At 34.7% G+C, this 112,683-nt stretch overlaps 1 protein-coding gene across 1 annotated transcript; it reads right to left on the bottom strand.

Annotated features, from left to right (window-relative positions):
* Window positions 1-24,744: 24,744 nt before the first annotated feature.
* Window positions 24,745-106,488, bottom strand: LOC136042449 (growth hormone secretagogue receptor type 1-like). The gene is made up of 4 exons (XM_065727412.1): window positions 106,165-106,488; window positions 44,720-44,900; window positions 35,069-35,306; window positions 24,745-28,989 (listed from the first exon to the last, which is right to left on the bottom strand). Exons 1-4 carry the CDS (start codon window positions 106,454-106,456, stop codon window positions 28,435-28,437), a joined length of 1,266 nt encoding a protein of 421 aa, XP_065583484.1. The 5' UTR covers window positions 106,457-106,488; the 3' UTR covers window positions 24,745-28,434.
* Window positions 106,489-112,683: the final 6,195 nt, after the last annotated feature.

The following is a 112,683-nucleotide window of genomic DNA, read 5'->3' as shown; positions in this document are numbered from 1 at the left end:
AAAGAATTAAATTTATTTTAAGGCTTTAGAATAACAAAGAGGGATAGCATTTGAAACCAGGATATTTATGAAAAGAAATACGATTTCCGTAAGAATGGATTATCAGGAAACAAAAATTAGAAAATAAAACAGTGCAACTTGGGAAATTCCTATCTAATCTTTTTGGTTAAGTGAAAATCTGGTTCAATTAGAAATATAAAAAGGAGTTTTACCCACTGCTTGAAAGGGTAGAACTGTAGAAATGACCATTTTGCTTATTATGAATATACAAAAAGTATTTTTTTAGGTAAACACAAGGGTAATGGAAGGTCTACCCCCTTCAAATCTCGGTATATGTAGGATTTTTTTACTTCTAAACTTGCGTATAATTTGCATATTCTTTTCCATTTATTTGAGGTCGTGTCCCCTTCCCCTGAAGTTATCCCAACGCAGCCTCGAAGGTTGAATTGGACTCGAAGATCAAAGTACGGAGACTGAGTTGAAAGTTACATGAATTATGACTCCAATAAGGCGAAAACTGTTGAAAGCATGCCCCTTTCCTTCGGACTCGGAAAAAAGTCAAAAATGGTAAACGACTTTTGAAATGTGGTCTTGACTAGATTCATCCACTGACCCCTCTCCCTCAGAGTTTTGGTTTCTTATTAGATTCACTTCCCTAAATTCCTCTTTGTCTGCCTGAAGCGAAAGAAAGTCTTAGATGCTTCAGTTCTAGGTCGTTCTACGAGGGGCTCAGACAACTCCAAACTCAGTGTTGAAAAGTTTGAGTGTGCTGGAATACGATTAATATTATATTTTTGACCTTAAATATAACATTGCGCCCAAAACCAATGGATGCATCCAAGGTAATTTGGAAAATAACCCACAGTAATCTTTGCGCCCAAAACCAATGGGTGCATCCAAGGTAATTTGGAAAATAAGTCAGAGTAATTGTAAGAGGGTCTTGATGAAGTTTTAGTACTTATCAATCGAAGGAATCTGTGAAAATGGCAGATACACCCATCCGTTCAGGCCAACGTTTCAGCCAACGTTTTGCTTACATATGTAAGCAAAAATATGTTTTTTTATTGTTGTTTTTTTTTATGTGACTGATTTGTACAGAAGAATACAGATTTTGGATTACGTGCCTCTTCTTTCTTCTGTTCATTCTGTTTATCACAAAATGAATTGCTTTTATTTATTTGGTAAAACTAAACGATGATTTAAAGTATTCTAAGCATTATAGACCTATCAAGCACAAAACATGTGAGAACTTCGGCTTCTTATGAGCTTCTTTTTCGTTTGTTTTGTTTTTTTCCTCTTCATCATGTATTTTTGTCCCCTTCTTTTATTGCATGGATCAGTGAATAGTTACTGTCAGACTTCCGCGAAAACAAAACTAAAAAAACTATAAACCCATATGGATGGAGAACAATGGTAAAAATAAAATGAATAAACCCCATATGCAACACATTTAAAACTGGCTAATTAAACCGACAGAATGAACAGTTCGTTGACGCTAGTGTACACTCGTTCGTTGACGTGTTACATTCGTTGACGCTAGTATAAAACAAGTCATTTTATCAAATTGGAAATATATATATGAGGGAGCTGAAACTATTTGGTCATCAGCTAACTAAGGCCTTGATAGTTTGGTGACAAAAAAAAGGACTCATAACAGCAATATATAAATAAATTTTCTAAACCCAATCAGACTGAACTCACCTTTCTTTCTTTCTTTCTTTTATTAATTATTTAAGGCTTTAGCATTGAAACCTTAGTATTTTAGTATTAAAGCACTTGAGTTAAATATATCAAAAATAAAACGAGCAAAGCCAGCTAAAAAAGGATTTAAAAACTTGCTAAACTACCTTAAAAAATAATTTTATTTAAGTCACTGAAAACATAAAAATATAGGAAAACTCCCTTGTCCAAAGATAGCTCCTTTATTAAAAAATTAATATTCTTTTTATTCTTTTTAGGTTCTTTGTTCTGAGTGGAACTGGAAACGACCTCAGAATTACCCAAATGATGATAATTATGAATGCGTTGGCTTGGGACTACCTCACTCAGATGTTTCATCGAGGGACTACATTCAAGATAACTCTTTACTAATTAAATTTACTGTGTTTTTGGACCCTATATTCTCTTGAAACTTGTGCGATATAAAAATAAATATATTTAACTAGCTATTGCTTTTTATGGTGTTCTGCTTCGACTACTGTAACTAATTAAAAAACAAACAAAAAAAAGCTAAGAGCTCATATGGCACTTGTGATGAGGCCAGAAGAGCTAAGAGCAAGAGCTCATATGGTATGAGCTCTAACAAAATTTTAAGAATCAATAGATTGATTCAAAAGGAAAATCAGAGGCTTATGCCGGTCGGAATTTAAAATAAGAGCTCTGAGTCACGATTTCCTTCTAAATATCAAAATGCATTCATTCTTTGCACCCTCCCAAGAAGCTTCAGTTTCCCTTAAATCTTTCTTTACAACATCCTTCCACTTCACCCGGGGATGACCTTATTTCTTGTTTGGTCCTAGTTGGTTGGCCGACAAAGACTATATTTGGAAATCTGTCATCCTTTATCCGCAGAACTTGTCCGAGCCACCTCAATTTTTCTCTCATTATTGCCCTAGAATGTGAGATTGAACCATTTTTCTTGTACTGCTTACTGTTGAGATACGGTCAGTCAGTTGGGTACCCCAAACAATCCGTTTGCAATTTCTTTGAAAAACATTTAGCAAATTCTTCTCTGTATTTTGGAGCGCCCAGGTTTCACAGCTGTAATTGACCCATTTCGCTTCCAGTATTTTAATCTTGGTTCGCAATAAAATGGCTGGAATCTCCTAACATGGAAATCATCCATCTTATATTTGGATATGACTAAATGTTCCAACTCGTGCTGCTCTTCAACATGCAAATACTCTCTTGATTGTCTCTATTATTAAAAAGAAAAAACATTCCCATTGAAAATGTCTATTTTAATAGCCTTTCAAAGTTTTGCAGGTTTACTTATGTTTTTCGAGATAAATGCCATTGTTTTATCTTATAATACTTATTTAGTTTGCTTATTTCACTAAGTATTTTTAATAGAATGTTGAGAAAGTATACTTTGAAGAAATCTTAGTTTTTCCAACTCATTTAACGACCAGACTGAAAACAACTTTCAGCCTAACTATCTAACCTATTTTATCTTTCAATTTTATTATAGTACATTTAAAAAAACGAGCTTTATCACTTTAAAAGATCATTTATAGATATCCCAGGGAAAACTTGTTTTCTCAGAAAACAAAAGCTAAAAGCTTTTACAGATGTCTTTTATGAATTGTGTTGGAAAGCCAAAAAGCAGCAGGCCTTCGACTAGCACAATAATGAGAGGGTTTAATAGTTTTTTTCTCTTAATAAGAAGGAAAATTTGTGCTGCTATCCACTTTTTCCTTACCAGCCTTGTTTCATTTAAGCCTGCTAAAAACTATTAAACACATAATAAAAGCTAAACCGGTAAGTTAAGTTTATCTTTCAAGTTTTAAATATTATTGTTGTCATTCGAAATTATTTGTAGTTTGAAATCATTTGCACTTTGATGCTTCGAGAATAAGGGTGTCCGTAAAATTGGTCAAATTTTGGGAAAAGCTGAAGTAACAAGGTCAGTGAAAACAAGCTAATTTTTTGAAGTGGCTACGCAGAAATTTACACAATCTCCAATTTTACAATGCGGACACAACGCTGAAATTTAGGATAGTCACTTTAATTCAATGGGGAGCAAGAGATCAGAAGATGGCATTTGAAGAACAGTGACAATGAACTCAACGCTGAAATTTAGGATAGTCACTTTAATTCAATGGGGAGCAAGATATCCGAAGATGGCATTTGAAGAACAGTGACAATGAACTCAACGCTGAAATTTAGGATAGTCACTTTAATTCAATGGGGAGCAAGAGATCAGAAGATGGCATTTGAAGAACAGTGACAATGAACTCAACGCTGAAATTTAGGATAGTCACTTTAATTCAATGGGGAGCAAGAGATCAGAAGATGGCATTTGAAGAACAGTGACAATGAACTCAACGCTGAAATTTAGGATAGTCACTTTAATTCAATGGGGAGCAAGAGATCAGAAGATGGCATTTGAAGAACAGTGACAATGAACTCAACGATGAAATTTAGGATAGTCACTTTAATTCAATGGGGAGCAAGAGATCAGAAGATGGCATTTGAAGAACAGTGACAATGAACTCAACGCTGAAATTTAGGATAGTCACTTTAATTCAATGGGGAGCAAGAGATCAGATGATGGCATTTGAAGAACAGTGACAATGAACTCAACGCTGAAATTTAGGATAGTCACTTTAATTCAATGGGGAGCAAGAGATCAGAAGATGGCATTTGAAGAACAGTGACAATGAACTCAACGATGAAATTTAGGATAGTCACTTTAATTCAATGGGGAGCAAGAGATCAGAAGATGGCATTTGAAGAACAGTGACAATGAACTCAACGATGAAATTTAGGATAGTCACTTTAATTCAATGGGGAGCAAGAGATCAGAAGATGGCATTTGAAGAACAGTGACAATGAACTCAACGCTGAAATTTAGGATAGTCACTTTAATTCAATGGGGAGCAAGAGATCAGAAGATGGCATTTGAAGAACAGTGACAATGAAACCTGGTTGTTTCAGTTGGTTAGGTGGAACTTCCACAACCATATATCTTTAATAAAGAAATCAAGGAAGTCAGAAATTCAATTTTTAATGAAAAATATTTCCGTATGCGGTTGCGTAGTTTTTAATATTAGTGGGTGCCCAATTTCCAAAACGGAACCGCGAGTGAAAAATCTGCTAAATAAAGGTAAAAACGGTGGCCGGAGCTTATCTCCCCCCTCCCCTACGGAAAATATCTCCCCAAAATATACCCTCCTTGGAAAATATCTCGCCGTAAAATACCCTTCTCGGAAAATACCCCTCATGTAAAATATTCCATCCCTACTTAATATATACCCGGTAGCCAAAACCTCCCTAGAAGCCCCCCCAGAAAATGACCCATGACCCCCCGTGGAGTATATAGAAAAATAAAAACGATGAAGTCTAATGGAAAAAACAACAAAAAATTGAAAAAATAAAAAGACCACTGCTGCAACTTCCACTAAAACAACAAAAAATTGAAAATTGAAAAATTGAAACAGTGAGATGTTAGAAAAAAACAAAAAAAAATTGAAAAAATAAAAGACCACTGCTGCAACTTCCAGGAATTCACTTTTTCATGTAGCAGTATATTTTAAGCCGTCAGCTTAGTTTTATTAGTTTAAAATGCAATTATTTGAATTAGTTTTTCCTTTCTTTAAAATTAATTTCTTTGAAATGTATGGAAAACTCAACCGCAAATCATTTACTGATTTCCGAATTTGAAATATTGTTTCAGTAAACAAATAAATCGCTTCAAAATTGACGACTGACCTTTAAAAAGTTTTATTTAGGCATTAATTTTTTTAAATTTTTGAATGAAATGGAATTAAAGTGAACAAAAACACATAAGAAAGCGTCTTTTTAAAATTGTAAACTCAATTAGAAGCCAAAAAGGTGTTTATTCTAAGATACCGATTTTTCCCCATGTAAGTTTTTTTTTTTTTTTAGTTTTGCAAAATAAGTTTCTGTTCTGTACCAATATTTTTTCCAGTGGCCCCACAAATAAAATTCTGTGAGTTTGGGCTTTGAGGGGCGGTAGTCTCATTTTTATTTGTGGAAGTTTCTGTTTTTTTTTAATTTTAGCATGAGTGTTCAATTGAATTTCTGTTCTTTTTGGGTTTCATGTATTGTTTTTTTGCATTTCTGCTCGATTTAGCTTTGAATCATCGAATGACTTTGTGACTGCTCGTGCTTGGTTTTAATATCCCTCTTTATTTTTCTTTTTTTTTAAATCTGAAAAAAATTGTTTTTCAGCTAACAAATAAAAATTTAACATGTTGTATTCATTGTAGGTATGAAAATATTAAAAGGGTAAAAACTATTTACGTTTCCAAATAATTCCCAGATCATCCAATACGCTTGTCCCATGCCTAGGAATTGAAAAATATTTAGACGAAATGTTTATTAATGCTTCGTATATTCTATTTGAGTAATACAACAATTGCTGCAATATAGATTCAAATGCCATATCCCCGTGTGAATAAGTGCTTCTACTGTTCCTAAAATTTCCGGGACTCTCAGAATCTCCCTAAAATAAAATTAGGCTCTCTGAAGTTTCCCCAAAAACCAAAACTGTGAGCAAAAATTAATGCTTTGTTTTTTTATGTTAACAACTGAATATTAACTAAAATTGATTTCCTCAGTAGTTCCAGGGGACTAAATTTTCCAGAAAAACTTCAGATTATCCCCAATGGAACAGGTTGGGGGAGTTAGGGGTGACCCCAAAGCTATTTTTGAAAATGTTTTTTGGGATAATTTCATTGAAGGAATCGAACCCCCATCTCTCTGATTTTGAAACATACCATTTCTGTCTCTTCGTTTTAAAATTAAGTGGAAGTCTTTGCCCCTCCCATCTATATTCTCAGGAAGTATAACCCCCTCAGAAGCACGGGAGTGGATATCTGTAGAATAACATAATATAGAATATTATAATATTACTAGCTGTTGGGGTGGCGCCACCCCAAAACCTAGTTGGTGGGGGCGCTTCGCGCCCCCCCCAAGCCCCCCCGCGCGCGTAAGTCGTTACGCGCCATATTAGTTACGCGCCATTGTAGTTGTGTCCTTATGTCCCACCTGTGAATATAGATATATATATATATATATATATATATATATATATATATATATATATATATATATATATGTTTTTAACTACGTAAAACTTGCGAATATACAACATTCTTTGCTGTCCCATTGTCTGTGCATATAAATAGATTGTCAGGTTTACCGACTCTTGAACATGCAACATATAATGGTCCATGGGAAAACAATCCGTATTCAGATCTATACCTCATGATTCTAATGATTGCCCTTGAGCTTTGTTGATGGTGATTGCTAATCGACCATTCCCTGAGTCGCCATCGTCATTTATATATCCCCCTGTGCACCCCGGCGTCCCCTTTGTAGTTATGTCCCTGTGTCCCGGTCGTCATTTATATTCCCTGTGTCCCGGTCGTCATTTGTGTCCCGGTGTTCCAGTCTGTGATTTCTCTTTGAGTGTCCCGGGCGTCATTTATATTCCTTGTGTCCCGGTGTCCCGGTCGTCATTTATATCCCCCTGTGCCCCCCGGCGTCCCCATTGTAGTTGTGTCCCTGTGTCCCGGTCGTCATTTATATTCCCTGTGTCCCGGTCGTCATTTGTATCCCGGTGTCCCGGTCTGTATATACATTCGTTTTTTAGTTTTGTTTTTCTCCTTTATTTTTTTCCTTTTTTCTTTTTTTTCTTTTTTAAGTTTATTTAGATTTTTAGATTTTTTAGTTTTTTTATTAGTTTTTAGTTTTTTTGTAGTTTTTACCATTTTTTTAGTTTTTTTAGTTTTTTTTTTTACTTATGTCCTGGTCGTCATTTATACTCCCTGTGTCCCGGTCGTCATTTGTGTCTCGGTGCTTTGTTGATTGCTAATTTATATTATATTTATATTTATATTTTTTATATTTATTAATATTTTTTTAGTTTTCTTTTTCTCTTATTTTTCAGTTTTTTCCTTTTTTTTAGTTTTTCTTTTTTAGTTTTTAGTTTTTTTTTGTTTTTTACCTTTTTTTAGTTTTTTTAGTTTTTTTTAGTTTTTTAGCTTTTTTAGTTTTTTTATTAGTTTTTAGTTTTTTTTTAGTTTTTGCCTTTTTTTAGTTTTTTCAGTTTTTTTTAGTTTTTAGTTTTTTACCTTTTTTTAGTTTTTTTTTAGTTTTTTAGCTTTTTTAGTTTTTTTTCTTTTTAGTTTTTTTTGTAGTTTTTACCTTTTTTAGTTTTTTTTCTTCTTTTTTATTAGTGTGAAATAATTCAGACGTCATATGCGGACAAACACGACGTCACTCGAGAGACAGACAGACAGACATAACCCACAAACAACTTATTTTTATATATATTTATTCATATTTTTTTAGTTTTCTTTTTCTCTTTTATTTTTCAGTTTTTTCCTTTTTTTTAGTTTTTTTCTTTTTTAGTTTTTAGTTTTTTTTAGTTTTTTACCTTTTTTTAGTTTTTTTTAGTTTTTTTAGTTTTTTAGCTTTTTTAGTTTTTTTTATTAGTTTTTATTTTTTTTGTAGTTTTTGCCTTTTTTTATTTTTTTCAGTTTTTTTTTTAGTTATTAGATTTTTACCTTTTTTTTAGTTTTTTTTAGTTTTTTAGCTTTTTTAGTTTTTTTTTCTTTTTAGTTTTTTTTTGTAGTTTTTACCTTTTTTAGTTTTTTTCTTCTTTTGTATTAGTGTGAAATAATTCAGACGTCATATGCGAACAAACATGACGTCACCTGATCCACAGATCCACACACAGACAACTTATTTTTATATATATAGATATATACTATACTAGCTGTTGGGGTGGCGCTTCGCGCCACCCCAACAACTAGTTGGTGGGGGCGCTTCGCGCCCCCCCCCCAAGCCCCCCCGCGCGCGTAAGTCGTTACGCGCCATATTAGTTACGCGCCATTGTAGTTGTGTCCCTATGTCCCACCTGTGAATATAGATAGATATATTATATATATATGTTTTTAACTACGTAAAACTTGCGAATATACAACATTCTTTGCTGTCCCATTGTCTGTGCATATAAATAGATTGTCAGGTTTACCGACTCTTGAACATGCAACATATAATGGTCCATGGGAAAACAATCCGTATTCAGATCTATACCTCATGATTCTAATGATTACCCTTGAGCTTTGTTGATGGTGATTGCTAATCGAACATTCCCTGTCCCGGTGTCCCGGTCGTCATTTATATCCCCCTGTGCCCCCCGGCGTCCCCGTTGTAGTTGTGTCCCTGTGTCCCGGTCGTCATTTATATTTTTTACTTATGTCCTGGTCATTATGGCTTATGTATGGTCATTTATATTCCCTGTGTCCCGGTCGTCATTTGTATCCCGGTGTCCCGGTCTGTATATACATTCGTTTTTTAGTTTTGTTTTTCTCCTTTATTTTTTTCCTTTTTTATTTTTTTTCTTTTTTAGTTTATTTAGATTTTTAGATTTTTTAGTTTTTTTAGTTTTTTTATTAGTTTTTAGTTTTTTTTTTCTTTTTAGTTTTTTTTGTAGTTTTTACCTTCTTTTTAGTTTTTTTATTTTTTTTTTTACTTATGTCCTGGTCGTCATTTATACTCCCTGTGTCCCGGTGCTTTGTTGATTGCTAATCGAACATTCCTTTTGTCCCGGTCGCTTTCTCTTTGAGTGTCGTCATACCCGGTTGGTGGGGGCGATTCGCGCCCCCCCAAGCCCCCCCGCGCGCGTAAGTCGTTACGCGCCATATTAGTTACGCGCCATTGTAGTTGTGTCCCTATGTCCCACCTGTGAATATAGATAGATATATTATATATATGTTTTTAACTACGTAAAACTTGCGAAAATACAACATTCTTTGCTGTCCCATTGTCTGTGCATATAAATAGATTGTCAGGTTTACCGACTCTTGAACATGCAACATATAATGGTCCATGGGAAAACAATCCGTATTCAGATCTATACCTCATGATTCTAATGATTGCCCTTGAGCTTTGTTGATGGTGATTGCTAATCGACCATTCCCTGTCCCGGTGTCCCGGTCGTCATTTATATCCCCCTGTGCCCCCCGGCGTCCCCGTTGTAGTTGTGTCCCTGTGTCCCGGTCGTCATTTATATTTTTTACTTATGTCCTGATCATTATGGCTTATGTATGGTCATTTATATTCCCTGTGTCCCGGTCGTCATTTGTATCCCGGTGTCCCGGTCTGTATATACATTCGTTTTTTAGTTTTGTTTTTCTCCTTTATTTTTTTCCTTTTTTCTTTTTTTTTCTTTTTTAGTTTATTTAGATTTTTAGATTTTTTAGTTTTTTATTAGTTTTTAGGTTTTTTTTTCTTTTTAGTTTTTTTGTAGTTTTTACCTTCTTTTAGTTTTTTTAGTTTTTTTTTTTTTACTTATGTCCTGGTCGTCATTTATACTCCGTGTCCCGGTGCTTTGTTGATTGCTAATCGAACATTCCTTTTGTCCCGGTCGCTTTCTCTTTGAGTGTCGTCATTTATTTTTTTCTTTTTTAGTTCTTACCTTTTTTAGTTTTTTTTTAGTTTTTTAGATGAAAATTTTTTTTAGTTTTTTTCTTTTTAGTTTTTTATTGGTTTTTACCTTTTTTTTTTTAGCTTTTTTAGTTTTTTTTTCGTTTTTTCTTTTTACTTTTTTTTTAGTTTTTATCTTTTTTATTTTTATTTTTATTTTTATTCTTAATTTTATTAGTTTTCTTTTTCTCTTCTATTTTTCAGTTTTTTCCTTTTTTTTAGTTTTTTTTTTAGTTTTTAGTTTTTTTTAGTTTTTTACCTTTTTTTAGTTTTTTTTAGTTTTTTTAGTTTTTTAGCCTTTTTATTTTTTTTTATTAGTTTTTAGTTTTTTTGTAGTTTTTGCCTTTTTTTAGTTTTTCAGTTTTTTTTTTAGTTTTTAGTTTTTTACCTTTTTTAGCCTAAAATTTTATTAGTTTTCTTTTTCTCTTCTATTTTTCAGTTTTTTCCTTTTTTTTAGTTTTTTTTTTAGTTTTTAGTTTTTTTTAGTTTTTTTAGTTTTTTAGCCTTTTTATTTTTTTTTATTAGTTTTTAGTTTTTTTGTAGTTTTTGCCTTTTTTTAGTTTTTTCCATGACGTCACCTGATCCATCCACAGATCCACACACAGACAACTTATTTTTATATATATAGATACTACTTACTACTTATACTACTTATATACTTATATACTACTATATACTACTTATATATACTTATATACTATATATATATATATATATATATATATATATATATATATATATATATATATATATATATATATATATATATATAATCTTTTTATAATCGATTTTATAATCTAAAATCTTTGAGTTAGAGTGACTGTCAAGTGAGGCCTAGAAAGTAAACGCTCCACGAGCCATAGATGTACGATCTCTTCACTTGGTATATCCCATAGAACAGAAACCAATCTGAATAGCATTGCTTTAAAAGGTCAATTTTCTTGGCTCAGTTTAGAAACAAACTTTGAGATATGTGCTGAAGCTAAAACTGTCCCATGAACTGTTAAGTCACAAAATGCAGTTTCTTAGACTTCTTCTTTTATTTCAGATAAATACTAGAATGAATTATTTTTCGTTTTGTGGTTGTTTTGATTCTAACAAATCAATATCAAATGTTTCTATTAACGATAGTTAAAAGGAGGTTTTAAGAAAATTCTTGAGCTGTATGTTGTGGATAAATAAATAAGTAACATGCAAACTAGCTTTATTTAATGACTTGAAAAATACATAGATGTTTTTGCCCTTCTAGCAGACTTTTAAACTTTTTTTCTGGATTAGAAAACATTGATTGAAATGATGTAATCAAACTAAAAACTGCTAACAAGAAACGTTTTCTTCGTATCTTAGAATTCGGTTAGACTCTGCTGTTAAACTTAGTTTAAGATATAAAGATTTAAAATAAAATGTTTTAAAAACTTTGCACCAGTGCTTAAAAAACCCTGTAGTGAACGCCGCGGAAAACAATATGCTCCTCTAAAAGCAATGTTTAAAAAAGAGGCATAAGCGCACGAGGGTATTGTGGCCCAGACCCCACCAAAATCCTAAATTTGTTGCGAATATCTGGACATTTTTATTAACGATTGAATATGTTTATCACAACCCTCTGCCCAGCCCAACAAAAAAGACCAACGAATGTAGGCTACACCTTAAAGGGTGCGTTTTGCATAACATAAACAAGCTCCCTAATTACAACATTTCATGCTCTGATGCGGTGTTCTATTTCGGTAAAATGTCAAACTAAAAATAGATTGAACTTAATTGTCAATGTATCACAGATTTTCCGGTAGCTGTCAATTCCGTAGTATACTCGTTTAATGCTTAGTTTAAAGTTTAGCTTGTCAATCAGTGAATCTTATGTTGTAATAAAACTCTAGAAACTGAATCATCAAAAGTCAATTGGAAGAAAGAGAATGATAAATGGTGCAGGTTTTTTATTCATTTGTAAAAAAAAAAAAAAAAAAACACACACACAAAAAGTAGAATGTGTGGATGAGAGTTATGTGGTATTTAAAGCCTAATTGTCCTAATTGATGTAATAAAAGTGACAAAGATTGTACACCTTGGAAGACTTATGCACAAATGGCAGAGAGCCGATTCACACATTTCTTAATTCGTGTATATGAGATTTTTTAAAAAGACAACCCCTTCTTCTCTTTTATTGAAAGAAATTAAATTAAGAGAAATACAATTTTTTTTCAACTGGTAGCAAGGAGCAACATTAAAACTTAAAACAAACAGAAACTATTCATTATATAAGGTGGGCTGCCCCCCCCCACATTCCCTCGCTCTTTGCACAAAGTTTTAACTTTTTTCATAATTCTTTGAGTAAGACTGTTCAAACACACAACTGTAAGAACGTTGGGCCTGAATCAGAAATTTTGAAGAACTTTAATACTTTATCGTAAAGACTTTGGAATTTAGTTAAGAACTTATATATAACGCATGAAAACAAAAAAAAGGAAGTAATAAATGAAAAGAGAAAAATCAAATAGGTGAAAAACGAGGATTTTATCAGCCAGTAGCAAAATATGAAAAACAAGTAAATATTTCGACAAGGACCTCCGCCAAGTCGTCCTCAGTGCTCAAAAAATAAGAAAGAGGAAAAACAAGAAACAAAGAAGAACAAAATCTAACCTTCTTAAGTGAACTGTACGAGAGGAAAAAAGACACCGAACCAAACAACAAAAACCGACTTGAAATCAATGAAAGAGAAGTTACCAATTAGATTGAATAAGTATCCTTTGCTTTGCAACAGATTTCGCCTGTCTACAATTTCGGTTTTCATTAGATATGCGGACAGGTTGTCTTAAATTAGACTGGGTGAAAATTAATATTAAATTACTCCGTATATGAAAGGGGCTTTTCCTCCTCAACGCCCCGCTCTTTACGCTATAGTTTTTTACTGTTTTGAAAAGTAGAGTTAAGAGAAAGAGTCAAACTTTAGCGTATAGAGCGGGGCGTTGAGGAGGAAAAGCCCCTTTCATATACGGAGTCATTTCTGTTCGTTTTAAGTTTTAATGTCGCTCCTCACTTTCATTTCAAAAATTATTTTTTTTTATTTAATCCACTGAAAGGGCTAACCCAGAAAGCACCATAACACTGATGATGGTTGTTTTTCAGCTCTTTAGTATGGATAATTTAAAAAAATATATAACATAAGTATGAGTTTCTTATTATTAAAATCATATGAAACAATCCCTTCAGAGGATGGGTGCCTGTTTGAGCTTTGCTGGGTTGAACTTTTAAGGATTACACATATAGCTCCACACAATTGTATCAGAGACTAAACACAAAGAATTTTCGAAATAACATCCCCGTTTGGAAGCAAATTTTATAAAACTGCTAAAAAAAATAATATAGGTTTTAAGCATATAAATACGCTGGTTTTAGTCTTTCCTCAACTTAAATCATACCTAAATTAATTTTTGCATAAATGATCATGATCCTTACGTAACTATGAACAAGATAAAAATTGACATTTTTTTGTAGTTTATTGGTAGTGGAACAGTGCATAAAATTCCATTTAACCTATTGAACATGATGCTAAAAAAAGAAATAGTTTTTTTAACCTTGCTAGTACTTTGTTCTCTTTTAATGTTTATTTTCCAGTCTACTATTGGCGCCAATAAAAGCAAGTGAAATGGCTGTCATTTTGGTTTTAAGTTTAAACATTTGCTTTTATCTCACCTGTCAGGTCAATTATTTATCTACTACTCAAACAAAAAACTGATTTAGTTTCTGAGCGAAAAAGTTTGTTTTGAGCCAAGTTATATTATAATTATGACAACATCTAAAAAGTTAAACTTGTTAATATAAGATGGGCCAAGGTTGGAAATTCACTTTCAAAATGGATTTCAAGTGTTTGGTAAAATCGGACCACAGATATTTTTTTTTTGAAAATTCAAATTCAAAATTTACAAGAAAAGCTTGAATTAATTTAAAACCAGGAGTGGAGCTATTGTAAAGTAACCAAACATCAACTGCATGGACACATTTAATATAGTTATAAACACATAGGACTCTACAAAATAAGAAAATTCTAGGGTGCCGACCTCAGTATGAATCAAAGCTATAAAGTGCCAAAAACAAATAAAAACTTGTTTCGGAACTTTTCGAGTCTAAGAAGGAAAAATGACATTTGAAAATATTCTAATTAGCAAAAGCATTCAAGTATAATTTTTTTATTCTTTTTTTAAAGGACTGGTTTAGACAGTATTCGGTTAAAAAACAGCTTTTTAAAAAAATATGAACTAAATATATAAACTAAATTTTATAGATTTCTAATAATAAAAAAAAAAAGCAAGAAAAATAATTTCAATAAAATCTCGAATTTCGACGGATGTTTTTAAACCACCATACAATATAGGAACATTTTTTTTTTTATGTTTAGTAACTAGGTGGCACAATAGGAATATGAAATTAAGTTCCAAATCTCGATGACCGACTGAAACTACTAACCGGTGCAAATATTTAGTAGCTAACAGTCATGCCTGTCTGATTACAGGCATGCGCTTTGTCAGAATCTGAAAAAATTTGCCCCCCCCCCTCTCATCGCAAATTATGAAGTTGCTTACCCTCAAAAACATTTCCCTGAAAACTTCAATTCCATCCCCTAGCCGTATGACTTAAAAGGTAAGTCTTACTAAGACACAAATTAGGATATGTTCATTTATAAAAAAGCACACCCACCCCGCTCCTTGCCTTTAGTCTTACCTTTTGCATCCGCATTTTAGTCCGATATCAAAATTTCTCCAGACTCATACCATTTTTTATGAAAGAAACATTGAATTTGGGCTCGAATCCACAACCCTGTGATTAAGAATCTTATCGATCAAACGCTGTACAAAAAAGGTAGAGAAACTTGTCTTGTGGGTTTTACACTTTTTCCGTATTTATATATAAAATAAGCAGATTTTTTCTGGAGTTCAGGAACATAGCCAATTATTAATTGTGCTTTGTGCACGGTTCATCAAGCAAAGGGGGAGTTTCACGCCTTGTAATACATCCCATATCACGCTGAATAACATCCATTCATAAAATACTTTCCTTTATTTGTTTTCAAACAGTTCGTGGTAACGAACTGTAGTAAGGAGCGACCCGGCTAAATAGTAACCAAAACTCTAAAAAATTGAATTTTGATATCAATAGCTACATCAAAAGAATCGCATTTTAATGCTGATTTTAAATATATAAGTTTCATCAAGATTAGTATTACCTATCAAAAGTTACGAGCCTGAGAAAATTTGCCTTATTTAGGAAAATAGGGGGAAACACCCCCTAAAAGTCGTAGGATCTTAACGAAAATGACACCATCAGATTCAGGGTATCAGAGAACCATACTGTAGAAGTTTCAAGTTCCTATCTACAAAAATGTGGAATTTTGTATTTTTTGCCAGAAGACAAATCACGGGTGCGTGTTTATTTGTTTTTTTTTTTTTTTTTTTTTTTTTTTTTTTTTTTTTTTCCCAGGGGTCATCGTATCGACCAAGTGGTCCTATAATGTCGCAAGAGGGCTCATTCTAACGGAAATGAAAAGTTCTAGTTCCCTTTTTAAGTGACCAAAAAAATTGGAGGGCATCAAGGCCCCCTCCCACGCTCATTTTTTTCCCAAAGTCAACGGATCAAAATTTTGAGATAGCCATTTTGTTCAGCATAGTCGATAACCATAATAACTATGTCTTTGGGGATGACTTACTCCCCCACAATCCCTGGGGGAGATGCTGCAAGTTACAAACTTTGACCATTGTTTGCATATAGTAATGATTATTTTGAAGTGTACAGACGTTTTCAGGGGGATTTTATTTTGTTTGGGGGTGGGGCTGAGGAGAGGGGGATATGTTGGAGGATCTTTCCTTGGAGGAATCTGTCATAGGGAAAGAAAAATTCAATGACAAGGGCGCAGGATTCTCTAGCATTACTATAAGAAAACAATGAAAAATAAACATGAAAACGTTTTTTCAAATGAAAGGAAGAAGTAGCATTGAAACTTAAAACGAACAGAGATTATTACGCATATGAGGGGTTCTAAAAATACTTTAGCATAAAGAGCGAGGTATTTAGGAGGAGATAAATACCTTGCTCTTTATGCTAAAGTATTTTTAGTAATTTCAACTATTTATTCTAGGCCTTTCTGATTCAGGGGTCATTCTTAAAGAGTTGGGACAAAACTTACGATTTAGTGTAAAGAACGAGGTATTAACGAGGGTACAAACCCCCTCATATATATAATAAAAATTAAAGAATATAAAAGTTTGTTACGTAAGTTAATTCTTATGTTACGTATATTTTTTACTAATAAAAATGTTCGTTAAAAATTAAAAGTTCTAGTTGCCTTTTTAAGTAACCGAAAAATTGGAGGGCAACTAGGCCTCCTTCTCCACCCCTTATTTCTCAAAATCGTCTGATCAAAACTAAGAGAAAGCCATTTAGCCAAAAAAAGAATTAATATACAAATTTCATTTTAATAGTTTATGTGCGGAGAGCCAAAACCAAACATGCATTAATTCAAAAACGTTCAGAAATTAAATAAAAAAAACTAATTTTTTTAGCTGAAAGTAAGGAGCGACATTAAAACTTAAAACGAACAGAAATTACTCCGTATATGAAATGAGTTGTCCCTCCGCAATCCCTCGCTCTTTACGCTAAAGTTTGGCTCTGCCACAATTCTACTTTTTAAAACAATTTAAAGCTCTAGCGTAAAGAGCGAGGGATTGCGGAGGGACAACTCATTTCATATACGGAGTAATTTCTGTTCGTTTTAAGTTTTAATGTCGCTCCTTACTTTCAGCTAAAAAAATTAGTTTTTTTTATTTAATTTCCAGCAGGAGCAGGCCGTTTTTCACCTCGCCTGGCACTTGAGATTTAAATGTAACGCGGGAGCATTACTGTAATAAATCCCCCAAAAAACCTGTAATAAGTAAATAATATACTGTCTATATGTTATTTTTTCATAGTTTAGCTGGGTATATGCAGACCTATCCAGATCTTGCACTAGTTGTTTAAATTAAACCAGATATTTCAATAGGTCTCATATCCACTACCTTTATAAGTTTAAAGGCAAAACAAAATATTTTTAAACGAAGTTTTGCTTGCAGCTGTTTAGATAGTTAGAATTTAGAGGATATTCTCTAAGAGAGAACTAAAACAGAATGTTTTGTTTTAAAACGTCTATCTAGAAAACCCAGCCATATTTTCTACGCAAAAGCTGAAAATGCAGACTCGGGCTGATCAAGTAGCAGCAATTCTTGAAAATGAAAGGGGGCAATAAATTTTTCAATTTTTTTTTTCAAATGAAGACACAAAAATGGTACTATAACAGAGACAATCTCCCCCATAATTGGTCCCACTTAGCTCCTCTAGTAATTCACAGCAATAAAGCTAAAGATTCAAGGATAGATAGTTTATTACGAAGAAAATATTCTTTAATTTCCTGAGATTACAATTAGTTTACATCGATACAAAAATATATTTTTGCGATAATATGAGATCCAACTTAAATAAAAAACAGCTAGGTACTCAAATAAAGACTGCACTCTCAGAAGCTTTCAGCAAATTTTTGAAGAAAATATTTATTTTTTTTCGGAAACTTAAGTTTTCACACCATAAATTCGTTTTCTGAAAAGAGCTTCCTTCTATTTTGTAGAACTCTCTCTAAAACCGTGTTGAAACTAACAACTTTCTATCAAGGTAGAATCAAATTTTCCTTTTTGAAATGAGTAAGATGTTCCCTCCTTTGTGAATAAAAAAAAACATAACTAATGGAAACTTTAGTAGGGAAATATATAGATAGAATAATCTTTTTTATTGATTGGATGACTTTCCTTATACGAAATGTAGTTGCAAATTATTCAGAGAAAAGGGTTTGATAATCAAAAATTTGGTAGTAATGAACTTTAAGTAAGGAACGACTGGGATAAATAAAAACCGAAACTCTAAGAAACAGTCTTGATAACAATAGATACATCAAAAGAATCAAAATTTAATACTGATTCAAAATATATACCATTCATTAAGTTTAATATTACTCATCAAAAGCTACCAGCCTGAAAAAATTGCTCAATTTTTGAAATAAGGGAGAAAATTTTTGATTAATCAGAGCAACCACAGAAACAATTGATAAGCCTATGAATTATTCAAATTATACTTTGGTAATTCATCTTATAAAAATGCCAGAAATTTACATAGGAACGGATCAAAGAATTTATTTCATGGAATTGCTCTTCTGGGAAGTGATACCAATGGTATGGCTAGATGTATTTTTAAGTATAACAAAAATTATCCTGACAATTAATAATTATAACCAATTTTTGATAATAATAAATGATGATAAAAAAATTTGATAATTAATGATAATTTTGCCTTTTCGACTACATTTGTATTTTCATCAAAAGAATGAATGACTTTCATATATCGCTCCCTAGCAGATCAACTGAAAGCTTCTGAATCAGGATAAAATCATTAGTAGCAAACAAAACCATTTAAAATCACAGGACTCTCCAAATTGTTCAGACTCTCGTTCAAATTAAGGCCTACATTGTGAATGACAGGCACATTAGTGCCTACAAAAGTTTACCAAATGCTCACCACATATTAATAAGCTTCATTACCAGTTTTTGGGCAGAAAATTTGGAAAGGTAATTAGATTGACCCATGAAAGTCCAACGTGTTAAAAAAAAAAAATGGTTTGGGTCTCCCCATATCCGAGTTTAAAATAGAAGAATAAGGCACAAAAAAAGTTGTTTCGATTTTTTTTTATTTTACTTTTTATTGCGTTTAATTAATTTTAAAATTGATTTATCTTCCATGGTGTTTAAAACCTTACAAAACTCAGAGGATCATTGTCCCTGAATCAGTAGATCTTATAAAAAGCAGAAGAAAACGCTAATATCAATAAAACTTTGGCCACCCTATTGTAAAAATATGAAAAAAAACCTTGGCCACCCTATTGTAACAATATGAAAAAAACCTTGGCCACCCAATTGTAAAAATGTGAAAAAACCTTGGCCATCCTATTATAAAAACTGAGAAGACCAGAATTGGTTGATAGACATCGTTACTAGAAAAAAACAATCGTTACTAGCAAAAAAGCCAAGGTGCAAAGCCAAATATATATTTTAAGAGTCCAAAAACCCTTTCAAAAGCTTTTGTTAGCCAGATTAGATTATACTAGGGGCTGTGTCTGACCTCACGACAACACTTTGGAGAGCCTGGCCTATAATGATATTCCATACAAAAATAAAATCACTTATTTAAAAAGAAACACATACATAACCAATTGAATAGTAGCCTTTTGCTTTGGAGTTTGATTCACTTCGTGTTTATCCTAAGAATAACTATAGAGAAACAGAGAATTTACTTGTAAAAATGTTGTGACTCAACAACTATTTATTCTTTTTGATTGGCTTAAAATACAAAATACAAAAGAACCAATCAAGCTTTGTGTTCTTTTTACTGGCTAAAATTTGCATAACAACAACGGCATATACGCTTAAAAACAACTCCTGACATATGCTTAAAAAACGATTCAATTCGCTTACGAAAATACGTCACAAAAATAAACCAGTGGAATTAAACCATACTTTTTAGCACGACAGAATAGGGTAATAATCTTTCTATTCCTCTTTGGCTTGACAAATTCGTAAGTCTTACCAAAAATATATCATTTGACACTAAGCATATCATTTTGAACTAAATCTTATTCGGATTACGAATATAAGTACACATTAAAATATAAAAGTAAAATAAGAGATAAAGGTCATGGGAAACTAAGACCAGGCATGTGTTTCACCTATTACAGTAACTGCTCAATTTATTAATTTGCCGCTGTTAATAAGCAGAAGCTTTCAAAGTAAACTAATTTATTTGATATTATTCTAAGCTTATTTTTATCAATGGTTTACCTAAATTTCTAATAATCCAAACGATTCGATTCGTCTTTCTAAATTTCTTGTTCTTTAGCTCTTTCTAAATTTCGTTTTTCTAAATTTTTTGTTCTTTAGCTAAGCTGTATTTCCCACGTACACATGAGCATATACATAGTGTACAGTGTAAGCGAGGCATAATATCTTTAAAATCAGATATTTAGCTTACAGGAGGGGATGTACTTCGGTCCTTAAAAAGGCCTAGGATCTACTTTGAAACTTAAAATGGAAATACTATTGCAATTTCAAATGGTTGGAATATACGAGATAAATAAGTTGGTTTATTCTAAGTTTTGTCTCTATGAAACCTCCCAATCAAAACCATAGCCTATACCAGCAAAGGTAATCAGACTTACCAAAAGTAATCATCAAAGCCCACAATCTGGCTAAATGCGATGAATGAAGAAAATCAGAGACAGTTTAATCGTAGTAAACCAAATATACCCAATTGATCAAGTCTCTTATCTTTGAGGCCACTAAATCACCCTTAGAAACCAGGGGATTCCAATGACATTCCCCATAAAAATTGAATTGAAAAATGTTGAAATTTGAAAAGAATATGAAGTGAATTTATCTGAAGCTTTTAACCAGAAAAACATCCCTGACAAAATTTCGAAAATGCCCTTACAATTTACCTTGTTTCAGTGTTCATAATTATATACTTTGTATCTTAGATTATAATATAACCTGTACAAAGTCATAAATACCGAAGTATTGAAATTTTTGATAATAGCAAAACTGCTTTAAGGAGCTTTATAAGGAAAAGTCTTATTTTGTTCGTGTAAATTTCAAATGAGTAGCTTTATTATAAGTTTGTCATTTGACATTTCCATGTTGCCCCTCGTTGTTCCTCGAAGGGTGATTGGTATCCTCTAAAGGTGAAGGGTTTGGTATATATTTTGAGTTGATAAAACTAATGCGCTAAACAATCTTTCGCCTTGTCCTTTTGTCAATCTTTCGATCTTAATAATTATCACTTTTGATTACTACATTCTTTTCTTTTCAATAATTCTTACATAATAATACTTTTTATTAAAACATTCTCTAAGAAAACTAATGTCAAAATTAATTTGGCCTTACATGCGAATTCCAAAGACATAGCAATTTATTGGGGTTGTCATCTCGTGTTTGGAGTCAATACCCAATGTCTCCTGAAGAGGAATGTGTGCCCCAAACAGATCATCTTTCGCCTTTCTCCCAAAATCATCGTAGAGGTAGTAGTCTCGCTCGGATCAGATATTGCATTACTCGCGTATTGACTTTTCATCATTTACGGTAGGCGAGTAATAGAATACGTAACTCCCTCTGTATTGAAGATAAGTTAAAGCAATAAAAGAAATATATCTTAGTCAACTATTGTTTATATGGTCTTACATAATATTTTTGTGCGGGAAAGAGGTAGTTTCTGGATGTCTTTTCATCCCTTTAACAAAAATTCTCCCTTGTCTCAAGATAGAGTGCACGGTGGAAGCTTATTTATGTTTACACCCCCCCCCCCCCCTACTGCAGTAAAATATTTTAACCTTCTACCAAGCTACTTTTTGTGCCATGATGGACATTGTTAAATTAGGCTCCTTAACTTCTAGTCCAAAACATGCGTCCTAATATCGTAAACATTGCCTTTTTATAAAAATCATAACAGATTTTATAAAAATCAAAACAGAGTTTTGATTTTTATAAGTGATTTCTTATTACTATTTATTTACTTATTACTTATTACTATATTACTATATTACTTATATTACTATATTACTATATTACTTATTTACTTATTACTATTTTAAAATATAATCTCGACGCTTCTGACGTTTGTCGTAACAACATCTATGGGCAACTGCCGAATTTTCCAAGATTTATGAATAAAATTACAACAGTCAAATCAAGATTTTGGTAAAATTCTAGTTTATAGACTTTTGGCTGTCTTGGAAAGGGGTTAGGTTAGAAAAATGAAACTTTCAGGGAGGGGTCGACAGGCTAAAGTATATCCCAGGAAGGCATCTGAAGTACCCATCTCTACTCCTTCTCCCTCTAGAGGGACCTGAAATTTGCCTACATGACAGGTCTATACCTACTGAAATTCTGACAAAACAACATTTTACCTTAATTTTCAGTTATCAGTTGCTTTTTCTCTGCCTTTAGTTCTCAAAATGCAATTCCTGTTATTTGAGTAGAATTCTGAGCCATATCAATGTTTTTTTTTCTTCAGAATTTAGGAAATGTTTTTGCATATCTTTAAAACCTTATAAATTGGGATTGAGCAAAGTTGTGAAGCTGAAAAAAGTTTATTGTACTTCATTCAAGCAGAAGATCTATTTTGCAAGGTTTCACTTTTATAACACACATATTTTTAAAGGTCATCAAAGGTCAGGACCCTCTAAAGGGGGGAAGGACTGGAGGTAGGTACTTCAAAATACCTTCCCAGGATATACTTTAGCCTGTAGACCCATCCCTAAAAGTTTTATTTTTCCTATCCTAACCCCTTTCTGAGATTGCAAGAAGTCAATCAACTAGAATGCTATCCAAGATTTTTACTATATAAGCTGAGGATTGAAATAGCAAAGAATTAGTTCGAAAAATTTGTTATCAACAATAATTGGTTCACAACTATTACCTACTTATACTATATCTTACATCTTTCTCCCGATTCACCTTATAAATTAAAAAATAATTCTGTTACAAGCTTTTCTAATCTCAAAAATATGCCTTAAACCATTATTCTGATTAGTCATTCTTATATTTTACGTTTGAAAGTATACAGCCTTCTACTCAATATATTACGAACGGAATGCACAATAGCTTCTGTAGTCGTGCTTAGTTTTAATCTTAAGTGTGACAGCGATGCTACTCGGGCATTAGTCGTTATTTTCCAATTTTTGGAATTTATCTTAACTATATTTTGTGGCTTTCTGAATCAAACAGTTCGTTGTAAGGAACTGTAAATAAGGAGCGACCCGGCAAAGTAGTAATTGAAACTCTAAAAAAAAAGAAAATTTCGACACCAAATGATGCGTCAAAAGATTTGGATTTTTATGCTGATTTTAAATATATAAGATCTATCAAGTTTATTCTTACCCATCAAAGGTTACAAGCCTGAGAATATGTGCCTTGTGTTCGAAAAAAGGAAAAAACACCTTCTAAACGTCTTGGAATCTTAGGGAAAATCACACAATCAGATTCCGCGTATTAGAGAACCTAATGTAAAGGTTTCAAGCTCCTATCTGCAAAAATATGGAGTTTGTATTTTTCTTGCCAGAAGAGAGATCACGGAGGCGTGTTCATTTGTTTCTTGCTGTTGTTGTTTTTTTGTTTCTTTTTACTAGGGGTGATCGTATCGATCCAGTGGTCCTGAAATGTCACGATAGGGCTCATCCTAACAGAAATTAAAATTTCTAGTCCTCTTTTTAAGTGACCAAGAAAATTAGAGGGCAACTAGGCCCCCTTCCACGTTCATTTTTTTCCCAAAGTCACCGTATCAACATTTTGAGATAGCCATTTTGTTCAATATAGTCGAAAAATCTAATAACTATGTCTTTGAGGACGACTTAATCCCCCACAGTCCCTGGGGGGAGGAGCTGCAAATTATGAACTTAGTCCATTATTTACATATAGCAATGGTTATCAGGAAATACACAGGCGTTTTCAGGGGAGATTTTTCCTGGTGGGGGGGGGGTCTGGGGGAGGGTTTACGTGGGAGTATATTTCCATGGAGTAATTTATCATGGGGGAAGAGAATTTCTATGAAGGGAGTGCTGGATATTTCCAGCATTATTAAAAAAAAAGACAATGAGAAATTAAATTAAAGAAAAAACATGTTTGTTCAACTGAAAGTAAGGAGCAACTATAAACTTACAACGAACAGAAATTATTACGTATATGTGGGAATTGCCCCCTCGTCAATACCTCGCTCATTACGCTAAAGTTTTTTTTAGCACTTTCAAAATAGATGTTTATTATAATTAAGAGGCCTTTGTGATTCAGGGGTCAGTCTTAAGGGATTAGAAAAAAATCGAACTTTAGCGTAAAGAATGAAGTACTGAAGAAGGGGTGAACCCCCTCATATACGTAATAAAAATATCCGAATACAGAAACTCGTTACGTTAGTTAATTCGTAAGTTACGTATATTTATTACTAATGAAAATGTTCGTGAATTAAATTAAGTTTTAGTGGCTTTTTAAGTAACCAAAAAATTGGAAGGCAACTAGGCCCCCTCCCCCACTGTTTTTTTCTCAAAATTTTCCGATTAAAATTTTGAGAAAGCCATTTAGCCTAAAAAAAGTAAAACTAATATGCAAATTTCGTTTTCATTATTCATGTACGATTATTCATGTTTCGTTTAATTGTTCATGAGCCTAAATCAAAACCTGCATTAATTCAAAAACTTTCAGAAATTAAATACAAAAAAAAATTAGTTTTTTTTTTTAACTGAAAGTAAGGAGCGATATTAAAACTTAAAACGAATAGAAATTATTCCGTATATGAAAGAGGATGTTCCCTTTTCAATGCTCCACTCTTTACGCTAAAGTTTTTATTGTGTTAAAAAGCAGAGTTGTAAGGAAGAGTAAAACTTTAGCGTAAAGAGTGGGGCGTTGAGGAGGGGACAGCCCCTTTCATATACGGAATAATTTCTCTTCGTTTTACGTTTTAATTTCGCTCCTTACTTTCAGTTAAAAACAAACTCGTTTTTTATTTAATTTAACCATGGATTGCTGATAAGTGTTAATTTAAACTTAAGGTTTAGCCCCGAGGAAACAACATCACATAAAGATGCTGAAAAACGAATCAATTATTGAAAGTGGCATTAGTAAAATTTATTATTGTTTTTGAAAATTACCCGCCCATAATTGGCTTTAGGATAGTTAGGTGTGATTACTCGCACCTCTTGGCTTTAAGACCACCAAACATGATTCTGCTTATCATTCGAATCATTTTTTATTCTATTAGATTACGGCTACTTAAAGGTCCAAAGACAGTGAAAATAAGTTTCTGATTTTTTTGACTGATTTTTAGAACTGAATTTTTTGAACCGGTTAAGTTGAATATTAAGAATATCTTAAGAATACTTGACATCCAGTTATACAGTACTCGGTAGTAGTAGGCAGGAATTTGAAACTGAAAAACGCTCAACAATCATCGAAAAATAAGCAAAAAACATATTGCACTAAACAACATAAGATGGTATAGTTTTAATTTTAGGTTTCAGTCGTCTTCAGAATTGTTTATGCTTGGATCTTACGGAAGAATAGCGTTTTCAAATTCAACTGATTAGTTTTGCTGATTATTTTCACAGATCAACGTAGCATCACTGACGAAAATATGGTGGTAGTCTACCTTAAAAAAAAAAATCCTAATTTTGAAACAATTAAAAGATAAAATCTTAGAAAATCGGGCTTTTCAGGCATGAATAGACCTATGATGGGTTGAAAGGGCATACAACGGTTCCTTAGTATTTTAAACCTAACTTCACATGGATCATGATATCCCTGGATTAGTTTCTTCAATTTCACTGCGCTCGGCTGTAGTACTTATAAAACACAAACAAAACAAAAATTTAACAGGGAAGACAAAACTGAAAAATGTGCTTTTTCTTAACTGTTGTTAATAAGTAATTATTTGTAAAAAGAAGAATCTTGGCATAAAAGAAATTATAAAACTAATTTTGATTTCAGGAGCTCATATCCCTATCTATATCCATTAGCGAGAAAGGCGGACATTACGTATTTAGAAAAGCACTTATACGCCTAAATTTTTTAGGAGCGAAATGGGATACAAGAAAACTGATGGTGCCAATTAATCGAAATGGCTTTTTATGAGCATGAGGATGTAGGACTAACTTTCCAAGAAAATATCACAGAACACCCTCAAAATTATCATAGCGCTGCTGCCATGGAACTAAAATTATATTAAATTAATGTATAATTAATACAAATTAATACATACTTGTATAAAATTAATACAAGGCCCCATCCAGGGGAGACTACGCGGTTTGAGCCTCCTCCTCCTCCTTCCATGAAATGTTTTTTCCACCGCGTAAAAATTTAATAAAAATGTGCATAAACAAACTTCATACGTTTTTTTAAAGTTTTTTTGCATAGCCCCCCCTCCGAAAAATCCAGGATACGTTCTTAGATTGATATCCTTGAATTACATGCTAAAAAAAAACCAAAGAACAATAAACTCCAGCTTAAGCTGAGTAATCCTTGGATTTACTACATTGGTGACTTGGTAAAAGCCAGTAGAATCGACTAATTTTTCGACTAATTAATTAATCGACTAATTAATTAATAAAAGCCAGTAGAATCGACAGGTTTGATAACTACTATAACTTCTGTTCAAGGTTAATTAGATCAGTGAAATCAAGACCACCTCTACATTAATATGCTTAGAGATTTTATATGCCTAGTAAGTTTGCGCCGGGCTTAGCTCCGCGCACTTCAGTTAATCAAACGGTTTAAACTTATAGCATCTTTAGTGAGTCTCAAATTAATGTTAAAGTACCCAATCTCTTATTGATTTATCAGCTAATTATTGTATTATTAGTGTTATTTATTATTTTATATTATATATTAGTTATTATTAGTGTTAATTGAATTACCTACCACATATAAGGCTTTACAAACATATTTAGGGCCGTTCTAGCTTGGGATTTTCTAATCATAGAAAAGGATATATAGAACGCTAATGATATCAGCCAAATCATAATTTAATAATTAAGCAAGGATCATCTTCCTGTTTGCAGGAACTTCAATCCATGAAGATATAATAGGAGGGGGGTATTTTTAAAATCTATGAGGAGGGCAACTTTGTTGTTTTATGATTTATTTATAGTTACAATCCAAATTGATGTTTTTTGCAAATACCAAAATAGTTATTTTTCTAAATAGAGCACGGAGGGGGGGGGGATCAGCTAAGTTTACATCAGAGAAACGGGATGACTACCCTTAAAAAAAAATCTTGAAACTCAAAACGTTTTATTCTTTTCACTATCTCAAACTTTCACACGGGAGAATCAATTAGATAAAATCTTACTTTTATTTATTTTTACTAGCTTAAAATTTCATACAGGGGGGGGGGGATTAAAATCAATCAGATTTAGAAAAGAAAGGGTTGTTTGTTACTAATATAACTGGCTTGCAAAAAGCAAAAGACATGGGATTGTAGGAAACTAATCTATCTTTTTGTCACTGCATACATCGGCAGAATATCTTAATAATTGTATTCTTAAACAGAGTTATATCGATACAATTAAACCCAATACCCATACCCATTTATGAAAATTATACCCATTTATATATCTTTTTGTCACTGCATACATTGGCAGAATATCTTAATAATTGTATTCTTAAACAGAGTTATATCGATACAATTAAACCCAATCTTCCTGAATTGTCGGATATTAAAAAGGATTCATAATACCCATTTATGAAAATTTTAAGCTCCAGGAACATCAGAATAAAACATGTTTTGACCTTTGAACCTGTCTTAGATATGTTGATATACCCAAAAAAGTGATTTTCTAATGTTTTCTTTTAGTTGTTTCAAAATCATGAATTTATTAGGGTGCCACAACATTATTGGTAGCATTGCCATGTTGAAGGTACAAAATAGATAAGAAAAATGAATTAGTTAAAGTTCTTTCCTTTTTTTTCAACTTTGCGCCCGTTACTACCATAAACTGAATAACTGTAAATGGAGGTCTTTTCATTAAAAATTAAATCCCTGATTCTTCCCAAGATTTTACTTGTGTAACTTTCTACTTAACCGATTTAAAAATCTGATTTTATTTTCACTCTCTTTGACATTTTGAGGGGCATGTAAACAAATTAAATAATATCGCTCAAAAGTTTAGAGGAGATATCAGAGTTTTCCCAGGAAAAGGCTTGGTGCTTGAAAAGTTATGTTTTTATGTTGTGTTTCTTGTGCGTGAATATGTATATATTTTTTTTATGTTGATTTTTTCTTTTAATTGCACAAAGAGGCTTTCTTAGAAGGATCTTTGTAGAATTTCTGTTCAGCAAATATGAACTGGTTAAGTAGACCAAATATTGGAATCAGATTTAAGAAAAAATCTTACAAGTTCGGTTTATTTCATTTATCTTTAGGTTTACTTACAGACCATTCTCGTCGGAAACCCCCTCTGGTTCCTTAACTGTGTTTATTCAAAAGGTGCTATGTTATAATATATGCAAGCTTTATAAGGGTAAATTAGAAAAAAAATAGAAATACCGATCTTAAAAAACAGCGAGTTAAATTTAAATAATCCTAGTAAAAGAATGTATATAACTTGTACTGGTGACTCGTATTACCTTTAATAACAGAGGGCAAGAGTGGGTTTTATACACGATCGTAATCTTTCAAACACTGTGCATCATTCAAAATTCGAAGTTCATCAGTTTTCGAGCTTTTTATGCTCGTTTCACTATTTAAAACACTGCCCGTGCTGCTTTGTCGTTGGAAATATTTATTGGCACACACATAACGACCTTGTCTACCATATCTTGTAATAAATGGTTGCGGCACAAGTTGTGTGACCCCAAGCGCTGGGTCTACTATTTTACTTTTTGACAATGATGATGATCCTGTAGAACCAGTATTAAAGGTATTTGGGTGACTAGTAAATCTGAAAATTTTTTTGTTGCCAAAAGTTATGCCCAAAGCTCGCGAAAAGGCATCTCGAAATTTTGATGACATAAGATTATATAAAACAGGATTGATGGCCGAATTAATATACTGCATTACGCGACAAAAGTTGAGAATGTTGTAATAGGTATGAAAGCCAAGGCTTTGAATATCAGCCTCTTTTACGAAAATAATCCACAGAGTAAAAATTCTGAATGGTAATAGACACAAGAAGAAGCACACAACGACGGCAGCCAGCATTGCCACGACCTGAAAAATTGCAAAAAGTTATAACAGCATATTGTCGAACAAAACTTGAATTAACTTGCTTAATGTAATGCACAACATTTACTTTTTGAAAAACTTTTTTTTTGAAACATTTTAAAATCAATCACAGTAAGGAACTTACAAGTGTGACGAGGAGCGTAAAAATCCTGAATGGTAAAAACACGGGAAGAAACAAACGACAACAGCAATCAGCGTCGTCACAGACAGAAAAATAGCAAAACATAATTTGAGGTTATTATCGAATATATTCTTTATTTTACGAAACATTTATTGTATAGATTTTGGTAATTTCGAGTAATTGGTAACTACGTAATTGTAACAGTCCTTGTCTATAACTTTATGAATGATACAGATTACCCAAAAGCTTTATTCCACAAACGCATGTCTAATCAATACCTTGGAATAGCAAGCTGTACGAAAAATTTAGTTCTATCCCTCTTCCTAAGACCTATCTATCAATAAATGAAATGTCATCATTGTTATACATTCCTAAAAAGAGCTTATGCCAGGTCTGCCTCTCAGTCACCCGGACTATCTGTCTTGGCTTTTTCTACAGTTAGCCATGGCTTGATGCACCTGATGAGATAAAAGTTGAGGCGGCTAGGACATGTTCTGCTGATGAAAGGTGTCAGATTGCCAAAGACTACCCATTTTTGCCCACCCTCTAGGGCCAAGCGAAATGCAGGTCGTCTCCTAATGGGGAGGGAGGAGGTTGTAAGGAAGGATTAAAGCAAAACTCGAATTTCTTCGGAGGGTGTTCAGAGGGAGACTTTAGATATTTGAAGGAGGAGGGACGTGGCTTTTTTAGCCCTAGATGGCTTAGTGCTGCAATGACTTTTTCCTAGTAATAGTGAAATAACAAGATAAGAAGACAACAAAGAACACAATAATCAGAGCATAAAAAAGATTGAAATCATGTGCTTGCAAATCAGCAAGGTAAGGCTGAGTATCTAGAATCCATCGTTTTCCCAGAGGTCGGTTTGTCTCCACGTGGGGAACAAAACCGACAGAGGTCGGTTATAGTACTATATATATATATATATATATATATATATATATATATATATATATATATATATATATATATATATATATATATATATATATATATATATATGTTATCCCGCTGTGGTTGGCTATGATCAGATATATAGAGACTAATGGGTACTATAATTGCAGTAAGCCCTACTAGGCACCGGCTTGCAACTTTTAGGGGACTTAGCCACCTATGCTGATTTTGAGGTATTGGTTCGTCCTAACTGAATGAAGCATTATTGTTTTTGAAATATTTTGTCAGTTGCACTATTTGATCAGTCAAACTGAGTATATACGTCTTACACAATATTCTACGGCCAAGAGCTGAATCTTCCCTAATGCCAGAAGAGGGAAGAGCGAAGCTTTTTTTGCTGTAGAGCATTCTTTCTAAGCCAGTTGTTGAATTAAAACCTTTCAACTCATTCAAAGTGGGCGTTGACAAGGGTTAGGAAAGAGCTGAATGGATGCTGAACTAAAAAGCAATTTTTCCGAATTTGTTATATTTTCTTTTCTCAAATAAAGAAACACCAAGAATTGTTGCATTGTTGAAAACCGCTATATATTGTTGAAAACCGCATTGTCGAAAACCGCATATATATTCAAATCATCTACAACCGATTAAATAATCACCATTTTCTATTTAGGAATAGTTTATACTAACAATCATTCAAGGCTTTTTGCAGGACGTAACACTAATACTGGTACGATTTGAGTTACCATATATATTTTCTTATTAAGAGCTTTCTTATCCCCATTATGAAAAGGATACGGATATGCTAATTTCACTTACCAGTTTTATATTTATTACTTTAAAGTTAATTACACTTGTTAACGCTGAATTACTGCAATTTCAGCGCTCAAGTAGCTAAACAATTTACAGAAGAATTTATGGATTTCAGACTGCCTTTTTCAGTTTACTAGGGGTGGCCTACCTCAAAACTCGTGTGGGCCAAACGGGGAGAAAGTGTGACATACACGGTACGAAGTGCGTCTTACACGGCAGAAAAGATGCGCCATGATGGAAATGTGCCTTATGCGGTAGAACAAGTGCCACACAAGATATAAAGTAGGAATTTGAGAGTGGACAATCCATCAGTATTTACTCGGAATAAACCATGTCTTTAAATATACACATGCAGTTAGTATTAATAAAGTACGCTCAGAAAAAAATTAATCACTAAGATTAAAATAAGGCTAATTGCAAAGATGGAAAATATTACGAGGAAGATTATATTGCACATAATTACAATGTTATAGGGTATGACCCAAAGTCGAATGGACTCAAGGCAATGCTTATTCTAATTTCCATTTAAAATCTATGAAATCTGGATTTTTCAGAGTCAAGATATGAAATACATTTGCATAAACCCTACGTTTTAAAAATGTAAAATATAGAAAAAAATTATTTACAAATTGTCTTGTATTACAATTGTAATTGTTTTGAGTTTTTGTTGAACTCAGAGAAACAGAGGAACTACTTGTAAAGAATCATGCGACTCGAAAACTGTTCGTTCTTTTTACAGGCTTATTTTTTCATAGACATATAGGACGCCAATTAAGATTTAAAAAAGTGGGGATATGTGACTCCCTTCCTGACACACGCTTATAGTACCAGTAATAGAGGAATGAAATAGGACAGTACGACTTGCTAAAGCAAAAACTTGCACAAAGACATATATCTTGAAATGAAAAAGACATCCATTTGCAGTTATCAGCTTCAGGTGGTAGTTTTAGGGCAATAAATTTGCAAAAAAAGGGGGTGAAAAATCGACAATACAAAAGCTTAGAAGACATGACACCAAACACCTAAAGAAAGCATAATTATCCTCGGAATGTCTACTGGTCTTTGATAATGAACATATTATTAATTTTTGAATTTTGACAAACGAAAAGCACTGTCAAATTTCATCAGTTAGTTTAATTTATTTATTTCCACGGTTGAACATGTTAACACTGACAAAACATAGTAAAATCCTAAAAGCTTCATATTTTTGGAACGCCTAAAAGAAAAATCTTGGAAAATCGCAGTTCTTATGTACAAATAGACTGGAAGTGGGTTTGTTTTTATCCTGATTAAATAAAAAAAACTAATTTTTTTAGCTGAAAGTAAGGAGCGACATTAAAACTTAAAACGAACAGAAATTAATCCGTATATGAAATGAGTTGTCCCCTCCGCAATCCCTCGCTCTTTACGCTAAAGCTTTTAATTGTTTTAAAAAGTAGAATTGTGGCAAAGAGTCAAACTTTAGCGTAAAGAGCGAGGGATTGCGGAGGGGACAACTCATTTCATATACGGATTAATTTCTGTTCGTTTTAAGTTTTAATGTCGCTCCTTACTTTCAGCTAAAAAAATTAGTTTTTTTTATTTAATTTCTGAACGTTTTTGAATTAATGCATGTTTGGTTTTGGCTCTCCGCACATAAATTATCAAAATGCAATTTGCATATTAATTCTTTTTTTGGCTAAATGGTTTTCTCTTAGTTTTGATCAGACGATATTGAGAAATAAGGGGTGGAGAAGGAGGCCTAGTTGCCCTCCAATTTTTCGGTTACTTAAAAAGGCAACTAGAACTTTTAGTTTTTAACGAACGTTTTTATTAGTAAAAAATATACGTAACTTAAGAATTAACTTACGTAACAAACTTTCATAATCTTATATTTTTATTATGTATACGAGGGGGTTTGTACCGTCGTTAATACCTCGCTCTTTACACTAAATCCTAAGTTTTGTCCCAATTCTTTAAGAATGACCCATGAATCAGAAATGCCGTAGAATAAATAGTTGAAATTACTAAAAATACTTTAGCATAAAGAGCAAGGTATTTATCTCCTCCTAAATACCTCGCTCTTTATGCTAAAGTATTTTTAGAACCCCTCATATGCGTAATAATCTCTGTTCGTTTTAAGTTTCAATGCTACTTCTTCCTTTCATTTGAAAAAACGTTTTCATGTTTATTTTTCATTATTTTCTTATAGTAATGCTAGAGAATCCTGCACCCTTGTCATTGAATTTTCCTTCCCCCATGACAGATTCCTCCAAGGAAAGATCCTCCAACATAGCCCCCTCTCCTCAGCCCCACCCCCAAACAAAATAAAATCCCCCTGAAAACGTCTGTACACTTCCCAATAACCATTACTATATGTAAACACTGGTCAAAGTTTGTAACTTGCAGCCCCTCCCCCAGGGATTGTGGGGGAGTAAGTCATCCCCAAAGACATAGTTATTATGGTTTTCGACTATGTTAAACAAAATGGCTATCTCAAAATTTTGATCCGTTGAATTTGGGAAAAAATGAGCGTGGGAGGGGGCCTAGATGGCCTCCGATTTTTTTGGTCACTTAAAAAGGGCACTAGAACTTTTCATTTCCGTTAGAATGAGCCCTCTTGCGACATTCTAGGACCACTTGGTCGATACGATGACCCCTGGGGAAAAGAAAAAAAAAAAAAAAAAAAAAAAAAAAAACAAACAAATAAACACGCACCCGTGATTTGTCTTCTGGCAAAAAATACAAAATTCCACATTTTTGTAGTTAGGAGCTTGAAACTTCTACAGTAGGGTTCTCTGATACGCTGAATCTGATGGTGTCATTTTCGTTAAGATCCTACGACTTTTAGGGGGTGTTTCCCCCTATTTTCCCAAATAAGGCAAATTTTCTCAGGCTCGTAACTTTTGATGGGTAAGACTAAACTTGATGAAACTTATATATTTAAAATCAGCATTAAAATGCGATTCTTTTGATGTAGCTATTGATATCAAAATTCAATTTTTTAGAGTTTTGGTTACTATTGAGCCGGGTCGCTCCTTACTACAGTTCGTTACCACGAACTGTTTGATGTCTCTGATACTTTATGGGATAATGGGACTGGCTTACTAAAATATGTCACAAAAACAAACCAGTTAAACCGAAGCTCCCTTTTTACCACGGAAATATAGGATAGTAATCTCTCTCTTTCTCTTTGACTGGTTCTGTCACAAATATAGAACATTAGTTTATTGAAGACTTATCAAATGTTTTGTGCAAACATAAATATGTAAAAAATCACCTTTGAAGTAAAATAAATACATTCAACTGAAGAATTCCTTAATTGAAGAAAATCACTTCGAAATCAGTAAATTTAATTTTGCTAGCTATAATAGTCGAGCGAAATCCGACAATTTAGTAATCTCTAGTAAAAGATAGGAAAGAGAAATTTTCGAGAAATCATCAAAACGCTTTATTTGTGATAGCGCAGAATTCAGATTTTAATACTTCTTCCATTTTGTCGACTTATTAAATTCATTTTAAGGAAATTTTCACAGAAATCTAATCTACCCCATCCTAAATCCGAAATGAAGTTAACAAGGCCTTACTCAGGAGTTTGAATTGGGAGGGGAAGTTGTTGGTTTAACTGCGGAAATATTTTTTTTTTTTTTTACTTTATTAGTCATCGAATGGCAATAAAATCGGTATGCTCATGAGTTTTTTCACATTTTCATGGGAGGGGGAGAGGGTTCCAGCTCGAGGACTTCTCCCATTTCCATTTTCGCGTGGCAAAAAAAATGGTTTAATTTTTATTCGTTATCAGTTATATTATTTTCTCCACTACTCCAAGCACGGTCTTAATTGTTCTGAATCATTACTAATAATCATTAAATATAAAAACATGAAATGATTCATTCGCCTATCAAATGTAGTCAGGGCCGTTCAAAGGGGAGGCGGAGAGGTGACTGGGGTAAGCTTCTGCAGGTACCACTGCTGGGGGTTAGCCCCCTTTGGCTAATTTTTTTTCAATTTGATTCTGCTTCTTTTTTTGGCTTATAGGCCTATTTGAGTCGAGAGGGTGACACTGTAATTAATTTTCCCTGGACGCCAATAACCATAGGAGCAGCTCCGATTAAAGTCCTTGAGCTAATGCAAATTAGTTTGTTTTTTTTTGCTTGGATAGTTGAGTTGACAGCAATAAGTAAAAAGTAGCAAGTTAAAGAGATGTCATACGGTAAGTGACATTTAAACTTTTTATCAACAAAGTAAACAAAAAGTTCTTACTTGTTTTCTGGCTCTCAAATTTGAGTTTTCTGATTGTCTTCCTTGGAGGCTGTAAGGGGTTGCCACTAGGTGACTTGATATAACACAATATATTACAATAAGCATTACCAATGGAATGATGTATAATAACGAAATGACTGTGGTGAAATAAAATGAAGGCCAGAATGTGTTGACATAGGTGAAACATGTTGGGGCAGAATCTTTTCCAGGATCAAACTGAGCAATCACCAATAGGGGGCTGAAAAGTAAACAAGTATTGTGAATACGCAAAAATTGACAAACACAGAAGTAATGAAAATAACAGGTATTTAGTTAGGTTGTGTTTACAAAAAACAGTTACAACAAAGAATAGATAAGGCCATAGAAATGTGTTCCAGATCTTCAACATCAAAGTTCAATGTTTAGCTTATTTTTGGCACTTGAGATTTGTATTTCAATTTCCACCATAGTATAAAACTAGAAAAAATATGCAGAATTTTAATGTTCGAAATATAAAAGGAAGACTGACTTTGCAAAAAAAAGGTCTGAGCTGGCTATATCAGCGCTTCAGCTATTTCATAGTCTTATTCCTTGTTTTTCGTCTTTTTTATTAATTTGGTTGTCATTTTGGTCTCCGTCCTTTTTTTAATTCATTGCTCCACTATTTTATGCTTATTTTGGTTTAACAATAAATTATTATGATTAACATTATAGGAATAAAAGTTCAGGCAAAACTCTTCAGGTACTACTGTCATTATTACGTCTTGTCATCATCTACACATGGTTTGACAAATTTGCCCAAAGTTTGAGCATCGCAGGCACTCCAAAGTTCCACTTACTGACTATTTGAGTGATTACCATACACTCTTTTGGGAACAAGTAAAAGGTTACTATCCTTCAAAGCAGCTTTGTTTCTGAACAGGGACGGATCCAGGGGGTGGTTTAGTGGCACGTGCCCCCCAAAGTAGGTTAAAATTGTGCTAATTAAAGGATTGGAGCAAAAATACCTATGGGGGCCAAATTTTAATCCGTGCCCCCAAACATTAATTCTGTGCCCACCCCTGTTTCTGAAGAATTAATGTCTCGTCCATGGTCTGAACTAAGTACATATTCAGCTGAGAAAGTGTCAACTAATTGAAGGAGCTACAGGATTCTGCTCCAGTGAGGAGCAGATAGGATTCTAAAACTACAGAGAGAAGGTTTTTTTTTCCTTTGCTTCATAGAAATTCTTTTGTGGGTGTATGAAAACTTTCACCATTTAAGGTGTATGTTTAAACATATAGTAAGATTAATAAATTTTATGAAAATGGTGAACCAGATAAAATGGTTAGCCAGGATGTTTGAAGGGTCAAGTGATAAGGGAATAGGGTAATAGGACAGAAAAATTACCGATATTGATAAAAAGGAATGAACATATTGGAAGTAATTGTGAATTTCCTGAGATAAAATCTAAAAGAAAACAAACAATATACTTGTTAAATGGTTATCATACCTCTTAATTTCCAAAGAATTTACACAAAGTTTACAAGCTTTTGCACGAAAATGACTATTATATAGTTCTTTTATAAACCTTATTCTATTTTTCTAAATATGCTTGACTTTGGAATGGACCTATAAAAGTTTAGTAAAAAACACACTTTTTCTTAATGTCCACTTCACAGACACCTAGGACAAACTAAGTGTTCAGGGATATTGTAAAAAAATCAGGAGTTTCAGCTAAAAATAATCCCTCTCTAGCTTCATGACTTTTTGTTCATCTGACCGTTTCTTATCTTGAAGCGAAGTCGTCTCTAGAGATTTTTTTTTTCTTTCTTTGGGCTAACCACCCAAACTGCTTGACCCCGGTGATTCAAAATGCGCTATATGATATTTTCATCAAAACGAGACATATAATCTCATTTAATTCTGCTTCCTAGGGCTAAAGGGAAATGAAAAGTTTAAATGGCTAGGCTTAGGTTTGCAGATGAAGGATGGCATATGACAAAAGATTGTGCTTCTTGGCTTTTCATTTGAGGCCCAACAAAAAGCCCCCTCTCGTCCCCGAGTGTTTGGTTCCTCTTCCTGTCCCCGAAAGGGGTGGGGAGAGGTCATACCAACGGATTTAGAGGAAATTGAAACTTCATAGGTAGTAAAAAATGAAGCTTTACAAAGACTAAGGCAGAGGAGAGGCGTGCTCATCTGTGTCGACCTCAAGCTGGTTGTTTCTACAGTGAGTTGTTTCTGATAGAAGTAGAAATAGAAACATAGAACCAACCTCTTTAAGCTCAGCGCACTCTACCAATTGTTAAATAGATTAAATACAAATTTGTTATATCTCTCTTTATTATTGGCAGAAAATGTTGCAAAATGGAGGGGAATGAGAATTTCATTACTTCATAAATGTAGCTTTTTGCATTTAACTACTTTCTTTTAATTTAGCTATTTTACATATTGGTCTATCAAGTAATTTCTCTGCAGCATTATTTCTTTTTACATATTTTATATTATTAAAAATTGAAAATTTTGACTAATTATATGTTTTATTGGTTAATATAAATAAAATCTCCTCAGTAACATCATTATGGAACAATATCTCTTGTTATACTGCACATACGTATACTTCAGCAGTACTGTTTAAGTGATAAGTCATGCAATTTTGCAAATTATATTCACCATTATCCAATTTAAAATACAATTCCAAAAGAGAATTCAAATTAGTATAGCTCTTTCACAATGGTTTATGAAGGCGTTTTATAAAATTACCTTTTAACAAACCATTTAGGTTCTTAGGACACGGAAATGGAATGTTGAGTAGGGCTGTGGTTCAAGAATATGTGTATGTAATGAAGGAATCCAAATACATCTCCAAACACATCACTTTTTACTATTTTTAGGGGTAAGAGGCAGAGGGTTAGAGGCAAAACTTTTATGACGGGGCTAAAACTGTCAAAAACTCCTATTGTTACGATGAGCAGCTTTGCTTTAGACATTTCCAAATTTAGCACCAAGGCTTCGTTTCACTGGAATTAAAGAGAGAGAGAGAGAGAGAGAGAGAGAGAGAGAGAGAGAGAGAGAGAGAGAGAGAGAGAGAGAGAGAGAGAGAGAGAGAGGGAGAGAGAGAGAGAAATCTCGAATGGCAGTTGTTCAGTTCAGCCCAAAAATAACGAATTAAAAATATTGTATTTTTTTTCTCACTGCGTTTAGGCTCCAGTGGAATAAAAAAAAAAAAAAAAAAAAAAAAAAAAAAAAAACAAAACTAGAATGACAGGTATTCAATTCAGTCAATATCAGCACAGACTTAAAAATCTATTTTTTATTGTCTCACTGCGTTTACAGTTTGATTTTAAGCAATATCGCCAAATGAATCAAAATCTTCTATAATTACAAAATAGGCAAGCTACTTGCATATACATTTAATATATTGTATATGCAGTAATTTATGTAAATGCATTTTTTTGCGTTTTTACGAGTTACTTTTTTTGTTTGGAAGGGAAGGGGGTTCAAACCCTCCTAGATACAGTCTTGTCAACAGTCACAACCAGTTGGATACCGAACGGCCATTGAGCACTGCCGTTTAGACAGCAAAGAGAACCAGAGATCCAGCGGAAAGCAATCGTTGCCTTTATCAACTTCCGTGCTGCTTTTGATTCGACTGATTCAGCAACTTGTCAAAGCAGCCAAATATAAGAAAGATAGCTGATGTGCTTATATTAATGGTCGAGAGGTGTTTCTACTGTGCTTCACCAGGGGTTTGGAGAAGACAAAAATTTGAGAGAGTATTAAGAATAAATGCTATCCAAACCCATTTTGTACGAGTTCTTTAAGTGTCTTAATGACCTTCAGAATGCACATACTCATTGTTCATGAAATGTATTCAACTTGAAAGGAATGAATTGTGAATGGTAATGCCTTCAGTAAAATTATTTTTATTCACAGAAAACATTTATTGATGCATCAAGTTGTTTTTTATTAAATTTATTTTTACTATTATTTTCGCTGTTCACTTCCTTGCAGCTTTATCATTAAAGAAAAACTGCTACTCAGGCTTACCCATTATAGAAAAACCAGATGGTGTCAGTTGGGGGGGGGGCAGGGGAGACCATGTACTCCATAAACTGTTTTGCCCTCCCCCACTAGAATCCAAAAAAAATTATATTGTGGGAAGATATTTTAATTGGAAAAAAAATGTGGTATTTTCTTTGAAAAATTGGAAGAAACGACAAATTTCCCACCTAGATCTTAAAATTGTATTATACCACCCTCCCCGCCTAAAGCTCGGTAAGACTATTGAGAAAAACCCAATAAATTATGAAACGGACTCAAGTTAAAAGAAAAAATGCTCTGTTGTGTGAAAAAAGGGGACCACCGGGTTGCCTTTATTAAGAAATAAAATGTAACGTTTTCATTTATTGGAGCTAATGCTCGTCGTCTCCTATAAAAAAGGACTTCTTTGACATTACTCTGAAGCGAAAGGACACATTTCCGCTGAAGATTACTCTTAGAGCACCAAGCAAACATATGTGGGAAATTCATGGGATAAATTATCGTGCCCAGGTATCAAAGGTCATTCTTTTCTTCATGTGAAATAGTTTTGAGGATTGCAACTCGTGATGATTGCTTAAAAATATGCTTGATGAGCTAAATTTTAGTAGCTCAGGTATTTCAAGTCACGAAACGGATTTTAAAGAGTCATTAAAAAATACTTCTTAGTATCAATAATTTTTGTTTATCCCTATGCCTATTCACATTATACAGTATGATTCTTAACACGGATTTCATAATGATTCACACGGGGAATGTTTTTTACAGAAAGTCTAAAGGGGTTGCACTAAATCCATAGTATCTAGCACTAAATGAACAAGACTTTTGGTCTCTGCCCTCTGGATCCCTCTCCAACTTCTCAGCCAGTAGGCTATTGCCCACTGGCTGAGAAGTTGGCTGAGAAATTTAAAAGTTTTTCTTTAAGAAGAAACTTTACAAAACGCAGAAAAAACTTGTTCATATTTAATTGTTTTTTTTTTCTTTTTAACAAGGAAGAATTTCGAGAGGGGGGGGGGGTGTCAAGCCGGACGTTAATATCTATTCTGCCCAAAGTAGGCCTAGGTTAGCTTGAAAAAACCTTGGCAAGGCAAGTTGGCTAGTAAACTTTAAGCTGGTAGGTCTACTGGTACCAACATTCTGCGTTCTTCACCCTCATTTACATTTTAGTCTTAAGTGCCTGATAGACAAGATTAAAAGAATTTAACTTTACCTAAAAAAGGAACAAAATTGCAAAATATTAGCTGGAGTATGCATTTTTTTTTCAACACATGGACCCACACTCTTTGCTCAAAACTTTACTCACTAAGGTAAGCAAAGCGAATGTCTAGTGGGCCACTTCTTTCGAAACCCCGCAACTCTAATGATAGCGGATTTCCGCTGGTGTTTTAAGATGGGGCAGCAAAATATACTACAATCCAAATTGAAGGTGATCGAAATATGAATAATGCTATGATCCAAATTTTCCGTATATTTTTGGATTTTTTATTTGACGCCTGTGTACTTCTATTTTTTTCTGTTCTCCCGGATCAATGTCCCCTTTTCATCAGTGCCCTCCTTATTCGCAAATTAAGTATAGTCGTTTTGGGGTGTGAAAAGAAACAGCCTTTGAGGTCTGATCCTCGATTTAGTTCTGTGGATCCGCCCGGCATCCCCCAGAAACTTAAAATTTCAATTCCCTTATAAATATCAGACGCATTAGCAACATTTCTTTTTGAATGTTTTATTCACCAAGGTCCTAAGAAAACTGGGAACTCTGATAGGATGTGGTATATCTCCAAAGTATGTTCTTTAGGATGATTGATTCGAAGGCAATCACGATTATGCAAATGGTATTTCCATCAGAATTTTCATTCTGTTCGAAACATTAACCCTTTATGGAAATTTTGAAATCATCTCAGAAAATCTCGAGAAAGAAGAGGACATAATTTGTTGACGCACCAAACTTCAATAAATGCCTATTTTGAAGAGTTATGGAAGAAATTTTGCAGTCGTGCATAAGGAACTCTTTGAGAATTTCCAAGGGCTTTTCTAAAAAAAAAAATGTCGTATCTAATCCAAGCTATTGCATCTTGACTTTTTAAACTGTGTATAAAATATAAAACAATCAAAGGAACATCTCAGATTACAGGCATAAACAAACGGTAGCTATTGTAAAGATAGGAAACAATATATTCTCCCCTTTCCACAAACGCAAAAATGTCCACATGCCCCTCCTTACTGTACTTTTCCAGAAAGTATCAAAATGATCACCCTGCAGTGAGGAAAAACATAGTATATTGTCTTATTGATCAGGAATCAACTGACTGATTGAAAAAGTACTCTAGAAAAGTATTAGCTGCAACTACCAGAAGCCACTCACATGATTGGCTAGGTATTACGGACACTTAAAAATGTATATGGTAAGATACTCAATACAATTTTATATTATAAACACAAGGAGAATATAAGTAGAAATTTAGTAATAGTTGAGAAAATCCCGAAAAATTTTAAGACTTAGCTACTAGGAGTCATCTTGCATCTGATCATCAAATTTGGAATCCCAGTTTCAGGAAAGCCTGGAGGAAATATTACCATTTAGTTTTGAGCAACAAGAACGTTTTGAGATGTTTAAGAATACAAAAAAAAACTTTAACAGGAAGTGCGAGGTGTTGAGAGGGGGCAAACCCCCTCATACACGAGATAGCTTCTGTTTGTTTGAAGTGTTAATGTTGCTTCTTACTTTCAGTTGTAAGTACCCGATAAGATCTAACCGGGTAAATTTAAAGTGAATATTCATTTTAAGTAAGTTGAGTAAATTTTAAGTAAGTTTGAATAGGTCTCGCTGCTGGAACGTTTTAAAAGTGCAGTGATCTGGATAGTATGCGCCGGCAAATCCATTCTTAGAATGAGCTCTCTATTTTGATCCCGCATCTCTCTTATCAGCGTTAAATGAAATTTTTCAAACCTATGCTGTCTCGACTTCTGTGTTTTTTAAATATAATATTTTTTAATATTTTTAGTTTGTTTTTATGACAAAGCACTCAACTGAGCATGTTTGTGCAACTTGCCTGAATTGTTCACATTCCGCTCTTGACTCTGGTTTAATACACGCTGCTATTTTTCTCGATGCGCGAAAAGTATTCGACTTATTAACACACGAGATTTTTCTTACGAAACCGTCCCATATTGGTATAAAAGGGACTAATTTTTCTTAGTTTCTTTCATATTTATCTGATCGAGTCAACTCGGTGGATCTGAATTTTTTCGTAATCCTTCCAAAGTGGTCTTTGGCGTTCTGCAAGGATCTGTCTTTGGATAATACTCTATTTAGTTTATCTTAATGACCAAGTTAATGCAGCAAATAATTCAAACTCAATGAATTGAATCAGCCTCTACCACTATCTTGGCCAAGATCACGTCTTTTCCCTATGCAATTATTGATGTAATTGATGGCAGCAAACTTGGCACAGCCGGTTAAAATGGAGGGACTGCTTTTTCTTAGTTTCTTTCATATTTATCTAGTCAGTCACCTCGGTTGATTTGCTTTTTTGTAATCCTTCCAAAGCGGAATTTGGCGTTTCACAAGAATCTGTCACTGGGCAACGCTCTAATTTATCTTAATAGCTACGTTAAAGCAGCAAATAATTCAAACAAAACGATTTGAATAAGCCTATACTACTATCTGGGACAATATCACACCTTTTCTTGATGCACTCATAGCTGTAACTGATGAGAGTACACTTGGCACAGCCGGTAAAACTGAGGCTGATCCTTTTTTAAAGAGCTGTGCAGTGTACTTACATTGCGGCACCTACTATATGCAAATTTGCTTGGCTTATTAAGCGTTAGGAAGTCATGCTTTCTCATTGTCTCAAGAGCTTCAAATGTTTCTCTGACACAAATGAAATATATGCATAAAGAGGCAACTTTAGTAGAGCTAACGATCGTTATATTTGATCCCTAGGCATCTTGCTAGATGATTTTTATTAAGTACCATTTTAAACTGATCAAACTGAAAAACTCCAGGAGTCTTGGAATCATTAAAAATCTAAAACATATTTTTCCAGGGCTGTTTCCTAAAGTCCTTTTTTATAGCGTTTCATATTTTTATGTTATTCGGAGGTCAACTTTTTAATCGTCACTGAAACCACTTTTGAAACATTGTGATATAGTAAGAACTATATTATCAGGATGATAACCTTTCTTCATTCGAGTCCTTGCTTTATCTGAAATATCCTTGTTTTCTGTGTGTGCTTCTTTCACTTTTCCACAGTTGCATTACAACCTTCATGCTGCCCTATGTAATAAAATGCCTCTTAATTTTGATAAATTCATGTTCCCTCTTATTTTTTCTCTGCCTTGTTCTCTCTTATTTCTCATAAATTGACGCATCATCTCCACACTTCCAACAAGTTACAGATTCTTCATGCTCCCTTATGACTGTGGAAAAGTGACTTCAGCACCCTGATAGCTTGTAACATTATCTGGAAAACGATCCCAGAGACTATACGAAGCTGCCACTCGTATGGTGTCTTTAAAAACAATGTTAGTGATTTTCTAGCTAATGACAGAGGGTTTTCCATGCTTTTTTCGGTTTTCACCTGAAGTTGACGTCTGGATTGGGTTTGGATGTTTATTTAAGTTGTTAAAGTTCTACGCTGCCCTCTGCCAAGATTTTTTTTTATTTTTGAGGTGGTTGATTGGATTTGGTGTTATTTTACTTATGTTTACTATTGTCGTTTTTTCTTCCTTGTTCTTTCCTGGCCATGTAGCGTTACGGGGGAGAATATGTTGAAGTTGATTTTCTGTTGATGTAAATTTATTGATAAATAAAACAATTCATCACTCAGATATTGCCATCAGCATTGACGGATGATAGCTGTTATAAGAGGCTGGCTGGTCATAATCTGGATTTGAACCTTTGAGTCTCGATCTGTCCAGTGTAGGCTCTGTATTCTTTAGAATAATGCATCTTAAAAGGAACAAGAATATCGAAATAAACTTTCTTTTTTCCTCTGAACCCGTCCTAGAACTATTCACACCTGAAAATGACAATTTTATAGGAATTTTATTTTGCTTCTTTAAACATTATGAAGTTTAAGGGTACAGCCATTTTTTTTTTTTTTTTTTTTTTTTTTACAGTTGCCACGTCGAACCGTCAAAATAAATAAGACAATTTAATTGATAAATATGGAAACTGTAAAAACTCGAACTCAAACATTAAGATCTATAAAAACTCAAACATTAACAATTTGTAGATTCTCAAGGATAACCAGACCTTCAAAGAAAAGCTAAAGGCTCTTAATATATTTAGTGCCATTTATTTTGGCTGATTTTTTTAGCCGCTTTTTCTTCTTTAAGTTTGTTCCTGCTACTACCAGAGACTAAGTAACCTCGAATGCAGGTGTTTTCCATTAAAAGTTCAATTCCTGAATTTCTAATTTTTAAATGTATATATGGTTGTTTGAGTTCATAAATCCAAACAATCATACTTAATTTCCACTCTACTTGGTAACTCCAAGGCTCTCCATTGAAAAGACATGACTGTGCTACATCCAACAGGATAGGCAAAACATGGTTAGTGACGACTATATGTTTCTATAGAGTATTTTTTTTTTCGCTTGAGCATAAAAACTTAAAATAATCATTTACTTACTGAGAGGAAAAACTCACCAAGTAATTAGTGTTCCAAAGAACCAGACCCCTCCTACAATTAGAAGAGCTCTCATCCTAGTACATGTATAGCCGGCACGCAAAGGTTTTGTAACAACATAGTAACGTTCCACACTGATGGCTATTATTGTCAGAACGGAAACATGTGCAACCGTCATTTCAATAAAGGGCACTAGACTACCTAAAATAACACAAAAGACTTAGGATATCATTATATTCATTCAGTTATAGAAATCAAGCAGGAATTAATACGTGATACATGAATAAAATTAAACAAAAGAAAATTTCGGAAAAACGGGCGTAATATAACCATAACAACAAACGTAAACTGGCGTAAAACCAGACAGTGGACAAAAAAAAGCATACTTTGAAAAATTCGAATATTTCGGCTTATGGATTTTATCAACGGGAAAAGAAAAAAAAAACTAGATTAAACAAACATATAAAAAAAGATTATATGACACCAATGACATTACACCAATGACGAAGGCAACCCGCATAAAGTAATGAATCTCCGATTTGCTAGAATTCTAACGATTTTCAGTCGTTAAAAAGTACAATTGATTTGCTGATAAACGTTGCAAGCAAATTTGTAGAACTCCCATGCCTTTTTTTACACTGTAGCAGCTTCGTGGGAAGGGAACTTAGGTAGATAATTTCATGGATAATGACTTGTTATAATTGAATGATGTTTGCCGGGGATTATTGTGATAGAGTTATATGGTGGAGGATTTGGGGACAGGGCTATTATTTGAATGGAATACACAAATAATAGGACTATTATTTTAGAAAATGCAGGCACTTATCATAATGACTCTTAGCATTTCACACCAAACAAACAGCTAACTTTCAGTAACATGACTTTTGTTATTATCATTATGAACATTATTATTATTATTATTTTCAATAGCACGAACCATGATTGTGACCATTCACAGAAGGAAGCATAATTGAATATTAGTCTTCAAATGATCCAGTGGGCAATTTTGCTCCAAATTTTTTACAACTTAATTAGGCAACAGGCTATAACATTTAAAAGTGCCTGGTGCTAACCTTAACTAGTTTGAATTAGTATTTATTATTAGGTATGACTTCTAGATATGTTTACTATGTCAAAGGGCGTTGGCCGTTTTTGTCTTCCACTTAATAAACCCCCTCAAAATAAAAAAAAAAGTGTGCAACACGGAAAGTAGAACACTTGGAACATAAATGTGCTAGACTTGCATAAGGTAAAAGGTAAAGGTAAAGGATACGGCATTAGACTTTACAGTCCGTACCGGCGGTGCTGATCTCCGTTTCTTGGCCCTTCAGCCAGGAAGTGCAATAGGGGGCTGGGGGCCAGCCATCCTGTGCTTTCGCACACCCTTCCTGTTTACCTTCCCCAGATTTCTCCAAGTACCCATTTAGAGCTGGGTCGACTCTGGCTAAGCAAACAGAGTCACGCCACTGACCCCCGTCCCAAACTGAAGAATTGGGTAAACTAGGATTCGAACCCGCGTCCTCTCAGACAAGGGATCCCGAATCCAGCGCACCAACCCACTCGGCCAGGACGGCTACTACTAAGGTACTACTTTAGAATCTACCTTTTTTGAAAAAAAGCAAAGTAGGATTAGCAGAGATGTACTGAAAGCAAGTTTTTCAGTGAAGAGTTCGAAACTTGAAAAGTCCTTTTAGGAAAATTATGTTTCTACTTTCGTAAAGATTTTCTAAGACTGTGACCATTATCATACCTCCATACGGCGGGGGTGCCTTACTCCTGAAAATTAATGCAAATTTTGAATTATCTGCGAATATTGAGATTCAATGGGAAATTGTTCACCATTTTAGGTCTAGAGACCCTTTGACGACGTTCTTTCTTTGTCTCTTGACTTCAGACCTTCCAGATTGAATTTTTTTATTTTAAAATATTATAGTTTCAGAATGCTCATAAGCATGCATCCCCCACACCAAATTCGCAGTGTTTTATCTGTTCTTCATATCTATGTATTTTTGTATTCTTCCACTTGAGTAAAAATATCAAGCTATGTTATGTTAATAAGAACATTAAGAAACACTAAAATTTAACATGAATAATATTTTTTTATTTTTTATTTACTAAAAAACCTGTCACATGAAAAGATAGGATCAAAAAATAAAACTAAAACAACGGAAACAAAAAATTTACGTGACCAACAACACAATGTGAACTCCGAATCATAGAAAGGAAACTGGTGGAACGGAGTTAGGCCTAAATGGTAACTAGCTACATTTTAATTAAGTTTTTCAACAGTCAGAGAGAAAATCGCTTTCATATTATCAAAAAAAAAATGTTTTTATGCTAAGTGGTTAAGTTACATTACGTTAAGTATAACCTCTCACACTTAGACAGGTCCATACACCCTAGGTCAACATGAAAATCCATAAAACCATGGTAATCAACTAGCATAATAATCAACATCAACATAATCATCATCTACAAGCAGCATAGTCATCATGATCAAACTATTTACAAAACAATAAAAGCGGAATTTACAAAAAAAATTGCTCTGTATTAAGGGTGAAGTGCTATTTAAGAAAGGCTTATTAATTTATTTTAAAAATGTATTAGTTGTTCATCCAGATTTTCTATTTTATAGGTATTGTGCCGGCTTTTCCCTAACGTGACATAACTTACATAACTTGAAATTTATTGTAGAGCTCGATTATGCTTGGAATTCCCTACATTACGCACAAAACTTTGTATTGTGAACTATTTTGTATTGATATTCGAGATATTGTATCGATATTGTATCGAAATTTTGTATCGATATTGATAACGAGAGGACGGCTTCAGAAGAAGTAGTTTGCGAACCAAGATTAGAATATTGGAAGCTGCAGTATTTTAGTGATCAAGTACAGTTCTGAAATGTGGGCGTTTCGGAAGACAAAGAATGATCTTTTGGATATTTCCAGTGAAATATTAATGATAGTTTGGGGTACCCATTTAAATTACCATATTTCAAGCAGGTATCTGTCTGAAAATGTGGTTATACATCTCTTCCTAGTGCTATAATCAGAGAAAGGCTGATATTGCTAGGACAAGTTTTGCTGATGAAGGATGACATATTGCCAAAGATCGTCCTTTTTTACCACCACTCTAGGAGCAAACGAAAAGCAGATCGTCCTTGAATCGGGGCAGAAGAGGCCGTAAGAAAGGATTTAAAGGAAACTGGAACTTCTTGTGAAGATTAAAGAGGAAAGCTTCGAACAGATTAGGATTGAGGAGGAGCTTAAACTATTTTATTGGCCTCGGGCGGCTTCGCGCTACAGTGATCTGTTAGCAGTAGTAATGGTAGTAGCAGAGCAATATTTTTTTTTGGAAAGGGGGCAGTAGGTGGAAAAAAGTTTGGGATCACTGCATTAGAACAAAACAACTCAAAATACGTTTGGCGTTTTTCGATTGTTAAAAACGAGCAGTTGTTTATGCAAGGGATTTTCTTCCAGGACCTTTGAAGATAAGACTGAAATACGGTAATTTCAATATAAGAACCACACAATTCTGAAAAAAAATCTAATTGTATTTAGGCTGAAATTCCGTAACTTTAAGTCAATCTATTGCAGACCATGGGTGGAGTAAGATCAACGTGCCATATGTCATCGCTGCCAGGCCTAAAGGACATTATCTGACACTTTCACACAAAGGAAATAATTTTCCAAAAATATTTCCGAAGTAGTTCTCAAATGGATTCGTAGTTTACACTACCTTTCCATTTACAGTTAAAACGAAATAAAAATATGAAAAAACGGCATAGTTTGTTAATAAGACAATAGAATAATAACAAAAGAAATTTTCCGTAAAATAATAAAGTCCGAATATTTCGGCTTCACGTCTGAAAGCCATTTTCAACAAGAAAAAAAATTAAATAAAAAGAATGAACAAACTAACTTAAATAAACAAAGCATACAAAGAAAATTGTCACAAAGACATTGTTAAGATGTGAATTCTTCTTTTCTTTTGTTTTCCTTTTGTTTATCATAGCATTTGTGGTTTTTACCCTTTTTCTTATGTATTTAGTTTATTTTAAGTTATTTTTTTTCTTCTTTGTTTTTCTGTTGATAAAAGCTTCCGGATCTGAAGCCGATAATATTCATATTTTTATTAAAATTAGAAAAAAAGGTTTTTGTTGTTTTTCCATTGACTTATTGAAAAATTATACCAGTTTCCTTTAATTTCATATCGTTTAATTGTTCTCAAATGGAGAGCAATTAAAAAGCAATGTATGTCAAATCATACTTTGAATCTCCTCATCTACATTGCCCTGCTGAACCTTCCTTTGAGATAGGCTTACAAATATCTTCTGGCAAGAATTTCATAAATACATGTGTATTATACGGCAAATACTCAAGTGCTTCATTTCATTAGCACCTATTTCGTTGACACTCAATCGTAATGAAATATACAAATATCTCGAAAATATAATACTTCACAAACAAAGCTATATATTCGCACATTAGGGAGGGTGGGTGTAAGGTATAGCAGGTCTGCATGTAAGCTGTGTTAGGTACAATAGTTCTGCATATTATGATGTAAGAATTATTTTCTAACTTCAAGCTATCCAAACTATTTACACCTGCCTCTCCTCCCTAATGTGCAAATATATAGCACACATTATATATTTACCATCTATTCCGCTAATTGTCGTTGTCTCGTCTCATGCTAAGCTCAAAGAAACTAACGAAGAAACCGGTTTATTCTCGAGTTTTACACAGCGTAAATTTGATTGTTTGCCGTATAATACACAAGTACCATTTCAGAAGTTTGAAAATGTCAGATAGCCTAAAACCCTTATCCATGACTGTCAAGATTTAAGTAATGTTCAATGTTTATGTGGCCCCAAGAAAAGTCAGTCTCTTTACTTCTCTTTTGGGCTTGTTGCATTTGCTCCATATTGGCAAACATCATATAAGTATCATATAGACGTTACAAATTAATCAAAATAATTTTGCTCTGACAAATACAGTTAATCCTTCAACAAGTACCCTGTGTCACAGCCAACTATTTTTGAACGAAGCTGATGTAATCAAGAATACCTGAAATAATCAGTTTTTCAGGAACCTTACAAAAATCTGTCATTTTTAAACGTATTGAAAGATTGACACATTATTTTGGCAGGCATCAGTTTGCAAGCTTAAAAATAAGAACAGAGGTGACGAAAAAAATAGATGCTATTAATTGTCTGAACGCGTAGTTGGCCTTTAGTAAGAAATCAAATAATATCTAGTGCTATTGATGACTCAGTTATGTATAGAAAAATCACAACCAATGGAAATGACTTGAACCACGTTTTAAAAATATGACGTGACGAAAATTTCTTCCCATTGCCAATTCTTCAAAAGTTATCTCAGCCATACATTGTTGCACTGACATACTTCCCCAGATTCCTAATATCCGGTTCACAAGTGCTATTGAACATTCGACCATTCATTTCTTTCCGCTTACCCGAAACTTTCATCTCCCAAACCCTCCAACTTCTTACAACACATAAAGTGCTCTAGATCGTTGAGTTACACAATTGGAATTTGACTGACTTAAATTGCCCCCTAAATCTTACTTTAATTTTTTATCCCAAAATTTCATTCCCTTAAATCCTCTAGCTCCTTACAACGCATAAATGATTGGGATTCTCATGTTACACAGTCGGGCTTAGACTTTGGCTTACACTTCCTCTTAAATTTGATTTAAGTTTCCATCCCAAAGTTCCTTCCTCAATGCCTCCAGTTTCTTAAAGCGTATAAGTGTTCCATATCCTCATGTTACACAACAAATCTTTGACTTTAACTTATATTCCCTCCAAACTTGACCTAAATTTTCATGCCAAAAATTTCCTTTCTCAATTCCTTCAGCACCATACACCACATATTTACTCTAAATCTTCAAGTTATACAACGGTATTTTGATTTTGCCTAAAATTTCCTTTGAAAATTGATTTAAATTTCCATTTCAAAAATTTTCTTCCTCAAATCTTCCAGCTCCCTCCAATACAAAACAGGCTTTAGATCCTGATATTAAAAAAATTAATAAGAAAACAAGTTTTTTAAGTGAAAGTAAGGAGCGACATTAAAACTCAAAACGAACAAAATTATTCTGTATATGAAAGGGGCTGTCCCTTCCTCAACGTCTCGCTCTTTACGCTGAAGTTTTTTATTGTTTTGAAAAATTAGAGCTGTGAGAAAGAGTCAAACTTTAGCGTAAAGAGCCAGACGGAATAATTTCTGTTCATTTTAAGTTTTAATGTCTTTCCTTACTTGCAGTTAAAAAAGACTTGTTTTTTTAATTTAATTTCTGAACATTTTTGAATATATTTATATGTTTTGATTTTGGTTCTCCGCACCGGAATAATTAAAACAAAATTTGCACACTAATTTATTTTTCGGCTATTTTTTTTTTTATTTAATGAGAATAAAAATCCAATTCTTTTGATGCATCTATTGGTATCAAAATTTCGTTTTTTAGAGTTTCGGTTACTATTGAGCCGGGTTGCTCCTTCACCCTCTTCATAGAATTTCTCTCCTCCATGAAATATTCCTCCATGGAAAGATCCTCCCATGTAATCCCCTCCCCCAGCCCCCCCCCCCACCAGAAAATATCCCTCCTGAATGCTTCCCAATAACCAATACTATGTTCAAACAATGGGCAAAGTTCATAACTGGCAGCCCTTCCCCCGGGAACTATGGGTGATTAAGTCGTCCTCAAAGACAAAGTAATTAAATATTTTGACTATGCTGAACAAAATGGCTATCAAAAAAATTTTATCCGGTGACTTTGGGAAAAAATGAGCGTGAGAGGGGTTCTAGTTGCCCTCCAATCTTTTTGGTCTCTTAAAAAAGGCACTAGAACTTCTAATATCCGCTCAAATGAGCCATATCGCGACATTCTAGGACCACTGGGTCGATACGATTACACCTGGGAAAAAGGAAAAAACAACAAGAAAAAGCAAATAAACACGCATTCGTGATCTTTCTACCGACAAAAAATACAAAATTCCACATTTTTGCAGATAAGAGCTTGAAACCTTTATACTAAGGTTTTCTGATACACTGAATCTGATGGAGTGATTTTCATTAAGATTCTATGACTTTTAGAGAGTGTTTCCTCCTTTTTTGAAAATAAGGCAAATTTTCTCAGGATTGTAACTTTTGATGGGTAATACTAAACTTAATGAAACTTGCATATTTAAAATCAGCATAAAAATCAAATTCTTTTTATATATCTATTTATATCAAAATTCCATTTTTAGAGTTTCGGTCACTATTTCAGCCCAGTCGCTTAAAATCAAGTACTTGTGGGCAACAAGCCATTGCTAATCAAAAAGTTCGTGGTAACGAACTGTAGTAAGGAGCGACCCCGCTCAATAGTAACCGAAACTCTAAAAATGGAATTTTGATATCAATAGTTACATCAAAAGAATCAAATTTTAATGCTGATTTTAAATACATAAGTTTCATCAAGATTAGTCTTACCCCTCAAAAGTTACGAGCCTGAGAAAATATACCTCATTTTAGAAAATAGGGGGAAACAACCCCAAAAGGTCATACAATCTTAATAAAAATCACACCGTCAGATTCAGTGTATCAGAGAACTCTATTGTAGAAGTTTCAAGCTCCTATCAAACAGTTCGTGGTAACAAACTGTAGTAAGGAGGGATCCGGCTCAATAGTGACCAAAACTCTAAAAACCGGAATTTCAATACCAAGAGTTATCTCAAAAGAATCGCCTTTTAATGTTGATTTTAAATATATAAGTTTCATCAAGTTTAGTCTTACCCATCAAAAGTTACGAGGCTGAGAAAATTTGCCCTATTTTAGAAAATAGGAGGAAACGCCCCCTAAAAGTCATAGGATCTTAACGAAAATCACACCATCAGATTCAGCGTATCAGAGAACTCTAATACCGAAGTTCCAAGCTCCTATCTACAAAAATGTGGAATATTGTATTTTTTGGCATAAGACAAATCACGGATGCGTGTTTTTTTTTTTTTTTTTTCTAATTCCCAGGGGTGATCGTATCGACCCAGTAATTCTATAATTTTGAGAGAATGCTCATTCAAACGGAAATGAAAAGTTCTAGTGCCCTTTTTAAGTGTCCAAAAATTGGAGGGCACCTAGGCCCCCTCCCACGCTCATTTTCTCCCCAAACTCGTCGGATCAAAATTCTGAGATAGCCATTTTATTTAGCAATAGTCGAAAAACCTTATGACTATGTCTTTGGGGACGATTTATTCCCCAGAGTCCCCGTGGGAGGGGCTGCAAGTTACAAACTTTGACCAGTGTTTGCATATAGTGATAGTTATTGGGAAGTGTACAGACGTTTTCAGGGGGATTTTTTGGTTGGGAGGAGGGGTTGAGAAGAGGAGGTTATGTGGGGGAAACTTTCCATGGAGGAATTTGTCATGGGGGAAGAAGATTTCCACGAAGGGGGCGCAGCATTTTCTAGCATTATTTAGAAAAGTAAGGAGTAGCATTAAATCTTAAAACGAACAGAAAATACTACGCAGATAAGGGGTTTAACTCCTCCTAATACGTCACTTTTTGCGCTAAAGTATTTTTAGTAATTTCAACTATTTACTCTACAGCCTTTGTGATTCAGGGGACAAAATTTAAGCTTTAGTTTAAAGAGCGAGGTATTGACGAGTGGGCGAACCTTCTCATACACGTAATAAAAATATACGAATATAGAAGTTTGTTACGTAAGCTAATTCGTAAGTTTACTAATGAAAACGTTCGTAAAAAACTAAAATTTCTAGTTGCCTTTTTAAGTACCCCAAAAATTGGAGGACAACTGGGCCTCCTCCCCCCTCTTTTTTCTCCTAATCATTCGATCAAAACTATGGGAAAGCCATTTAGCCAAATAAATAAATATGCAAATTTCGCTTTAATTATTTATCTGCGGGGAGCCGAAATCAAAACATGGATTAACTAAAAAAAACGTTCAGTAATTAAAGAAAAAAAAGAAGTTTTTTTAACTGAAAGTGAGAAGCTACATTAAAACTAAAATCGAACAGAAGTTACCCCGTATATGAAAGGGGCCATTCCCTCTTCAACACTCTGCTCTTTACGCTAAAGTTTTTACCGTTTTAAAAAGTAGAGTTGAGAGAAAGAGTCAAACTTTAGTGCAAAGAGCGAGGCGTTGAAGAGGGATATACGGGGTAATTTATGTTTGTTTTAAGTTTTAATATTGCTTCTTACTTTCAGTTAAAAAAAACTTCTTTTTTTTTATTTAATCCACAAAAAGGTGGAATTTCAGATTTTTTGCCAGAAGACAGATCACGGATGCGTGTTTATCTTTTTTTGATTTTTTGCTCGTTTTTCCCCAGGGGTAATCGTATCGACTCAGTGGTCCTAGAATGTCGTGAGAGGGCTCATTCTAACGAAAATTAAAAGTTCTAGTGCCCTTTTTAAGTGGCCAAAAAAATTTGAGGGTATCTAGGCGCCCTCCCACGCTCATTTTTTCCCAAAGTCACCGGATCAAAATTCTGAGACAGCTATTTTATTCACTATAGTCGAAAAACCTAATAACTATGTGTTTGGGGATGACTTACTCCCCCACAGTCCTCGTGGGAGGGGCTACAAGTTATAAGCTTTGACCTTTGTTTGCATATAGTAGGTCTAAAGGTTATTGGGAAGTGTACAGACGTTTTCAGGGGGATTTTTTTGGTTTGGAGGGGGGAAGAAGTTGAGGAGGGGGGTTACGTGGGAGGATCTTTCCATGGAGGAATTTTTCATGGGGGAAGAGAACAACAATGAAGGGGGCGCAGGATTTTCTAGCATTATGAAAAAAAACAACGAAAAAAATAAATATGAGAAGTTTTTTCAACTGAAGGTAAGGAGCAGCAATAAAAATTAAAACGAACAGAAATATTACGCATATGAGGGGTTTACCTCCTCGTAATACCTCGCTCTTTAAGCTAAAGAATTTTTAGTAATTTCAACAATTTATTCTAAGGCTCATTCTAACGGAAATTAAAAGTTCTAGTGCCCTTTTTAAGTGGCCAAAAAAAATTTGAGGGCATCTAGGCGCCCTACCACGCTCATTTTTTTCCCAAAGTCACCGGATCAAAATTCTGAGACAGCGATTTTATTCACCATAGTCCAAAAACCTAATAACTATGTCTTTGGGGACGACTTACTCCCCCACAGTCCTCGTGGGAGGGGCTGCAAGTTACAAACTTTGACCTGTGTTTGTATATAGTAATGGTTATTGGGAAGTGTACAGACGTTTTCGGGATTTTTTTGGTTTGGAGGGGGGAGAAGTTGAGGAGGTGGGTTACGTGGGAGGATCTTTCCATGGAGGAATTTGTCATGGGGGAAGAGAAATTCAATGAAGGGGGCGCAGGATTTTCTAGCATTATTAAAAAAAAACAAAAAAAAAATATGAGAAGTTTTTTCAACTGAAGGTAAGGAGCAGCATTAAAAATTAAAACGAACAGAAATATTACGCATATGATGGGTTTACTTCCTCGTTATACCTCGCTCTTTAAGCTAAAGTATTTTTAGTAATTTCAACAATTTATTCTACGGCTTATTCTTAAGGAATTGGGACAAAATTTAAGCTTTATTGTAAAGAGCAAGGTATTGACGAGGGGGCGAACCCCCTCATATACGTAATAAAAACATACGAATATAGAAGTTAGTTACGTAAGTTAATTCGTAAGTTATGTATATTTTTACTAATAAAAACGTTCGTAAAAATAAAAGTTCTAGTTTCCTTTTTAAGTGACAAAAAAATTGGAGGGTAACTAGGCCTACTCCCCCGCTCTTTTTTTTCTCAAAATCGTCCCATCAAAACTATGAGAAAGCCATTTAGAAAAAAAATAAATTAACATACAAATTTCGTTTTAATTATTGATGTATTTAATTTTGTTATTTTTATTTTATGAAAATAAATAGAACTTGAACTTGAAAAACTTGTACGGAGAGCCAAAATCAAAAAGTTCATTAATTCAAAAACGTACAGAAATTAAATATAAAAAAACCAAGTTTTTTAACTGAAAGTAAGAAGCGACATTAAAACTTAAAACGAACAGAAATTACTCCGTATATGAAAGAAGCTGTTCCCTCCTCAACGCAACGCTCTTTATGCTGAAGTTTTTTACTATTTTAAAAAGTAGAGTTGAGAGAAAGAGTCAAACTTTAGCGTAAAGAGCGTTGGGTTGAAGAGGGAACAGCTCCTTTCATATACGGAGTAATTTCTGTTCGTTTTGTATTTTAATGTCGCTTCTTACTTTCAGTTAAAAAAAACTTGTTTGTTTTATTTAATTGCAAAAAAAGCCGAGACAGATAGTCTGATTGAGTCAAAGACAAATCTGACCTGAACTGTTTTTAGGATTGTATAAAAATGATGTAGTTTGTTACCACGAACTATTTGACAACGTGCTTTTTATAGAAGAGAAAAAAAATGAAGACAACCTTTAGCGTCTTAGATTGTTGTTGACGAACAGTTGATTGTGCAAGGAAGGTTTTTTATTGGCCTTCAAAATAAAATATAATTTTGATATCAAACGTTTCAAATTCCAATTATTTCTGAATTTCAGAAAAGAAGATACAACGCATTTTGGAAAAATAGGAAATTCTAAAATAGGAAAAATAGGAAATTCTTCTAAGAAACATGTAACAGAAACATGTAATTTCTGTTCGTTTTGTATTTTAATGTCGCTTCTTACTTTCAGTTAAAAAAAACTTGTTTGTTTTATTTAATTGTAAAAAAAGACAAGACAGATAGTCTGATTGAGTCAAAGACAAATCTGACCTAAACCGTTTTTAGGATTGTATAAAAATTATGTAGTTTGTTACCACGAACTATTTGACAACGTGCTTTTTATAGACGAGAAAAAAAAATGAAGACAACCTTTAGCGTCTTAGATTGTTGTTGACGAACAGTTGATTGTGCAAGGAAGGTTTTGATTGGCCTTCAAAATAAAATATAATTTTGATATCAAATGTTTCAAATTCCAATTATTTCTGAATTTCAGAAAAGAAGATACAACGCATTTCGGAAAAATAGGAAATTCTAATTTTCTTGACGAAATTAGAATTTTATCGTGGAAAAGGAACAGTTTTTCGTGGAAGAAGGGGAAAAAGTGTGATTTTTATCCCTTGGCTGTCATTACTTTATCTTTAAACATTCAATTTCCCTAAAATCTGCTTGACTTTTTTTTAACAAACATGAAGTATTAAATTTTGAATTTTTCTTAAAATTTAAGAAAACTGAAGACAGTGCAGCAATTGCAATTCCTTCGGATTCCTTTGTGTGCTATTTCCCGTGACCCCAGGATTCATCCCCACTTTTCTCTAAAATTGAAAAGCATGGATAATAAAAAATTATAGGATTATGAGAAGAAAGCTGGGGTGCATTCTAGAAATTAATTTTCACTTACTAGCCTAATTAGTGCATTCTTTTTTCATGATCTTGGGGAACAGAACTGTATATAGCAATGCCGTTAGGTTCAAGGGAACGCTTATTTCATGACATAGCTGATTACATCTCATGGAATCTAGGGCGTATCCATGATATGTTCGGGGGGGATCATATTATCCAGGTGGGGGCACTACAAACTATAAAAAGCGCATGAAACATTTGCTTACAGGCATATGACATTTCCCGAGTCCGAATTTTTTTTTTGAGGGGGGGGGGGGGCTTGAAAGTGCATTGCACAGAATACATAAATCAACAGTGCTATAGCTCTGGATTTTTAGGAGTTTTAACAAAGTATTCTCAACATCTATGGAAATACTTTTTTTTTTAATACTCTTTCTTTGATATCTTTGTTCAATCGAGTGATCTTCGCACGAGATTTGCTAATGTGATAGCTCGCCCTGGATCTGACCATCTTCCATTAATATCTACAATTAATCATCCTGTGAAAAAACTGCGAAAGAAAAAGGTTATAACTCGACTAATGAAAAAAGAAAATCTCCAAAAATTTGCAAAAGAGATCAGCATTATTGATTGGAGTCCTGTTTTTGAAGAAAAAAATGTCTTTCAAGAGCATTAGATAGCCTTATCTCAGCCATATTGCCTATTTATGAAAGAGCATGCCCCCTCAAGACTATAAAGTCCAAAAAACTTGTTCCATGAAAGCCATGGATATCGATGGAAATGATTGATGACAGAGTATTGAGAAAAAGGTAATCTGAGGGATATTTAGATGATTGGAGTGATGAAGCTTTTGACCTATTTAAAACACAGAGCAATCTAGTGGATAAACTTAGATAAAATGCAATTTATAATTTATAATCATGAATTTGAGAATAGCAAAGGGAACGTGAAAGAAATGTGAAGGGCAATAAATGAATATAAGTGACAATAAGTGACAAAGAAGATAAGAAGAATGAAGAAATGTGATTAAGCAGTTGTGACCGTGATAGCAAAAGTACAAGTGTTAATAAATTTGGTAAATTTTTCCTCGAATATTGGTCCTGAAGTACAAGAAGTGAAATCTAGGGTCCTGAAGGTTCAGAAGTGAAGTTTAGTAATTTTTTGTGATATAAGAGGTGAATATCTGGAAATGAATTTTAATTTGTGTACTAGTGAGGAAGTGAGTAAAATTGTGAAGTCGCTGGAGTCTAATTCAGCTGGAGTGGATGGCTTAACTCTTCGAGGGCTTAAAGCTATTTTAGGGTACATACTACCTTGTCTGGTGTTTATTAATCTTCTCTAGAAAAGGGTGATTTCCCTGAACAGCTTAAGGCCACGAAGGTCATACCCCTCCACAAGGGTGGCTGCAAAAGCGATAATGAAAATTGGCGACCGATTTCGATTTTACCTCTTTTTTCAAAAATATTAGAAAGAGTTTTCCATAAACACCTATATGATTTTCTCCAGGATAACGAATTATTAAGTGAAACCTAATTTGGGTTCCAAAAGGGACACTCCGCAACTCAAGCTTTGTAGCATCTGGTATTTGATACTGTAGATTTCAATATTTTGCTGGACCAACTCAAGTGTCTGGGAATTCGCGGCACTTCTTTACAGCAGTTTGAAAGTTATCTTGGAAGATCCTTGTGTGTAGTACTTAATATTGTGATTTCATCTTCTTATCGACTAAAATGTGGAGTTCCGCAAGGTTCCGTTTCAGGTCCCTTACTTTATCTTGTGTGCGTAGATGCGACACGTTTTTATCGTCAAGATGTCTACGTAACAACCTTTACTGATGGTACAGCTTTGACAATTTGTGCTAAATCGATCGAAGAGGTTGTTTTGAAATTAAATGATGCGTTCAGAAGGCTGGATGTTTTTATGAACCTTAGCAGGCTGTGTGTCAACGTGAAAAAGTCATTTCTAATGACTTTCTGCAGAGTAGGCATGCCAGTTGATGCTAGAGATCTAGTTATTTTATCCGGAAGGCCTATTCAACAAGTTCATATGCTGCGATACTTAGGATTTTCCATTGATTCAGACCTTTCATGAAAGCATCAAAGTAATATTATTTCTTTAAAAATTGCCCGAGGAGTAGGAATGCTTCGTGGCTTGAAGCATTTCTTGCCAAAGCGGATTCTACTAATGATTTATTGCTCATTTTTTTACACATATCTGTCATGTGGCTGTCTGATTTGGAGCAGCACTTTTTGCTGTAATTTCAAAAAGTCCAGATTCATCAGAATAATATCGTGAGGATCATAGGCAAGTATGTCAAGGATGTGAATGATACAAGTGCTTGTTTTAAGTCTTTAAACTTCTTTAATGTGGGCCAGCTGTGGGATTATCAAGAAGCAGTTTTCGTTTTCCAGTGCGTGTATAATTTAGTCCCAGGTATTTTTGGTGACAATTACCGTACAAACAATGATATTCACGAATGTGATACGAGGAATAGTGATAAATTGGTGACTGAGCTTAAGAGTAGCACAAGATCAGGATTTCGATTACAGTTTCTTGGAACTGAAGTCTGGAATTCTCTACCAGTGAGCATCAGGGCGGTTGAGCATCTTCTAGAGTTTAAGAGAAAGTTAAAAGATAATTTGATTGAGAATGGTTGGGTTTGTATTTATTTATGAGGAGGTAGGAGGTGGTAGGGAGGTCTGGATAGTTGGGGGTGGTAAGGAAGAGTGAGTGGATGGGTGGTAGGGAGGAGTGGGTGATGGTGAGTGAGTAGGGTTGTTGGGAGATTTATATGTATATATATATATATATATATATATATATATATATATATATATATATATATATATATATATATATATATATATATATATATATATATATATATATTTTAAGGGAATATTGTGCAGGAGACTGGTCTTCTTTTTTTGTGGCATGTTTTATATTTTTTTGTTAGTTATTTATTATGTTATTTAGTTGGTGTGTTTATAAAATGGTTAATTTTTACTACTGCACGCCAACAAAGACCTGTGTTTTTCCATCAGTGCAGTATATGTATAAAGTAAAGAGCTAAAATTGTGTTTATTAATAAAGTACCGTATTGTAGAAAAAAAACGCAACTTAAAGTTGTATTTCCAGACACCGAGAAGACCAGCGAACGTTATAAAGAACAATGTTTTCCCTGAGGTACGATCTATCTTAGATCTTCTCCATAGTTACACCAATACATTAGATTAGTTTTGAGCATCTAATAAATGACTTTATAATTAAAGATACTAGTACTAATAATTTCCTTAAATAAGGTGGAAGCGTAAAGGAATACAATTTACAACCTGTCTTTTGTAATTAATGTTAGTGATTAAAAATTTAGAAATAATAAATTACCATTAATGATTTGCAACATGTCTTACAATCAGTTGTTCACAATTTCCCCTAGAGATTACTTCATTTTGTTATTGCTTATATTTTAGATTAAAATACTTTTTTTCTACTCTATAATCAACTTATTATACTTAAAAAAAAGTTGAAACCTAATACGTTTCTTAGAGAGGATTATATAAATAAAACAATTTTTCAACTTAAATTAAGGAGCACCATTAAAACTTAAAACGAACAATAATTATTACGTATATGAGTGGGTTGTCCCCTTCTGTAAACCTCGCTCTCTACGCCAGAGTTTTTTTTAGTACTTTTAAAAAAGCTTCTTGTTGTTTTATTACGCATTAAATTATTACGCGTATGAGGGGTTCACCTCCACCTAATACATTGCTCTTTAAGCTGAAGTAATTCTATTAATTTTTAACTATCTATTCTACGGCCTTTGTGATTCAGGGGTCATTCTTAAGGAATTGGAACAAAATATAAGCTTTAGCGTAAAGAGCGAGGTATCGACGAGGGGTGAACCCCCTCATATACGCAATAAAAACATATGAATAAAGAATTTCGTTACGTAAGTTAATTCGTAAGCTACGCGTATTTTTTACTAATAAAAACATTCGAAAAAATTAAAAGTTCTAGTTGCCTTTTTAAGTAATCAAAAAATTGGAGGGCAACTAGGCCTCCTCCCTCGCTCCTTTTTCCTCAAAATCTTTCGATCAAAACTATGAGAAAGCCATTTAGCCAAAAAAAATTCATATGCAAATTTCGTTTTAATTATTTATGTGTGGAGAGCCAAGATCATAACATGAATTAATTCAAAAACTTCCAGAAATTAAATAAAAAAACAAGTTTTTTTTAAATGAAAGTAAGGAGCGGCATTAAAACTTAAAACGAACAGTTACTCCGTATATGAAAGGGGCTTTTCCTCCTTAACGCCCCGCTCTTTACGCTAAAGTTTTTTACTGTGTTAAAAAGCAGAGTTAAGAGAAAGAGTCAAACCTTAGCGTAAAGAGCAAGGCGTTGAGGAGGAAAGGCCCCTTTCATGTACAGAATAATTCCTGTTCGTTTTAAGTTTTAATGTCGCTCCTTATTTCATTTAAAAAGACTTTTTTTTATTTAATAAATAAAAGAAAATGAGACCTGATTGCATTTTAATCTTCTTTTTGTTAAGATTTTGATTTGCATACTGATGGAAATCTTGGTTAACCGGGGCTAGAAGTTAACCAAGGTCTTCAGTTCCTTTTAGATATATTGAAAAATGGCTTCAATTTCCATGAATTTAGGTGGAGGGGAAAATGTATGTGTCCAAATCTAAGGAGGAGGATTTTTTTTTTTTTTTCTGTTTTTTCAAACAAAAAGATCAAATGAAGCTATTTTCAATGAAGTTGTCGAAATAAAGGTATTTTTCAATATCTAGGGGGGCTGAATATCTTGGGGGAATAATCCTTGGCCTGAGACCCCTGATAATGAAGTTTTTCTTTGGATATGAGGGCATTAGTATTAAATGCAAATGCCTTTGAAGTATTTGGTGAATGTTGGGAAATCTTATGTTTTTGACAATTTAAACCTCTTTGGCAAATATAACAATTGTCTGATTCATTTCTCTAAATATTACGAATATGAAAATAAGTTAATATTGTTTCTAATGCATGTCTTACATTGATTCATAATTTAAATTATTGCTAGCTTGACACTTTAATTACAGACGTAAAAGATATGCCACATATTAATTGCTTACATCAAAAACATTTATTCTAGGGACTGACATATTTATAGACCCGAAAGTCAACTTTATTCGACTGAAGAACTATTCGAAGGCTTTTGCAATAGCTCTATTAGATGTGCGCAACTTCATGCCTTGAACCTTGCAACAGTTCTTATCCCCAGTGGCAGCAGTGCAATACAAAGTGGTAATCCTTGCAACATAACCTTGCAACAGTAAATAACCTTGCAACAGTTCTTATCCCCAGTGGCAGTAGTGCGATACAAAGTGGTAACCTTTTGCAATAGCAACGGCAAATGTCTTTGGTGGCATTTCATAATGACTGGTAAAAAGAAGTTTGTTAAAGTTGTCCGAAAAATTTTTGCTTTGAACCGTACTAATGTTACCATTTTTAGGGGCCAGTACAATGGTAGGCTAATTCATTGCAATTGTATTGACGACTTTCTTCGCTGGTATTTCTTATTGACAGGAAAAATAGGTTTATGGCAGTTGCGACAACAACTTAGTGCCTTGAATAGTACTACATCACCCTTCCCCAATGACCAGTACAATGTCTAATTTATTCCATTAGTAATGGCAAATTAAGTGGCAATTCATATTCGCTACTAAATATAGGTTTAAATATGAATTTATGGATGCTAGTAAATAAGGATTTATAGTAGTTAAAAACAATGTTGTGTCTTGAATCATATTACTGTTACTATCTCTATTGGGAGGTTCTCTATTGGAGGTTCTACTATCTCTATTGGGAGGTACAATGGTAGTTTCTTCTAATAACAATAGCAACTGTTTTCGGGGCAACTCAAAGTGGCTGGTAAAAGCATGTTTATTGAAGTTGTGAAAAATTCTATTCCATGAGTGGCACTACTGTCCCCCTTCTCCAATGGCCAGTACAGTGTTAATCTATTCGGTACTTCCGTATAATCAAGAATACACTCAAGAAGTGAAGATAGGTTTATTATAATGAAATATACCAAAATATTATGAAAGCATAATACTTTAGTAACAAAATTATGTAAACTAAAGCAAAGTATTGTGGAAAGCAGGCCACCCAGGACGCAATATATTAAATACCTAACCTAACCGAAATACCAAATCTATATATTGAATATTTAATTAAAATATACGTACAACATAGACTTTCCCTATTAGCCTAAGCTAAGCTAAAAAAAAAAACTTGTTTTTTTATTTAGTTTCTGAGTGTATTTGAATTCATGCATGTTTTGATTTTGGCTCTCCGCACATGAATACTTAGAACGAAATTTGCATTTTTTTTTTTTTTTTGGCTAAATGGCTTTTTCATAGTTTTGATCGGATGATTTTGAGAAAAAAGGAGTAGGGGAGGAGGCTTGGTTGCTCTTCAATCTTTTGGTTACTTAAAAAAGGCAACTAGAACTTTTAATTTCTTAAGAACATTTTTAATAATAAAAAATATACTTAACTTCCGAATTAACTTTCGTAACGAGCTTCTATATTCGTATATTTTTATTACGTATATGAGGGGGTTTGCCTCATCTTTAATATCTTGCTCTTTACTCTAAAGCTTAAGTTTTGTCCCAACTCTTTAAGAATAACCCCTGAATCACAAAGTCCGTAGAAGAAATAGTTGAAATTACTAAAAATACTTTAGCGTAAAGAGCAGGTATTTAGGAGTAGATGAACCCCTCATATGTGAGTAATTTCTTTTCGTTTTAAGTTTTAATGCTGCTCCTTACTTTCAGTTGAAAAATTTTTTTCATATTTATCTTTTGATTGTTTTTGTTTTATATAATAATAGAAAATCCTGCACCCTCTTCATGGAAATACTCTCCTCCCATGACAAATTCCTCCATGGAGAGATCCTCCCATGTAACCCCCCTCTCAACCCCCTCCTATCCAAGAAAAAATTCCCCTGAAAACGTCTGTACACTTCCCAATAACTATTACCATATGTAAACACTGGTCAAAGTTTTTAACTTGTAGCCCCTCCCCGGGGACTGTGAGGGAGTAAATCGTCCACGTATTGTTTGATTCATCGTAGCTATTAAAAATAGGTTTAAATATATATTTGTGGATATTAGATAAATATAGGTTTTTGCAAATTGTGAAAACAGTTTTTGCCTTTAATCCAACTACTGTACCTTCTCCATTAGCTAGTACACTGGATATTTATTATAGTAACAATAGAAACTGTATTAAGTGGCAACTTATAGTGACTATCAAACAGTTCGTGGTAACGAACTGTAGTAAGGAGCGACCCGGCTCAATAGTAAACGAAACTTAAAAAATGGGATTTTGATACTATACATCAAGAGAGTCGGATTTTTATGATGATTTAAAATATATAAGTTTCATCAAATTTAGTCTTACTTGTCAAAAGTTACGAGCCTGAGAAAATTTGCCTTATTTTGGAAAATAGGGAGAGACACCCCCTAAAAGTCATAGAATCTTAACGAAGATCACACCATCACATTCAGCGTATCAGAGAACCATATTTTAGAATTTTCAAGCTCCTATCAGCAAAAATGTGGAATTTCGTATTTTTTTGCCAAAGGACCGATCACGGGTGCTTGTTTATATGTTTGTTTGTTTATATTTTGATATCAATAGCTACATCAAAAGAATCGCATTTTAATGCTGATTTTAAATATATAAGTTTCATCAAGTTTAGTCTTAACCATCAAAAGTTACGAGCCTGAGAAAATTTGCCTTATTTAGGAAAATAGGAGGAAACACCCCCTAAAAGTCGTAGGATCTTAACGAAATTGACACCATCAGATTCAGCGTATAAGAGAACCTCACTGTCGAAGTTTCAAGCTCCTATCTACAAAAATGTGGAATTTTGTATTTTTTGACAGAAGACAAATCACGGGTGCTTGTTTATTTGTTTGTTTTTTTGTTTGTTTATTTTCCCAGGGGTCATCGTATCGACCAAGTGGTCCTAGAATGTCGCAAGAGGGCTCATTCTAACGGAAGTGAAAAGTTCTAGTGCCCTTTTGAAGTGACCAAAAAATTGGAGGGCATCTAGGCCCCCTCCCGCGCTCATTTTTTTCCGAAAGTCAACGGATCAAAATTCTGAGATAGCCATTTTGTTCAGCATAGTCAAAAATCATAATAACTATGTATTTGGGCTCAAAGAGAAAGTGACCGGGACACAAGGAATGTTCGATTAGCAATCACCATCAACAAAGCACCGGGACACAAATGACGACCGGGACACAGGGAATATAAATGACGACCAGGACACTCAAAGAGAAATTACAGACCGGGACACCGGAACACAAATGACGACCGGGACAAAAATGACGACCGGGACACCGGGGCAAAGGGAATATAAATGACGACCGTGACACCCGATGTCCCGGTCTGTAATTTCGTCAGTCGAAATCATGACGTCAGTCGACACACAAACATGACGTCACTCGACAGACACACACACACAGACAACTTATTTTTATATATATAGATAACATACCGGGAACACAGCCTGGAGGCTCATTAGTATTAGGCGTGGTCTCTTTCTCACAGTACAAAAATGTATATTTTTAGAGGTTTGTAGCTATATCAATCTTATAAATATATAACTTGGGAAAGTTGCTATGAATTTTGTAATTTTGCAGTAGTTTTGCCACTTAGCCAGTAATTTCGCCACTGAGCCACAATAGTGTATTCTAGGGCATCCTATCACAACCAAACTCCCAGCAACACGCTGCCGATTTAGTGATAATTGTCAAGCTGCATAAGAACCCGAATTTCTCATGGAAGATTCAGTGGTTCTCTACTGTAAGATGATAGCAACTCTATAACCGCGGGATATCATGAAAATTTAAAAAAGTTAAATTTCAAGGATATCTTTACCAACAGATAAATATTTTACCAATATATAAACAATATATCTTTGGCCATTTGTAGGAAACTGAGAATCCATAAATGTTTCGTGGTAATTTATCTAACTGGGGAGTCCCTTTCCTCGTTGGTCATGCGGAAGCTAGGATGAATCCTGGGCCAGACAAAAGTTATGCAATACAGATGCCCTACTGAGCAATTTTTTAGTAGCCGTTAATTTCGAGGCTTATGCTTGTGTGTCTTAATTTTCTTCTAGGGATATTTTCATTAATGTTGCAAGCAAGCTTATTCAAAAGATCTAAGATTTAGAAAAGAAATTCGACAGAACTATAACTAATTCGTAAATTTTCTTGTGATTACTTATTAATTCAAACCCTATAATAATAACATGAAGCATCATAAGCAAGATTGTACATAATTATAATAACCTTGTGATGGTAGAGTGGATCAGACCTTGTGTTAAATGCAAATGTACTTAGGTTCAAATCTCTCCATTGCAAGGAATTCTCATCTGTGTATAAATATGCTTTATTTCTTGAAGATTTTGCACGTGGAAGTTTCTGTAGAATGCAAATTCAGAGGCAATTTCAAAGCGGAATGAGCAGTTTTTCCACCAGGCAGCAACGTTGCGGCTATTCCGGACGACGCAATTGCCAACGCTATATCATTTTTTGATCGAATTGATGCCAGAATCAGTTTTATCACAAACGCTTTACCAGTACCACCTGGTGCATCCAAAAAGAAGATTTCTCCAGCGTTGTTATCGACACAATGCATTATCGTATCATAAATGTCTTGTGGTTACTTATTAATTCAAACCCATTAATATTAACATGAAACATCATAAGAAATATTGTACATAATTATGAGTACCTTGTGATGATAAAGTGGATCAGACCTTGTGCTAAATGCAAATGCACCCAGGTTCAAATCTCTCCATTGCAAGGAAAGGGCTTTCTTTAGCCATCCCAGATAATTTGGAAATATTGCACGAGGGAGTTTCTGTAGAATGCAAATTCAGAGGCTATTTAAAAAGGGAATGACCAGTTCTTCCACCAGGCACCAACGTTGCGGTTATTCCGAACGACGCAATTGCCAATGCTATGTCATTTTTCATGGAATTGATGCCACAATCAGTTTTATCAATAACGTTTTACCAGTATCACCTGCTTTATCCAATAAGAAGATTTCCCCAACGTTTTTATCGACACAATGCATTATCTTATCATAAATGTCTTTTTGCTCAGTTGTACATACGAAACTAGATCACTCGTGTGATAGATCAATAGATCACTCGTGTTGTAACCTTGTTCACGATCCCATTTTACACATGTCAAAACAGCAGCGGTACGATTAGGTGAAAGCATTCCAAATCCTGAAGAGGATTGTTTGCCATACATAAGCACAAATCTTCAACAATATCTAAAATGTAGTTATAAATTTCTGATGTAAAATCAAAAGTCATATCTGATGTCTCTAACCGTTTTCGATGGAGTATATCCTCGGCCATTTTCGATTTATATTTTTCCCATAACTCTGTAGGAGCTGAAAGAGAGCAAGTTGTTAGTATGATTCCAAGCAATGCATCGATTTTGACTTGGAGTTGACGTTTCGTTTCGCACACGTCATTGATGCAGTTATCCCAGTGTTGGTCATTCTCCAATAAATTCAAAGTTTGGCATGCACTACGGTAAGTGTCATGTATAGTACCGTTTACAGTTCTCAAATGCTCAAAGGACGTCGGACCGGGTACATTCACCAAAATTGCGAATATACAACATTCTTGGCTTTCCCATTGTCTGTGCATATACAAAGCCGTGTGTACTAATAATGACGTCATATGCAAACGCTATTTTTACAAACAAACAAACATGCATACACACAACTCGTTTTTATATAGATAGATAGATAGATAGATACAATACAAATTAACTACGTAAAACTTGCGAATATACAACATTCTTCGCTGTCCAATTGTCGCTGCATATAAATAGATTGTCAGGTTTACCGACCCTCAAACATGCAACGTACAATTGTCCATGGGAAAAACAATCAGTATTAAGATCTATACCACATTTTTCTAATGATTAACCTTGAGCTTTGTTAATGGTGATTGCAAATGCTAATCGAATTGGGAATTGCAATCTTTTAAATTGAAAAGGCAGATCCGTTGGAATCATGGGAATGCGAGGAATAAGAACAGCCTCACCCTCAAAAGGCCCTGTCAAGATTGTGGCCTCTATTAGGTTTTCCATTGTTTTTTTTACGGCAAGTCGCGTGCCATTGCAAAGCTTTGGTGGGTTGATATTTCTTAAAAGTATTATTGGTACGCCTATTTTTAGTTGTAGCACGTGTGGTGGAAACCCTGAAAGATCCACGGAATTTAAAAATTCAGATGGATAATTAACCGCTTCATTTGGTTCCAAAACTGTGTCGACTGACTTGTAAAGGACTGCCTGGTCTCGAATCTTGGTCAAAACAATATTGTTGATTTCGTGGACGTCTATATTTTTGGGTGCGAGAATCGCTCTTTCACTTAGCCATTTATTATTTTTATAATTGTTTAGAATATTCGGAAATACTTTTTCAATCAATTCATTTTTGGACGTCACTAAATTACAGAAATCAGAAGGTAGTTGTATACGTCCTGAAATTGAGTCTACTGGGAGCTTTCCGTTTCCAATTGCCAGCAATTGATCTGAAAATGTTTGACCAGAGTTATCGTTTTGCAATCGGATACGCATATTTGTAGTTAATTTTAATGTTTTTACGTGTGCCCATAAATTAGAATTTTTCAGGCAAGCATTCATTTCGTCTGCAGGAGTTGATCTAGGTATTATAGGTAATGTTTGCCTGAAATCTCCCGCTAGCAATATTAATGTGCTGCCAAAGGGTTTCGAATTCCCTCGCAAATCTTTCAAGCATTGATCCAGAGCCTCGAGCGATTTTTTGTGTGCCATTGTGCACTCATCCCAAATAATAAGTTTGCATTGCTGCAATACTTTACCCATCCCAGATGATTTGGAAATATTGCACGTGGGAGTTTCTGAAGAATGAAAATTCAGAGGCAATTTCAAATCGGAATGAGCAGTTCTTCCCCCAGGCAGCAATGTTGCGGCTATTCCGGACGACGCAATTGCCAACGCTATATCATTTTTTGATCGAATTGATGCCAGAATCAGTTTTATCACAAACGTTCTACCAGTACCTCCTGGCGCATCCAAAAAGAAAATTTCTCCAACGTTGTTATCGACACAATGCATTATCGTATCATAAATGTCTCTTTGTTCCGACGTTAACTTGGAAATGTTATTTTGTACATACGACAATAGATCACTCGTACTGTAACTTTGTTCACGATCCAATTCTACACATGTCGAAACAGCAGCGGCACGGTTAGGTGAAGGCATTCCCAAATCCTGAAGAGGTTTGTTTGCCATACGTACGCACAAATCTTCTATAATAACTAAAGTATAGTTATAAATTTCTGATGTAAAATCAAAAGTCATATCTGACGTCTCTAACTGTTTTCGATGGAGCATATCTTCGGACATTTTTGACTTATATTTTTCCCATAACTCTATAGGAGCTGATGGAGAGCAAGTTGTTAAAATGATGCCAAACAATGCACGAGTTTGACTTGGAGTTGACGTTTCGCACGCGTCATTGATGCAGTTATCCCAGTGTTGGTCATTCTCCAATAAATTCAGAGCTTGGCATGCACTACGGTAAGTGTCTTGTATAGCACCGTTTACAGTTCTCAAATACTCAAAGGATGTCGGACCGGGTACATTCACCAAAAGCAGGAGTAGAAAGAAGCATTCATGTTGATTGGGGTGAACGGTGTAGAGTCTTCCTATCGTGGTATCTTTGAAGATGGTAGGTTGGCCGTCGACTGACTTACCCTGTTTTCGACGTTCAAATACTTTAATTTTTAGTATTCCACGTGTAATACGAAGGCACTTCAGTATACAGCAGTTTTTTTGCAAAACAATCATTTTTGCAAAGCGAAAAGAAAACGGTTAACTTTGTATCCTGTGGATTCAGGGCTCTTTGTTGCACGTTGGTTTCCAAGAAATAAACACGTTGACCATTCTGTAAATGTACCGCTAAGTGAACAACAGCTGGACTACGTTCATGTATCGGAAATGAAAGATTTCGCCAAAAAGCTTCATTACTGCTTATGCATTTTTCAGCCTGATATTGTACGATTTCGTCGATATCTTTGATTTCGGGCTCCAAGCCAAAAACCGCCATGTCACTGCCTTTGTTGACGTATTTACATATGTATTTGATTGCCTTTACGGAGTTACAGTATTCAACACTTATGTGTGCATTAAATGTTTTTGATAATAATGGGGAATATGGAACAGCCCACTGGTTATCTACTTCGATGGTGGTACCGTTACGCTTCTTTATTATTGCTGTTTTACCGCCATCTTCAGTAGATGTTCTTCTATATTTTGGGTAACCATCATTGCCAGTAATTGTGTTGGATACTAAAAGTCGAGGATATTGCTTTGTGCACCTTCCTTTGGCCATGCATGGTAAATTTTCGTTCAGTGCACTGCAAGGTCCATGTATCATATTTTTTACAATAATATCATGTAGCCCCTTATCGACATTTTCATCAGGTATTTCAGCGGAAATCACATCATCAATTTCGTTCGAAGTATTTTTTTTATGTAGCCAGATTAGTATATGTGCGTGTGGCAAACCTCGTTTTTGCCATTCCACTGAGTACATCCAGCATCGCACTGACCCAAACACTTCAAATTTTACTATGTAGTTTATCAGTGATTTCAACTTTTGCCGGAAGACACGGGCCGTAATGTCATGTCTATGAACCGCCGATTGTCCTTGAAGTAAAAGCTGCACGTCAGTCAACACACAAACATGACGTCACCTGACAGACAGATCCACAGACAACTTATTTTTATATATATACTAGCTGTTGGGGTGGCGCTTCGCGCCACCCCAACACCTAGTTGGTGGGGGCGCTTCGCGCCCCCCCCAAGCCCCCCCGCGCGCGTAAGTCGTTACGCGCCATAATAGTTACGCGCCATTGTAGTTGTGTCCCTATGTCCCACCTGTGAATATAGATATATATATATATATATATATATATATATATATATATATATATATATAAATATATATATATATATATATATATATATATATATATATATATATATATATATATATATATATATATATATATATATGGTTTTAACTACGTAAAACTTGCGAATATACAACATTCTTTGCTGTCCCATTGTCTTTGCATATAAATAGATTGTCAGGTTTACCGACTCTTGAACATGCAACATATAATGGTCCATGGGAAAACAATCTGTATTCAGATCTATACCTCATGATTCTAATGATTGCCCTTGAGCTTTGTTGATGGTGATTGCTAATCGACCATTCCCTGTCCCGGTGTCCCGGTCGTCATTTATATCCCCCTGTTTCCCCCGGTGTCCCCGTTGTAGTTGTGTCCCTGTGTCCCGGTCGTCATTTATATTCCCTGTGTCCCGGTCGTCATTTGTATCCCGGTGTCCCGGTCTGTATATACATTCGTTTTTTAGTTTTGTTTTTCTCCTTTTTTTTCCTTTTTTTTTCTTTTTTAGTTTATTTAGATTTTTAGATTTTTTAGTTTTTTTATTAGTTTTTAGTTTTTTTTTCTTTTTAGTTTTTTTGTAGTTTTTACCTTCTTTTTAGTTTTGTTAGTTTTTTTTTACTTATGTCCTGGTCGTCATTTATACTCCCTGTGTCCCGGTGCTTTGTTGATTGCTAATCGAACATTCCTTTTGTCTCGTCATTTATTTTTTTCTTTTTTAGTTCTTTTAGTTTTTACCTTTTTTAGTTTTTTTTTAGTTTTTTAGATGAAATTTTTTTTAAGTTTTTTCCTTTTTTTCTTTTTAGTTTTTTATTGGTTTTTACCTTTATTTTAGCTTATTTTTCAGTTTTTTCCTTTTTTTTAGTTTTTTTTTTTTTTTTATTTTTTTTAGTTTTTTACCTTTTTTTAGTTTTTTTATTTTTTTTAGTTTTTTAGCTTTTTTACTTTTTTTATTAGTTTTTAGTTTTTTTTGTAGTTTTTGCCTTTTTTTAGTTTTTTCAGTTTTTTTTTTAGTTTTTTATTGGTTTTTACCTTTATTTTAGCTTATTTTTCAGTTTTTTCCTTTTTTTTAGTTTTTTTTAGTTTTTAGTTTTTTTAGTTTTTTACCTTTTTTTAGTTTTTTTAGTTTTTTTAGTTTTTTAGCTTTTTTATTTTTTTTATTAGTTTTTAGTTTTTTTTGTAGTTTTTGCCTTTTTTTAGTTTTTTTAGTTTTTTAGCTTTTTTATTAGTTTTTAGTTTTTTTTGTAGTTTTTGCCTTTTTTTAGTTTTTTTCTTTTTAGTTTTTTTGTAGTTTTTACTTTCTTTTTAGTTTTGTTAGTTTTTTTTTTACTTATGTCCTGGTCGTCATTTATACTCCCTGTGTCCCGGTGCTTTGTTGATTGCTAATCGAACATTCCTTTTGTCCTGGTCGCTTTCTCTTTGAGTGTCGTCATTTATTTTTTTCTTTTTTAGTTCTTTTAGTTTTTACCTTTTTTAGTTTTTTTTAGTTTTTTAGATGAAAATTTTTTTTAGTTTTTTCCTTTTTTTCTTTTTAGTTTTTTATTGGTTTTTATCTTTATTTTAGCTTATTTTTCAGTTTTTTCCCTTTTTTAGTTTTTTTTTAGTTTTTATTTTTTTTTAGTTTTTTACCTTTTTTTAGTTTTATTTAGTTTTTTTTAGTTTTTTAGTTTTTTAGCTTTTTTACTTTTTTATTAGTTTTTAGTTTTTTTGTAGTTTTTGCCTTTTTTTAGTTTTTTCAGTTTTTTTTTTAGTTTTTTATTGGTTTTTACCTTTATTTTAGCTTATTTTTCAGTTTTTTCCTTTTTTTTTAGTTTTTTTTAGTTTTTTTTAGTTTTTAGTTTTTTTAGTTTTTTACCTTTTTTTAGTTTTTTAGCTTTTTTATTTTTTTATTAGTTTTTAGTTTTTAGTAGTTTTTGCCTTTTTTTAGTTTTTTTAGTTTTTTAGCTTTTTTATTAGTTTTTAGTTTTTTTTGTAGTTTTTGCCTTTTTTTAGTTTTTTTAGTTTTTTAGCTTTTTTATTTTTTTTATTAGTTTTTAGTTTTTTTTGTAGTTTTTGCCTTTTTTTAGTTTTTTCAGTTTTGACGTCACCTGATCCAGTTTTTTCAGGTGACGTCACCTGACACATCCACAGACAGACAACTTATTTTTATATATATAGATATATATATATATACTAGCTGTTGGGGTGGCGCTTCGCGCCACCCCAACACCTAGTTGGTGGGGGCGCTTCGCGCCCCCCCCCAAGCCCCCCCGCGCGCGTAAGTCGTTACGCGCCATATTAGTTACGCGCCATTGTAGTTGTGTCCCTAGCGCCCCCCCCCAAGCCCCCCCGCGCGCGTAAGTCGTTACGCGCCATTGTAGTTGTGTCCCTATGTCCCACCTGTGAATATAGATAGATATATATATATATATATATATATATATATATATATATATATATATATATATCTATATATATAAAAATAAGTTGTCTGTCTGTGGATGTGTGGATGTGTCAGGTGACGTCACCTGAAAAAACTGGATCAGGTGACGTCAAAACTGAAAAAACTAAAAAAGGCAAAAACTACAAAAAAAACTAAAAACTAATAAAAAAAATAAAAAAGCTAAAAAACTAAAAAAACTAAAAAAAGGCAAAAACTACAAAAAAAAACTAAAAACTAATAAAAAAGCTAAAAAACTAAAAAAACTAAAAAAAGGCAAAAACTACAAAAAAAACTAAAAACTAATAAAAAAAATAAAAAAGCTAAAAAACTAAAAAAACTAAAAAAACTAAAAAAAAGGTAAAAAACGAAAAAAACTAAAAACTAAAAAAAACTAAAAAAAAAGGAAAAAACTGAAAAATAAGCTAAAATAAAGGTAAAAACCAATAAAAAACTAAAAAAAAAACTGAAAAAACTAAAAAAAGGCAAAAACTACAAAAAAAAACTAAAAACTAATAAAAAAAGTAAAAAAGCTAAAAAACTAAAAAAACTAAAAAAAATAAAAAATAAAAAAAAACTAAAAAAAAGGAAAAAACTGAAAAATAAGCTAAAATAAAGGTAAAAACCAATAAAAAACTAAAAAGAAAAAAAGGAAAAAACTAAAAAAAATTTTCATCTAAAAAACTAAAAAAAACTAAAAAAGGTAAAAACTAAAAGAACTAAAAAAGAAAAAAATAAATGACGAAACTCAAAGAGAAAGCGACCAGGACAAAAGGAATGTTCGATTAGCAATCAACAAAGCACCGGGACACAGGGAGTATAAATGACGACCAGGACATAAGTAAAAAAAAAACTAACAAAACTAAAAAGAAGGTAAAAACTACAAAAAAACTAAAAAGAAAAAAAAACTAAAAACTAATAAAAAAACTAAAAAATCTAAAAATCTAAATAAACTAAAAAAGAAAAAAAAAGGAAAAAAAAGGAGAAAAACAAAACTAAAAAACGAATGTATATACAGACCGGGACACCGGGATACAAATGACGACCGGGACACAGGGAATATAAATGACGACCGGGACACAGGGACACAACTACAACGGGGACACCGGGGGAAACAGGGGGATATAAATGACGACCGGGACACCGGGACAGGGAATGGTCGATTAGCAATCACCATCAACAAAGCTCAAGGGCAATCATTAGAATCATGAGGTATAGATCTGAATACAGATTGTTTTCCCATGGACCATTATATGTTGCATGTTCAAGAGTCGGTAAACCTGACAATCTATTTATATGCAAAGACAATGGGACAGCAAAGAATGTTGTATATTCGCAAGTTTTACGTAGTTAAAACCATATATATATATATATATATATATATATATATATATATATATATATATATATATATATATATATTTATATATATATATATATATATATATATATATATATATATATATATATATCTATATTCACAGGTGGGACATAGGGACACAACTACAATAGCGCGTAACTATTATGGCGCGTAACGACTTACGCGCGCGGGGGGGCTTGGGGGGGCGCGAAGCGCCCCCACCAACTAGGTGTTGGGGTGGCGCGAAGCGCCACCCCAACAGCTAGTATATATATAAAAATAAGTTGTCTGTGGATGTGTCTGTCAGGTGACGTCATGTTTGTGTGTTGACTGACGTGCAGCTTTTACTTCAAGGACAATCGGCGGTTCATAGACATGACATTACGGCCCGTGTCTTCCGGCAAAAGTTGAAATCACTGATAAACTACATAGTAAAACTTGAAATGTTTGGGTCATTGCGATGCTGGATGTACTCAGTGGAATGGCAAAAACGAGGTTTGCCACACGCACATATACTAATCTGGCTACATAAAAAAAATACTTCGAACGAAATTGATGATGTGATTTCCGCTGAAATACCTGATGAAAATGTCGATAAGGGGCTACATGATATTATTGTAAAAAATATGATACATGGACCTTGCAGTGCACTGAACGAAAATTTACCATGCATGGCCAAAGGAAGGTGCACAAAGCAATATCCTCGACTTTTAGTATCCAACACAATTACTGGCAATGATGGTTACCCACAATATAGAAGAAGATCTACTGAAGATGGCGGTAAAACAGCAATAATAAAGAAGCGTAACGGTACCACCATCGAAGTAGATAACCAGTGGGTTGTTCCATATTCCCCATTATTATCAAAAACATTTAATGCACACATAAGTGTTGAATACTGTAACTCCGTAAAGGCAATCAAATACATATGTAAATACGTCAACAAAGGCAGTGACATGGCGGTTTTTGGCTTGGAGCCCGAAATCAAAGATATCGACGAAATCGTACAATATCAGGCTGAAAAATGCATAAGCAGTAATGAAGCTTTTTGGCGAAATCTTTCATTTCCGATACATGAACGTAGTCCAGCTGTTGTTCACTTAGCGGTACATTTACAGAATGGTCAACGTGTTTATTTCTTGGAAACCAACGTGCAACAAAGAGCCCTGAATCCACAGGATACAAAGTTAACCGGTTTCTTTTTGCTTTGCAAAAATGATTCTTTTGCAAAAAAACTGCTGTATACTGAAGTGCCTTCGTATTACACGTGGAATACTAAAAATAAAGTATTTGAACGTCGAAAACAGGGTAAGTCAGTCAACGGCCAACCTACCATCTTCAAAGATACCACGATAGGAAGACTCTACACCGTTCACCCCAATCAACATGAATGCTTCTTTCTACTCCTGCTTTTGGTGAATGTACCCGGTCCGACATCCTTTGAGTATTTGAGAACTGTAAACGGTACTATACATGACACTTACCGTAGTGCATGCCAAGCTCTGAATTTATTGGAGAATGACCAACACTGGGATAACTGCATCAATGACGCGTGCGAAACGTCAACTCCAAGTCAAACTCGTGCATTGTTTGGCATCATTTTAACAACTTGCTCTCCATCAGCTCCTATAGAGTTATGGGAAAAATATAAGTCAAAAATGTCCGAAGATATGCTCCATCGAAAACAGTTAGAGACGTCAGATATGACTTTTGATTTTACATCAGAAATTTATAACTATACTTTAGTTATTATAGAAGATTTGTGCGTACGTATGGCAAACAAACCTCTTCAGGATTTGGGAATGCCTTCACCTAACCGTGCCGCTGCTGTTTCGACATGTATAGAATTGGATCGTGAACAAAGTTACAGTACGAGTGATCTATTGTCGTATGTACAAAATAACATTTCCAAGTTAACGTCGGAACAAAGAGACATTTATGATACGATAATGCATTGTGTCGATAACAACGTTGGAGAAATTTTCTTTTTGGATGCGCCAGGAGGTACTGGTAGAACGTTTGTGATAAAACTGATTCTGGCATCAATTCGATCAAAAAATGATATAGCGTTGGCAATTGCGTCGTCCGGAATAGCCGCAACATTGCTGCCTGGGGGAAGAACTGCTCATTCCGATTTGAAATTGCCTCTGAATTTTCATTCTTCAGAAACTCCCACGTGCAATATTTCCAAATCATCTGGGATGGGTAAAGTATTGCAGCAATGCAAACTTATTATTTGGGATGAGTGCACAATGGCACACAAAAAATCGCTCGAGGCTCTGGATCAATGCTTGAAAGATTTGCGAGGGAATTCGAAACCCTTTGGCAGCACATTAATATTGCTAGCGGGAGATTTCAGGCAAACATTACCTATAATACCTAGATCAACTCCTGCAGACGAAATGAATGCTTGCCTGAAAAATTCTAATTTATGGGCACACGTAAAAACATTAAAATTAACTACAAATATGCGTATCCGATTGCAAAACGATAACTCTGGTCAAACATTTTCAGATCAATTGCTGGCAATTGGAAACGGAAAGCTCCCAGTAGACTCAATTTCAGGACGTATACAACTACCTTCTGATTTCTGTAATTTAGTGACGTCCAAAAATGAATTGATTGAAAAAGTATTTCCGAATATTCTAAACAATTATAAAAATAATAAATGGCTAAGTGAAAGAGCGATTCTCGCACCCAAAAATATAGACGTCCACGAAATCAACAATATTGTTTTGACCAAGATTCGAGACCAGGCAGTCCTTTACAAGTCAGTCGACACAGTTTTGGAACCAAATGAAGCGGTTAATTATCCATCTGAATTTTTAAATTCCGTGGATCTTTCAGGGTTTCCACCACACGTGCTACAACTAAAAATAGGCGTACCAATAATACTTTTAAGAAATATCAACCCACCAAAGCTTTGCAATGGCACGCGACTTGCCGTAAAAAAAACAATGGAAAACCTAATAGAGGCCACAATCTTGACAGGGCCTTTTGAGGGTGAGGCTGTTCTTATTCCTCGCATTCCCATGATTCCAACGGATCTGCCTTTTCAATTTAAAAGATTGCAATTCCCAATTCGATTAGCATTTGCAATCACCATTAACAAAGCTCAAGGTTAATCATTAGAAAAATGTGGTATAGATCTTAATACTGATTGTTTTTCCCATGGACAATTGTACGTTGCATGTTTGAGGGTCGGTAAACCTGACAATCTATTTATATGCAGCGACAATTGGACAGCGAAGAATGTTGTATATTCGCAAGTTTTACGTAGTTAATTTGTATTGTATCTATCTATCTATCTATCTATATAAAAACGAGTTGTGTGTATGCATGTTTGTTTGTTTGTAAAAATAGCGTTTGCATATGACGTCATTATTAGTACACACGGCTTTGTATATGCACAGACAATGGGAAAGCCAAGAATGTTGTATATTCGCAATTTTGGTGAATGTACCCGGTCCGACGTCCTTTGAGCATTTGAGAACTGTAAACGGTACTATACATGACACTTACCGTAGTGCATGCCAAACTTTGAATTTATTGGAGAATGACCAACACTGGGATAACTGCATCAATGACGTGTGCGAAACGAAACGTCAACTCCAAGTCAAAATCGATGCATTGCTTGGAATCATACTAACAACTTGCTCTCTTTCAGCTCCTACAGAGTTATGGGAAAAATATAAATCGAAAATGGCCGAGGATATACTCCATCGAAAACGGTTAGAGACATCAGATATGACTTTTGATTTTACATCAGAAATTTATAACTACATTTTAGATATTGTTGAAGATTTGTGCTTATGTATGGCAAACAATCCTCTTCAGGATTTGGAATGCTTTCACCTAATCGTACCGCTGCTGTTTTGACATGTGTAAAATGGGATCGTGAACAAGGTTACAACACGAGTGATCTATTGATCTATCACACGAGTGATCTAGTTTCGTATGTACAACTGAGCAAAAAGACATTTATGATACGATAATGCATTGTGTCGATAAAAACGTTGGGGAAATCTTCTTATTGGATAAAGCAGGTGATACTGGTAAAACGTTATTGATAAAACTGATTGTGGCATCAATTCCATGAAAAATGACATAGCACTGGAAATTGCGTCGTTCGGAATAACCGCAACGCTGGTGCCTGGTGGAAGAACTGGTCTTTCCCCTTTTAAATAGCCTCTGAATTTGCATTCTACAGAAACTCCCTCGTGCAATATTTCCAAATTATCTGGGATGGCTAAAGAAAGCCCTTTCCTTGCAATGGAGAGATTTGAACCTGGGTGCATTTGCATTTAGCACAAGGTCTGATCCACTTTATCATCACAAGGTACTCATAATTATGTACAATATTTCTTATGATGTTTCATGTTAATATTAATGGGTTTGAATTAATAAGTAACCACAAGACATTTATGATACGATAATGCATTGTGTCGATAACAACGGTGGAGAAATCTTCTTTTTGGATGCACCAGGTGGTACTGGTTAAAAGTTTGTGATAAAACTGATTCTGGCATCAATTCAATCAAAAAATGAAATAGCGTTGGGAATTGCGTCGTCCGGAATAGCCGCAACGTTGCTGCCTGGTGGAAAAACTGCTCATTCCGCTTTGAAATTGCCTCTGAATTTGCATTCTACAGAAACTTCCACGTGCAAAATCTTCAAGAAATAAAGCATATTTATACACAGATGAGAATTCCTTGCAATGGAGAGATTTGAACCTAAGTACATTTGCATTTAACACAAGGTCTGATCCACTCTACCATCACAAGGTTATTATAATTATGTACAATCTTGCTTATGATGCTTCATGTTATTATTATAGGGTTTGAATTAATAAGTAATCACAAGAAAATTTACGAATTAGTTATAGTTCTGTCGAATTTCTTTTCTAAATCTTAGATCTTTTGAATAAGCTTGCTTGCAACATTAATGAAAATATCCCTAGAAGAAAATTAAGACACACAAGCACAAGCCTCAAAATTAACGGCTACTAAAAAATTGGTCAGTTGGGCATCTGTATTGTACAACTTTTGTCTGGCCCAGGATTCATCCTAGCTTCCGCATGACCAACGAGGAAAGGGACTCCCCAGTTAGATAAATTACCACGAAACATTTATGGATTCTCAGTTCCCTTCAAATGGCCAAAGATAAATTGTTTATATATTGGTAAAATATTTATCTGTTGGTAAAGATATCCTTGAAATTTAACTTTTTTAAATTTTCATGATATCCCGCGGTTATAGAGTTGCTATCATCTTACAGTAGAGAACCACTGAATCTTCCATGAGAAATTCGGGTTCTTATGCAGCTTGACAATTATCACTAAATCGGCAGCGTGTTGCTGGGAGTTTGGTTGTAATAGGATGCCCTAGAATACACTATTGTGGCTCAGTGGCGAAATTACTGGCTAAGTGGCAAAACTACTGCTAAATTACAGAATTCATAGCAAATTTCCCAAGTTATATATTTATGAGATTGATATAGCTACAAACCTCTAAAAATATACATTTTTGTACTGTGAGAAAGAGACCACGCCTAATACTAATGAGCCTCCAGGCTGTGTTCCCGGTATGTTATCTATATATATAAAAATAAGTTGTCTGTGTGTGTGTGTCTGTCGAGTGACGTCATGTTTGTGTGTCAACTGACGTCATGATTTCGACTGACGAAATTACAGACCGGGACATCGGGACACAAATGAAGACTGGGACACTCAAAGAGAAAGCGACCGGGACACAAGGAATGTTCGATTAGCAATCACCATCAACAAAGCACCGGGACACAAATGACGACCGGGACACAGGGAGTATAAATGACGACCAGGACATAAGTAAAAAAAAACTAAAAAAACTAAAAAAAAAGGTAAAAACTATAAAAAACTAAAAAGAAAAAAAACAAACTAAAAACTAATAAAAAAAACTAAAAAAGCTAAAAAACAAAAAAAAATAAAAAAGAAAAAAAAAGAAAAATAAATGAAAAATAAAGGAGAAAAACAAAATTAAAAAAAAATAAAAATAAAAAAAAATAAAAATAAAAAAAGGGGAAAAATAAAAAAATTTATTTCATCATATACCATTTCAAAAACGAATGTATATACAGACCGGGACACCGGGATACAAATGACGACCGGGACACAGGGAATATAAATGACGACCGGGACACAGGGACACAACTACAACAGGGACGCCGGGGGGCACAGGGGGATATATAAATGACGACGGGGACACAGGGAATGTTCGATTAGCAATCACCATCAACAAAGCTCAAGGGCAATCATTAGAATCATTAGGTATAACTAAAAAACTAAAAAAAAGGTAAAAAACTAAAAAAAAAGACCAATTCAAAAACGAATGTATATACAGACCGGGACACTGGGACACAAATGACGACCGGGACACCGGGACACAAGGAATATAAATGACGCCCGGGACACTCAAAGAGAAATCACAGACTGGGACACCGGGACACAAATGACGACCGGGACTCAGGGAATATAAATGACGACCGGGACACAGGGACACACCTACAACGGGGACGCCGGGGGGCACAGGGGGATATATAAATGACGACGGCAACAAAGGGAATGGTCGACAAGCAAGGGGTGGCGCGAAGTGCCACCCCAATAGGGAATGTAAATGACGATCGGGACACTCAAAGAGAAAGCGGCCGGGACACAAGGAATGTTCGATTAGCAATCACCATCAACAAAGCACCGGGACACAAATGACGACCGGGACACAGGGAGTATAAATGACGACCAGGGCATAAGTAAAAAAAACTAAAAAAACTAAAAAAAAGGTAAAAACTAGAAAAAAACTAAAAAGAAAAAAAAAACTAAAAAAGCTAAAAAACTAAAAAAAAAAGAAAAAAGAAAAAAAAATAATAAAAGGAAATAAATGAAAAATAAAGGAGAAAAACAAAACTAAAAAAACTAAAATAAAAAAAAAACTAAAAAGAAAAGAGAAAAAACACTAAAAAAAACTAAAAAAAAAAGTAAAAACCAAAAAAAAAACTAAAAAGAAAAAAAGAGGAAAAAACGAAATTTATTTCATTATATACCATTTCAAAAACGAATGTATATACAGACCGGGACACTGGGACACAAATGACGACCGGGACACCGGGACACAAGGAATATAAATGACGCCCAGGACACTCAAAGAGAAATCACAGACTGGGACAACGGGACACAAATGACGACCGGGACACAGGAAATATAAATGACGACCGGGACACAGGGACACAACTACAACGGGGACGCCGGGGGGCACAGGGGGATATATAAATGACGACGGCGACACAGGGAATGGTCGATTAGCAATCACCATCAACAAAGCTCAAGGGCAATCATTAGAATCATGAGGTATAGATCTGAATACGGATTGTTTTCCCATGGACCATTATATGTTGCATGTTCAAGAGTCGGTAAACCTGACAATCTATTTATATGCACAGACAATGGGACAGCGAAGAATGTTGTATATTCGCAAGTTTTCCGTAGTTAAAAACATATATATATATATATATATATATGTATATCTATATTCACAGGTGGGACATAGGGACACAACTACAATGGCGCGTAACTAATATGGCGCGTAACGACTTTTGCGCACGGGGGGCTTGGGGGGGGGTGCGAAGCGCCCCCAACAACTAGGTGTTGGGGTGGCGCGAAGCGCCACCCCAACAGCTAGTCTATCTATATATATAAAAATAATTTTCTATATATATAAAAATAAGTTGTATGTATGTCCGTCTGTTACATGATCGTTATTACCGTTACACGAATAAAACTTAAAAGAACTAAAAACTTAAAAAACTATCTTCTATAAAAAAGGAAAGAAAAACAGAAAAAAAAACAGAAAATGATAAAAGTAAACTAAAAAAATTAAAAAAGAAAAGAACTAAAAAAGAAAACTAAAAAAAATAAAAACATAAAGCAAAAGCTAAAAACTAGAAAAGAAAAAAATAAAAAAAAAACAAAAAAAGGAGAAAAAAACTAAAAATTAAAGAAGAAAACGAAAACTAAAAAAAGAAGAAAAAAAAGTAAAACTAAAAAAAAAACAAAAAGCAAAAAAGAATGAAAACTAAGAAATTATAAAAAAGAAGAAACTAAAAAAAGAAAAAAAACATAAAAAACTTAAAAACAAAAAATAAAAAAAATAAAAAATTAAAAAATTAAAAAAAAAAGAAAAAAAATACTAAAAAGAAAATAACTAAAAAGAAAAAAACTAAGTAATCGAAAAAAAGAATAAAGTTATAAAAACTTTAGTTAACTTTAAGTTTAGTTTAAAAAAAACTAATAAAAGAAACACTAAAAAAAAAGAAAAACTGAAAAAACGAAAAAATTAAAAGGAAAAAAAGAAATAACTAAGCACAATGGCCATCATTTTAAAAAACTAAAAAAAAGAAGTTTCTGTTCTTTTTCATTTTCTCTCACTATAGTGTAAAAACTAGTAATTGCACAAATCTCTATATACAAAAATGTATTGTCTGTCCGGCCGTCTGTTACACTATCTTTACCGTTACACCGTTACAAATTATTACCGTTATAAAGGAAAAAAAGGAAAAAGGAAAGAAGTTTAAAAGATAAAAAAAAACTAAAAAGAAAAAAAGTGAAAAAGCTAAAAAAGAAAAAAGTATAAAGAAGAAAAAAACTAAAAAAGGAAAAAATAACTAAAAAGAAAAAAGAAAAAAACTAAAAAAGAAAAAACTAAAAAAAAGAAAACTAAAAACATTAGAAACTAAAAAAATACTTAGAAAAAACTAAAAAATAAAAAATAAAAAAAAAGTAAAAAAGAAAAACCAAGAAAGTATAAGAAAAACTAAAAAATAAAGAAAAAACTAAAAAAGAGTAAACAAAATAAAAAAAACTAAAAGAAAAACTAAAAAAAAACAAAAGAAAAAAAGGATAAAAACTAAAAAAACTAAAAAAGAGGAAATAACTAATAAAGGATACAAATTAAAAAAAAGAAGAAACTAAAAAAAAACTAAAATAACAGAAAAACTGAGAAAACATCAAAAATCTAAAAAAAAGAAAAAAAGCAATCATTTAAAAAAAAACTAAAAAAAAGTTTTAGTTCTTTCACATTTTCTCTACCACTGTCTTAATCACGTATTCTATAAAACTTTTTTGAATAATAAGTATTCAAAAAAATTGTTTAAAATGTAATAAACTGGTTGCACAAATATTTTAATATATTTTGACAATGGCTTAAAATAATTCGAAAACCTTAAAAAAGAAGCCCAAAAGTTTGAGGTTTATTAGAAATTGTTGAGCTTTAGAGTGTTAGGTGCACAAAGATGACAAATTTGTCCAAGTTTGAATTAGTGTCAAATGTTACCAGATGTCAAATGCCAAATGTCAAATGTTACCAAAAATTGAACACCAGGACGAAACTTGCAGTTTAAAGAGAAAGGGCCAGATTAGAAAAGTGCAATTTACGTAAACGAAGGTGTGTCGAGGAACCTCGAGAGCAACGCGAAACTAAACTTGCTGTTGACAGAGAAAGTAAAAAAGAAGGCGTGTCGAGGAACTACCAGAGCAACGGGAAACCAGGCTTGCAGCTGATAGAGAAGGTAAAAAAAGAAAGCGTGTCGATGTATTACAAAAGCAATGTGTGTATAACTTCCTGGCATTCAGGTGCAGCCCAGTCGATGATTATAGCTTGAGTAAATGTGTTGAAATCGGGACTATGTCTAAAATTTGTCCCTATTGCAAGGTCATGAAATTTAATGGTGAAACAATGGGAATGTGTTGCGCCACGGGAAAAATTAAACTTCCTCAACTGGCTGCACCACCAGAGCCATTGAAGACTTTGCTTACTGGAACTACGTCAGAATCTAAGCGTTTTTTATTAAACATCAGAAAATATAAATCATGTTTCCAAATGACGTCGTTTGGTGCCCAAATCGAAAATCAAGATCAATTGATGCCTACTTTCAAAGTAAAAGGGCAAATTTATCATAGAGTAGGGTCCCTTCTACCATTCTCAGGTGAGAATCATCAATTTTTACAACTGTACTTCATCAGTGATAGCAATTCTGAATTGAATGCACGTTGCGAAATTTCTCCCGATGTTGAAAGGACTATCGTTTCCCAATTACAACATCCTTTCAAAGAAAATATTGATTTAGTGTGCCTGTTCAAAACAGCAATCGATTGGATGCCTACTGATACAAACGCCTACTGGCCAACATGTGCGTAGATTTAATGCTCCAACTATCGATTAAGTGGCAATCATTCCCTGTGTCCCCGTCGTCATTTATATATCCCCCTGTACCCCCCGGCGTCCCCGTTGTTGTTGTTTCCCTGTGTCCCGGTCGTCATTTGTGTCCAAGTGTCGAAGTCTGTAATTTCTCTTTGAGTGTCGCAGTCGTCATTTATATTCCCTGTGTCCTGGTGTCCCGGTCGTCATTATTGTCCCGGTCGTCATTTGTGTTCCGGTGTCCCGGTCTGTAATTTCTCTTTGAGTGTCCTGGTCGTCATTTATATTCCCTGTGTCCCGGTCGTCATTTGTGTCCTGGTGCTTTGTTGATGGTGATTGCTAATCGAACATTCCTTGTGTCCCGGTCGCTTTCTCTTTGAGTGTCCCGGTCGTCATTTATATTCCCTATGTCCCGGTCGTCATTTGTCCCGATGTCCCGGTCTGTAATTTCGTCAGTCGACAAACATGACGTCAGTCGATGCACAAACATGACGTAAGTAGACAGACACATAGACAAACAACATATTTTTATAAATATAGATAAGGCTTTGTATATGCAAAGACAATGGGACAACGAAGAATGTTGTATATTTGCAAGTTTTACGTAGTTAAAAACATATATTTATCTAATAGCTGTTGGGGTGGCGCTTCACACCACCCCAACACCTAGTTGGCGGGGGCTCTTAGCGCCCCCCCAAGCCTCCCCCCCCCCCTGCGTGTAAGTGGTTATGCGCCATATTAGTTACGCGCCATTGTAGTTGTGTCCCTGTGTACCACTTCTGAATATAGATAGATTTATATATGTGTTTTGAACTACGTAAAACTTGCGAATATACAACATTCTTGGCTTTCCCATTGTCTGTGCATATACAAAGCCTTATGTACTTATAATGACGTCATATGCAAACGCTCTTTTTAAAAACAAACAAATATGCATACACACAACTCGTTTTTATATAGATAGATAGATAAATAGATACAATACAAATTAACTGCGTAAAACTTGCGAATACACAACATTCTTTGCTGTCCAATTAGCGCTGCATATAAATAGATTGTCAGGTTTAACGACCCTCAAACATGCAGAGTACAATTGTCCAAGGGAAAAAGAATCGGTATAAAGATCTATTCCAAATTTTTCTAATGATTGATCTTGAGCTTTGTTGATGGTGATTACAAATGCTAATCGAATTGCGAATTGCAATCTTTTAAATTGAAAAGGCAGATCCTTTGGAATCATGGGAATGCAAGGAATAAGAACAGCCTCACCCTCAAATGGCCCTGTCAAGATTGTGGCCTCTATTACGTTTTCCATTTTTTTACGGCACGTCGCGTGCCATTGCAAAGCTTTGGTGGGTTTATATTACGTAACAATATTATTGGCACGCCTACTTTTAGTTGTAGTACGTGTGGTGGAAACCCTGAAAGATCCACGGAATTTAAAAATTCAGATGGATAATTAACCGCCTCATTTGGTTCCAAAACTGTGTCAACTGACTTGTAAAGGACTGCCTGGTCTCGAATCTTGGTCAAAACAATATTGTTGATTTCGTGGACGTCTATATTTTTGGGTGCAAGAATTGCTCTTTCACTTAGCCATTTATTATTTTTATGCTTGTTTAGAATATTCGGAAATACTTTTTCAATCAATTCATTTTTGGACGTCACTAAATTACAGAATTCAGCAGGTAGTTGTATACGTCCTGAAATTGAGTCTACTGGGAGCTTTCCGTTTCCAATTGCCAGCAATTGATCTGAAAATGTTTGACCAGAGTCATCGTTTTGCAATCGGACACGCATATTTATAGTTAATTTTAATGTCTTTACGTGTGCCCATAAATTAGAATTTTTCAGGCAAGCATTCATTTCGTCTGCAGGGCTTGATCTAGGTATTATAGGTAACTTGTTAGTAGGGGCGCTTCACGCCCCCCAAGCCCCCCCGAGCGCGTAAGTCGTTACGCGCTATATTATTTACGCGCCATTGTAGTTGTTGCCCTGTGTCCCACCTGTGAATATAGATAGATATATATATATTTTTAACTACGTAAAACTTGCAAATATACAACATTCTTGGCTGTCCCATTGTCTGTGCATATAAACAGATTGTCAGGTTTACCGACTATTGAACATGCAACATATAATTGTCCATGGGAAAAACAATCTGTATTCAGATCTATACCTCATTATTCTAATTATTGCCCTTGAGCTTTGTTGATGGTGATTGCTAATCGAACATTCCCTGTGTCCCAGTCGTCATTTACATATCCCCCTGTGCCCCCCGGCGTCCCCTTTGTTGTTGTTTCCATGTGTCCCGGTCGTCATTTGTGTCCCGGTGTCCCAGTCTGTAATTTCTCTTTGAGTGTCGCGGTCGTCATTTATATTCCCTGTGTCCCGGTTTCCTGGTCGTCATTTTTGCCTCAGTCGTCATTTGTGTTCCGGTGTCCCTGTCTGTAATTTCTCTTTGAGTGTCCTGGTCGTCATTTATATTCCCTGTGTCCCGGTCGTCATTTGTGTCCCGGTGCTTTGTTGATGGTGATTGCTAATCGAACATTCCTTGTGTCCCGGTGTCTTTCTCTTTGAGTGTCCCGATCGTTATTTATATTCCCTATGTCCCGGTTTCCCGGTCGTCATTTTGTCCCGATGTCCCGGTCTGTAATTTCGTCAGTCGACAAACATGACGTCAGTCGACACATAAACATGACGTCACTCGACAGACAGACACACAGACAACTTATGTTTATATACTAGCTGTTGGGGTGGTGCTTCGCGCCAGCCAAACATCAATTTTGTGGGGGCGCTTCGCGTCGCCCCCAAGCCCCCCCCGCGCGCGTAAGTCGTTACACGCCATAATAGTTACGCGCTATTATAGTTGTGATTTTGTGGCCCACCTGCGAATATAGATATATATATATATATATATATATATATATATATATATATATATATATATATATATATATATATATATATATATATATATATATATATATATATATATATATATATATATGTTTTTAACTACGGAAAACTTGTGAATATACAACATTCTTGGCTGTCCCATTGTCTGTGTATATAAATAGATTGTCAGATTTACCGACTCTTGAACATGCAACATATAATTGTCCATGGGAAAAACAATCTGTATTCAGATCTATACCTCATGATTCTAATGATTGCCCTTGAGCTTTGTTGATGGTGATTGCTTTTTTGTAGTTTTTACCTTTTTTTAGTTTTTTTAGTTTTTTTTCTTTACATTCTTCGCTGTCCCATTGTCTGTGCATATAAATAGATTGTCAGGTTTACCGACTCTTGAACATGCAACATATAATTGTCATCGGGAAAAACAATCTGTATTCAGGTCTATACCTCATGATTCTAATGATTGCCCTTGAGCTTTGTTGATGGTGATTGCTAATCGAACATTCTCTGTATCCCCGTCGTCAATTATATATCCCCCTGTGCCCCCGCCGTCCCAGTTGTAGTTGTTTCCCTGTGTCCCAGTCGTCATTTATATTCCCTGTGTCCTGGCCGTCATTTGTGTCCCGGTGTCCCAGTCTGTAATTTTTCTTTGAATGTCGCGGTCGTCATTTATATTCCCTGTGTCCCGGTGTCCCGGTCGTCATTTGTGTCCCGGTCGTCGTTTGTGTTCCGGTGTCCCAGTCTGTAATTTTTCTTTGAATGTCGCGGTCGTCATTTATATTCCCTGTGTCCCTGTGTCCCGGTCGTCATTTGCGTCCCGGTGCTTTGTTGATTGCTAATCGCACATTCCTTGTGTCCCGATCGCTTTCTCTTTGAGTGTCCCGGTTGTCATTTATACTCCCTGTGTCCCGGTGTCCCGGTCGTCATTTGTGTCCTGATGTCCAAATCTGTAATTTCGTCAGTCGACAAATATGACGTCAGTCGACCCACAAACATGACGTCACTCGACAGAAAGACAACTTATTTTTATATATAGACTAGCTGTTGGGGTGGCGCTTCGCGCCACCCCAACACCTAGTTGGTGGGGGTGCTTCGCGCCCCCCCCCCAAGCCCCCCCGCGCGCGTAAGTCGTTACGCGCCATATTAGTTACGCGCCATACTAGTTACGCGCCATTGTAGTTGTGTCCCTGTGTCCCACCTGTGAATATAGATAGATTTATATATGTGTTTCAAACTACGTAAAAATTGCGAATATACAATATTCTTGGCTTTCCCATTGTCTGTCCATATACAAAGCCGTATGTACTAATAATGACGTCATATGCAAACGCTCTTTTTACAAACAAACAAACATGCATACACACAACTCGTTTTTATATAGATAGATAGATAGATAGATACAATACAAATTAACTACGTAAAACTTGTGAATATACAACAGTCTTCGCTGTCCCATTGTCTGTGCGTATAAATAGATTGTCAGGTTTACCGACCCTCAAAGATGCAACATACAATTGTACATTGGTAAAGCAATCTGTATTAAGATCTATACCGCATTTTTCTAGTGATTGCCCTTGAGCTTTGTTGATGGTGGTTGCAAATGCTAATCGAATTGGGAATTGCAATCTTTTAAATTGAAAAAGCAGATCCGTTGGAATCATGGGAATGCGAGGAATAAGAACAGCCTCACCCTCATAAGGCCCTGTCAAGATTGTGGCATCTATTAGGTTTTCCATTGTTTTTTTTTTACGGCAAGTCGCGTGCCATTGCAAAGCTTTGGTGGGTTGATATTTCTTAAAAGTATTATTGGTACGCCTATTTTTAGTTGTAGCAGGTGTGGTGGACACCCTGAAGGATCTATGGAATTTAAAAGTTCAGATGGATAATTAACCGCTTCATTTGGTTCTGAAATACAAATTAACTGCGTAAAACTTGCGAATATACAACATTCTTCGCTGTCCAATTCTCGCTGCATATAAATAGATTGTCAGGTTTACCGACCCTCGAACATGCAACGTACAATTGTCCATGGGAAAAACAATCAGTATTAAGATCAATACCACATTTTTCTAATGATTGACCTTGAGCTTTGTTAATGGTGATTGCAAATGCTAATCGAATTGGGAATTGCAATCTTTTAAATTGAAAAGGCAGATCTGTTGGAATCATGGGAATGCGAGGAATAAGAACAGCCTCACCCTCAAAAGGCCCTGTCAGGATTGTGGCCTTTATTAGGTTTTCCATTGTTTTTTTTACGGCAAGTCGAGTGCCATTGCAAAGCTTTGGTGGGTTTATGTTACGTAACAATATTATTGGTACGCCTATTTTTAGTTGTAGCACGTGTGGTGGAAACCCTGAAAGATCTATGGAATTTAAAAATTCAGATGGATAATTAACCGCTTCATTTGGTTCCAAAACTGTGTCGACTGACTTGTAAAGGACTGCCTGGTCTTGAATCTTGGTCAAAACAATATTGTTGATTTCGTGGACGTCTATATTTTTGGGTGCGAGAATCGCTCTTTCACTTAGCCATTTATTATTTTTATAATTTTTTAGAATATTCGGAAATACTTTTTCAATCAATTCATTTTTGGACGTCACTAAATTACAGAAATCAGCAGGTAGTTGTATACGTCCTGAAATTGAGTCTACTGGGAGCTTTCCGTTTCCCATTGCCAGCAATTGATCTGAAAATGTTTGACCAGAGTCATCGTTTTGCAATCGGACACGCATATTTGTAGTTAATTTTAATGTTTTTACGTGTGCCCATAAATTAGAATTTTTCAGGCAAGCATTCATTTCGTCTGCAGGAGTTGATCTAGGTATTATAGGTAATGTTTGCCTGAAATCTCCCGCAAGCAATATTAAGGTGCTGCCAAAGGGTTTCGACTTCCCTCGCAAATCTTTCAAGCATTGATCCAGAGCCTCGAGCGATTTTTTGTGTGCCATTGTGCACTCATCCCAAATAATAAGTTTGCATTGCTGCAATACTTTACCCATCCCAGATGATTTGGAAATATTGCACGTGGGAGTTTCTGTAGAATGCAAGTTCAGAGGCAATTTCAAAGCGGAATGAGCAGTTCTTCCACCAGGCAGCAATGTTGCGGCTATTCCGGACGACGCAATTGCCAACGCTATATCATTTTTAGATCGAATTGATGCCAGAATCAGTTTTATCACAAACGTTTTACCAGTACCTCCTGGCGCATCCAAAAAGAAAATTTCTCCAACGTTGTTATCGACACAATGCATTATCGTATCATAAATGTCTTTTTGTTCCGACGTTAACTTGGAAATGTTATTTTGTACATACGACAATAGATCACTCGTACTGTAACTTTGTTCACGATCCAATTCTACACATGTCGAAACAGCAGCGATACGGTTAGGTGAAGGCATTCCCAAACCCTGAAGAGGTTTGTTTGCCATACTTATGCAAAAATCTTCTATAACAACTAAAGTGTAGTTATAAATTTCTGGTGTAAAATCAAAAGTCATGTCTGACGTCTCTAACTGTTTTCGATGAAGTATATCTTCGGACATTTTTGACTTATATTTTTCCCATAAATCTGTAGGAGCTGATGGAGAGCAAGTTGTTAAAATGATGCCAAACAATGCACGAATTTGACTTGGGGTTGACGTTTCGCATGCGTCATTGATGCAGTTATCCCAGTGTTGGTCATTCTCCAATAAATTCAGAGCTTGGCATGCACTACGGTAAGTGTCATGTATAGTACCATTTACAGTCCTCAAATACTCAAAGGATGTCGGACCGGGTACATTCACCAAAAGCAGGCGTAGAAAGAAGCATTCATGTTGATTGGGGTGAACGGTGTAGAGTCTTCCTATCGTGGTATCTTTGAAGATGGTAGGTTGGCCGTCGACTGACTTACCCTGTTTTCGACGTTCAAATACTTTATTTTTAGTATTCCACGTGTAATACGAAGGCACTTCAGTATACAGCAGTTTTTTCGCAAAAGAATCATTTTTGCAAAGCGAAAAAAAAGCTGTTAATGTTGTATCCGGTGGATTCAGGACTCTTTGTTGCACGTTGGTTTCCGTGAAATAAACACGTTGACCATTCTGTAAATGTACCGCTAAGTGAACAACAGCTGGACTACGTTCATGTATCGGAAATGAAAGAATTCGCCAAACAGCTTCATTACTGCTTATGTATCTTCCAGCCTGATATTCTACGATTTCATCGAAATCTTTGATTTCGGACTGCAAGCCAAAAACTGCCATGTCACTGTCTTTGTTGACGTATTTACATATGTATTTGATTGCCTTTACGGAGTTACAGTATTCAACGTTTATGTGTGCATTAAATGTTTTTGATAATAAAGGGGAATATGGAACAACCCACTGGTTATCTACTTCGATGGTGGTACCGTTACGCTTCTTTATTATTGCTGTTTTACCGCCATCTTCAGTAGATCTTCTTCTATATTGTGGGTAACCATCATTGCCAGTAATTGTTTTGGGTACTAAAAGTCGAGGATATTGCTTTGTGCACCTTCCTTTGGCCATGCATGGTGAATTTTCGTTCAGTGCACCGCAAGGTCCATGTATCATATTTTTTACAATAAAATCATGTAACCCCTTATCGACATTTTTATCAGGTATTTCAGCGGAAATCACATCATCAATTTCGTTTGAAGTAATTTTTTTATGTAGCCAGATTAGTATATGTGCGTGTGGCAAACCTCGTTTTTGCCATTCTACTGAGTACATCCAGCATCGCACTGACCCAAACACTTCATGTTTTCCAAGGTAGTTTATCAGTGATTTCAACTTTTGCCGGAAGACACGTGCCGTAATGTCATGCGTATGAACCGCCGATTGTCCTTGAAGTAAAAGCTGCAGTATCTCGTCCCAAGATTGATTACATGTAAATGTAATAAATAAATCTGGACGACCATAGAGACGAACATACGCAATAGCATCTTGAGCATATTCATGCATATGACGGGGACTGCCAACATATGACGAAGGTAAAATTGTTAATCTTCCAACGTTTGTGGTATTACCGTCATTTATAACTGCATCTCGCAAATGAATGTATTGTTCAGAGCGGAGCTTGGTCTGATTCAGGCGGATATATAGCAAACGTTCTGATTCAATTTTAGCATACATATCAACCATAAATTGGTGAAACAATTCACGGCATTTTAAAATATAATTTTCTTCATCCTGCCGAATCATTAGTCTATAGGAATAATAATGCATTGCACTGCATTTCTTATTCATTTCTTTGTTAGTGGCTGGATTCATCAATTTAATATTAAAGTGATAGCCGTCGGCTCCATCCCAAAAAATGATAGGATATTGTAGGGCATCGTAGCATCGATGAGTTTCAGCAATTCTTAACAACTGAGCGTTTCGCTTATGTAGAATAATATCTCGAGGTAAAAACTGATCACCGACCATAACGATTGCCACTTCGTCGATAGTCGGAGCATTGTATCTACGCACATGTTGGCCAGGAGGCGTTTTGTCAGCGGAAATAACAATTTTATGAGTATCAGTAGGCATCAAATCGATGGCTGTTTTGAACAGACGCACTAACTTATTATTTTCGTGGAAAAGATGTTGCAATTGGGAAACGATTGTCCTTTCAACGTTGGGAGAAATTTCGCAACGTGCATTCAATTCAGAATTTCTATCACTGATGAAGTACAATTGTAAAAATTTATGATTCTCGCGTGAGAATGGTAGAAGGGACCCTGCTCAATGATAAATTTGCCCTTTTACTTTGAAAGTAGACATAAATTGATCTGGATTTTCGATTTGGGCTCCAAACGACGTCATTTGGAAACATGAGTTGTATTGTCTAATTTTTGACAAAAAACGCTTAGATTCTGACGTAGTTCCAGTAAGGAAAGTCTTCAATGGCTCTGGTGGTGCAGCCAATAGAGGAAGTTTAACTTTTCCTGAGGCGCAACACATTCCCATTGTTTCACCATTGAATTTCAAGGCCTTGCAATAGGGACAAATTTTAGACATTGTCCCGATTTGAACACATCTACTCAAGCTATAATCATCGACTGGGTTGTACCTGAATGCCAGGCGATAACTTTCAGATTGCTCTGATTCCTCGGCACGCTTTCTTTTCTTACTTTCTCTATCAGCAGCAAGCCTGTTTCCCTGCTGGTCTTTTGATTCCTCGGCACGCCTTCTTTTTTCACTTTCTCTTTTAGCAGCAAGTCTGCTTCTGCGTTGCTCTAGTAGTTCCTCGGCACGCCTTCTTTTTTCACTTTCTCTTTTAGCAGCAAGTCTGCTTCTGCGTTGCTCTGGTAGTTCCTCGGCATGCTTTCTGTTCTTTCTTTCTCTATCAGCCTCAAGCCTGTTTCCCTGCTGGTCTTTTGATTCCTCGGCACGCCTTCTTTTTTCACTTTCTCTTTTAGCAGCAAGTCTGCTTCTGCGTTGCTCTAGTAGTTCCTCGGCACGCCTTCTTTTTTCACTTTCTCTTTTAGCAGCAAGTCTGCTTTCGCGTTGCTCTGGTAGTTCCTCGGCACGCTTTCTTTTCTGACTTTCTCTATCAGCAGCAAGTTTTTTGGCATAGACTCTTTGAGCATCTTCATCAGTCATTATAAACTTAAGCATTAATAGAATTCTACGCGAACATACGTCTTATATAACTTGAATGACGTCACGCCTTCAAAGCAAAAATGATGGTAACTAATTTCATGACGTCCGCCGAAACATGACGGCGAACATATGTCTTATATAACTTGAATGATGTCACCTTCAAAGCAAAAATGATGGCAACTAATTTCATGACGTCAGCCTAAACATGACGTCACCTGATCCATCCACAGATCCACACACAGACAACTTATTTTTATATATATAGATTTATATATATAGATAGATGTCTTGGTGTCACGGTCGTCATTTCTGTTCCGATGTCCCGGTCTCTAATTTCGTCATTCGACAAATATGACGTCAGTCGACACACAAACATGACTTCACTTGACACAAAGACAGACAGACAACTTATTTTTATATATATAGATGTTTGCCTGAAATCTCCCCGCAAGCAATATTAATGTGCTGCCAAAGGGTTTCAAATTCCCTCACAAATCTTTCAAACATTGATCCAGAGCCTCAAGCGATTTTTTGTGTACCATTGTGCACTCGTCCCAAATAATAAGTTTGCATTGCTGCAATACTTCACCCATCCCAGATAATTTGGAAATATTGCACGTTGGAGTTTCTGTAGAATGCAAATTCAGAGGCAATTTAAAAGCGGAATGAGCAGTTCTTCCACCAGGCATCAACGTTGCGGCTATTCCAGACGACGCAATTGCCAACGCTATATCATTTTTTGATCGAATTGATGCCAGAATCTGTTTTATCACAAACGTTTTACCAGTACCTCCTGGCGCATCCAAAAAGAAAATTTCTCCAACGTTGTTATCGATACAATGCACTATCGTATCATAAATGTCTTTTTGTTCCGACGTTAACTTGGAAATGTTATCTTGTACATACGACAATAGATGACTCGTACTGTAACTTTGTTCACGATCCAATTCTACACATGTTGAAACAGCAGCGGTATGATTAGGTGAAGGCATTCCCAAATCCTGAAGAGGTTTTTTTGCCATACATACGCACAATTCTTCTATAATAATTAAAGTGTAGTTATAAATTTATGATGTAAAATCAAAAGTCTTATCTGACGTCTCTAACCGTTTTCGATGGAGCATATCTTCGGACATTTTCGATTTATAGTTTTCCCATAACTCTGTAGGAGCTGAAGGAGAGCAAGTTGTTAGTATGATTCCAAACAATGCATGAATTTGACTTGGAGTTGACGTTTCGCACGCGTCATTGATGCAGTAATCCCAGTGTTGGTCATTCTCCAATAAATTCAGAGCTTGGCATGAACTACGGTAAGTGTCTTGTATAGCACCGTTTACAGTTCTCAAATTCTCAAAGGACGTCGGACCGGGTACATTCACCAAAAGCAGGCGTAGAAAGAAGCATTCATGTTGATTGGGGTAAACGGTGTAGAGTCTTCCTATCGTGGTATCTTTGAAGATGGTAGGTTGGCCATCGACTGACATACCCTGTTTTCGATGTTCAAATACTTTATTTTCAGTATTCCATGTGTAAAACGAAGGCACTTCAGTATACAGCAGTTTTTTTGCAAAAGAATCATTTTTGCATAGCGAAAAGAAAGCAGTTAACTTTGTATCCGGCGGATTCAGGGCTCTTGGTTGCACAATGGATTTCAAAAAACAAACACGTTGACCATTCTGTAAATGTACCACTAAGTGAACGACAGCTGGACTACGTTCATGTATTGGAAATGAAAGAATTCACCAAACAGCTTCATTACTGCTTATGTATCTTCCAGCCTAATATTGTACGATTTCTTCGATATCTTTGATTTCGGACTGCAAGCCAAAAACTGCCATGTCATTGCCTTTGTTGACGTATTTACATATGTATTTGATTGCCTTTACGGAGTTAGAGTTTTCAACGTTTATGTGTGCATTAATTGTTTTTGATAATAAAGGGGAATATGGAACAGCCCACTGGTTATCTACTTCGAATATGGTACCGTTACGTTTCTTTATTATTGCTGTTTTACCGCCATCTTCAGTAGATCTTCTATATTGTGGGTAACCATCATTGCCAGTAATTGTGTTGGGTACTAAAAGTCGAGGATATTGCTTTGTGCACCTTCCTTTGGCCATGCATGTTGAATTTTTGTTCAGTGCACCGCCAGGTCTATGTATCGTATTTTTTACAACAATATCATATAACCCCTTATCGACATTTTCATCAGATATTTCAGCGGAAATCACATCATCAATTTCATTAGAAGTAATTTTATAATGTAGCCAGATTAGTATATGTGCGTGTGTTAATCCTCGTTTTGCCATTCCACTGAGTACATCCATCATCGCACTGACCCAAACACTTCAAGTTTTACTATGTAGTTTATCAGTGATTTCAACTTTTGCCGGAAGACACAAGCCATAATGTCATGTCTATGAACCGCCGATTGTCCTTTAAGTAAAAGCTGCTGTATCTCGTCCCAAGATTGATTACATGTAAATATAATAAATAAATCTGGACGACCATAGAGACGAACATACGCAAAAGCATCTTGAGCATATTCATGCATATGACGGGGACTGCCAGCATATGACGAAGGTAAAATCGTTAGTCTTCCAACGTTTGTGGTATTACCGTCATTTACAACTGCATCACGCAAATGAATGTATTGTTCAGAGCGGAGCTTGATCTGATTCAGACGGATAAATAACAAACGCAAATGTATATATATATATGTATATATATATATATATATATATATATATATATATATATATATATATATATATATATATATATATATATATATATATATATATACTAGCTGTTGGAGTGGCGCTTCGCGCCACCCCAACACCTAGTTGGTGGGGGAGCTTCGCGCTCCCCCCATGCCCCCCCGCGCGCGTAAGTCGTTACGCGCCATATTAGTTACGCGCCATTGTAGTTTTGTCCCTATGTCCCACCTGTGAATATAGATAGATATGTATATATATGTTTTTAACTACGTAAAACTTGCGAATATACAACATTCTTTGCTGTCCCATTGTCTGTGCATATAAATAGATTGTCAGGTTTACCGACTCTTGAACATGCAACATATAATGGTCCATGGGTAAACAATCCGTATTCAGATCTATACCTCATGATTCTAATGATTGCCCTTGAGCTTTGTTGATGGTAATTGCTAATCGACCATTCCCTTTGTTGCCGTCGTCATTTATATATCCCCCTGTGCCCCCCGGCGTCCCCGTTGTAGTTGTATCCCTGTGTCCCGGTCGTCATTTGTGTCCCGGTGTCCCAGTCTGTGATTTCTCTTTGAGTGTCCCGGGCGTCATTTATATTCCTTGTGTCCCGGTCGTCATTTGTGTCCCGGTGTCCCGGTCTGTATATACATTCGTTTTTGAATTGGTCTTTTTTTTAGTTTTTTACCTTTTTTTTATTTTTTTTAGTTATACCTCATGATTCTAATGATTACCCTTGAGCTTTGTTGATGGTGATTGCTAATCGAACATTCCCTGTGTCCCCGTCGTCATTTATATATCCCTTTTTGTCCCCCGACGTCCCCGTTGTAGTTGTGTCCCTGTTTCCCGGTCGTCATTTATATTCCCTGTGTCGAGGTCGTCATTTGTATCCCGGTGTTCCGGTCTGTATATACATTCTGTTTTGAAATTGTATATGATGAAATAAATTTTGTATTTTTCCCCTTTTTTTCTTTTTAGTTTTTTTTGGTTTTTAGTTTTTTTTAGTTTTTTTTAGGTTTTTTTTTCTTTTTTTCTTTTTAGTTTTTTTCTTTTTTCTTTTTAGTTTTTTTTATTTTATTTTTTTTTAGTTTTGTTTTTCTCCTTTATTTTTCATTTTTTGTTTCCTTTTTTTTTTCTTTTTTAGTTTTTTTAGTTTTTTAGCTTTTTTAAGTTTTTTATTAGTTTTTAGTTGTTTTTTTCTTTTTAGTTTTTTTGTAGTTTTTAACTTTTTTTAGTTTTGTTTTACTTATGTCCTGGTCGTCATTTATACTCCTTGTGTCCCGGTCGTCGTTTGTGTCCCGGTGCTTTGTTGATGGTGATTGCGCCATGAGTATTTGAGAACTGTAAACGGTACTATACATGACACTTACCGTAGTGCATGCCAAGCTCTGAATTTATTGGAGAATGACCAACACTGGGATAACTGCATCAATGACGCGTGCGAAACGTCAACTCCAAGTCAAACTCGTGCATTGTTTGGCATCATTTTAACAACTTGCTCTCCATCAGCTCCTAGAGAGTTATGGGAAAAACATAAGTCAAAAATGTCCGAAGATATGCTCCATCGAAAACAGTTAGAGACGTCAGATATGACTTTTGATTTTACATCAGAAATTTATAACTATACTTTAGTTATTATAGAAGATTTGTGCGTACGTATGGCAAACAAACCTCTTCAGGATTTGGGAATGCCTTCACCTAACCGTACCGCTGCTGTTTCGACATGTGTAGAATTGGATCGTGAACAAAGTTACAGTACGAGTGATCTATTGTCGTATGTACAAAATAACATTTCCAAGTTAACGTCGGAACAAAAAGACATTTATGATACGATAATGCATTGTGTCGATAACAACGTTGGAGAAATTCTCTTTTTGGATGCGCCAGGAGGTACTGGTAGAACGTTTGTGATAAAACTGATTCTGGCATCAATTCGATCAAAAAATGATATAGCGTTGGCAATTGCGTCGTCTGGAATAGCCGCAACATTGCTGCCTGGTGGAAGAACTGCTCATTCCGCTTTGAAATTGCCTCTGAAATTGCATTCTACAGAAACTCCCACGTGCAATATTTCCAAATCATCTGGGATGGGTAAAGTATTGCAGCAATGCAAACTTATTATTTGGGATGAGTGCACAATGGCACACAAAAAATCGCTCGAGGCTCTGTATCAATGCTTGAAAGATTTGCGAGGGAATTCGAAACCCTTTGGCAGCACATTAATATTGCTAGCGGGAGATTTCAGGCAAACATTACCTATAATACCTAGATCAACTCCTGCAGACGAAATGAATGCTTGCCTGAAAAATTCTAATTTATGGGCACACGTAAAAACATTAAAATTAACTACAAATATGCGTGTCCTATTGCAAAACGATGACTCTGGTCAAACATTTTCAGATCAAGTGCTGGCAATTGGAAACGGAAAGCTCCCAGTAGACTCAATTTCAGGACGTATACAACTACCTTCTGATTTCTGTAATTTAGTGACGTCCAAAAATGAATTGATTGAAAAAGTATTTCCGAATATTCTAAACAATTATAAAAATAATAAATGGCTAAGTGAAAGAGCGATTCTCGCACCCAAAAATATAGACGTCCACGAAATCAACAATATTGTTTTGACCGGGATTTGAGACCAGGCAGTCCTTTACAAGTCAGTCGACACAGTTTTGGAACCAAATGAAGCGGTTACTTATCCATCTGAATTTTTAAATTCCGTGGATCTTTCAGGGTTTCCACCACACGTGCTACAACTAAAAATAGGCGTACCAATAACACTTTTAAGAAATATCAACCCACCAAAGCTTTGTAATGGCACGCGACTTGCCGTAAAAAAAACAATGGAAAACCTAATAGAGGCCACAATCTTGCCAGGGCCTTTTGAGGGTGAGGCTGTTCTTATTCCTCGCATTCCCGTGATTCCAACGGATCTGCCTTTTCAATTTAAAAGATTGCAATTCCCAATTCGATTAGCATTTCCAATCACCATTAACAAAGCTCAAGGTCAATCATTAGAAAAATGTGGTATAGATCTTAATACTGATTGTTTTTCCCATGGACAATTGTACGTTGCATGTTTGAGGGTCGGTAAACCTGACAATCTATTTATATGCAGCGACAATTGGACAGCGAAGAATGTTGTATATTCGCAAGTTTTACGCAGTTAATTTGTATTGTATCTATCGATCTATCTATCTATATAAAAACGAGTTGTGTGTATGCATGTTTGTTTGTTTGTAAAAATAGCGTTTGCATATGACGTCATTATTAGTACATACGGCTTTGTATATGCACAGACAATGGTAAAGCCAAGAATGTTGTATATTCGCAATTTTTACGTAGTTTGAAACACATATATAAATCTATCTATATTCACAGGTGGGACACAGGGACACAACTACAATGGCGCGTAACTATTATGGCGCGTAACGACTTACGCACGCGGGGGGGGGGGGCTTGGGGGGCGCGAAGTGCCCCACCAATATTATATATATATATATATATATATATATATATATATATATATATATATATATATCATGAAAAGAGAAATCACCAATGCAACAGCACAAACACAAAAAAAAAAAAGAGAGAGACAGAAGGAGATCAGGTTAAAAACCTAGACCAGGGTAAAGGTCTGTCGGGGAGAAAACTAAAAAAATTTCTCCACCAGCACTGGATCCAACCTGGAATAATATCATGAAAAGATAAATCACCAATGCAACAGCACACACACAAAAAAAAAGAGAGACAGAAGGAGATCAGGTTAAAAACCTGGACCAGGGTAAATGTCTGTCGGGGAGAAAACTAAAAAAATTTCTCCACCAGCACTGGATTCAACCTGGAATAATATCATGAAAAGAGAAATCACCAATGCAACAGCACATATATATATATATATATATATATATATATATATATATATATATATATATATATATATATATATATATATATATATATATATATATATATATATATATATATATATATATATATATATATATATATACATATATACATATATATATATATATATATATATATATATATATATATATATATATATATATATATACTAGCTGTTGGGGTGGCGCTTCGCGCCCCCCCCCCCAAGCCCCCCGCGCGCGTAAGTCGTTATGCCCCATATTAGTTACGTGCCATTGTAGTTGTGTCCCTATGTCCCACCTGTGAATATAGATATATATATATATATATATATATATATATATATATATATATATATATATATATATATATATATATATATATATATATATATGTGTGTGTGTGTGTGTGTGTTTTTAACTACATAAAACTTGCGAATATACGACATTCTTTGCTGTCCCATTGTCTGTGCATATAAATAGATTGTCAGGTTTACCGACTCTTGAACATGCAACATATAATTCTCAATGGGCAAAACAATCCGTATTCAGATTTATACCTCAAGATTCTAATGATCGCCCTTGAGCTTTGTTGATGGTGATTGCTAATCGAACATTCCCTATGTCCCTGTCGTCATTTATATATCCCCCTGTGCCCCCCGGCGTCCCCGTTGTAGTTGTGTCCCTGTGTCCCGGTCGTCATTTATATTCTTTTTAGTTTTTTTTTTGGTTTTTACTTTTTTTTTTGTTTTTTTTTTTTTCTTCCCTGTGTCCCGGTTGTCATTTGTGTCCCGGTGTCCCAGTCTGTAATCTCTCTTTGAGTGTCCCGGTCGTCATTTATATTCCCTGTGTCCCGGTGTCCCGGTCTGTATATACATTCGTTTTTGAATTGGTCTTTTTTTTAGTTTTTAGTTTTTTACCTTTTTTTAGTTTTTTTTAGTTATACCTCATGATTCTAATGATTGCCCTTGAGCTTTGATGGTGAGTTGATGGTGATTGCTAATCGAACATTCCCTGTGCCCCTGTCGTCATTTATATATCCCCCTGTCCCCCCCGGCGTCCCGGTCGTCATTTGTGTCCCTGTGTTCCGGTCTGTATATACATTCGTTTTTGAATTGGTATATGATGAAATAAATTTTGTGTTTTTTTTTCCTTTTTTCTTTTTAGTTTTTTTGGTTTTTACTTTTGTTTTAGTTTTTTTTTTCTGTTTTCTTTTTAGTTTTTTTTGTAGTTTTTACCTTTATTTTTTTATTAGTTTTTAGTTTTTTTCTTTTTAGTTTTTTTTGTAGTTTTTACCTTGTTTTAGTTTTTTTTAGTTTTTTTAGTTTTTTTTGTAGTTTTTACCTTGTTTTAGTTTTTTTTAGTTTTTTTAGTTTTTTTTTATTATAACGCGTTACCAACTCAGCAACTCGGGTTTGAATGCACTCGTTTTTGAATTGGTTGATGAAATAAATTTTTTGTTTTTAGTTTTTCTTTCTTTTTTTTAGTTTTTTTTGTAGTTTTTACCTTTTTTAGTTTTTTTTCTTCTTTTGTATTCCGGGTTGAACCTCTCAGATCTACAACCTGAAACATAACGCTACGTCATATGCGGACAGACAGACAGACAGACAGACAGACAGACATAACCCACAAACAACTTATTTATATATATATATATATATATATATATATATATATATATATATTTATATATATATATATATATCTTTCTATGTTCACAGGTGGGACACAGGGACAGAACTACAATGGCACCCCCATTAACTAGGTGTTGGGGTGGCGCGAAGCGCCACCCCAACTTCTAGTATTTACATATATAAATATAAATTGTTTGTGTGTTATGTCTGTTATTATATGTCTGTTACGCCAGATTATATCTTCTATATATATAAAGAGAACAAACTAAAATGTAAAAACTGGGAATTGCATAAATGTTTCGAAATATTTTGACCATAGATTAAAGAAATTCAAAAACCTTAAAACAGATACTTAAAATTTTGAGGTTTATTATAAATTGTTGAGCTTTAGCAAGCTTGGCACTTAAAGAGGAATTTTTAGAATAGATCTTAAAATGACAGATGAAACAGCCGAGGAAGCTGCTCAAATAGTTAATTCAAAGAGAAATTTTAGTATAAATCTTACGATGGCAGAAGAAACAGCCGAGGAATCTGCTCAAAGGGTTAATGCCAAAAGGCCTGTTGCTAAAAAACGCAAAACCGCGCAGTTAGATGAAAATCCACCTGGACAGCGAGAGTCAAAACGTATCAAAACTGAAAATGATAGCGATGATGATTGGGTTTGGGATTTTGACTTGGATAAGGACATCAATGCCTACCATATTTTAGTTAAAAAAAAAACAAAGTCTCGGCGATATGTATTTCATAGTGACGCTGAAAAATAAAGAAGAAAAAGAAAACTGAAAAAAGAAAAAAGGTAAAAAACTAAAAAAAAAACTAAAATGAAAAAAAAACTAAAAAAAACTAAAAAATACAAAAAAATAAAATTAGAAGAAACCTAAAAAGAAAAAACGTAAAAAAAAATAAAAAAAGGTGAAAAACTAAAAAGAAAAAAAAACTAAAAAAAGCTAAGAAAACTAAAAAAAAAGAAAAAACTAAAAAACTAGGAATTGCACAAATATTTCAATATATTTTGACAATAGAATAAAGTAATTCGAAAACTTTAAAACAGATACCCAAATTTTGAGGTTTATTATAAATTGTTGGAGCTTTAGCATGCTTGGCACGTAAAGATTTTTCTAAGTGTCAATGTTAGAATGAACATTGACAAATTGAAGAAAACAAATCAATAAAAAGAAGAAACTAAAAAAAAAGAAAAACTAAAAAAGAAACAAAGTAAGAAAAGAAAAAACTAAAAAAGAAACTGTATCTATATATCTTCTATATATAAAAATAAGTTGTTTGTGGGTCTGTCGAGTGACGTCATTATAAGTATATAAGGCTTTGTATATGACGTCATTATAAGATGACACTACAGACCAGGACACCGGGACACAAATGACGACCGGGACACAGGGAATATAAATGACGACCGGGACACTCAAAGAAAAATTACAGACCGAGACACCGGGACACAAATGACGACCGGGACACCGGGACACACGGAATATAAATGAAAACCGGGACACTCAAAGAGAAATTATAGCCTCGGACACCGGGACCCAAATAACGACCGGGACACAGGGAATAAAAATGATGACAGGGAAACAGGGACAAAACTACAACGGGGACGCCGGGGGACACAGGGGGGATATATAAATGACGACCGGGACACAGGGAATGTTTGATTAGCAATCACCATCAACAAAGCTCAATGGCAATCATTTAGAATAATGAGGCTTCCTTAGTTTTTCCAATACAGACGATAACACCAACTCCCACGTAGCTTTAATTGACGGACGAAAAGGTAACCTGAGGTGATTAATGGAATCTTTATTTAAAATATTCAGCGATCCCACCGTAATTGAATGATAATGGAAATCCCTATTATTCTTTGCCACTAGGAATCCCGTTTTAGTAGGTTCAATCTCTAATCCTATCTCCCGTAGATGTGAGTGTAATATTTCAATTGCATTCCTTATTGATATTAAATTTCCGGAAAATAACAAAATATCATCAGCGTACGACATGTGGCTAACGTTGATACCGTCAATCACATATGGGGATAGGAACCGCGTGGCTGTTCTGATTGTGTTATTAATTATAAAGGGGCTGGGAACTGACCCTTGTTTTACTCCACTACGTAAAGAAATTCGGTCTGAAAGTCACCCTCGCGGAAAATTTCTCACAGATGAATTACCGTATCAACCCGTCAAACACTGGCCAATAAACGGGTTCATTCTACTACGCACATACATAAAAAAAAATAGTTTTTCTAACTGAAAGTAAGGAGCGACATTAAAACTTAAAACGAACAGAAATTGCTCCGTACATGAAATGGGTTGTCCCCTCCACAATCCCTCGCTCTTTATGCTAAAGCTTTTAATAGTTTTAAAAAGCAGAATTGTGGTAAAGAGTCAAACTTTAGCGTAAAGAGCGAAGGATTGCGGAGGGGACAACCCATTTCATATACGGAGTAGTTTCTGTTCGTTTTAAGTTTTAATGTCGCTCCTTACTTTCAGTTAGAAAAACTAGTTTTTTTTTATGTAATCACAAATAGGCTCAGAAACATATTTATGGATGCTACTAAAAATAACTCTCACGGAAGTTTAAAACAACTACGTGCATGGTGGTGAACCATTGCTCCTGTCCTAGTACATTACTTAATGTCATTCCTAGTGTTATAAAATGGACTCTTACAGGTTGGCCTTGAGTCATAGACTTTTCAAGGTAAAATATGAAGTCATTAAAGTTGTTAAATCGCTTAGGAAGGAGCAAGTTCCACTTTACACAGTTTCTGTATTTAAAATATTCGGATTATAACAGCATTCTTGACATTGAATTTTATCCAAATGTCAAGAGATTCGGAAAATGTTCTTATCGAAAATCAGTTGTCATTGTTGGAGCTCTTTTTAGGTACTACAGGTCCAGCCCTTTTGCAGGTCAGGCATTAAAGTTATCAGGCATAAAATTGATTAGCTCTCGATTCCCCCCACAAAAATAGTAGTTTTTGTATGGAAGCAGGGGTTTTAGGTGAGTTGGTAAATAAAAATGATTGTTAGTACGAAGGGTTATTGCGACCAGGAGGCAGGTAAGCACCGAGTTTTTTGTCTTTCTATTTTTTTCTTCACTTCTCTTTCTTAATGTTTTATCTCATTTAATGATGTATATTTAAGGGGTCGATGCTTTTTCTCATTTAATGATGTATATTTAAAGGTTGATATAATCCGAACAAGCAAAAGCTTAAGGAGGGTTAAATTTTCTTTTTTTTTAAATATACCCATATTTCATTTTTTTTAAATAAGATTTTCAACATACTTACACATAAATTTCCCAAGGAGCCAAACTTCTGGCTCATTGTTTATTTCCACAATTACTGGAGGCATACACACTCCAAGAACAAGAATATCTGCCAAACTCAAGTTCAGTAAGAAAAAATTGGTAGAACTTCTTAGTTCCTTGTTGGTCCAAAGAATCACTGGGACCAAGGCGTTCCCTAAAAGTCCTATTAGGAAAACAACTGTGCATACTATTGTCATGGAGAATGCCATATACGCCGGGAACTCTGGATTCGTGACATTTGTTGCGTTCGGTGCAAATGTGGTAGTTTCCATTTTGAAGTAAAGCAGTCATTTCCCTTTCAAACCTGGAAATGAAAAGCTTAAAGAAAAACAGTATACTTAGCAAAACCAAACAGTTCTAGTAAAGAACTGTTAGTAAGGAGCAATCCAGAACAATAGTAATTGAAACTCTAAGATACGGAATTTTGATACCAATATGAAAAATTTTCTTTCAAACGTCACATTGATTTGATAAAAATGAAGATATGCAGGAGTCTTAGTATTTTAAGGAAACTTAAACATATTTTCCCTGGATCAATTTTGAAAATCCTTTCTCACTGTTGATCCAATCTAATCTGTCCAATAATATGAGTGTCAACCTTTCCTTCATTGTTAAAACCACTTTCTAAGGTTTACAATAAAGCTAGAAACCCCAATAAGGAAACTAATCGTTCAAGAGTTATCCCATTACTTGATCTCGAGTCACTTTATTTTCTTTCGTGTGCATGTTTTACTTTTTTCAACTTCATGGTCATCTCCCCCATCCCCTAACTGTTCCTCCATCTTCCACCTCTGATCAGAATAATTATAATCTTCGCAATACCAAAAATCATATTCAAGTTCCTTTTACTCCTTGTGTAAGGTCAGATTTTAATCCTTTAATTGCGAGTCATATTGTGTGGAATAAGTTGCCCGAATCAGCTTGAAGGTGCCACTCATTTGGTTTGTTAAAAAAAAAAAATTAAATTTCTTTGACCTCTTATAAGTAATTTTATCTATTTACATATATATATGTATATATATATATATATATATATACTAGCTGTTGGGGTGGCGCTTCGCGCCACCCCAACACCTAGTTGGTGGGGGCGCTTCGCGCCCCCCCCCAAGCCCCCCCGCGCGCGTAAGTCGTTACGCGCCATATTATTTACGCGCCATTGTAGTTGTGTCCCTATGTCCCACCTGTGAATATAGATAGATATATTATATATATGTTTTTAACTACGTAAAACTTGCGAATATACAACATTCTTTGCTGTCCCATTGTCTGTGCATATAAATAGATTGTCAGGTTTACCGACTCTTGAACATGCAACATATAATGGTCCATGGGAAAACAATCCGTATTCAGATCTATACCTCATGATTCTAATGATTGCCCTTGAGCTTTGTTGATGGTGATTGCCAATCGACCATTCCCTGTCCCGGTGTCCCGGTCGTCATTTATATCCCTCTGTGCCCCCCGGCGTCCCCGTTGTAGTTGTGTCCCTGTGTCCCGGTCGTCATTTATATTTTTTACTTATGTCCTGGTCATTATGGCTTATGTATGGTCATTTATATTCCCTGTGTCCCGGTCGTCATTTGTATCCCGGTGTCCCAGTCTGTATATACATTCGTTTTTTAGTTTTGTTTTTCTCCTTTATTTTTTTCCTTTTTTATTTTTTTCTTTTTTAGTTTATTTAGATTTTTAGATTTTTTAGTTTTTTTATTAGTTTTTAGTTTTTTTTTCTTTTTAGTTTTTTTGTAGTTTTTACCTTCTTTTTAGTTTTTTTAGTTTTTTTTTTTACTTATGTCCTGGTCGTCATTTATACTCCCTGTGTCCCGGTGCTTTGTTGATTGCTAATCGAACATTCCTTTTGTCCCGGTCGCTTTCTCTTTGAGTGTCGTCATTTATTTTTTTCTTTTTTAGTTCTTACCTTTTTTAGCTTTTTTTAGTTTTTTAGATGAAAATTTTTTTAGTTTTTTTCCTTTTTAGTTTTTTATTGGTTTTTACCTTTTTTTTAGCTTTTTTAGTTTTTTTTCGTTTTTTCTTTTTACTTTTTTTTTTAGTTTTTATCTTTTTTATTATTTTTTTTCATTCTTAATTTTATTAGTTTTCTTTTTCTCTTCTATTTTTCAGTTTTTTCCTTTTTTTATTTTTTTTTTAGTTTTTAGTTTTTTTAGTTTTTTACCTTTTTTTAGTTTTTTTAGTTTTTTAGCCTTTTTATTTTTTTTATTAGTTTTTAGTTTTTTTTTGTAGTTTTTGCCTTTTTTTAGTTTTTTCAGTTTCCGAAACATGACGTCACCTGATCCATCCACAGATCCACACACAGACAACTTATTTTTATATATATATATAGATATATATATATATATATCTATATATATAAAAATAAGTTGTCTGTCTGTGGATGTGTGGATGGATGTGTGGATGGATGTGTCAGGTGACGTCACCTGAAAAAACTGGATTAGGTGACGTCAAAACTGAAAAAACTAAAAAAAGGCAAAAACTACAAAAAAAAACTAAAAACTAATAAAAAATATAAAAAAGCTAAAAAACTAAAAAAACTATAAAGGTAAAAACCAATAAAAAACTAAAAAAAAAAACTGAAAAAACTAAAAAAAGGCAAAAACTACAAAAAAAAACTAAAAACTAATAAAAAAAGTAAAAAAAGCTAAAAAACTAAAAAAACTAAAAAAACTAAAAAAAGGTAAAAAAATAAAAAAATAAAAAATAAAAAAAAACTAAAAAAAAGGAAAAAACTGAAAAATAAGCTAAAATAAAGGTAAAAACCAATAAAAAACTAAAAAAAAAAAGGAAAAAACTAATAAATGACGACACTCAAAGAGAAAGCGACCAGGACAAAAGGAATGTTCGATTAGCAATCAACAAAGCACCGGGACACAGGGAGTATAAATGACGACCAGGACATAAGTAAAAAAAAAAAAACTATCTATATATATAAAAATAAGTTGTCTGTGGATCTGTGGATCGTGGATCAGGTGACGTCACCTGAAAAAACTGGATCAGGTGACGTCAAAACTGAAAAAACTAAAAAAAGGCAAAAACTACAAAAAAAACTAAAAACTAATAAAAAAAATAAAAAAGCTAAAAAACTAAAAAAACTAAAAAAAGGCAAAAACTACAAAAAAAACTAAAAACTAATAAAAAAGCTAAAAAACTAAAAAAACTAAAAAAAAGGCAAAAACTACAAAAAAACTAAAAACTAATAAAAAAAATAAAAAAGCTAAAAAACTAAAAAAACTAAAAAAGGTAAAAAACTAAAAAATAAATAACGACCGGGACACAGGGACACAACTACAACGGGGACACCGGGGGAAACAGGGGGATATAAATGACGACCGGGACAAAAAAACTAAAAAGAAATAAAAACTAAAAACTAATAAAAAAAACTAAAAAATCTAAAAATCTAAATAAGCTAAAAAAGAAAAAAAAGGAAAAAAATAAAGGAGAAAAACAAAACTAAAAAACGAATGTATATACAGACCGGGACACCGGGATACAAATGATGACCGGGACACAGGGAATATAAATGACGACCGGGACACAGGGACACAACTACAACGGGGACACCGGGGGAAACAGGGGGATAACCTGACAATCTATTTATATGCAAAGACAATGGGACAGCAAAGAATGTTGTATATTCGCAAGTTTATATAACATAGGGACACAACTACAATGGCGCGTAACTATTATGGCGCGTAACGACTTACGCGCGCGGGGGGGGCTTGGGGGGGGCGCGAAGCGCCCCCACCAACTAGGTGTTGGGGTGGCGCGAAGCGCCACCCCAACAGCTAGTATATATATATATATATATATATATATATATATATATATATATATATATATATATATACTACTACTACTACTAATAACTCACCGCAGCACTAAGCCACCTGAGGCCAACACAGCTACGCACGCTCCTCCTCCAACCTAATCTATTTAAAGCCTCCCTCTTTACACCCTCCCAGGAAGTTCCCATTTCCTTTAAATCTTTATTTATGACATCCTCCCAACCCGGACAGGGACGACCTGCTTTCCGTGTAGCCCCAGACGGTTGGCCAAAGAGGACAATCTTCGGTAATCTGTCATCCTCCATCCGTAGAACGTGGCCTAGCCATCTCAACCTTTCTCTCATTATAGCATTAGAAAGCGGGATTGAACCACACTTTTTGTACAACCTACTGTTTGAAATACGGTCAGTCAGCCGGGTACCCAGAACAAACCGTAGGCACTTTCTCTGGAAAACTTCTAGTAAATTTTCATCTGCTTTTCGGAGTGCCCATTCTTCAGAGCCATATTTGACCATTGTCATCACTGAAGCTTCCAATATTCTAATTTTGGTTTTTAGACTTATCTTTCTATTCTTCCAAACTTTTTTTAACTGTGAAAAAACACCCTGAGCCTTAGCTATTCTACTTTTAACATCTTCACTGTTCCCACCATCTTTACTAATAATACTACCCAGGTAACAGAAGCTCCCATTCTGATCAATCTTTTCGGTACCTAATGTCACCTGTTCATCTACACTTATTCCTAGCCTTAGTGACTTAGTCTTCTTAACATTAATTTTCAAGCCTATTTTAGCACCCTGAACTCGTAAAACCTCTAAAAATTCATTCATTTTGCTCACACTTTCATCTAATATGCTTAAATCATCAGCATAATGTAAGTCCAGGAGCGTTCTTCCTCCCCATTTCATTCCATGGTCTCCAATTGCCTTTCCTGTGCTCCTTAAGATAAAGTCCATCAAAATGATCCATATAAAGGGGGATAGAACACAACCCTGCTTAACTCCTGATTTAATACAAAACCAGTTGCTAACCTCATTTCCTACCTTAACCGCAGCAGTATTATTCTCGTACATAGTACAAATCACTTTAATGTATTATTTTGGTATAACATATAACGATAAGACCTTTGTTAACGCTCTTCTATCAACAGAATCGAAAGCTTGCTCATAATCGATAAAACTGAGAACCAAAGGTGTTTGACAACGAAGGGACATCTCAATTATTAACCTAAGAGTGAAAACATGGTCGACACATCCTCTACCTTTTCTAAAACCGCATTGTTCTTCCCTTAAAACTTTGTCTACAGCATGTCTCAGTCTAAAAAGTATCATATTACTCAGTAATTTGCTACCTACAGAGACCAGACTAATGCCTCGATAATTACGACACTCACTCTTGTCACCTTTCTTATTCAGTGGTTTAATTAAGGTTTTCCTAAAATCATTGGGTCCTTCCCCCTTTTTAAAAATCATGTTCATAATCTTCAGTAGCTTATTCCTAACCTCAGAGTCACCATATTTAAGAAACTCATTAATCATACTATCAGCGCCTGGGGCCTTATTATTTTTTAATCCTTTTAGTACTGTCGCTAATTCTTCCTCACTAAACAAATCTTCCTTCACATCCAAGGTATCACAAACTTTTTCATTTTCATAAATATATATATACGGGACACAGGGACACAACTACAACGGGGACGCCGGGGGCACATCTATATATAAAAAAATAAGTTGTCTGTGTGTGTGTCGAGTGACGTCATGTTTGTGTGTCGACTAACGTCATGATTGTCGACTGACGTCATTATAAGGATTGAGCTGTATGCGTCATGAAGTTGTTTGTCGACTGACGTCATGTTTGTCTACTGATGAAATTACATACCGGGACACAAATGACGACCGGGACACAGGGAATATAAATGACGACCGGGAACCTCAAAGAGAAATTACAGACTGGACATCCAGACACAAATCACGACCGGGACACAGGGAATATAAATGACGACCGGGACACAGGGACACAGCTACAACGGGGACGCCGGGGGCACAGGCGGGATATATAAATGACGACCGGGACACAGGGATTGTTCGAATAGAAATTACAGACCGGGACACTGGGACACAAATGACGATCGGGACACAGGGAATATAAATGACGACCGGGACACTCAAAGAAGTCGTTCGATCAAAATTTTGATATAGCGATTTTGCTCATCATAGTTGAAAGACGCAATAGCTGTGCCATTGGATATAACATGACTCCCCAGAACCCCAGGGGAAAGGTCTTTAAGTCATTATGCATTTTCGGGTGGGGGTGGGAATTTTTGTCTGGGGGTTTTCCACGGGGAATTTTCTATGGGAGGGAATTTTCCAGGGGGTGAACTTGTCAGGGAAACTATGCACTGGGGGCATTCGTCAGCAATTCCTACACAAAATTCTTTTTAAATGTCTTGCTTTCTCTTTTCCGTCTCAATTTTACGCGTGGAGTTGTTAAGGGTAATTGTCCGGAGTAAATTTTAACCGGTATTGGATTATCTAGAGATATGAGCGACCCGGCTCAATAGTAATCGAAACTCTAGAAAACAGGATTTGGATACCAATAGTTACATCAAAAGAATCGCATTTTAATGTTGATTTTAAATATATAAGTTTAATATATCAAGTATATGAAGTATATCAAATATATCAAGTTTAGTCTCACCCATC

Source organism: Artemia franciscana, unplaced genomic scaffold (assembly GCF_032884065.1).
Source record: "Artemia franciscana unplaced genomic scaffold, ASM3288406v1 Scaffold_1302, whole genome shotgun sequence".
In the NCBI taxonomy this organism is placed as follows: Eukaryota; Metazoa; Arthropoda; class Branchiopoda; order Anostraca; family Artemiidae; genus Artemia; species Artemia franciscana.
This window is presented reverse-complemented; position numbering and strand designations above follow the sequence as displayed.

Excerpts from the sequence above, each read along its gene's own strand:
- LOC136042449 (XM_065727412.1), bottom strand. The coding sequence starts at position 106,456 with ATGGAAACTACCACATTTGCACCGAACGCAACAAATGTCACGAATCCA. Across the intron at positions 44,901-106,164 it reads GCTCCTTGGGAAATTTATGT|GTAGTCTAGTGCCCTTTATT; the intron begins GTAAGTATGTTG and ends GTGTTATTTTAG. Across the intron at positions 28,990-35,068 it reads ATTTGAGAGCCAGAAAACAA|GTCGTGGCAATGCTGGCTGC; the intron begins GTAAGAACTTTT and ends GCAATTTTTCAG.